This window comes from Epinephelus fuscoguttatus, linkage group LG12 (assembly GCF_011397635.1).
Source record: "Epinephelus fuscoguttatus linkage group LG12, E.fuscoguttatus.final_Chr_v1".
NCBI classification, from domain to species: Eukaryota; Metazoa; Chordata; class Actinopteri; order Perciformes; family Serranidae; genus Epinephelus; species Epinephelus fuscoguttatus.
Window position 1 is genome coordinate 21026337 of NC_064763.1, and position 144179 is coordinate 21170515.

Below are 144179 nucleotides of genomic sequence, written 5' to 3' on the forward strand. Positions count from 1 at the left end.
CAGAGTGTGATATCCCTGACACGCCACATTTCTTTTATTGTAAATGGCGTTTCCCCCTCACCTCCTTATCATAACAGAAATGGCTCCACGGTACATCAGTTGCTGTCTGCTTTTGTCCCACTGACACCACAGCGGTGACAGCACTGGGTCTGCTCCTTTAAATGAGCCTTTGCGCATAGCCTTCGAATCACCACAACTGCATCAGTGCTGGCTGGGGTTGCTTAGCAACTGGACAGCACAGAGATCCCTGAAGAAAACCTCCTCCTCTGTATAAAACACAAGCTTGTGTGATTCTTGAATTGTGATGTGCGCGTTAGCAGTTTTCCAGTGAGGGTGTTTATGTTTCAAACACAAAAGAGCGACTCCTGGTTCGTGATGTAGGAATTAAATAAGTAAATAAATAAATAAATAAATAAAATACGCGTGTTCATGGTGTGCGCGCACAGGGTTGTGTGTGTGTGTGTGTGTGTGTGTGTGTGTGCGTGTGTGTGCGCGCGTGTCTCTGTGTGTGCGTGTTTCCAAATTGTGGCAAAGTGGAAGAAACGCATGAAAACGCACCGGCAAACACTCCCAGTATCCTAATGGGTTTCAGAGAGAATAGACAGACAATTGAGCGCATGAACAGGCTGTCGCTGAGGAATTCACCTTAGGTGTCCCCCCCCCCTCCCCCCTCCCCCCAGTAGGACATCATTTTAATTTCAACTTAAAACCAGATCGAAAGGAGACAAGAGACAAGATCCCCTCATCATGTCTCTTCGGACTGTTGAATGTCTGTTTGCTCAGTGTTTGGAGGAGAAGACGAGCGGACCACATTAACGTGTTGAAACGCCATTTAGCGTTGGACAGCGGAGGCAAGTGGGCTTTTCAAACAGCTTTGGCTTCTTTTAATATGATATCCGACGTTGTGATACATGTATTGGTGTATAAGGGGCCATCCATATTTCTCGGCATCTAATTTTTTTTTTCCACCAGAGGAGTGATATAGCCTGCTCTGACGTCTGCATCAGATATTACCCAGTGCTTTTTCAATGTGCATTTTCCCCTCAGTGACTTTGCGCTGATCTACATCATCATCATCAGCAGCAGCAGCAACGGGGGGAAAAAAAGGGAATGAAGATTTCATTTTTCTTTTTTTTAAACCCACCGCTCCCCTTCAGCCGACCAGCGTTCCCAGCTCAAACAAATATCTTTTAACAACATCACGTTGTGGAATAGTCTGGGCGCCGGAGCATCGCTGGAACCATGCCTCTTCTGCAGATTTGGACTGGGAAATTTCATCCACCAATTTGATCACCAAGAGGCTGCTGCTCAGTCATTCATGCCAGTGTTTGTTTTTTTAAGGGGAAGAAGACTTGTCATCACTTTTAAAAGTATTGTGTATGCTGTTTTTTGAGCAAGATGTCTGATCTTCTGGTGTTGGTCGAGGGGCTCTGTGACCTGCACGGATTTCCATAGCCGGGGAAGAAACAGCGGGGGCCAATTACCACATTTCTTTATTTTTTTTTTTTTATTAAATCAAGAAGTCTGTTTTAATGAAGACATCGCATGCGTAAATGTAGGCTAGTTTATTCGATATTTTTAAAAGGCAATTATTTTTTTAATTGCCAGTTTTTACTTTGTGCATTTTCTGGAGGGACCACTGGACTGGTTGGATTATAGAAACTATATATAAGGATTTGTGGAGATGTTGGGTCGTCAAGAAGATAAATTATGTGGAATTTTCTCTGCTCTGGCGGCTTTGTCCTTCTTCTGCTTTGTTCAAAGGTAAGAAAACGTCGCTTGGGGAGAGGTAAAAAAATCCCTTTCACACCAACAGACGTGATTACTGGTCAATAAAAGGCTGAGATGTGGCAAATCGCATTAACGGGGTACCCAGGCCTACTTATTAGGGGCATTGCTGCCGATATATGCTCTATTAGACAGTGCTGTGGCGCGCGCGAGCGTAAAAACATGCGCGTGCACTGTATCAAGCCTATTGTGAAACATAACCTACTCCCGATATCAAAATGGGGATGTACATATGTGTGTGGCAAAGGGCGACTTTTAGTGTAATGCTGCCCAACATGACAGCACAGACCGATGATTAGCTGATGGGATCAATCAGCCGGCGATCGATTGATTACTCCGGGGTAAGCAGCCAGATGTATGAGTCTACAGTGCTGTTGCCACTCTGTCTGGAAGCCTACTTATTGCATTCATCTCTAAAAACGCAAGGCATTCATATAATGTTCCTAATTGCCTCCCCAATTTATTGATCAGAACTAAATCAATGAAAATCGGAAAATAATCTCAGCAGGTCATCAAGACAGGAGGAGGGCTGTGAGATTTCAATAAATATTTCTTGCACCTGGAATGATGACAGTGTGAATAACTGCACAAGTCTGCATGGACATCATCACAGTCCCAGTCTCCAGATGAATTCCTTTATTGTTTTGTTGTTAAAGGCACTGATAGGCTGCACATCCCTCGTGGCCTACTCCTTTTCCTTGGCTGCAGTAACCCACAGCCTCAGTTATGAGATGTAGGTGCTCAGTGGGAACTGGGTCGCACTTCCCTGACATTTTGATTCCATCATAATAACCCCCGGAATAACAAACGAAAGGGGCGTAATCTGGCATGTATTCCAGGTGTCATTGATATTTCCCTCACGATGATGCTCCCCGGGTGTCAAACCCACAAGTCAACTGTAACCGGCCAGCTTGATGAACAGCTGCACTACCTATGAGCTAATTGAACAGCGCTTCCCTGACTGAGCCGAGGGCTAGTGCTCCTATCTGGGGAGCAATTTTAACCCACTTCCTCCCCTCCTCCCCACGCTCATTCCATCCACACCCTCCTCCAGTAACAAGGAACCTCAGCTGGAGAGCCGGTCTCGGTCAGGTGATGCGGGTCATGGCATCAATGTTATAAGTGTCAGTCAGACTAGTGCGGACTATACGCTCCTCCTGGGGATAGTCTGTCTCCGGGCTCAGACCAGCCGAGCCTGTGTCTCTGACAGCGTGATGGGAGGCTGTGTCGAGCCTGTTTAAACACATGCATGAATAAGACTGGGCTTCTACCTAATGTGTGAGCGAAAGAACTCAGTGATGGCTACTTTTGAAGACACTTTTTCTTCAGTATCAATGCTTGACAGGTGTATCGTCATCATAACCCCTCAGCTGATGAGATGAATACATGTATGTGGGGCTACAAGGGGGGGAATAATGCGTACACAAGGCACATTTTGAACATTTGCCATGACAACACCAGAGTCAGCATGTTTTTGATATATTTGTCTGACAACTGACTGCAACAAAAATACAAATAAAAGTAGCTTCTTTGCAGTGTGAATGTTTATTCTTTTTAGGTGGTGACACAATGTGAAATTAAAACTGAAATTGAGTGTGAACAATAAGAATATGGGTGTGTGTCAGATGCTGTTTAATGCATCCTAAGTCCTCTTCCCCTTTGTCAAAACCTCACCACGTCAGGGCTTCCTCTGCAAAGGTGGCGTACATGCCATTACTGAGAACAGAGTGCGTGCAGTAATCATTTATCGTACAGTAGGTGTGCTGGGGAGAAGCAAAATGTCTATGGCAAAACTATCTGTTTTTGCAGCTTTTTTCCTCCTCTATGACTTAAAATGGCTCGTAACACTTGTGGTCTCTGCCCACAGCTCCTCCACTGGAAGCTCCGGAATGTCTGTGGCCAAGACCACCGTGGACAAGTTGCTGAAGGGATATGACATCCGTTTAAGGCCTGATTTTGGAGGTACGTGTCGCGGCTGCATGCGTTTCGGGGCTCTGAGGCTCCGTTGTGGAGGGTATTGACAAGCCAAGGTGTGCGCACGGTGATATTTACGAGCCATTCCCTCTGCAAATCTGTGGAAGAGTCGGCCCGTGGCACAATATAGGGGGATGGCTTTGATGTGACTGCTACCATGTCATTACTATGCATCTATTCACATATCGAAGATGGCTGCTCGTCGAGAAGTAGGCCACACGTGGATAAGAGCAGTAAAACACTATGCTTTTTAAAATCAGGGATAGTGGATGTATTGATTTTTAATACTTTTCTGATTGGAGATGTTTTATGGCCTCGTTGTGTTACACGGCGGCGTTTCTGCGGCGTTTGATTTGCAGATCAGGAAAACACTTTTGCCCCATTAACTTTTATTGGAAATTGTGCATCTTTCACATCCGCTCTTTAGAGTAATGGTTATTTTGATAATTGCTGAAAATAGAAGGCGTGGGGGACAAGTCATTAGTGTGTGTCATTTGGGTTGATTGTTTTACTGAAGCTATTTCACCAAGACAGATGTTCAACAGTATAAAAATAGCTGAAATTTTCAACAGCAATGAATTTGCTAATGATCAGATTACTTTATTGTGAAATTAAAATTACCTATGGCGCCTTAAGTGTAGGATGAATTTAAAGTGCTTCCTGTTTCATCAGCATGTGGGGCCTGGTCCTGTGCAAGGCCACTCACTGAAGACATCATAAGTCAACACTGACTGACAGCCGTAGCGATGGCTCTAACTGAACACAGTGTGTGATTGCACCTATTCATTTCAGCTCTGTTCTCGCTGTATTCAAAAACTTTGTCTGTAGATAAGCTTATGGCCACTTCCTACAAGTCACTGTCTGCAAAACAAAGAACAAAGGAGGCTTTTTACTTCCAGGGCATGTTAACGGAGTGTGATGTTAATTTAATGAGAGCAAGTAACACAACAGTACGTCTGTCGCCACTTAAATTTCTTCCAGCTCCAGGGTTGCACGGCCAAAAATCCACCATGTATGGAAATATATCAACAAGTTGATAAACCCTCTGCTTGGAAAATTCATCATCGTTCCATATTTAGCCGCAGTTGCTTCAAATCTTAGTCAGAAATAATAGGCATGGCATTCAAGTTACTGAAGGAATACACATTAATGAATGGTGGGTAGAGACAATGTGGCGTGAATCACCTACAAAATATGTGGATATGCTGTGCAGCCAGGTTATTTGTATTTATACGTGATGATGTTCATTGCCTCAAGAACTTCACATATTTAATCCACTGTGGTAGGTTAGCTTTTTTCTGTAATGCTTAATAACATGTTTAAAATGTAGTAGTACATAGATTACAATGTATATACAGAATTTGGCTCATTGTTATTGTTATTTGTCACACTTACAATTTAATGCACTATGACTAACGAGCATATACAAACAGCATCTTTCTAAAATAGGCTGCAGGTAGCAGCTTGTCAGTCATGCGACCACATCACACTTGATGAGAACGAGAGCAAGCAGTGAAAAAACACATAGCAGGTGCGCCTCCTCATATAACCTTCCTCTGGTAGGGTGCTCTGCCAAAAACAGATGCTCTGATGAAAGCTTATGTGCCAAAATGCGTTAGCCTGATGTTAGCCATTGTAAAAAATATGTTATAGTTGAGGTTACGTCTCCGTTCTGTCTTTTGGAGAGCTGCCATTCCAGAGTTGTTTCATAGATTCAGTGGAAGGAGAGGAGAGCAAGTGGCGAAGAAACGTCTCATTCACAACTGTTTTCAGACAGTAGAGTCAAACATCTAATGGTCAACAGTAGTGTGAGCATTTCATGTTTAAGAATTTTCAGTTTGCAGCCAGTTTCAGTCAGGGAATTTTTCACTTGCTTCTATAACATATTGACACCTTACTCTGCCCCAGTGAAGACATTTCAAGTAGTGCCTTCATGACAGTTGGCAGCAATTTTAACTCATTTTAATGATTTTAAAGACTTATTGTCTTCTGCACCAGCAACTCACATCACATTTTGAGACATTGTGGCACATTTTTGTTGATACATACTCAACTGAAAACAGCCGACGATACAGTAAAAAAACTTCACTTTTATATAAAATCCGTAGAGCTGTTCTGATACCAACTCCAGTATCGGAAATGCCTCTGATACTGCCTAAAATACAGTTTTCCTGGAAATCAGTTCTTTTTTGCCGCTTTAAGACACTAGTCTACACAGCAAGTTTAGCTGTGCAGCAACTGGCAACTACTGTTTTAGTGCAGTATAGAAAAATTGTTTTACAGTAAAAAGTTTAACGTTACCTGTTAGTAAAGTGTCAGCAATATTGGCAGTATTTTTCACCGTAAAGTCCCACCACTAAAAACACAATGCAAACAAACTGTTTCATGGTCAGTGGTATACAGCAGTTCATTTTTCTAAACGCAAGGGTATCACATTAGTACTAAGTTGCGTAATTGTCGAGAGTTGGTTCGTGTTCTCACAGCAGGTTGATTTTAGCGCTGGTCATCATGGACTATGAGGCGTGGCTCCAACTAGAAAACAATGTTTTGATGCATTGGATGTGCTGAATGTGCATATTAAGGCAGTACAGGAGGAGGTGCGCATTAATAATCCTCCAGGACTGTAACATGCTCATGTTTAACCCAAACAATGTGTCATGTGACTGCAGTCGGTTCGGATCAAGGTCGAAACACCTTCTCACCACAAACGAACTGCACCAGCGTTTGTTTGTAACCGGACCGAGACCACCTCTTCAAGGTCTCGATCTGGTTGTTTTGGTGTGCACCTGAGTGCGATTGCTGTGTTCACACCTGCCCAAATGAACTGCACTTAGGGGGCAAATGACCTCGAGTTCGACTGAACTGAACCAAACAGGGCAAGTGTGAAAGCACCCTAAGTCAATGTTGACTTTTGATTTCACATAGGACACAAACAATGGTCTCCTGGGTTAAAGCCCTGTGTTTATTTGACCCTTCCCTGATTCCTACACGAAGTCTCTCTTCATATTACGATACCTGACTTCCTTCTTTGCTCCCATCATAATTACTTAGGCCACTAGTGTTCACACCTGCCCAAACAAATTGCACTTAGGGGTCAAACAAACTTGAGTTCAATTGAACCGAACCAAAAAGAGCAGGTGTGAAAGCACCCTGAATCGGCATCGGGAAGGTAAAAATTGTATCGGAACATCTCTTAAAATCACACTGCGACATTTCCAAACACACATCTTGTCTTGTGTTTAGTTCTGTATATACTTCTCAGTGTAAACAAACTAATGGCACATTTGGTTATCTGTATCATTTCACCATAGCACAGTGCTTTAAATATGCATGATTTATATCAAACAACTAATGGATTAACACAAATCATGGAACTGTACCATTTTATATCATGTACATGACTGTAAGGAAGAATGTCAGAAAATGGAAGAGGACTTGTTTTGATCTCTGGTTCAAGATGTTTTTTTCTTTTTGAATTATGCTTTGGTATTGGCAGATTTTTAAATGTTTCAAGCTCTCTTGACTAAGGTAACTTCAACAACATATATATGTCAGTGTTGGTTGCCTGAATATCTGCTGTCTAAAGCCCACGACTGTCTAGCAGCCTCTGAATGCACTGGAGTGGGTAGAGCAAGTTTTACAGAGTGAGTATCCCAGGCAGAGAGTAGCTGTGCTTTACCCTCAGGCAAGGGAGCTGTAGTCCATCATGTCTTGATATTTCCAACATCAGTCAGCTACTTCTGTCGTGACACAACTGCTGACGACCTTCAGCTCTTCAGATTCAACAAAGAGGGCTTTAATTTGGCACAATGCTGGACACTGACTGTGGCTCCTAACCGTGTGGCCAACACCCATATTTGAAATAAAATCTCAAAGGTGTACATGGATAGAAAAAGACTATGATTTGAACAGTCAGGAAAAGGTTGCCAAGAGAGATGCCATAGGATTTTACCGATATGCTGTGGCCTTACCACCAGTGTAGCCAGATGAAAAGCCCACTCTGCAGTCACTGCCCCCTTCTTCCCATTGATCTGTAAGCAACAGTGGAATTCAAGAAATGATTCACAGACCCAAATAGTAGCTATACCGGCATTCAGGATCTTGCAGGGGAAGTGCATTGTATTCTTTTGAGTTTTTATAGTTATTTAATTTACAGAAAAACTAGGCTTTGTCATATTTTCCTGACTAATGCATCAGTTCTAAATGGTATATGTAACTCTTCTCTTTTTTATGATCTGCTTGTTTGGATTATAGCCCTTAGATGTAACTTCCTAACAAACTGCCCATGGTCATAGAGATGAATCATAGACCACAACCCCCATGTAACCTGAATGATGCATTTCGTAGATTTAGATTCAGCAAGGCAACCAGAGCTTTGCAGACCCGGCTAAGAAAGTATATTTTTTTGAGGATAGAATCGAGAGTGTAAAATTCAAACTGATGCATACAGTCACTACTACTGTTACCACTTCCCAATCCAATTCCTGAAATAAAAGATGGAGAAGGGATATGTATTTGCATTACACTCTGCCTTTGTCATCAACATGAGGTCTCTGCCTTCAAGTTTCACTTTGGGAATGTATGTTAGTCACTGTTTAGGGTGGAAATCCCTCTACAGACAAAACTGACTCGTGGATCGTCTGACTTAAGCCAGTGATATATCACAGTTACCTTAAACCTTGAATATTTGGGAGGCATTTGAACACACTGAACTGCCAATTCAATCAAATGCACTGCGCTAGACTTCACCACACCACAACGTGTCTTGGTTGTAGCTGCTGCCAAACACACATTGTATTAAATCAAAGAACACTTGCTGTGATTGGCTGCAAGCTAAACTATACAAATAGTCAGGCTGTATACTAGTTTTGATACTACTTGGTAGTGGGTTGTTTCAGTCAATATCTAAAAGGTATCGAGCGCTAATACTCAGCAAGTACATACAAGCTTGCTACTTCAGTGTTGTTTTATCTTCTCCTATTTCATATTCAACCATAATAAAATAAGGATAAAACACATTTTAGTTCCAGTTTCTCCAACTGTATTTACACTTTCTCACACACCAATGTCTCTTGTATGCTAGCCTTAACTAGATCATAAATGGGCAAATGCTTTTTTGAATAATAGACTCCTGGTTAGGCAGAGCATTTAGGAAGATGTGTGAGGATGTCTTAGGATTATTTGGTCCTGTTTGAGAGGTTTGATTAATTTGTGAAGGGAACTAAAGCTAGAGATTGAAACACTACAATATTGCTAATGGGATTATGGACAAGGTTTAAAAAGAGTCGTATCTAGGTGGTAACCCAATGTTCACAAAAACTCTCGCAAGATTTTATGTTCCATGTTTCAAGTGATCATTTTAACCCAAACTTTTCCTAACCCTTAGCAAGTGTTTTTTTTTTTCTTTTGCCTAAACCTAACCAGGACTTAACTGATAGTGCTGTCACACCATAAAACAGCAAGACAAGAATATTTTGAAGCAGCTCGTGAGAGTTTTGCAAATCTAGGATTTCCATCTTCGGCCAGTAAGAAGAGCTCTAAGTGTTTCTTGTGTGCGATATTCCCATGAAGAACTTGTTTTCTAACCACCCTGATCCAAAGCCCTCCAGAGTTTCAAAGTTCACAGCCGTTTTAGTAAGTAAAGCCAGTTTAATGCCTGTATTTTCAGAGAGTTGCACCAGTTGTTGGAGCACTGTGAAGTTTGCATTGTGTTTGATGACATGCTGTTAGACAGGCTGCTCTGAAGGGTTAATGATGATAGCTGAATCGACTGAATGACTGAATTGGCAAAAAATCAAGTACAGTACTATATCCAGAGATACTGTGTAGTTTTTAAGGAGGAGCTGGGCACCCTCACGGAATTTAAAGTGAGGATGCACATCGATCAAGAGGCCACCCCTTAGTTTTACAAGCCCAGCTTGTGCTTTATGCCATGAAGGGAAAGCATAGGAAGAGTTGGAGCATTTGCACAGACTGGGGATCATTGTACCAGAGCATGTTTCCAAGTGGGTGGCACCCATCGTATCAGTCCTGAAATAAAAAAAATTGGATATGAGCCCAACTTTAAAATGCACAAGGATTTGTTCAGGTACAACAGCCTAGTGCAGAAGTCTCCAACCATGTACCAGAAAGAGCCAACACTCTGCAGGTTTTGCAGCTAACCAACGAATCCTCTTAGTGAGTAGTACTCTTCACAAGTAGAGGAAAGGAAGTCGTCAGCCCTCCATGGCACATGGTTGGCCACCCTTTGACTACTGTACTACATGTCCGAGTAGCAGTTTAGACAATGGGATAGAGGAGGACCTGTTTTTTATGTCCTATGTCAGCACCAATCTGTATGCCGAAGATGGATGCATCCTTTGGGGGACCGGAATGGTCGTACCTCCTTGTGACTGATCACAGATCACACAGGGGGGACATAGTGAGCATTTCGGTGCCTCTGTTGAAATGTCCTGCCCAATTGTATGTGTGTTGGCCAAACATAGACAAGGATGTAGAGAACAAATCCAATAAAAGAGTGGTTCCACCAGCTCTTTATATGCCTTAGCCAGTCCGTTGAAAAAGCAGATGTTCCTCATCAGTCCCTGGAATTGTGGATGCTCGCTCACTCAGGTGTTTGCTGTCCATGGCGTGCTTAATACTGCAGTGACAGAATATTCACCTGTGACATTAAAATGAGTTCATGAAACAGAAACGCATTTGTGAATACAGCTTCTTAGTATCTTGCCTCTAATGAATTAGAAAAGCAAGCAGTTCAGACGGCGAAAGAACACTTCAGAATATTACAAGAGGTTTGTCTTGTTTTCTGCACTGCCTCACACCGCAGATGACTATGAGCTGCAAGTTGCTTTGAGTTATCCAAATGCATAGGGGCTCTGTCTTGTTAATTGTCAAGATGGTCGACTGGAATGTCATTAAATTGCACTGAGGCCATCGTCTTATGTGACATGACTTAAAATGAGTGTCAGTTTGCCAGAGCTTCCCGTGGCAGCACCAGTGCACCTGGCACCATCAGTGCTATTGCCAGGAGACCAGAGACCAGCTGACAGTTCAACTTCAAAAGGTAGAACCTTCTCACAATGATGAACGAGATCTTTCATACCGTCAACCCCTGATTTTTTTTTTTTTTTTTAGCTTCCTGCAGCTGTAAGGTCTCCTGTCACCCTGGGGTTCTTGCAGAGGTTTTACTTGTAAACATCCTGTTGTTGAGTTAAGCATGTCCTGTTGTTGGGTACTTTTGGTTTTATGCTTTCTGCAGTAGTCAGTCTTATAGTTGCTTTTTTGATCTCTGGGCTTGCTAAAGGACACTCCCAAAGGGGCATTTTCACCCAGCTGAGAGGAATGAACTGTGTCTGCCATTTGATTGTCATCCAAAGGCAACAAATGCGCTTTTGTATGTTGATGCTGATGTGAATTACTAAGGCTGTGTCCATATAGCATTTTGGCAGACACAGAAAAGTGCTTTTGGCAGAATAGCGCTGGCAAGGCGCTTCATCCATGGGTTTTGTTTGTGTGACAACACTATGTTGACATTAATGTTAGCTAGGTAGCTAAAGTAATGCTAGGGTTGTCTACACAGTTAACAATAAGCTTACTAGGGCCTCCCCGTGACTAAGAATTTTCATAGCCATTAGTCGACTAGTCACCTACATGTTTACGATATTAATTTGATTATTAAATTCCAGATTTTGGGCGGGGCAACACAATGGTTTGAGCTGAAGGTGTGAGAAAGAATAGTGTCAGTAACATTGTTAACACTGTGCTACATTACAGAGAAATACAAAAGCGTACTAATGAACCTTCATTAATATAGGCCTGTATTTTATCTACAAGTGCACGTCACACACTGAGCGAGCCGCCTGTTAATGACGCTGTGGGCAGGTGCACCTCCTAACAGGGTTTTACTTTTTTTTTCTGCCACCAAGCGGCCAATGAAATCTTGCCAACTAATAAGCTTACAACACATATGGTGATAGAAGCACGACACTCAACAGCAACATGTAGTGTCCGACCGACCAGCTCCCACAAATGGGCTCTCTGTCTTTGTTGTGATAGTTTCTGACTGACATTTCTGAAAAGATTTTGTTGACATCAAATACCAGTATCTTATGTTTTACTTCAGCATTTTTTTTGGTAAACAGTTTAATATTTACATGTATATACACTAAAACTGACCTTTTTGCTGCACATTGAGAAAGAGGCAGAGAATCATTAGAAGCAGAACCATTTACTCTACAGTTGAGTCTCTCATTAGCCGTCACATGGCAATATGTACTGTATGTTGCAACGAAGTATGTAAACAGATTCGAGATTAATCATATATAGAGATTATTCATATATTTGTTCAGATGCTTTGTTGTTTGAAAATCGCCAATGAATAGCAATGTTGATAATCATCGTTTATATATATATATATACACAATTTCACTGCAGCCATATCTCACTTTTCAAATCTGTTTCTCATTGCCTTGCATGCATGCACACACAAAAACATAGGCATTCAAGAGCCCTTGAGACCTCACATCTCTGCACCAAATCATTATTCCACCATCGAGCTGTCGGTCACTACAATGAAACCATGACTGTAAATTCTGCCTCTCCTGGACAACCTTAATATATGGAAACCCTCTGAAATGCACGGCACGATTTCTCTGACACATGGCCTCGGCACATACCGAACACATTGGCCTGGTGGGATGTTACGCTGTATGATGAAGTGGTTTTCATGAAACTGATGACCCGTAAAATGTATCTGAATAAATTTATTAAGTAGAGTAATGAAATACATGACCTAGCTAAATCAGTTTCATAAGAGGCCCATTTAATTATTAACTAGTCTCTCAATACATTTACGAACATGGTGTTACCTTGTAGTAGACGATTATTTGAATTTGAGTAACAACAGCAACAAAGTTAATGTTTTAGATTGTGGTGAGGGCACACATGCTGCTTTGGTATGTACAGTGAGTGTTTTGATCACGCATGAAAAATCAGCTTTACAGGATGTTAACGTAACCTATAACATGACCTTTGAAGTTCTTCTTCAGGCAGTTTGTGCATTTGTTCCATCGACTGTACACAGCCATTGTCTTCTCTACTCATTGCCTCAACATGCATGGAAAGACTTCTGGTTTGTTCCACACAGTCAGCTTATGCAGTCAGCCTTGTTTCCAGGATTTGAAGAATAACCGCCTATGGCCTCAAAGAAGATGCCAATCACTGGATAGTCTGCCACTTACTTACTGTAGGCCACTTGGTGTTTGGTCACATGTACGTCTTTATTTTCTGCATGTGATCTTGTAAGAGGTTATATCTGTGTGTGTGCACTTCTGCTGCCAGGGGTCATGGACAGTGCAGGGTGGGGTGTGTACCGTAGGTCAGGAAAAAGGGCGGGGCAATCTGACATTGCTTCTGTCGCCATGTATTGATTTGCACATGGGACCTGGAATCACGGAGAGTAATGGGTCACCAGTGTGCGGACTTGCTTGAGGGATTCCATCACGAGAGAAATTCACTGTATTGATCTTAATATTAAAGAAAAATCCAAAATACACAAGAAATGTGACATCCAGTGAGTTGGAGGCAATAACAGGCCCGGCTCAGCTCTCACCTCGGTCACACATTCGTCCTTCTGGAGGACATATTTCATATCAAGCTGTCATCATCACGGGAATGGGTTTTATGATCCCAGCTCCCATCATTAACAAAGCATGAAGGGTGACATATCACGAATGCTGTGAACATGCCATTTTTCCTGCTGAGCTTTTAACCAAGAAGTAAAGGGCATTTCTGGACTACAAAAATGTGTTAAAATTCATACTCATCTACACTCAACACTACAGAATTTTATGGATATACACACGTAGTTAAATTTGCTGTGGCAGGAATCAGAAGACTGTGTATAGCTGGTACAAGGCATGGCAACAAATGTGTTCAAATACAAGTGCTGATCATGAAGAGCACAAAGTGAAGTTGAAAACCCCCACCTCCCCCACCCCCACTAAATATAGTTGACAAATGTCCAGGGGGTGCTCTGAGGCAAGCACTTTTGAAATGGTGACTTTGGGATGAGCTTGTCGTCACAGAGAGAATATAGTTTTAAATGGCCAAGCCAGTGTAGGCTGTGCTGCGGAATACAACCCTGTAGAAACTACATTTGTATTTTATCAAAATACATTTGTAATTGGCGATCTTTCTTTGAGTTAATGAAACACTAAATTTATGTACTACACTGACAGGTGGATAGCAGACATACAAAGTGCGGGACTGTGATGCCAGAATCCCAGGTTTGTGTCCAGGCTCCTGTCCTAGCTTTAGGGAAAGATTGTGATTTCAATTAAAGGAATATTTCGCCAATTTTTTGAACCAGCTTTGTATTGCAACAATGTTGGTAGTATGTGTGAATTACTTCAGTCCATCTTACCAGCACCCAGATCTCCTTGCTTATCTCTCAGCCATGCTGGCTCTAGGGCTGTTGCTCGAACTACTGCTCGATTGTACTTCCACATTTTTGTATACCTGCCACGTCGGACACGAAGAGTATAGAAGCAGATCAAGAGAGCAACCCATCCATCCTTAAGTCTTTTTTTCTCTCTGAAACGCAAACCAAAGTCAGTTCTGGCAACAATTAAATCGTAGGCAACTGGATTTTGATGTTGTCTAGAAGACGTTTCGCCTCTTATCCAATCGGCTTCATCAGTTCTCAACGCATCGGTCTGACTAGTCCTCACTAGTCTGACAAACAGTGGAGTAAGACTCAGGTTTTTTAACCTGGTGTACACCCACCACCCTCACAAGACAATACTTCATTAGCGGAGTTTCACTGGACCATTGTTTGGGTCAGGTGAGTCACACTAGTGAACGACAGTCGTTAGGAGTGAGTGGGGCCACTGGTGAGCAACAGTCGTTAGGCATGATGTGTGGTTACCAGTGAACAACTGTCGTTGTGTTTCTTTGAGCCACTTGAGGTTAGTTTCGGGCAGTCTTTGTTGTTCAGTCTCTTAGGTACAGCAGCAAGAGATGCGTTGAGAACTGATGAAGCCGCTTGGATAAGAGGCGAAACGTCTTCTAGACAAAATCAAAGTCCAGTTGCCTACGATTTAATTGTTGCCAGAATGGAATTGACCTGGATAAATGAGAATATCCACAGACAAAACCAAAGTCAGGTCAAACTGTAAGATCAGGCAGTGCTGATCAAATATAAAACCTACATTATCATAGTGTATTGCGCATTTCTCACCTTTAATGTATAAGAAACAGACTTTAGTGCACAGTTTGACTGTCATAAGAGAGTTTGTGAACAAGAAGCAGTTGCGACACTGTTTCCTGCATCATGAAAACTGTTAGGGAGCGATCACACCGAGATGAAACGCTAGAAACGCGACGCCAATAAAACCATTGTTTTCCTATGATACGGCGCGTCTGACCGGCGTTCAAGTGTCTTTTTAGACAGCCGTTTTTCCAGCGTCTTTTTAGACACGCGTTTTTGTAGACGCTTCTTTTTAGATGCATGTTTTTAGACACGTGTAGACGCTGAAAAGTTAAAATATTTTCAACTTTTTAAACGTCAGACGCCAGTAGCTAGCGCGCATTGAATAAGCCTTTCCAGCGTTTCAGGCGTCTTTGAAGCGTCCGCGTCTCTAGCGTCTCATTTCTGTGTGATCACCCCCTTAATTGTCTCAAAACTTTTCCCAAGAAATATTTCAGCTTATTGTTCAGCTGTAATTTGAGGTTTGTTACCAGCTCTTCGCCATATTTTTTTCTATAGCCGTGCTTGCATTACGTCATCCTCCAGTGGGAGCGTTTATTGGTCTGTTGCGCCACGGTGCATTCTGGTCGTAGGAGAAGGTATATTTAACCTCTTTTTATCATTTGTTTGGCTGTACATGTTTTTTGGTCACTTTCACTTCCAGCAGTAATTGGCACCGGGGTGGGTGTGGTTTCACATTATTCTACCTGTTCATTCATTGGCATGGTGGCTTTTAGACAATGGGGGCAAGTTTTTGGCTCCGATATTTTCTATTGACTACAATCACATCATGTCATCACGTCACTTCATATTTTGATTCTTTTAATTTTGCTTTATTTATCTCAGTTGTGTGTTTAATAAATCATCATAAAACACATCTTTGGACTATGGCATGGATATCTTTGAGCAAGTCACACTTACAAGCCTACTCAGCCTCTTAGCAGCTTTTTCCATTGATAGTGCAATAGTTAACGCCACAGCCCTTGTTCTTTGTTTTCTCTTGTCCTGTAGCACCAATTTCAAAAGTTTTTCTACTGCATAAACAGCCTAGTTTTATGAAAAGACCATGTTTTCAGCAATGAAATACTTACTTAAATGTTAATCAAAAAAAAAACAATAAAATAAACTGCAGTAGTCACTACAAGTGAATAGGGCATTGCAAGAAAGCCTATTTTGGTGAAAGACAAGTGAAATACATTGACCATGAACATTGTGTTTAGTATAAACATTTTTGCGACTTGCCAATTAAATGGAGACATTTAAGTTACATTCATTTTCTGTAACAGCTTATCCTGTGAGAGGTGGGGTACACCCTGGACAGGTCGCCAGACTATCACAGGGCTGACACATAGAGACAGACAACCATTCACACTCACATTCACACCTACAGGCAATTTAGAGTCAGCAATTAACCTGCATGTCTTTGGACTGTGGGAGGAAGCTGGAGTACCCAGAGAAAACCCATGTTGACATGGGGAGAACATGCAAACTCCACACAGAAGGGCTCCCCCACCCCACACACCTCTTGCTTTGGGGCGACAATGCCAACCACTGCACCACCGTGCCGCCCAACATTTAAATTAGTCATATATAGACATAATTTCTTGGAGACAGGGCTGACAGAATACCAGACTAAAGTTATTTAACAGTACACTAATGTACGCAGAACAAAATATATAGAACATAAATTTTTTTCTGACACAAGATGCCACCTAGATTGTATTTGAATTAAAACATTTAACTTGCCGCAAATAAAAAACGATCATTAAAAAGGAGGTGCTTCACTGACGATGTGCGCATTTCTTCTCCCAACCGTCAATGTAGAGTACATACCAGTGTTTAATGTGATTACAGAAAACTGCAAGTTGTACCACATGAAGCACGAGTTTGAAGCTCTTTAACTGATTAAAGTGCACGCTTATCTTCCTTTCTTCATTACATAGCAAAGCCAGAGAAAACATAAGTCGCCTGGTTGTTTTTAAGGTCTAGGTAATCTGCTTGATGGCAAGTCAGTGTCAACCCATGAATTGCATCTGAACAGAAGAGTCGATATAACCTGGTTTAATTAGTGCTTATTTTATTTTTTTGAGTGCTACATGTTGAAACCTCTGTGACTGATCCATGAACTCGGTCTTATTCTGATTATGTGCGATGCTTTTGTTGCTTTGCGACATTTTCTTTCCTTTTAATGTTGTCTGCAAATATGTACGCTGAACTCTGATCCTGGCGTGGTTTTTGATTCAATGGTGTCTTGTAAGCACATGCGGGCTGGGTAAAACTGTTTGCAGGACACAATAATAAAAAAATCATTCAATGCATCCATTCAGTTTCACATTAAAGGCTCAGATAAATGACAGAAGATGATGAAATACAGTTATGAATATGCTGCACAGCAGTCATGATTGCTCTGGAAGTTGTATTTGTATTGCATGTAATGTATTGGGCTGTTTCATACTATTCAGCTTCTTTGCAGTGGTTGTTGATTATGTCAGCATTTACATTGTCTTTTTCCCCCTCCTATACTGAACATGGAAAATAATTTAGATTATCAGCACAAATACAGTTCTCTGATGCTTTCCTAAGCTACTCTCCTTCTTTACTTTGTCCTTGTCTGGCGTAATAAACAGCAAAACTGGCTTAGTGTGTATTAAATGGTATTCTGTTGGTTGTGCAGCAGAGAGAAAATGAATTTCACCGAGCATACTGTAGATGTGCATAAACAGGATGACGAAGAAACTGGAGAGCCTGTGACTGTCTAACAGAAGGTGCCGTACTGGGGTAATTTATGAAGTGTTGTCAATTGTTGTAGACAGCCCTGCAGATTTTTAGAAATCCACGTGACTGCTCAAAGTTGCAAGCTGTAATCTGTTCTGTGATTATTTTGAATGACTTCAAATAAAGGGCGTCAGAGGTGCATGTAGAGATGCACAATGTGTCTGTACAGGATGTATTAATGAAAGTTCACTTGTGTACCTTTTCGGCAGAAAGGACGGAAAAGAAGGCGTCCTGACCTCTGACTGTAAAATCAAATGTATAGCTCCTCTGAGAATAACACAGGGAAGAGGTGACTGTGAGAGTCCTCGAGGGGTTCTCTGAGGTTGTGGGAGCATTTTGGGTGTCACAGGCTATAAAATTAAATTATTTTTGTTGAGAAGCCTCATGTAAACATTCAGTATATCCACAAAGTCCTATGCACTGTCAGTTTGAAGCCTCCTTTCATACTGCACATCTAGACATTAGACATCTACGTCACCCAAACTTTAAATACACAACACATATTGTAGCAAATAATCTGTAAATATGCAATGAATGGACAACAAGCACAACATAACATCACAAAGTACGGCCTTAAAAAATACAGTGAAGGTAAAAACACTTCTTTAACACACTGGGCCCTTTTTAAAGTGTATGGTACAAGTGCATTTCACATGTGTCCAGCTCCACTTTTGCTAATTAAATGGTGCATAATCTGGGCGCGAAGTAAGGCCCAAGGGGAAAAGGGGTTGTATTTAGTCCCTTAATTAATCATAGGTGTGTTTTGGTGTAACATGACCTCAACCACTCAGTTTCATCTCCCATTCCTTTAAACGGTTTTTAAATGATGAATTCTGCAAATTAGAGAAGCAAGCAGTTTTCTGAGTAATGCAGTGAGAGCATGTATATGTCTGCAGCAAATATTGTGGGAAATTTAAGCAGCAAAACTAAAAACTGTAGTTATAAACTTAACAGAGGAAACAGATATACAATTTTAGTTTCTGAAACAATCGATTAGCGATGGGCAAAGCAGTTCTTTCGATGTTACTGAGTCACTAGAATCAGTTCATTAAAAAGATTCGTTCACCGAATCGTTCAGTGCTTGGCGAGAGGAGCCCTGACTGTGTACTGCGTAGTCTGACTCACTGAACTGATACACGGCTGAGCTGCTGCTGCTTAGGGTTGGGTCGGTTCTCGGTAATACCAATTCGGTTTGGTACTCCGTCTTGGACCGGATTTTTTTTTTTTTTTTTTTTTGAGACCGACCGGACCGCATACTCGGACATCCACAAGCCCTGTGCGCGCAAAGCATGACTGTGCGTACTCCACTCCGCACACCAGTGTCACACAAAAGACTGTTGGGCATGTATTTTTCACATCGCGGGGATTTTTCACGGACATTTTTACACGGAGTCCGCTCCACTTAAAGTACGCCCAAGTCTGTGAGCACCTGTGTCTGCCTCTTCGCCAAGCGCACAGCAAGCAGGAGAGGGAGGGGGGTGGGGCGGGGACTGAGCTAGGGGGTGCGAGTGCGCATGCGCCCGAGGCCTCTACTGTAGCCTGGAGTTTGATTAATAGTGACAGTGAGTCGATAATGGCGGACAATTTAGTCTCAAAGAAATCAAGGAATGCGCCACTATGGCAACACTTTGGCTTTGAGCCAGACGAAGGAGGCAACCCTTGTTTGCACTGATTGAGTAAGCTGCAAAATGTATTTGTAAGGAATAAAAGAAACAACTTGTTACTGTCACTCTGTTGTCCTAAGGTCGTTTTTTATTTTAAATGAGTCAATTGCGCCCCCAAGTGGCGAAAATCTGGTATTACCGACTTGATGCTTTTTTTTTTTGTTTGTTTGTTTTGTTTTTTTTTTTAAACAAAAACCGGACCGTTTTTTTTTTCCTCATACCGACCCAACTCTACTGCTGCTTGAGTCTCATTACTGGCCAGCCTAATGTTTTAAGTTTGTTTATCAGGAAACTAAGTCTTTTAAAACAATGGGGAGGTGTGTGATTGTGTTCATGTGGCTTGACTCCTGGCTACATTAGCTGTTAGCTTGGAGAAAACGGTCCCTATGAAGGAGCATCGCTGAGAAGAAATTACGTGAATCACTCAGGGATCGGGGTTACATCGTTCACCGAGTGATTCGTTCACCAAGTGATTTGTCACGCGGTAGGCAGTCCCTTCTGCACCCTGGCTGCCTCGTGACCTGCGAGTGATTCATCATTTGCACGGACCGAATCGACAGTTCCACTCCCAGCCTGCACGCAATGAATGAATCAGTTCCCGAAGTGATTCAGTTCAGTTTGTTCACTCAACAGATTTGTTCTTTTGAACAATTCGTTTGCGAATGACACAACACTACAATCGATGCAGTTACCCTTTCAAACCTGGAGCGACATCACTTGTCTTGCGCTGCTTTCAGACGCCTTTCGCAAGCATTTGAACCCTGAGCACACTGGTGCAATTTCTTTCAGAAACATGGGGGACAAAAGGCAATGAGCAACTTGGTAAGAACTGTCCCACAAATTGCAAAGAAAACAAATAGACTTAGAAAAATATTAAAAAAAAAAAAAAAAAAAAAACTAGGGAAAAACTATATTTATAATTTTTATAATTATTACATTTTAAATACAGAATGATTACAGTTTTTAAGCTTCTTTCCAGGTCATTTCCATGTTTGTTTGTTCATTAGATTGTCCATGTACCGTACATACCTTTTGTATGTGTTGGCAACTCTGCTCGTGTCAATTTGAGCTGAACCAGAATATTCGACTATTGAGATTTTCATTTGTCAGATAGGTTTTTGGTTTTCAGTTTTGGGATTTGGATATCTTTTTGTCTGTTTGTTTTGTTTAGTTTAGCTTAGAGCTATAACTTATCCGTGATAAGAAAAATTGTCTTAGGACCTCGTTCAACCAGACCACGATAAGATAAGATGATTTAGTGCATCCAATTGGTGTACGAGTCCTGATCAGCTAAGCTAATATTACAAATGCTGTGCAGGTTAAATAAGAATAATTCTAATAAGCATAAGAATAATTCTCAATAGTTTATCATTCCCCCGACAGCCCTACTGTTAATACCACTAGTGTACAGCACGGTGAAATTCATGTTGCTTCCATAGCTGCTCATAATGCTGCGTTTATCTTTCTCCACTACCAGACAGCTGCCTGTCAGGGCTCCATTACAACTGAACCGAGCTTTTATCACAATGTATTCTAAAGGAATTTGACATGAGCCTTAATGGTTCCAGCTGAAGGAGCATTAGCGTATATTTTGCAGTTTAACGATCTCGAACATTAAAAAGCATCAATAGGTGCCAGGAGCGCGGGGACCTGAGAGCCCGACTCTGTCTGTGAGGCAGCTTGTGGCCATAACTGTAAGCACCTGATCCCTGGCTATAGGCGGCATTCACTTTACCACTCTGATGCAGCTCAGTGCCGGTTCATCCTGCAGCAGTGTCATCAAAGTACGGTCACCTGTCCCCGCCTGCCGTACGCAGCCTCGGTTTTACTGATCTCATTTCCCATTGACCCAAATGAGCCCCAGCTGCAGCTTGATCTTGTTTGTAATGGAAAAGCAGTAAATGTAGCCATGAAACTGCAGATCAGTTGCAGTGAGACTGGTGAGTAGAATAGACACTTAATTGACCGAATATGAGAGGGAGAGCCCGGACACATGAGTAAACGCAGGAGCTGTAGCACTTTATATTCAGGTTCTAATGCACTATACTGTACGTAATGTAAGTGTAATGGATCTTAGGCATTGGCTCCTATGAGATAACAGACTAAATGCTAAATGCTCTTCACATACTGTATGCGTGCAGCTATTTACAGAAATCACTTTCCCACATGATAGTTTTACCCTCTGTGAACATGACTGCTGATTGATGTGTGCAGGACGTCAGCTGCAACCTGCATTTTGCCAGCTGCAGCTCGTAGGTGAAATACGGCTGCAGTTCTTTCAAGAGTGGACACTTTTGCAATACTGAGGACAATCTCCTAGTGTGTGTGCTGCCACATGTCAAACGGTGGGCTGCTTTGCATACGGGCTGATAGCACAGGCCATCGTAACTCAGTCTCAAAGCAATGCCTATTCAGCGCAAAACAGGAGTGTGTTGTCAGAATCCCAGGATGGATGTTGGGGCATGAACAAGTGGTATCTATCCTGATGAAGAGAGAAGGCCCAGTGATTTATTTCAGAGGAAACACAGGAAAAATGCTCAAGCTGGGCGCTTTTCCCTCTTCCCTTCACTTAGATTTTCTATTTGAATTAAATGAGGTGTGTATGTAGGCAGGCAGAGGGGGGCAAGGGTGGTGAGAGATAGCATGCAGGAGAAAGGACATACTTCATCTTCCCATTCAAAGTGTTGTTTTCAGCAACTTTGAAATGAAGGAGAAAAATGCTGATAGAATTGCACCAGAATGTATCGCAGTGGACTGCAAAGTACAAAAACCCTAGGTCAGACATTGGTGAGGCATCCTGCATGCTGGGCTTTTTTTTTTCTCCTCCTCTTCCACTCTCCTCTTAAGGTCCCCAGTGACTCACTTTTTGAACCTGCAGTGATTGATGGGAGATGTGCCCTTGACAGGGCCACGATAGGCTGGCCAAGGGCAAGATGCAGCTATCCAATTGTTTCACATAGATAAACAAGGAAAGAAATGTCATTTACAGCATCTGGAGATAGAGGCTGTCATCCTCACTACCAGGAAGCACGCTTAAAAGCCCATCTCATTATTGAACTCCAGCGGCCAGCCGTATAAAACGGGTTTCCACATAAAAATGATGTGTGCATCATGCAGAGCTGGAGGAAAAACAAGATGGGAGAGTGCAGATGTTGAAGTCAACAATATGAGAGAAACATTAATAATATAAAAGCGAGACATGCTGTACTGATATGCTTACGGTCAGAGATCTTAATAATTGGCCTTTGTAGTTGTATCCTTTCTTATGTTTGGCCTACTGTGTCTACTGTTATAGCACTCTGTCTAAAGCAATTCATTTTAGCTCATGGCCCACATACAGGCTGATTTGATCTTAAGTGAGCCGGGTCAGTAAAACCATAACAACATCTCCAAGAAGCCTACATCTACAGTTAGAAAAAGGAAGATTAACATCCTCACATCTTTAGTAAAGGAAGTGCAATTTTAACAGTATGTTTAAGTTGTTAAACATGAATGTCTTCACAAACTCACCCTCAAAGTGTGGCTCTGATGCTGATGTTATTTTGTTAGCAGTGAGGTAACTAGCTTTCACAGCTACATCGCTGATCTCTCCGCTATGACTAGAAACGGACTTTCCCAAACCTGCCAAAGATTTATTCATCTTCTCTGTTCTCAGTTGTCTTTGCAAGTTCTTCCATTTTTCACCCAATGTTTTATTCCTCGAGTGACGAAAGATGCTGTGAACACACCGAGCACACTGGCTTCCATTGACCTCTGTGGAAAAAAAAGGGGGGGGGGGGGGGGGTCCATTTTTTTTCTTGGAAAACACTCCTTGTTGACAAAGATATTTTCCACAGACAGCTCCTGCAAGAACAGAAGTAGTACGTAAGCATGTGAGATGCATAATACTGTATCCAGTCCAGCAAAGGGCCTGCTACTCTCAGCGCATTTTATTGAAAAATTGAAATGAATGACGTCTTTGCAGTTTTACACTTTGCAAAGTCATCCAGTGGGCAGAATAGGACCGTTTGGAGAGCTGGTTTTGGCCCACAGGCAGTATGTTTGACACACCTGATTTAAGTATCTACGATTTTACATCAGGGTGGAGATAAGTTCTGCTTCTCTCTTATGAGTATGTGATGGCTCAGCATATGCAGAAACATTTATGCAAGATATGGCAAAGACGCACTGTATGAAGTAAAATTTTGTTTGCTGATTGCTTTGGTGCTCAAGCTCAGTCTCCTACAAATTCCATTCATTAACTGAAATAGAAAATTCAGGTCGCCACAAAGAAACAATAGTTGCGGTGTGGGCAGGTGTGAACACAGCAATCACACGTGGATGTGCACCAAAACAACCAGAACCAAGACCTTCCTGAAGAGGTGGTCTTGGTCCGATTACAAATGAACTCTGGTGCAGTTTGTTTGTGGTGAGAACGTGTTTCGACCTCAATCCAATCCAACTGCAGTCACATGACACACTGTTTGGGTTAAACATGAGCATGTTACAGTCCTGGAGGATTATTAATGTGCACCTCCTCCTGTACTGCCTTAATATGCACTTTCAGCACATCCAATGCATCAAAACATTGTTTTCTAGTTGGAGCCGCGCCTCGTTTTCAAACTGTATGGTTTGACTAAAATGAACAATGACAGCAATATAGTCCACGATGAGCAGCGCTAAAATCAACCTGCGTAGTTGTCCCTCCATTGTGACATTAGAAAGTGTCACATTTATCTTGCAAGTGTACTCTTCTTCAACGTCTTGTTTACTTCCTGGATTTTTCAGACATGGAAATTCTGACCAATCAAGAGCAGCTTTCTATCTGGTCCGCTTGTAAATGCTGCCGTGAGAACACAAACCAACTCTAGGCAACAATGCACCTTTGTAACAAACATAGTCCCTGGTTCGGACCAAGCAAGACAACTCTAGGTCTGAAAGTAGAGTAGGTAGCAGGATGTGTTTGAAACATCCTGGACACCATTTAGTGTATTATCACTTACAACAACAGCTGTGCTACAGTCATGCACATTAACTTAGAACAAGGCCGAAGCTCAAAAATATTAAGCTTTGTCATCACAGTAAGTAAAGAACTCAAGTAGCTGGCTGTTTGTTGGCACTGTTTTTTAAGTCCATGCTTTCAAAAGACGATCCATTATTCAAGATTTTTTTTTCTTTTTTTCTTTTTTTTTTGTCGGGTGGGTACATTGACGTCGCGGGTACACTGTGTCTCCTCTTATTGAGTCATCAGTTTCAATCAAACGCCGCTATGCAAACATTTAAAGATTACTTAAACGTGTTATTGTGTCACCCTGATGGGCTGTATTTCTGCTGATGTGGGTCATAATCAGATCATCTTCAAATAGTCGGACATTCTGTCCTTTTCACAGCAGTGTATGCCAGACATATATATTTATTTGTAAATTCAAATGTCTACTGGACTACCATCATTTACTACCTGCAAAGTGCTCATTTAGTTTATAATTTATACTGTCTGCTCTCCATTAAAAGCATCTGGAATAGATCTGTCCATCTTGCCTGTAAGGTCACATGCCTCTACAGTTCAAATATAGACGTATGTATCAACTGACTGATGAACTAAACTGTCCTCCACTAAAGTAGCCCAACACAGCTTCTTTATTTCGCTTTGTCCCTCTCCTTCCCTTGAGTCTTTGAACACACACCAGCACACACTTCGTCACTGTTCCTTTTGATTCCACTTTTATTCATTTGGTCTTCGTGCGTTTATTTTGTTTTCCTGATTTTACATTTATGCGGTTTTGCTTTTGATATACTATTTTTTCCTTGTTTTTGAGTCTGTCATTTAGAGTCTGTTATTCAGCTCTGTTGACTTTTGTTAGTCACGTTGTTGTTTTATTTCTTTGTTTTGAGGAGAGATTTTTTTTCTGTTTCTTTTTTTATCTCACCTGCACAATGTGACTTTCTCTGTTCCTTTGGTGCATCATCATTTCATGTGCAAATAAATGAACTCTAAACTGTAGATGGCAGTGCAGCAGAAGCAAAGAGTTTAAAGTAGTCGGATTTATACAGGCAATAAAACAAAAACAAAAACCTTTTTCATAACTCACAGTGTATATTCAGCTGCACCTCTCCTACATCCTGAACTGGTCAATGAACAATGGCATGTTAGTAATACTCAGTTTGCCATTTTTTGTCATTTACAATTTTCATTCTGGCCATTTCTAAAGCCCAGTCACCAGAAGAAGACGTTGTCATTGTATATTTCTGCAAACCACAGATACGTTACATTTGCACGTATCAACATTTCTACAGGGGATGGTGGATGGCCTAACTCCTAGGCGAGATGCCTGCCAAGCTGCAGACCACTGTTTGGGACCAACAAACAACAAAACCAGTTGTTTTTACAGACCCATCTCTGTTACTCAAGTGGGGATAGTGTCACCAAGAGTGGTTGTTTTGTACCAAGACATTGTTGGTTTTCTAGCTGGACCTGTGTCCTCAAAACTTTTAAGCCAAAACATGATCTTTTCCAAACCAATTGTTTTTTTGTGCCAAAACGTAACCACAGCATTGATGAAACTAGGACTACCCCAACTGTTGAATGTTGAATGTTTCTCGTCAACCAGTAGTCGTCATTTAGGGCCATTAGTCGACTAGTCACCCGCATATATTTTTGGCGGGGCAACACAATGGTTTGAGTTGAAGGTGTGAGAAAGAATAGTATCAGTAACATTGTTAACACTGTGCTACATTACAGAGAAATACAAAACCGTACTAATGAACCTTCATTAATATAGGCCTATATTTTATCTACAAGTGCACGTCACACACTGAGCGAGCCGCCTGTTAATGACGCTGTGGGCTGATGGGCATGTAGCTACTTCCATGTTTCAGATGATACGTCATGTTTGTAGTCGACCAATGAAGATGAGTTTACATATCACCTTGGGTTCGTCCTACACCTTCTCAAAATGATCCCACACTTTGGATTTCCTGCCCGACATGTTATTAACTAGCCTGTGGAATAACTGCAGGTACCAGCCCTGGAAATGCAAGGTCAGGTGCTGGGCGCTACTCTTGTGCCTTTTTTGTACCAGCTTTCAAGAGTGCAGTGGCAGGTTGCATCTGAGGCTGCTGAGCAACCCTAACAAGCATAGTACAGCCTATTTACCTGAAATCCTGAGTGCAGAGCTGATCTTCTTCCAGGAGCTGTTTATAAGTGTGTAGGCCTATCGAGTGTGGGACAGATGTAAAGCTCTGGGTAGCCCTGCACTAACATGATCAACTTTTCCATATTTATCAGACTGAATATTTACAGGAGAAGGGAAAGATATCTGTCGGCTGAGATTGGTTTGTAACCTGACTCCTGTCTGACTGCTGAGCGTGGCCTCTTCCTGTGTCTGTCCTTTCAAATTAAATTCCCACATGGTCCAGTCATATAGGTTTTGATTTATTTTGACAAGGTGCAGCTCTTAATAGACTTTCACTTTTGTTTGTTTGTTTTTTTCTGCAACAAAGCCACTAATGAAATCTTCTTGACTAATGACCCTTCTGGTTGACTAACGTTTGGTTGACTACTAGGGGGCAGCCCTAGTTGAAACATTAAGTTTCAATGTATCTGCTTCTTAATAACGTGGTTTGTAGAAATGTACAATGCCCACATTTCTAGTGATTGGGTTTCCATTTCTTTATGGTAGGACTATGTAAGGTATGTTTGATGTCAAAGCAACACCCACAATCCAGTTTTATAACACCCATCGTCACGGCATTAGAGAGATGACAGGAAATGAGGGGAAATATATAGGAGATGACCTGCAGAGGTCCCCGGCTAGATGTGAACCAAGGACGTTGTGGTTTATCGTTGATGCCTTCAGGTACCAGCTTGACAATATTTCATATCTTATGGTCTGTGATGGTCTTTGTTGGTCCCCGTAATTGACATAACAGCTTGAACAAACAAGTAAGAGGAATCAGCGGTAATAAAAACAGATTTGTCAAAACAGCAGCCAACAACGTGACCTCCTGTTTGATGCATGCACACCAGACTTGGTGTAATGGCCACAAATTAATATATTAATAGAGACTTAATTCATGAATTCTGCTCTCTTGGGACACATTAGCCATGATCGTTGAGGAGGATCTACACATAATTACCACAGGTTAATGTAATTATGCAGGCAGCTTCAGCAGGACTTACCATTACACGGCATGCCACTGAAGCAACTGGGATTTACTGCACAAGTTGGGTTACTCAGGAGATTAGCTTTGAAGGAGACCGAGACAGTTGTCTTGTCAGAAAATCCTAGAAATCCTTACCTTTCCCTCTTGCTCATACTTCAAAATGTTCCCCTCCAAATTATTAAGGGACATGGAAATGATGGCATTGATTAAAACTGTCAATATGTGACTTGCTGAATAAATTAGGCCTTTGAGTAAATAAATTATAAGCTGGACCATAAAGGACTATTAAATGAATCATACACTTATTTGGCCAATAAGTTTCCTAATGGCTTCAGGATAAATCCTGCAGTGAGCAGACTTTGTCCTCAAGTACCCACACTGTACAGCACATGGACACGCCGCCTGTTTTTTTAATAAAGACATTAACCTTCAAGAGTCTTCATTTCATTTCTTTTTGAAATTTAGTTTAAAACAGAATCATGACTCATACCATCTTGCACATACCGTCCTCTGTTTGTGCAGCATACAGCCATCAAATCCAGCTCTGCGCATCTTGAAGCATTATTTTGCAGTCTTGTAATGTTACGTCCAATTTATTTCGCTTGGTTCGACTCATTTTACTGTCTCCAGTGAATAAATCTCACCCTTCAACCTCAACGTATAAGACAAAAGGTATGCGTTTACAATTTACTTTCATTTAAACAATATTTTATTTACCTGACTAATCTAGAATTAAAGTAAATCTTCAACTGTAATTCACTCTCCATCCCTTTGGAGTACTTTAATAATGCACCTCATGGGATTTTAATTTATGGGCTGGAATGGCAGCCGGTAATGTGTGCAGAGTTTCATAATTCACTGACAAAATCTGTGTATGTAAGTAGGAAGCATTGTTCATATGTAGCGTCTTGGTGTGGAATTTAAGTAGGTTTCATATATCAGGTTGGAGGTTTGTGACAGGATAGGACGATAAGATGAGGCCACCTTTACTTATCCCCTGTCTCTCCGGCTTCCTGTGATGTACTGCCTCTGCTCTCCTGTTTTACCTCATCATTTTCCTTTACCTTCTCCTCTGTCTTTTTTCACTCGTCGTGCAGGAGCCACTTTAATGATTTTCCTTTTATTCACCAGCTATCGCTAATCTTACCTTGCTGTTTCTCTCGTCGTTGTAGCAGCGCACAGTTTATTCATTTGGCTAGTGCTCGAAATTTAACAGGTAGGGTATTATCCTCGGGTAATGACAATGCAAGCTGCAATGATGATGACCCATTTGTCTCAGTTACTGTAGATTGAGATCTCATCTGAGATCGTACAGAAGAACCACTAACCCTAACCTAACCCTAACTCTAGAAGTAACATTAGAAAATACTCAAAGTAATAATAATAGTAATAATAATGCTTACAATGGCTTGAATTTTAATTACTGAGCATGCATGTAATACTTTGTTTACCGTGGGATCAACACTACTGAAATAACAGGCAGGGCAAGAATCTTATTGGCTAGAAGACAGATAAGAAAGTGAGATGGTAAATTTTGAAGATGTCGAGTATGCTGCTCCCACAGCTTGGAATCAAACTTACTTGTCCCTAATGCTGCCTCGAAATGGGGTTGTGTTTACAGTGTCTTCAAGAAGAGTCTGTACGAACACCTCCTCATTGTCGTATTTACTTCCTTGTAAGTGGAAATTTTCTGAAAGCTCTGGGTTCACGAGTTTTAATTTTAATTGTTTAGAGTTCTTCTTAATTTTACAAAGGAAAATGCTGATATCGTAAAACTTCAATTAAAAGTCTGGTCCCAATTTAACGCCCAGTCCCTTTTACTAGCTTGGTGTTGCTACACATTTTGACAAATACAGTCCTGTCTCAATTAGACGCCTGGTCTGGTTGGCAAGCAGTTCATTTTATAGAAGATCGTTGGATGTATAAAACTGGATTATCGACTACACGCTCGAGCTAACGTTAGATAGCTGTATAGATCGCACATAAACATGCTACACATCATTAGCTTTCCAATTCAATCAAGTTATGAATATTGTTTTAACAGTATTAAGTGTTGTTGTGTCTGTATGCTGGGTGCTGTAATCCTCAGGTGTCATAACTCTCTCAGAGCTAGATCAAATGAATGATTCATTGTTGATATGTTATTCAAAACCTAATTTTTATACAAGCAATATTCATATTGGTTCAAAAAAACATATTTGATCACATTTCCCATCTTTGCTGAGCAACAGTTTTGTGTAAAAGGAATTAAAGGCCTGTTCCAAATATAGGCCTGTTGAGTTCTGTGATTTAAGCAAATAATAGCCCAGGCTACTAACTGAAGTTTTACAGTATTCCCAGTGGCCTTGTCATTATTCCTTTGCATTTCTAGCTTGCTAAATTGTTAGCCTCGCTGGCTTATAGACACCAACAGTAGTGTCCATGTTACTGTAAACTAGCAGCGGTGCTCTTACAACTTACCCACTTGTGTAAAGGGCTTCACATGTCGTAACCACGAGCTCACGAGTTCCATTTGAAGGCAGCATAAATCTTCGGGAGCTGGTCTCATTGAGTACATTGAAAGGGTTTCGAAATGACTTGGAAGCAGGCAAATATGCCTGGAGATGTTTTGAATGATTGAAGAATGATTGAATAGTTTGTGTAAGTTGTTCTTTGTTTTAATTCTGAATCTATTATTTGTTCGTTTTATGTCTGCAACCTTGTTATTTGTAATGCTGCCTGTCGTGACCAGGAGAGATTTTTAATCTCAATGAGTCATTTACTCCTGGTTAAATAGGTGTTAAATAAAATAAGTAAAATGTACGGGGTTTTTTTAAGAATTGATGGATATGGAAGGTGTCCAGGTTAAATGACTGAAGTTGGAAATATCTGACACGATTAATCAGGCCTCGAGAAAAACATTAAGCAGAACTGCAGAATGAATTGCGATGTCAAGTCAGTAGGTCTCCTGGTGGCCTGTTGGGCAATAAAACTGAACAGCATAGTTTGGATCAAATCACACTGGGGACGTTACTGCGTTTGTGCCAAAATACCAAGAATACCATTGCCAACATTTTCAACCTTTTTTTTCTTTGCAGATGTAATTAATCAGCAATCAGGTTTCCCCTTTCATTTCTAGACTGAAGAGTCTTCCTTTTTTAAATTAGGTTTTGACCACTGTCAGAGTAGTCACAACCAAAAATTCTCAGCCTGGTCATCACCATCTTTGTAATCTCCCCATCAACGCCATCAGTCATACAAAAACCTTAATGTGGTGTAATGCTGTGCTGCATGCACCACATAATGAAAGGCTAATTTAACACACATTTAAGTTGAGACACACTTTCTGTAGGCTTGAAATATCACAGTCTGAATTTTCAGTTATTTTACTCTACAATAGACACTTCATTGTACATACTGATAAACCTAAAAGCAGGATTTCTTGGATTTTTGGAGCCAAAAGTGACCATATTTGAATGTGAGGATGGGGCTAACCCTAAAGCTAGCTGCTAGCTTGGTAAGCAGGGTGTATTACAGCTATATTACATTTACTGGTAATGTCACTGAAAGGGCCCCACTCTTTATTATGTCTAACTTTTCAATTGTATTCAATCGAACTTTATTTATCCCGAAGGAAATTCTTGTGCCAGAGAATGCTTCAAATTACAGATTCCCAATCAGTATCTACCAGACAACCAGTGGGTTCCCCAGGTTAGGGTCACTCACTAGGCCCAGTTTTGGAACAATAGGGTTACATATTTGGAAAAATACACAAATATACAAGATAGAAGTGTTTTCAAGGAGCACAAGCAAAAAACAGTGACTAATAGAGTAACAATAGGAGTATGATAGGTGCAAGAGTTTCTGAGAATGAACTAAAATGGTGGAAAAAAACAAAATTGTGGAAAACTGCTCCTGATAATCAGTGCTATAGTAAATATGATTTAACTTTAAGCCTTAATGAAATTTAAATGGGTAAGTTATAACCCCTCGTACAGTTGTCAGCATGGGAATTTAGCTAGAGTCCAAATCCGTTTTTTGTACCAGGCTGTAAACATGTTTATTTCTGCTGTAAAGTTGGGGATTTTAACATTGGAGTCTATGGGGATTGACTCCCTTCTAGAGCCAGTCTCAAGTGGCCATTAGAGGAACTGCAGTTTTAGGTACTTCCATGTTGGCTTCATTTTCAGCCCTGGAGGTTGCTGCTTGGGTTGTATATCTTTTTTCTATATGTCTATTTTTCAGTTTAAAAGGCTTTGTTACTGTATGTTGGAGGAGACATCATTGACTTTGTAAAGAACGGTCGCTAAATATTTATATGTGAGAAATACTCGAATGTTTCATATTGAAAACAAATGACACTGGAGATGTACATTTTTACCTGCCATGAAGAAAATGGGCATTTTCTTGTGAAATTGTTAATGGTGAGCACTATGGAGGAAGGAAGATAACACAACTTTTGAATGTATTTTAATATTTATGAAGACCACATGGTGGCTCGGTGGTCAGCACTGTCGCCTCACAGCAAGAAGGTCATGGGTTCCAATCTGTTCAAGACTGTGATCTTTCTGTGTGGAGTTCACATGCTCGCTCCATGTCTGAGTGCGTGTCCTCCGGCTGCTCCAGTTTCCTCCCACAGTCCAGCAGAGATGCAGGTTAGGTCAACTGGAAACTCTAAATTGCCCGTAGGTGTCAATGTGTTTGTCACTCTATATGTGTGTTAGCTCTGTGATAGACTGGTGACCTGTCTAGGGTGTACTCTCGTACCCAGTGCATGCTGGGATATACGAAGAAGAGCATGGAGGAAATGGAAGAATATTTATTATATTATAATATTATCAATTTGTGTATTGATCTTATATGCCATACTTAGGTATTTGCTATGACTGAATTCAAAACTGTTGTCTTTTATAGAAGTCTTTTTTTTTTGGATGATTGCTGAATTATGAATTTAAGTGTTCTTATTTTGTGAATGTGTAGGGATATTTAAAGTCTCGAGGGTGCAGTATGCGTAAACTCAGGCAGCACGGGCACTTAAAGTAGTTCCCAGTGGTGACCTACATACCTTCATTCATAAAGACAATCTATATTCACCGCCTTGTGGACCAATATGTCACAACTGTAGAACTACCTCCGTCTTAGTGTGTACTCTTGATCTATGCAATCCACTGGCATTAATATCACCCTTATTTTTCACCAAGAACATAGAAAATTATCCTTAAATTATCCTTTGATGACACAGGCTGTCATTTTTAATTTTGATACAAATAATCAGTATATTTTTGAATGATGGCATGATGGCATGAAGCTACATGACCTGAGTAGATGACACATCCCCACCTTCAGTGTTTCTCATGATAAAAAGTGCACCCACTTAATGCCCCTCCCCTACAGCCTGTCAAATGTCTGTATCCCCCAGGATACAGAAGCTATGTAAGGGTTAAACACAGTGATCCAACCTGTATGACATTTCAACTGTGCTTATTTTACGTATTGTGTTGCTTTGCTAGCGTCTTTAGCTCCGTTTCCACCAAACACTTTCATTATGGTATCTTTGGAACCAAAAGTAACCCTGAAGACATGGTACCTAGACCCTAGTGTTTCCACCACAAACAGTACTTTTAAATGTGGGCGGGGTTATTGTCACTCACTGCTCCGTCCAACACTCACTGTGTTTCCTCATAGATGTAACGTCTGCACCTTGTTTATCGTCCACAGAACGAGGTTGCACGCCAACATTTTCAGAACAAAATAGAACAGGCTGCAGTGAGAGTCTCTCTCAATTGAAAAATTATAAAAAGGCAGGTTTGTGCATTTAGTCCTTCTCAGGCAAGATCAAATGTTAGTGTTGCTGGAGCCCACGGGAACAACGCTCCACAACGCTTTTTTTTTTTCTCCAAGTGAGGATTGGGATATATGCAGTTCACATAACCCGGTCAAAGTGTATGTCATATAAAAAAATAAAGTAATGGTCAAAGTTGTCACATTGAAATTTAAGGTGTGTTGATTGAGTCACGTCATCAGCTCATGCATTGAGTAACATTACAAGTTAATGTTCCACCTTAAAAGTCGCCGGCAGTCGGCCTGGTGGATTAAGTTATTTTTTCTCAGACTCCAGCTGCTGCGAGAGGCAGCAAAACATCCTTTCATTTTATAGTTACAGTTTACTAATAAAACTCTCCACAGTATGAACAGTGGTTACATGAGCCTCAAAACCAGCCACAGCTCAGCCCTGAGCAGAGTGACTGTCTGCTACTGACCAATCAACAGACTGCAGTGTTCACAGCTCCACCTTTTAGTACCAGATCTGTGTGCTAGGTACCCCAACAGAGGGGGGGACCAAAAATGGGAACAGTACAGAACAGTTCCATTGGTACCATCCACAACTTTTCACAGTGGAAACGGTAAAAAGTGTACCAAACTGTACCATACTGCTCGGTGGAAATGGGGCTTTTGATAAACCAAGTTGCTGGTAAAGAATCTAAGCACCCACCACAAAAAATCCATATAGGTTTAAGTTTACACTATATGATACGTGATATATTCACTTAAGTTTACACATACACTGATCAAGGCGGCTGTAGACCAGCAACTCCTGTGTTCTGCAAAGTGAAATTACTGTTTTTGTCAATGGAGTCTGGTGGCTTTGAGCTAACCGTTTCAGTTTCCCATTGGAGAGGGCTGAGCGACGGCAAGGTAAAGCAGTAAAAATACTGAAATTAATATAGCATACACTTCAGTTGATGTTGTTTTTTTAGTGGGCCTCTTTTAGGTTGCTAAAACCTAAACAATTTAGCTGGTGTTTGCTCAGCGCCATTTCATTTCATTTACATGATGTGGGGGTTTATTGTGAACAAACACTTGTATTTAGTCTATAGCTAGTCTATATATACTACCCAAAGTCAATGATAAGGATGATAAAGATGTTAAGAGTGTCAGACTGTGGCTGTACCATGACACGCACAACAGTCTCAGACATTCACACAGAGCCCAATAGGAATCTTTTATGCTTCTAAATTGTACGTTAAATTCATGGCAGCCAAGCAGTGATGGGTTTTTCTGAGTGATCATATTTACTTACCAATGTACAGGGTGGACATGAAACATGAAAACTGGTACAATAATGAATTCAATAGACCAAACACTGTGTTGAGTAACTGAATTTTAAGGCTATTGTTGCTTTGTAGATCTTCAGTATTTGGCCACAGTTGGTGCCTTTCAAAGAAACCTTTTGGTTTTGTAAGCCTTTGCTGCATTCTCCACAGCTGTATCAGTTGCTTTCTGCCATGATGGAAATAATTGATGAGGCTGCTGTATTAAATGCAGGAAGGGAAGAATTCGGTGCGACGTAACATGTTGTTCTGTTTGTTAATTTCTTGAGAAAAAGGGCTTCATGAGGGCAGTGGCCATTGAAAACAAAAGCAAACACAGACTCGACTGGATAAATCATCATGCTTCTCTTGCAACACTGTAGGGAAAATGCTGCACAGTTGCTATGGAACCCTCTGTTGCTAGGCAATGGGTTGATTATCAGAGTTGTTTTTTTTTTTTCTTCATATAAGAGGCAGAGTGGTGTTTTCTTTGCCGTCCACCAAATTTGCTTTCAGAACTGACAGGTTTTACAACTGACAGGATCTGTGGAATAACATGACAACACTATCCATTATCAAATGCAACGTATCCAGTATGAAATATTCATACACCGAACTGGTATTTCTGGCATACTGAATATTCAAATGCTTCATATTTACATGAAAATGTAAACATCATGAAAGGTTTCTAGTAAGCATTAATGTTGGGGGAAAGCAGTGCTTCTCCTTTCTGTGTAAACCATACAGAACCTTAAATATTACCGTCTAGATTCCTTCAGGAGCCTCTTTAATCAGATTTCATCATGTGCCGATGCTGTATGGGGTGCAACGAGGTGTCTCTTCGTCTCTTGAAAGCTCATTTTTCTTGGCACGAGTACGGAATCAACCCATATATGCCAAAAGATTTAACTCAGCCCCTAATCTCAGCACCTGTTTGCGGGTAATTTATGCTGCTCCATTTATTAAAATATCCAATTTATAAGCAGTGAAGACAGTGAGGGGATATCATAATGTTGCCCTCTTGTGGTTGCATTCAGATATCAGACTGATTAAGCCTCTTATTAGTGGAGAAAGTAATCTGTCTTTTTTAACTTGATTTTTTAAAACTGCCTTTGCATTGCGCCTTTCTTTTGTTTTCAGATATGTCGTGAAATTAAAGGGTGTGCTGAAAATCATAGCAATGGCTAAAGCCGACATTATTAATGTACAAAGTCCAAGAAAATGCTAATGCAGTACCTTTTTGAGGTTTGCAAAATTCCAAATTTGCAAAATAAGGAACCCAAGTGATGAATATCAGCAGGGAGGTGAGAGTCTCTCTTCTGTCCATGTAATCTTAACATTAGTCTGATGAGGGATCCTGATGAGTCCCTGGAACACAACCACCCACCCAGCTCAAAATTTAAAGGGTCAGTTCACCTCAAATTCCTAAATACATATTTTTCCTCTTATCGGTAGTGCTTTTTATTAATCTAAATGATTTTAATGTGAATTGCCAAGTGTTGGAGATATCAGCCGTAGAGATGTCTGCCACCTCTGGAATATAATGGAACTGGATGGCACTCGGCTTGTGGTGCTCAAAATGCTAAAAAAAGACATTTGAAAAACTCAACAGCAATGTCTCTTTCCAGAAATCATGACCCAGTTACTCAAGATAATCCACAGATCTTGTTGTGAGCAGTTATATGTAGGAACTATTTTCTTTCTACCGAACTATACCAGCCTACTGTTGCTGCTTCCTCTGCAAGCTGCTTTGCAACCTGCCTCCACCCCAGCTCCTCCTTTTCATGTTGTGTCTTACTTATTAATATCTTGTCTGTCATTGATGCTGCTCTGTTCTGTTCCCGGGGGGTCTTTGCTGCTGCTCTTCCTGCCTTAGGCTTTCCATGTAGGCGCATGGAAGGGCAGAGAGGTTTGCTCTCCCTGCGTCAGGCTTTCACCATAGGTGCGTGGAAGGGTGAAGAGGTGTGCTCTCTCTGCCTTAGGCTTTCCACGTAGGCGCATGGAATAGGCTTTCTGCGTAGGCCCGAGGAAAGGCAGAGAGGCCCCCAACAGAGCCATACGTCCAAATATAATGCTGCAAATGGAAATTAAGTTTTTTTGACTAAGGTGTTCCTGATTTAAATGTTTTGGTTTTTTTTGGTGCTTTGAGCACCGCAAACCGTGTGCCATCTAGTTTTATTATATTGAGGGGAGGCAGACATCTCTACAGCCAAAATCTCCAACACTCTTCAACTCACACTAAAACAATATAGACTGATAAATAGCACTACAGGTAAGAGGAAAAATATGTATTTTGGATTTTGAGATGAACTGTCCCTTTAATGATGCATTGCTGATCAAAATACAGGTAGAGTTGGCAAACCTGTGAACCATCATGCAGCATTTAATTTCAGTGCAGCGCAAGTGTGTTTGTTTATTGGCAACATTCTAATACATTTATAAAGAAATAATATCAAACAGAGATAGAAGCTCAAGATGCTCATGTATACATATTTTATCTTTTGAGGAACAAAGAATAAGCTTTGGCCGACACTGACAATCCTTAATGGAAGCACTTAATGATTTTGGCCACTTTGTCAAGCACCCAGCTCTGGTTACTCTCTGACAGACTAAAGGGAACCACATGAGGTATAAATGATGACATACCAGCCTTCTTTACAGTCCAGAACATAGCTGGCATTGTCTATACAGTGACATGAACTGGCTATTTTAATCTGTTTGATTCTGTGCACAACCAAGAAGGATTTTATTTGTCAGATTTCTGCAGCAGTTACAGATACCATGGGATTTGGAGATGGTATATCTAAGGTCCTGCCACTGAGGTGCATAGCTCAAATTAGAAAAACAAGATGACCAGTTAGGGGATCCAGCTCCCACGGAGACACCTCTGTGCTGCCCTCAGTTAAATTCTGGATATGTCTTTTAATCTTACAGCCAAACCCTGACAGTGAACTTATATTGTTTTGATATGAGCTGCCATTACCAAGGAAAACATTAAATAGGGCAGCCTCACCGCCCACTACATCAGTTTAGCTTGTCTGCCCTGAGGCAAGATAAGACTGTCAGGCTGGAAGCTGAATGTGGCTGCACATTGTTGGAGATGAGAGGACAGCATACATACATAATAAGCAAAGGAGAGGACAGCTAGGCTAAATAAGAAAAGAAACTTGTCAACAAGGAGTGAAAGCATGATAAGCACAGCGATGACTGGCTGGTTTTTGAGCCATCTAGAGAATCTACTCGACGCAGCAGCTATCATCATCACAAAGCTCACAACCTTAATTCCTTCAGCCGTGATCCAGGTCAATCATCCGATGCTAAAACACAGTTTAGATGTTGTGAGGATGATGTGCTAATTGTAAACGGTTACCATGGGGATCATCGGGCAGGCAGCACCATTCAGTAAGCACGTAATGTAAATGTTACAGCATTTAGTTTCAAGATGCAGTTATGTTAGTATTATTAAGGAGGCATTTCCCATTAAAGATAAGAGGAATTAGGCCCATGACACCCCAGAAGGCTGAGCAGTACTTATTTTTCTGCTTACAAGATTCAATTGAACTGTTTACAGCATGATTACATTCCTAAACAATGCTTGCCATTTTATTATGCAACACAAATATAATTCGCTTTGATATATTCAGTGATGCACCGAATGATTTTCTGGTATCCGGAATTGGCCAATGTTTAGCTTGATCGGCAATGATCAGTGACCAGCTGGTCAGTCTCAGTTACAGCTGATCCTGTGCCAATCAAATTTGCATGCATGCGCCACACAATGGTTTACATTGCAAACAGCAGCACAGACTATTTTCAGACCTGCTGCAACCTGTTCTCAAAGTAATCCATCCCCATGCATGCTTCACGTGGTTTGAAAGCTAATGGCCTCTAATTTCGCAGACCGGGCGAGGCGGAGGTACAGTGCACCTGCGCTTCGCCAACTGGGTGTGGCCAGGCGGATTTTGCAAGTTTGGCACACCATGTGCGCTGGCGCAGCTACTCCTCTTTCCCACCTCCGTCCCTCCTACCGGCGCAAGTCGGAAAGAGGGAGGAGAGAAGGCGTGGAATGGGTTTTACACACATCACACCAATCAAATGAGCCCCTCTCCTCGCCCTTAAATACGCCGCGTGACGGCGTAATGAGAGTTCACTGAATTCACCATGGCAGAAGAGAGCAGCAGCGTCACCACAATCGTAAATCAATGTTGCGTTTCTCTCGTGCGTGCCTGCTCTCTCTTTCTCTCTCGCAGTCTCACTCTGTTTCTTTTCTTTTGACTTTTCTAAGATGACAGATGCTGAATATATACTCCCTATCTGATGCTGTTTGTGGTTGACTGAAAGGGATGTGAACTCATTAGTTTGCAGCTGTGTTAATCAAATCAGGTTGGGTTTCCATTATGCGTGCCAAACCGTGCCAATCCCCTTTGATCTGACATCAGATGTGACGGGACAGTTGATATAGAGATACATTTATGTGCTGATTGCAGATAGTTGCATTGAATAGTGGTTTTTGTGGATATATTGCATCGTTAATGTGCCTGACATTCTGGAAACCTGCCTGTGAGGTTTTGGTGACGTGTGCGCACTGTCCACCGGTCAGCCAAACTTCAGCTTACACCGGCTGCGCTCTGCGTGCGCTGACAGTAGACCTGGTTTCAGCTGGTGAGCTTTTAGCGGCGAAGTCTTATGGCACGAAACTGTCACTGCGCCAAGCTGGATCTGTCGATACCTCCCCCTGCTGCGCCGGCACACCCATCTCAGCGCACCTCGGTCTGCCAAACTACCAACTGAGCGCGCCTCGGGTTGCGCTGCTCGAAACTAGCTCTGCACGGGGTTCGCCACCCTGCGCCGTGCCGGGAAACTAGAGCCCTATGTGTTAAGATAACAAGGAGACTGGGGTATGCTACCCAAATCTGTATCTATCATGGAGTCGATTAAAAAAAAAAAGGATAGCATGGCAAAGCTAATGCAAACTGTTTCTGTGGCAGCAAACGTTTTAACGCTAGAGATTAAAAAGAAAAGAAAATGCTAACGTCACTTGAACTGATAGTGAGCTGTCAATCAAGCTTGATCTGATCATATCCCCACAATCCTAATGGTTTGAGCAGCCAAATGAGCTGTTTTTGAACAAGGTTTTCTTGTAGTTACGAACATTATTTTCACTCAGATTTTTGTGGATGCTTAATGAGACATTGATCTTTGATATCATAAATGTGTTTCTACGATTTCAAGCCAAGTTTCCTGTGGCTTTAAAAAAAGTTCCAAATATGTTTGCGTATTCTCCAGGGCTGTCCCGGACTAAGAATTTTCCTAGACCACCAATAGTCGTCATTTAGGCCCATTAGTCGACTAGTCTCCTACATGTTTACGATATTAATTTCATTATCATGTTATGTATTTTGGGCGGGGCAACACAATGGTTTGAGTTGAAGGTGTGAGAAAGAATAGTATCAGTAACATTGTTAACACTGTGCTACATTACAGAGAAATACAAAAGCGTACTAATGAACCTTCATTAATATAGGCCTATATTTTATCTACAAGTGCACGTCACACACTGAGCGAGCCGCCTGTTAATGACGCTGTGGGCTAATGGGCATGTAGCTACTTCCATGTTTCAGATGATACATCATGTTTGTAGTTGACCAATGAAGATGAGTTTATGAAGATGAAGTTATAGTTCTGTTGGGTGGCTCTTTAAGTGGAAGGTACTGTCCACGTCATGAGCACATCATTTATGCTACATATCTGATGAGATGATGATATCCAGTGAAGCTGGCAAGACTACCCAGAGTTGATCATAAGTAATACTTTTATTAATGGAATAGCTTGTGTTTGTTAAATTTTCTTTAATTAAATGGCAAAGGACCCCAGCTTGTTTGACAAACATGGGCGTGAAATCCAGAAACCAGATGACCTTTGATCAAATACAAACAAGCTTAGGTTAAAACAGATGGCATACAGTACCATTCTGGCAAGAATGTTGGATAACATCCCCCCCTTTAAGAAAGCTATATGGCAGTTTCTCTATTATTTTGCACTTAGTGATCAATATCTCATTGGCACCAAAACAACAGTGTGAACACGGTGGCCAGTTTCTTCATGTTGACTGTCAATACATCAGCTGAGTTTTCCTGGTCGCTCAGCTCTATAGATATTTAATGTACTTTATTGTGTTGCTCACAGAGTTAATTCTTGTATTTTCTTTAATAATAACAATCACCTCTGTTGCCATAGAGAAAAGCTGGAGAATAAATTGCACACCCTGACTTGATGCCCACCTCTGAAAGTCCCAGTGCTGCAGTAAACTCTCTCATTTGGAAGAGAGTCGGAATATCTTAATGTGCCCTGAGCAAATTTTAGATGATGACTGAAGCTTACAAAGTCTGAAACACCTTAAAGCAATACAGAAATGCCATTTGTAGAGTCTCCTGCTTGCTTATGTACTCAGAGAAACACTTGCATAGATGGTTGTTGATTGATAACTGTCATACAAATAATGGATAGTGGATTGAATGTATCGTTAGTTGCCATGGTAATACTCACAGGTGTGACAGAAAATGTAAGAAAATGTCATAAATGACTCATACTGTCAGTATGTATGTTTTCTTTCTCTAAGTTTTTAAAGAGTTAAAGGACAGATGTCTTGTTAGAGCCAACAGGGTTCATAAGTTTAGGTTTTTTGTACAAACAAGATACAAAACATGCAAATAAATGATCTTTAAAGGTGCTGGTAGGTTGATTTTGTGACCTTTGGACAGAGCCAAGCTCGCTGTTTTCCCTACTTTCTGACTGTATGCTAAGTTAACGGACAGCTAGCTGTAGTCAAATATTTACTGGACAGATGTGGGAACTTTATCAACGAAGCAAATGGGCAAATGTCCAAAAATGTCAAACTATTCTTTAAATGGCTTTAAATGGATCACTGCAAAGTGCTGCCATATTTTTATTGTATTGTAAAGCTGCCAACTGGTAATGACTGGTGACTTAAGAATCTCTCGACAAATTTACATTTCTTTACCACTGGAAACATTTGCACAGCCTTATTTAGCTTGGATTAGTTACAGCATATGACCACCAAAAATTGTTACCACCCTTTGTAGGTAGGGGTGTAGGTCGCTGAAGTTCAGATTTCTCTCGCGAATAAGCATATGATGGAAATCACGCTACTCACTTAATTTGCACTGCTTAAAGGGATAGTGCACCCAAAAATGAAAATTCAGCCATTATCTACTCACCCATATGCCGAGGGAGTCCTCACATCCCTTGCGGAGATTGGCAGGTGGAGCAGCTAGCACACCTAATGGCTAGCTGCTCCACCTGCCAATCTCCGCAAGGGAGCAGCTAGCCATTAGGTGTGCTAGCTGCTCCACCTGCCAATCTCCGCAAGGGATGTGAGCAGGTGGAGCAGCTAGCACACCTAATGGCTGACGGCGCCCCAGACTAACATCCAAGAACACAAAATTGAATCCACAAAATATCTCCATATTGCTCGTCCTTAGTGATCAAAGTGTCCTGAAGCCCCGACATAAAAAATTGTTTGGAAAAACGTCATTTAAACTGTTTTTAGCCTCATTGTAGCCTGTAGCTCTGACTGCCTCTGTGTACACTGCGCTGACGTGTGTGCGCTTGCGCGAGACCGTGAGACATTGGCACTGCCTTCATGTGTGTTCACGTGCTAATCTGGGTCGCCATCAGCCATTAGGTGTGCAGTTGTGCTGCTAGCCACTTCTCCCTCGGATTTCCGTAAGTGTTGTGAGGACTCTAAAACTTAACCAGAGCCTCCCTCGACATATGGGTGAGTATCACCTCCATTGCACCACTCAGCAGGAATTTTGCATCTAATTGTGTCTTCACATTGACTTTACATGTAATTCACTTGTTTTATTCACACCAAGTGTGAACACATTAGAAGTGGCGGTAATGCACCTAATACGCTGGTTGCCAACCGCCGTTAAAAGACAAGAAGAAGAAGAAGAAGAAGAAGAAGAAGAAGAAGAACACATTAGAATCAATTAAGCTGTGTGAGTGAAAAAGCAAATTATAGTAACCACAATTTAACGTTCACAACAACCAGTAAGTTCCCAGGATCAGGTCACTCACTGGGTCAGGGTCTCTTCCTGGGCTCAATTTTATAACAACAGAGTATTAAATATCTGGCAAAATACACAAATATACAAGATGAGAAGTGACTCTGGGGAAACCTAGACAATGTGTGTTAGCTGTTGTGGTGTGTATAAAGTAGAATCTATTATGTCTTACAGTGGATATTTGTAGTCAGTTACCTGACAAGGTAAAACCTTTGTTTATGCTGCATTTGGTTGAACTTTGAAATGCCCATTGTATAGTGCACTAAGTGCTTCATTCTGCATGGCTTTTCTCCTCCAAAAACTGCCTAATTAAGTCTAAAAAATTATCTCCTACACAGGAGATAATTTCTCATACCGAGGAGATTAACATAGGTTTTAGCCAGTATTGGCCATAGAAGGGTATTCTCAGGGCTTCCATAGCATTCTCGAGTGCATGCTGATACAACATGTAATCATTACTCTGCCACTCCTCAAGTGTTAAAAATAACCACAGGCCACAGTTTTATTTTGTAAAACTTTTGTAAATCTCTTCTGTCCTCTGAACACGATTACTGTGCCAGTTTCTGCAGGAGACCACACACTGGGTTCAGTCAAGAGGCACAACTAGTTGACAATTCAAGATCAGTGCATCTGTTTGTTATAATGCACTCACATCTATATTCAAGCCATCATCATCATCATCATCATCTGTTGAAAGCTGTTCCTATTGTGATATTGGCTGACATCAACGTGAAATCGGGAGCTGGTTGACAAATTCATTGGATTCTTGGAAAAGTAGTGGAAACTGTTTGTTCAGAGACAATATGGTTTGCCTTGGGATAGTATATTTTTTCCACTCGCTCCTTCCTTTTATATAAAATCCATAAAAAATAGACTTGGCATAAGCAGTTTTTTCATCTTTTAGTAGTGTTATTTTTCAAATAATTTATGTGAAGTAAAGAAAAATCAAGCATTTCCTAGTCAATGTTTGAAATGTTGGTTGACAATTAATGGAGAAATGCTTATTTTAAGATGTAAAGGGTTCTTTTTTTTCTGAAGGAGTGTTGTTGTTCTCCCAACTTGTGAAGCGCAAGTGCAGGTTGCGGTTTTATTTTGAGAAAGCTGTGGTGACAAAGTGAGTGCCTCTGTTTCACTAACGTAGGGTCAATATATGCAGAGTGAGAGAGCGGGAGAGAGATTTGGTGCTTTCTGTTTTCATCTCGAGAACGAATGTACTTTGACATCTCTGGGGAGAACTGTTACTGGTTGCCTTCACAAAGTGCGATGGAAAATGGCCCTACGTTTTCCCCCTTTTTTTTCTGAAAGAGATGGGTCAGGGAATATGACAAAGCTTCAGGGCATTTAGCGTAGTGGGAGGAGTGGAGGGAAGGAAATAGGATTACAGAATGTAAGAGAGAGGATAGATGGGCCTTTTACGGTCAAGTGGTTTGCTGGTTAATATTTTAGTACTAGTATTTGAAGGGAAACATCGTAGTTAACCAATATCTGCACGGCCCCATGGGAAAAAGGATCTTTAAGTCATTTAGATGGTTCAGGGTAGATATTAACAAACAGTCGTTATGGATTTGAGTCAGTTTCAAACTGTCTGTGCTGTTTGTCTTTTGACGATCTGATACTGAATGAACTCAAACAGAAACACACCAAAGTTTACCATTACAGGTTTTGTATGTCTCTTAACTTTGTGATGTCATAGATGAGTACAGTCAGGCTTCAGGGGAGTATTTCCTGACCCTACCTCAGATTGTAAGGACAGTACAGAAGAGTATGTTTTCGTCTCGTGACTTTTTTTTGTAACTGCTGCACACGTTCTTCCATGAACTGCAGCGGTTGCTTCTGGTGTTTCTTTCAACAGTGAACTTGAGAACAAACACACTAAACTACTTATTGACCGATGCCGCTGGAAAACACCAGCAACTTGTCAACTTGTTAACATATGCATGAATTGCCCACCGCACAGCTGCCACACGGTTTTCCAAGCAATTAGAAATGTTATACACCCATGTGGTGTTTAGCACATGTAAGCCAATCCAATTATATCTGCAAGCTGCACCATAATAGCTACTTATAGCTCAGGAAGATTCATGCATTGAAATGTGTTAAAGGGATAGTTCACCCCAAAAACTGCATATTTTTTTTATTTTACTTGCTAGATTGGTTTGGTGCGAGTTGCAGAGTGTTGCAGATATCAGCCGTAGAGATGTTTGTAGGGTTGTGGAATCAATCGAATTTTGTTATCAATTCTGATTTTGGCTTCCAACAATTATGGAAACAAGATAATTGAGATAAAGTGAGTATTGTGCCCCATTCTATTTCCCAATGATGTTTTAGTTTTGTCTTGTGTTATAAATCCAGCACATCCCGTTCCAGTGGTGTATGGTAGTTAGGACGGGCCCCAGTGTATGTTCATATGATGGGCCCTAGTGTAACACTTTGCATCTAAACTAGCTACGACTTGACATTGGACAACATCAACATACATATTACCTAGGAATCAGCAGCGCAAATCTGTGTATGACAAAAATACCAAATAAAATAAGAAAGTATTCATTCAATTAAATATTTATAGTAGTTTATTTGTTGTTACATAGTTTCTGTAAAGTACACGTAAAATTTTATTGAAGAATAGATGGCTACTGACCAAAAAAAAAGATAAAAAAAAGAAAGAAACCATGATGGAGATGGGTTTACCTTTACATATATGGCAGTTGGCCCCACTTTTTCTTAATTTAACATGAGTTCGGCTTTGAACATGGATGTATTTCTGAGGTGGCAATCTGACTGAGTTACAACAGCCTGTTCTCTGGCCGACATGCCGTCGGAAGGCCCTCTCTCTCTGCACTGTCTGCATTGTCTATTTTTACACCCCTGCCCCTTTCCTTTACAGCGGTGCACTTGATTTTACCAACTTGCCAACTTTCTCGCTATATTTAGCAACTTTTCAGCTATTTCATAAAATTCCCTGCCGCCACCACAAATGCTGAAGGTGTTTATATTGAGCTATCATTACATTAGCACAGAACGGCTGCCAACATTTCAGTTGACAGCATCGCCCAAATGTGTTAGTTAGCGAAACTGGAAGGCGAGTCCGTCTCCCCACAGTGTACACGCATTCAACCCAAAGTACTAACTCATGCTTGTGTGGACGAAGAAGTGGTGTACTCGAGGGCTGTTTATCATATGAAAGTCAAGAAAGACACTTTTTTGCACCCTGATGAAGACCTTAGGGTTGAAACCAGTCAATGTTTTAATGCAAGAAGCCATGTTTTTTTTTTTTTTTTTTAAAAATAAATCTTTTTAACCTTATTCAAGTGCATTTGTTCCTGCACGCATGACTGCCTGAAGTTTAATGTTTCTTCCATAATAATTAATGCTAATACTTGCATACTACAGGTTACATCGCAGAGAACACCAAATTGAAGCATACTGTATGGCCACAGTGCTTGAGCTCTCCTACAGTTTGCTTTTCCATGTGCATTTTAGTCAGTCCGTTGTTTCTGCAGGTCAGTCTTATGATGGATGACGACACCTGCCGACAGTATCACCACACAGAAGGCAGTGTGCATCTACTGCTAGCTTACCTAGCATCACTGAGCTAGCTAATTTTACAGCTCAGCCGAGGAGGACGCTATTTATGTTTACATCTTGCGCTGTCACAATTATGAGTGTCTTGTCTATGAGTAAATGTACGCTTCCTTCTGCGGTGTGATATGGATGGTGGGTGTAGTTCTGTAGAAAGAAAATAGCTCCTACATTAAACTTCTCACAACAAGTTCTGTGGATTATCTTGAGTAAACGGGTCATGATTTCTAGAAAGAGACATTACTGTTGAGTTTTTCAATTGAACTTTTTTGGCACTCAGCACCACAAGCCGAGTGCCATCTAGTTCCAGTCTACTAAAGAGAGGGCAGATATCTCAGTTGGTGTCTCCAACACTCTGCAACCCACAGCAAACCAATCTAGATTAACAAATACAAGTTCTTACCTTTCGTGCTATTTATAAAAAAATATGTATTTTGGACGGTGAACTGTCCATTCATGTAAGGGTAGTTAGGGATGTTTTTGTCTATTCATAGGATTTTGGCCTCTTATGTTTTGAGTTTACAGTGCTTAAGGTAAAAGACACGTCATCACTCGTGAATGATTCATTCGGAATAGTTCTGGTGCAGACACAGACTCAACAGTCCCTGCGGTCCAGAGTTGGATCAGATCCTGGCAGTGTGCCCTGCAGGAGGGCGTCTGAGCCCGCCCAAGCATACAAACAAACGTGTGTGTTAAACCACCTGTTTAAGCCTTATTCAGTGTTGTTCTTGGCTTCACCATTGCTTAGGGTCAGCAAGACTTTGGTTGGACTTTGCGTGGGGTATTATACTTTCATGCAGGTCTAGTTTGTTTTTGTTTTTGAGTGTGGGCGATACACTGAAATGTTCTGATGCAGTGTACAATGAAATATTCAGTGACTAAGTGGACATTGCACCTGGTGGAGTCTGACCCGTATGAAAAATATAACAGATAACTTTACTGCGGTGTGAGTAAATTACACTTTATGAAGTTACATCCATCAATGCAAGAGTTTCCTTTGGCTAATTAGTCATCAAACTAAACAAATATTGTTTCTGGTTGAATGTTCTCATTCCTCTTTAATTTCATATTAGACAGTGTACAATGAGCTCCATGCAAGCAGTTGACGCCAGACACACTAATTGTGATTCTATGCTGTTATTACAGACAAACACTATAGTTAGAGAGGGTAAAGGGCAGACTGACAGCTTTGATTGGACTGTATTTTTAGCCATATGATCTACTAAGAAAGTATAGTTGTGTGGCCTTTCTATGCACTTTGATTCTTTATTTCAGGGCTGTGAAGACTCTTTGGACAGATTAGGGTTATATTAGCAATTTTTATACATTGTCAAAAATATTTATGGGATCTGAACTGTGCAAGTCCGCAACCCATAAACATCACCATGACACATGCTGTCTACAGTAACTGTCAAGATCTTTTTTTTTCCCCTCCATCTTTTTGCATTTCAAAGCGTTGTATTTTGAGAGGATTAGAATAAAGGGAAAGTTGTAGATCTGTTCTGGTCAAACAGACACCATACACTGAAGTCTATTTTGTGAACCTGTGCAGCACATCCATCAACCGAGTGTCAAAATGAATCACCCCGTCCTCTGTGAGTCACATGGCTCATAACTGTCTGTGCCTTATCCTGAAGTTTTAACATAAAAGGACTAAAATATATTGAAATTAAGAAATGCGTACTTATGACTTCCTGCCTGACACTTCAGATGTTGTTCGCTCATGGCTGTCACTCTGTGTAGACAAGATTGTGTGGGGAGTGAGACGTTACAAAGTTTTAAAGAACAGAGGAAAACAAGTGATCTGAACGGATGTGCAAGGACAAACCCAACAAAGTAAAGACAACTAACTTATGGCTGCTTTTGATCAGGATGCTAATCAGTACATTTCTCATCATTTGTTATTCTCTCTCTATCTTTTGTTGTTCATTTGAATTAGAGAGAAGGATGTTGACAAACAAAGTGGCAGAGGGAGAGGGTGTCTAAAAGGATGGAACAGGACAAACCCAAATATTAACCTCATAGCCACAGTCACATCCACCTCACATCCACCTTCATAATCTTTGTATTTTACATAAAAGTTCTGCAGAATTGCCACTTTCAGCAATCGGATAGAACACTCAGCCCCTCTCTTCAATCAGCTTAATATTTTATCAATTTTTAAAATAAATGTATATCAAACCTGTATATTAATTTACAAAATCTTGCATCCGTCTGCTTCATTTTCCATGCCTTGTAAAGAATTTTTCTAGACTAACAGTGATGTTCATAAGTATAATATGAGACATGCCAAATGTTTACATCTTCCAATGTTTCGTACTAGGCTTTGTCAATTCTCCATTAGATATAGAGGGGCTCAGCTTTGGAACAGTCATATTCAAATTGCATCTCAGTCTACCTCACTCAAGAGTTTCAAATATAGGCTATGGTCTTGTCTGATGAACCAAACTCTTCAAACTGATCACATTTAACTATAATTGACCATCCTCTATCCACTGTAAGGATTTGACTGATTTGTCTGAATACAAGTGTGCTTTGGCACGTGCGTATACAGTCACACACTCCCATGCTCGCTTGAGCACGCATACACACATACAGTCATGCACACACACGTACGCTTATGCTCTCACTCACAATTCTATTTGTTGTTGTCTTTGCTTTTTGATTCCATGTTTTTTTTATTTGTTTGTCTGTTTTTTGCTATGGACTTATTAATATATGTTCTTAATGCTGATATGGTGAGATTCCCTCTATAAGCCTCTCTGGGTTTTTTAAATCTCACTTGCACAATCTGCTTGCTGTATTCTGTCGGTTTTGTTTGCTTGTTTTTCTTTTTTACTGTGCAAATAAAAAAAATATATAAATAGTGAATTTTGGCGTTGTATGTTTCATATCTTGAAAGGGAAAATAGGAAGTATTTGGCTTTATTAATCCTCCTATACACAGTACTTTTCTGCTAATGCCCTACAATGTAATATTAAGTTGCCCATTGACATATATTGAATATTGTTTCTCTCCCAATACACAGATTTTCAAATTTATGTTGGTTCTTTATCAAAATGAAATGATATGTAGTAAAACAATATTTAAAGCAAATGTAAGAATTCTTACTTGCAAGTAATCAGAGCTGATTTGGATGTCCAGACATCATTAACCTATCTGCATGGGTCAGTGTGGTAACAACTCAGGTATCAGTAAGTACATTAATACAATGGTGATGTGGCTTTCAACATGGAACGTGGTTTGCAGAAATGTACAATGCCAAATTTAACATTTTTACTTTATTATGTAGTGAATATGTTGAAACTTTACATGTCTTTACGTTTCAACAACCCCGTGATTAAGGTGGGGTTCTGTTTAGGTACAAAAACCATTTGGTTACGTTTAGTAAAAATATCATATATTGGCTTAAAATACCCGGTTTTGGTGCCACAATAACAGCTGGAAATTTCTCCTATGTCTCACTACAAAACATCCAGTTTTGGTGGCACAGTCAAGGCATGGAAATGCCACAATGTCTCACTTAAAACACCCAATCTGGTGGCACAATACAGTTGGAGAGGCTGCCTATGTCTCGCTTAAAACACCTGGTTTTGGTGGCGCAGTTATGGCTGGAAATGCTGCAGGTGTCTTGCTAAAAAACATCAACATTTGGTCGCACAATCATGGCTGGAAATGCCACAATATCTCATTGAAAAATCTTTATTTTGGTGGCACAATTACAGTTGGAGAGGCTGCCTACATCTTATTATTTTGGTGCCACATTCATGGCTGGAAATGCTGCAGATATCTTGCTAAAAAACACCAAACTTTGGTGGTATAATCACAGCTTGAAATACCACCAAGGTGTCACTTCTCAACTACTGTTTTAAACGTGGGGAGATGTTTAGGCATAAAAAACACTTGTTTATGGTTAGTAAAATATCATGTTTTGGCTTAAAATACTCAATTTTGGTGCCACAACCACGGCTGGAAATTTCTCCTCTGTCTCGCTACAAAACATCCGGTTTTGGTGGCACAGTCAAGGCATGGGAATGCTGCAATGTCTCACCTAAAACACCCGATTTGGTAGCACAATACAGTTGGAGAGGACACCTACGTCCCACTTAAAATACCTGGTTTTGGTGTCACGATCACCACTGGAAATAGTGCTGATATCTTGGTAAAAATACCAACATTTGGTGGCACAATCACGGCTGGAAATGCAACAATGTCTTACTTAAAAGCCTTAATATTGGTGGCACAATTACAGTTTGAGAGGCTGCCTATATCTCGCTTAAAACACCAAGTTTTGGTGTCACAATCACGGCTGGAAATACCACCAAGGTGTCACTTTTCAACCACTGTTTTAAATGTGGGGAGATGTTTAGGCATAAAAACCACTTGTTTATGGTTAGTAAAATATCATGTTTTGGCTTAAAATACCCACTTTCGGTGCCACAACCATGGCTGGAAATTCCTCCTATGTGTTACTACAAAACATCCGCTTTTGGTGTCAGCATTAAGGCTTGGAAATGGTGCAGAAGTCTTGCTAAAAACACAGACCTTTTGTGGCACAATCACGACTGGAAATGCCACAATATCTCACTTAAAACACCTGATTTTGGTGGCACTATTACAATTGGAGAGGCTGCCTACTTGGGTTATTTTTAGGCACAGTAAACATGTGGTAAATATATTAAATATCATGTTTTGGCTTAAAATACCAGTTTTTTCGCCATAATCTGTTTTGAAATGAGGCAGATGTTAAAAAACAACCAGTTTTGTTGTTTGTTGGTATCGAACAGTGGTCTACAGTTTAGCAGCCATCTTGACAAGGTCTCACACCCTCCACCATCCCCTCCACCTCCCGATCACAAAGTCAGCTCAGAACTACATCACTTTAGTAACGCTGATATGATATGTATAAAACATACAAATGTAACGTATCTGTGGTTTGCAGAAATGCACTACGTCAACAGTTTCTTCTGCCGACTGCACTGCAAATATACATAAACAGTAATATAATGCCATTTTCATTGCTCCTCCTCTTTGAGTCTTGGTAGGTTCTGTACCGCTTGAATGTGATGATACACGCAAAAAGCACATATTGTAGTACAGCTGTTTTCTGTGTTGTTTATGATCCTTATGCTAATGCCATTTCCACTATAATACCATGAAACATTATCTGAATATACTGATTCAGCACTGCCTCATAAACCAATCACTGAAATGTTTCTGCTGTTTCTCTTCTCTGTGTCAGCACTTCATATTTTGTGGCCTGATCATTCTCACTGAAGCAATGTACGGCTGGCACAGTTTGAAGAGGAGCGGACGGGGGGAGGGGAGCGTGTTTAGGTGTTGAGGATAACATTAGGACTAAAAATGCATAGAAGGAGAAATCATTTGTTATGATGAAACACTCAGAATCAGTGTCAACATGTCAGTTCACTCAAAAAATCCACTGCCGGCGGTTACAGCTTCTCATGTGGTGGGAGCTGGTTTTCTTTATTTTGTTGCTTGATAGAAAAGAAGAGATAAAAGGAAGGAAAATAACTTTGAATAGACTCCAGCCCTCTCTGTTGTTCCGCCTCCAGCCTCTTCACTGTATGTGTTGACCAAGCAGGTGTGGCTGTAGTGTGACGCTAATATATATCAGAGTTTGTGTGGTTAAAATTATGGTGGCTGATGAAGGCAAATGCTCCAGAAATGATGCCGATTTCAAAAAAGGGTGCAGGAAGCCAAAAAGCATTAAAGGAAAACATGTTGCGAATAGACACAGTGGTGCAGTGGTTAGCATTGTCTCACAGCAAGAGGTTCGAACCCCAGGGGGGAGCCCTTCTGTGTGGAGTTTGCATGTTCTCTCCCCGTGTCAGTGTGGGTTTTCTCCAGGTACTCCAGCTTCCTCCCACAGTCCAAAGACATGCTGGTTAATTGGTAACTCTAAATTGTCCATAGGTGTGAATGTGAGTGTGAATGGTTGTCTGTCTCTATGTGTCAGCCCTGTGATAGTCTGGTGACCTGTCCAGGGTGTACCCCGCCTCTCACTCAATGTCAGCTGGGATAGACTCCAGCCTCCCGCAACCTCCAACAGGATTAAGCTGTTACAGAAAATGAATGAATGAATGAAGGTTGTATCTGCTGCGGTTGTGAGCCAATCACACATTAAATCAAAGAACGCCTACAGAAGGATATGTAGGCATTGTTTGACTTAAAAAGTTTCAATGCAACTTGGGCACTGGGTTATTTTGTTCGATAACCTTAAGGCAGTGGTTCCCAACTGGTCCAGCCACGAGGCCCAGATTTGTCCTAAGATTAGTTCAAGGTCCACACAGTGTAATATATTCATACGTCATACTGCATTTGGCCATGTTGTGAAGGTAGTTTGCTGTCTCTGTTTCTGTGATAGAAATTCACTGCACTTCAAAAAAGGTGTGTTTTTTACAAACTTGACACATTTGCAAGTCGCTTGTGGTCCATTCAGAATTATCCCAGGACCCACTTTTGGACCGTGACCCACCACTTAGGAACCACTGCTTTAAGGTATGGAATGTTGATACCCAACCATATGTCTTGAAAGGATTGCTTGAGGCTCTGAGAATACGCAGCTGCTGCATATGGTAAATGCTCACTTATCATTGCAAGCATGTATGTGTGAAATATGTATTTGATTTAAAAAATACCCCTTAAAATTAAGACATCGTTGTACATAGGCTTATCTGGGTGATCCTGCTCAACATAATCACACAGTACGTCTGAAGTCACTTCCTCTTGGTTACAGTGACTGTGAGAACATGAGCGCTGTGAATGGATAATCCTTGTAAACCTTAAGTTGTGTGAATACTGAAGTGGGATAAATGTTATCTGTACATGTAAGGAAGCTGATGTGTATAGCTGTTTACATGTGTACAGCATGTACTGCAATCATGTCAATGAGGCTCTGTCTGCTCTTCCTGTTCCTTTACATGGATTGCCAAGCCTCAAAATTAGGATGGATGAGTGCATTTTCCCAGCATTCTTTCATAAGCATAAGCTGAGAGTAACTGATCTTTACCTCCTGTTATATGTACACACTCTCTGAGCAGCGAAAACAGATTTAAATTTTTCATCAGTGTAGTTCAACATGTGCAAATAATGCATAATGCAAATCTTCTATCTGATGCTGGTGTTTTAACTCAGAACAGTCCACTGTTGGGTGAAATCCATTCGTCTGTGTTGGAAAAAATTTGAGTGAGAATTAAAAGAATAGAAAAAATACATTTTAGACAACATATCTTCATACCTAAAGGACAGAATAGGTTGTTTGCCAGTGACTCAAAAAACGACATATATGACCATAGGAGAGCACCTGCAACAGGCACACATACTGATCGCAGTAAAAATCTGGTTAACGTTGCACGCCAAAATTATGTGGTAAGGTTTTAAAAAAGATCATGGTTTGGTTAAAACAAGTAGCCTATATTTGTTGCATAACTTCAGTGATGTACATACGTTACTTGCGTGGGGTCAGTTAGTGCGGTGCATACTTAAATGTCATGGTTAACTTTTGGTTTCACATGGGACACAAACAGCTGTCTCCCTAGGGAAAGTCTTGTTCTTGTTTGACCCATTTATCAACCTGACTTTCCCCCCTGTACAGACTTTAACACTATTCGGACGGGATTAGTTTTACATAGGCACGTGGGGTAATGTCACTTTACCACAGGCTGCGGTAATATTAACGATATAAGAAATATCAGTAAAACTACGACAAGTGGGAGGGGTAAATCCATTCACGCACCGCCGTCCCCTCCTGTCGTCATGTGCGTATGACGTTGCTTCCTGTGCGTACCACACTCCTTCCAGGCAAAACACAGAAGATGGGACCTTCTTTTGGTTTTGAATCGCGTTCGTCATAGGCCCACAGTACCTGAGGTTTCACACGGACTTGTCCGACTGTGAAGTGCAAAACTGAGTGCTTCTTCAAGAGCTTCCATGCTTGAAAATCCACGAAAAACCACTTGTAAACAGGATATGATGAAATATCTACACACACATATTTACTGCTGGTCTATTCGCACGGGATTAGTATTACCTGAGGTAATTTTCCAGGACCCTTTTACAGAAGGTAAAAGTCATGGTAATCTTTACTGACATCGTGCGGTAATGATTACTGACATGGCACATTCGGACGGGACTAAAATCTCTGGTAATTACTACTTTACCTGGAAAACTAATTCCGTCTGAATAGGGCTCTAGTCGCCCTTCATACTACGTCATCTGACTTTCTCCTTTGCTCCCGTCATCATTACCAAGGCCAATAGAAGTTGCCACCTATCAATAAACATAATTACAGTATGGCTAAATGGACGTTTTTTGGTGAGGGTGGGCTGGTATAAAAGCATAAGTGGAATTTACAATAAAGTAGAAAACCAATTACTTTAACATTATTACAACTCCATCAATTTTGATCGCCTTTCGAAGTTCAGTTGTTGTTATCTTTTTGTCCTTTTCGCTGACTTCACTTCTTCTTTTGTTCCTTCAGGTCCTCCAGTCATCGTAGGAATGAGCATCAACATAGCGAGCATCGACTCCATCTCAGAAGTTAACATGGTAAGTTACAAACTTCTTTGTTTTTTTGTCTCCAATTCATCCTTCACTTGCCAAACAGCCAACCAGAGGGAGTTGCCAGTGCATTATCGAATGCATGATCCCTATCTGGCTTCCCACACACAAACATTGCCAGCTGTAAAAAAAAGCGTGTTAGGGGCCATTGTAGACCAAAGAAAATACTGAGCCGGGACAGGGGGGTAATATTCAGAGAAAAAAAAGTCTGAATTTCCAAGATTAAAGTTGTAAATTTATGAGAAAAAAGTAAGATATTCTCTGAAATTGAAATGGTAAATTCACAACAAGAAAAGAAACATCATAAAATTACCCAAAGCAAAGCACCCCAGATGTCCCTCTCCCCAGCAACACTTTCCAGCTCCTCCTGCGGGACCTTAGGCCAGATGAGATGTGTAATCCCTCCAGCGTGTCCTGGGTCTGCCCTGGGGCCTCCTACCAGTAGGACACACCTGAAACACCTCTGACACAAGGTGCCCAGGAGGCATCCTGATCAGATGCCTGAACCACCTCAACTGGCCCCTTTCAACGTGAAGGAGCAGCAGCTTGACTCTCAGCTCCCTCTGAATGTTTGAGCCCCTTACCCTATCTTTAAGGCTGAGCCCAGTCACCCCATAGAGGAAACTCATTTTGGCCACTTGTATTTGCAATCTCATTTCATGACCATAGGTGAGGGTTGGGATGTAGATCGACCGTAAAATGGATGGATCCTAAAACAATGAATATATTATTGGGATATAAAGTCATGCATTTGTCGTTTTTGTCATTTTGTCTCGAACGATTGATCATTTCTTCAGTGTAATTCTGCCAGACAGCACATTGACAGCATTCATGAATGCAGGCTGAGCTGTGAAGAAAACATGGCCAGCAACTGAGTGTCATTCTGTCTCTTAGCACTCTATTCTAATTAGCGTGACTCCTCCCATATGGTGAGACAGCTTTTCTATTTTTTGTTTTCTTTCACCCTCTCTGTCTTTCTTTCTTTGGTTTATTTGTCTTACTTCTGCTCGTGGTGATGGATTATGTGAGTTTTAAATGTACTGACTCTCACCGATTCAACAAAACGCACACAAAGTTTGAAACTGCTAACTGTTTTTTAATTTAGACAGTCAAGTGTCAAAAATTGCCTGATATTAGACAGAATAGTCAACTCATTACTCTGCTTTATAAAAAGCGCTTTGAGTGGTCGGAACACTATAAAGGCGCTATACAAGTGCAGTCCATGTACCATTTACTTTATAGTCGTACCTTTCAATACAAAATACTCATTATGGCATCATTAATCACAAACAGGACGTAAAGGATACTCGCTGTGTTAACATGCGTCATGCTCCAACACATGGAGTGTAGATAAACTTGCAATTATAACAGGCAAAAAATGATCCAAGACGAATGGAACACAATATTTAAAATCACTGGACTGTGTAGGTTAGAAATGGAGCCAATGTGTATCTTTCATATGTCTGACTGTAGACTACATTACTCTGACCAGAGGGGTAATGATGCATTAGCAGGCAGACATTATATCTCCACTTAAGCACTTTCTCAGTTAGATACAGTAAAGTACAGCAGTACTAGCACAGCTGTATTTATTGGTTTGCTGCCCATGTCCTATTTTACAAATGCTGAGCAGTTTAGTTTTACTGATTGTGTAAAAGAGCAAAACAGTTTTCGTGACCTGAGAGTTTAAACATAGTGTTGTAGTGCCCTCGTAGCAGATGCATTGGTTTTGTTGCTGTTGTAGATTTACTGAATAGAGGCATTTTTATTCTTTTGTATTTTCATGCCTGTTAGTACACACCACCTTGTTCTTGTTCTTTCCCCTACATAACTTATGGTATTATCTGCCAACTGACTGAAACCAGTATTAAACTTTCTGCCTGGGAAAACATCTGTGTTCAAAGTCCCAGCTTTGTCTGTTATTTCTGAAGGGGTCACTCAAACCAAAAGAAAAAAAACCCAGAAATGCATTTTTTTCTAAATTGTTCCCATAACTCATGACTTTCTGTACAACTGAAATTGTTTTTATTTTTTTGTTTTTTCATCTGTGACTTCATGTACGTTTCTCCTCCTCTCCAGGACTACACCATCACAATGTATTTCCAGCAGAGCTGGCGAGATAAGCGCTTGGCCTATGGTGAGCTGAAGCTAAACCTGACTCTGGACAACCGTGTAGCAGATCAGCTTTGGCTCCCTGACACCTACTTCCTTAATGACAAGAAGTCCTTTCTTCATGGCGTGACGGTAAAAAACCGTATGATCCGACTGCACCCGGACGGCACTGTCTTATATGGGCTGAGGTAAGAATGCTTGAGACATCTCACTGGTGGCTTACATCAGCATTTCTCTTTTTAATTTGTGACTAATCAGCACTGTGTATTTGCTGTTATCTTGCATCCACTTTGGTTTTGTTTTCTCAGTTTCAACATTTATCTGGGTGAACTTTTGGTAGAAGCTGCAATTTTCAGAAAAGAGCTACAAAAAGAAAAAATAATATGGCTGTTGAGATTTTGTTTAGCTAAAAAAGAACTTTTTAATTTACACAAACTGACAGTTGTGCACCACAAAAGTCAGTACGGTTAAGAAAACTGATTCAGCAACACATGATCAGAGTGTAGGCCTGTCGTCTGTGGGACAGATGTAAAGCTCTGGGTAGCCCTGCACTAACATGATCAACTTTTCCATATTTATCAGACTGAATATTACAGGAGAAGGGAAAGATATCTGTCAGCTGTGATTGGTTTGTAACCTGACTCCTGTCTGACTGCTGAGCATGGCCACTTCCTGTGTCTGTCCTTTCAAGTTAAATTCCCACATGGCCCAGTCATATAGGTTTTGATTTATTTTGACAAGGTGCAGCTCCTAATAGAGATTCATGTTTTTTTTTTTTTGTTTTTTTTTTGGGAGGGGTTTTCTGCAACTAAGTGACCAATGAAATCTTGCCAACTACTGGCCTTTCTGGTCGACTAACGTTTGGTCGACTATAAGGGGGCAGCCCTATTATACATCCATTGTTTGGAAGGAAGGTGGAATAGTATAGAGGAGGGATGGATGGATTTTTTTCGTGTCTTTTTAAATTTTACTTTTGCAAAGATTTATTAATGCAAAAGATGACGCCTCGGAAGAAAATCTGGATATACAGGAAAGATATTTCATTCATGCTGGGATAGGGTTTACTCCTCCGTGACCCTGAACAGTATTAGCACATACAGAAAATGGATAGATGGCATCAGCAGTATTTAGAAATCTATAGCAAGAGCAAACACTTCATTAAATATTAGACTGTAGAAAACAGGATCACTTAGCTGATGGATGGGAAGGAAACTTTTAATTAGAAAACTGCTGCCTTTATCATTTCCTTCTGTCATGTGGCAGCAGTACAGCAAGTGAAAATTTTGATAACCTCACATGTGGCGCCAGAAAAACAAGATCACCGCTGCTAGTATTTGGTCCTGTGGCAGAATTATGACAGATTTATTTTTGGCAAGAAAAACAGTCTTTAAAGCTTTATTTATAAGTTAGCAGTCTACAAAGTTCTGAGTGTGACTCAGGACAAACAATAACAATGTTTTGGAAGGAGAGGGGTTCATTTAATCCAAGACTCACTGTCCCAGAAAGGCTAAAAAAAGGTTCAAAATACTCACCACCTAAATGTCCCAGATCACTGTGACAAACTAGACAATTCAGTCAACAGTGAATGTGCACACAGGGACCCGTCTAAAATCCCTTGGGGACGGCTAAAAGTACGAAAGCGTCCTGAGGTTTGTTCGAGCTCAGAACGGATTGCTGCTTTTCTTAACACAAGTCATTAAAATAAAGTCGTTTGACGGAAGCAAAGAAGCTGGGAACGTGTTTTGTTCCATGAATAAAAGAAAATGGCAGTGACAAGGTGTAGATCATATGAAGTAATGAATTATTAATGCAATAATCAGTATTCAGAAACTCTGGATTACTGAATTGGTGCTGACACAAAAGGAGATTTGATGGCAAAAGTTTTTTTCTTTTTCCTTTTATGACTCTTCAAAAGGTATCAGCTTTGTAAAAATGCAGTCTCACTGTCGCCGAAGACCATGTTGCAAATGTCTGCCTACTGGATAAATCTTTAAGGTTTGTTCTTTACCCTATGTGACAATTTCATATTGGTCTGGCAGTCGTCAGAAGGAAATGGTGCCACTGTATATTTTTGCAAACCACAAATATGTTACATTTGTACATTTCATACATATCATATCAATGTTTCTAAAGTGACACAGTATATGAGCTGACTTTGTCATCTGGATCAGGAGGGGATGATTGATTGCATTGACATCTAGACGAGACACCTGCCAAGCAGTAGACCACTGTTTGAGACGAACAACCAACAAAAGTGTTTTTGTAGCACGTCATTGCTGCATTACCAGCAGCTTTTTAGCCCCAAAACAAGTGGGGTTTTAGGGGCCCTTGACGTTTTTCCAGCTGTTTTTTTAGCCCCCTAGCTTGGGTGTTTTTAGCAACCCGAGGCTGTTCTTCCAGCAGCTTTGTAGTCCCCAAACAAGGGTGTTTTCTAGCAACCCTGTTTTTCCGTTGGCTGTTTTGCTCTAAACATGTTTTTTTCTTATCCGCCCCATGGCTGTTTTTCCAGGCACTTTTTATTACCAAAATGAGTGTGTTTTTTTGCAGTCTTTGAGTGTTTTTACAGCGTTTTTTGAGCTCCCAAAGTTGTGTGTAATTTAGTGAACTGTAGCTGTTTTTTTTTTTTGTTTGTTTGTTTTTTTTTGGTAAGCAGTGGCAACTTACCCTGCAAATTTTCAGCCTTTCTATGTGGGTGTTAAAGCAGCTTTTCGGCCACCAAAATTGGGTGTTTTCCCAGTGGATTTATAGCTCCCAAACGGGAGTGTTTTTTAGTGACTGGTGGCTGTTTATTCTGTGGCTTTTAAGCCCCCAGATATGGGTGTTTTTACAGCAGATTTTCAGCCCCCAAGTGTGGATGTATTTTAGTGACCTGTAGCTGTTTTTGTAGCAACCTTTCAGCTCCCAAACATGAGTGTTTTTTAGTGAGTGGTGGCTATCCTGCAACTTTTCATCCCCTAAATGTGGGTGTTGTTAAAGCGTTAGCGGCTTTATTGCTCCCAAACATGGGTGTATTTTAGTGACCTGTAGATGTTTTTGTAACAGCTTTTCAGCCCCCAGCATGGGTAGTTTTTAGTGACCTGTGGATATTTTTCTACAGGCTTTTTAGCTTCCAAATGTGAGGTTTTTTTAGCGACTGATAGTTGTTTATCCTGCAACTGTTCAGCCCCCGAATGTGGGTGTTTTTGGAGTGACTTTTCAGCCCCCAAACATGGGGGTGTTTTTACTCGAGTTTGCAGCCTCCAAACGTGGGTGTCTCTTGGTGACCTGTGGCAGTTTTTCCAAGAGCTCCCAAACAATGGTGTTTTTCACGATACATCACTGCATTTAAAGTGGCTTTGTACCCCCCAATCATGAGTGTTTTTGAGTGACCCATGGCTGTTTATCCACTATGGATAGTGCCACGAAAAGCAGGTCTTTTTTTATTTCCCAGACATCATGTATCTCCTGTCGGAATAGTGCCACAAAAAGCAGAGTTTTTTTAAGCCCAAACCATAACTGAGTTGTTGTTTTTTTGCCTAAATCTAACCCCATGTTAACCATAGCATCGCTGAAATGTAAACAGTGTGTCTGCCACATAATAGTGCACAAATCTTACATACAAATGTACGGTTTCCATGGTTTGCAGAAACATATAATGCCAACATTTTTTTCTGGCGACTGGGTTGGGCAATGCACAATCTTGGAACAGCATGCTCCCACCCTGAAAAGGGTCTGGAGTGGGATGAATACATCATTTGTTAGAGGAGTACGTCAGCAGGTACCAGTGGGATCTGCTTCAATACAAGCCACTCAAATCACCTTCTGTCTTTCCCCTTCTGCTGCTATTTAATTGTTAAAGGGATCAACTGAACTGAGACAGAAGGACCTCATATACTGTAAACAATTGTAGCTAATATAGATGGGAATAACGCATTTGTGTAAGTGCTAATTCAGCATAAATCAATGAATTTAATGTATCTTTGATTGTTTTAAATGTGAGCTAAATGAAAAACTTTACATACGTGTGCCTCCACCAAATAAAAGCAGGTGGAAATAGGATCAGTTTCACGCTGTTTGGTGCCAAAATGACACTGCGCCACCTGATCTGAATAAACATTCCCAGCTGCTCCACTCAGCGCACGTACCTCAGCACATCCAGGTTCCTTTGGAGCCACAAAAGTACCAAGCAGGCACAAGCACCGTAAAATGGACTTGTGCCAGAAGAAAATAGCATTACACCTGCATTTGCACCTCTACTGGCTTTGTGCCTGCATGAAACAGAAAGCTAAGGCTGTTGCTGGGGACACCAGCATCCTCCAACATCTCATCTTCAAGCATACTGCACAGGGGTTTACTGTTACCATCACCCACTGCAGTAATGGTAAAAGGCAGATGGCGTCAAGCCCTTGGATCTGTCCTCCAGACCATTTTTTCAGCATTGTACAGTAATTAGAGGCAGTGCATAATCTACATGCCATGGTGATTTCAGGACCTTTACAAGCCTCCTGTAAGCATGCAATTAAATCGCTTTGTGAAAATGTTTGACTTTGCCCAAGGGTTGTGCGGACATTTTCTTTTTCCGAGAACAATAGATGTAACTTTAACAATAGATGTTACGTTCTCAGTTCAAGTCATTTGAATGCCTCTCAAGTTTCAACGCTTCAGGTTTTTGTTGTCTTGAATGCATTTTCTTGTAAAGACCGCCTGTTTGAATCCATCCCCTGTGCTACTCTTGAGTAGAATGCAAACTGTGGACAATCACATTACACACACTGCTGCACCCAGTACTGTGCTCTCACCTATCCACTCACTGTGAAATGTGCTGATACTGCTGTTTGTCTTTTATTTTTAAACCATTATTTACCTCGATTCATGATGCTTACAGTGGTTTTAATCTGAGCTGTGTTCATTTGTGTTGATCAACCACCTCTAGTTATTATGTTTGTTTTAAGTACAAGCTGTACTTCACAACTGTGTCCACATGTTTTTAACCAATGATCTCGTGTTTGTACCTGCAGTTAAACCAAGCAGATTACGTCAGCTTTTTTTTTTTCTACAAACCAAAATTTGCATGGATGCAATTAGGATTATTTATAAAATGCTGTACTTACAAAATGTACAGACAGTGATTTAAAGTGACAGCACTCTAAAAGATTTTGTATTTTGCAACCATTGTTGAGGAATCAACATTTGAAGAACTAAAACCAGATCTGATTCTGACTGTTCATTTACCCAAGTACTGTTTTTGTAAACAACTCTGAGGTACTGAACTTCAGTGTTTCAATTTCATGATACTTTATACTTCAACACTTCTGCAGTTTGGAGGGAAGTATTGTCCTTTTTATGATGCTACATTTATGTTACAGATACAGTTTCTAGTTACTTACTTTTCTAGTTATCAGATATGACATATGATAAGCCTATGAAATGTTAGTGTTGTTTGTTTGTTGGTGGTGCCTAACCATTTTGACCTGTGACAAAAAATAATCAAGGAAATAAAAGGGAATAGTCAAGCCAAAGTCAAGGGGAAAAAAAATAGTTAAGTAGAGCTTTGTTATTTTAATTGATGCATCAGTATGACCAATCTAATCATGACATATAAAATGTCATACTGCCGACAGAGGTCATTTTGCCTCTGAACAGACTACATTTGCCTTAAAACTTCAATTAAAAGCCTAGTCCCAATTAAACGCCCAGTCCCTTTTACTAGCCCTGTGTGGCTACACATCTTGACAAATAAACGCCTGTCATGGTCTGGTTGCCAAGCAGGTTTTTTTTTTTTTTTGGTTTTCTTTTTTTTTTTTGGTTCTTCGGATGTATAAAACTGGGTTGTTCCGTTAGTCCGTAAGGGTCCTCAGATCAAAATACTCAAAAAGGTTTTCCCATAAAAATGAATCAAGGTTGTGAGGATTTTTTAACAGGATAAAGTGGGGTTGTGTCGGTATGCTGGGTGCTGTAATCCCTGAGTGCCGTAACTCATTCTCTCTGATGTGCTCTCAGTCGGAGCTAGATCAAATGAATGATTCATAATTGATATGTTTTCTGAAGCCTAAATTACCAAGTTGATTGTATTTCCCATCTTTGCTGAGCAACAGTTTTATGTGAAAGGAATTAAAGGCCTTTCCCAAATATAAGCCTGTTGATTTCAGTAATTTAAGCAAATAATAGCCTGGGCTTTTAATTGAAGTTTTACGGTGTTACATTTTGCTGATAATAAGTCTGTACTCTTACTTAAGTAGGATTTTGATTGCAAGACTTTTGCTGCTACTACTGCTACATTTACTACATGACCTTAAAGGGGATCTGTTATGTTCATTTTCAGGTTTATACTTGTATTTGGGGTTTCTACCAAAATACATTTACATGCTTAAATGTTCAAAAAACACCTCATACTGTCTGTGCTGAAACACCTGTATTCACCCCCTTAACATGTTCCAGCAGGAATATGATCAAAAATCAGGCAGAAATTAACAACATCGGCAACCAAGATTACGTGTTTTCCTGATGTTAGCATGTAGCTACATGTAGCAGTGTACTTGTGTATAGCTGCACTTTTTACCGTGAAAAATGAACAATAAAAGCTTCTAAACCAAAATCGTTACAACTTCTTTATGCATTTACCTCATCATTTGAAACAGTGGTCATAATTAATATAAACATCTGACTTTGTAACATTTGATAAATGACAGAAAATAAGTGATTTAACTTGGTCTATAAATTGCTTATAATTCCCTGGGAGTTGCCATAGATTGTGAGAAGTAATGATGGCGTCCAAAAATCAAATCAGATCTGGAAAACTTCCCCAAACATGTCTCTATAACAGATGTTGATTTTGACAACCTTGTTTAAGGTGTCATATTGAGATATATTGCAGCTAGATTTTTACCATGTGCTTTATTTTTATGTGAAGAGGACGGAGGTCTGAAGACTGCTGAGTGGTGCAGGAGAACATTTGGGTGTTGCAAACAAAGTCATTGGAAACATCAATAAAAGAAGTCGGTGTCAGTAGAAAGTGTCCAGCCCTGTGTGCATGATAGAGCAGCTTTTTCTAACTTGCCAGTGAGTTGAAAGGCTGAATCATCGTTAGCGGACTGACAATCCTGTTTGATAGTGCGCTGGGTCCTGAGAGCATTGAGGGCTTCGTTGAGCTAAGCTTTCGCCAGATGGTGATTTCTCTCTTCCCATTCCGGTGAATCTGCTCTCTCGTGTTCCTCTCTTTATTAAACCATGGTGTAGTACTATGATCTTCTTTGGAAAGCAAGCCGCCTCACAGAGAGGGATTCAGGAGTAGACTGTGTAGGTGTCAAAACTATTGCTCATATATTTAAAAGCCTCCCTGTCTGTAGTGCTGAGCCTCTGGGATCCACCTCCAGACTGCTTTTAGTTGTCACATACTGCTGGCACGATACCTGGTCTGAAAAGCCAAGAATGGCCTGTAAAAATGAGTGGAGTACACCTTAAATTGTGAATTAATAGTTCTTTCCTCCTCAGACGCCTACTAGTGAGCTCTCAGTTTGTTTTGCAATGCATTTGCATTGTATTCAAATTAAAGAAGTTACATTTGCAACAGTTATTCTCAAACTCTTTATAGTTCTTTGCCCCTGTAGTCATCTCACACCTCTTGACAGTGATAAAAAAACAAAAAACACAAACGGACTCATCTTGTATGGCAAGCTGTTTTAACATTTAATCGCTAGACTGGATAATCATCACTGATATCTGCAACATAATTTTGCCTAGTCAAAACTCTTATTCAGGATATCTGTAATTCAGTTTTGACTAGTAAGATTCAAACTATTTTTGCCATTCATGTGTATGGGGTTTGTCATTATAGATATCTCCAGTGTAGTTGCAGATATCTGCAACTGAATTGTGGATATCTGTAATTCCAGTTTGAGATATCTACAATTTAATTTTGACTAGTCATAATTCAAGTTCAAGATATCTTTAATTATCATCAATTGAAGATATCTACATGGTCGTTTCTAGATATCTTGAATTAAGTTTCAGATAGTCAGAATGACGTTGTAGATATCTTGAATTTGAATTATGACTAGTCAAAATGACGTAGATATCTACAACTGAATTATGACTAGTCAAAATGACGTTATAGATATTCACAACTGAATTATGACTAGTCAAAATGACGTAGATATCTCAAACTGGAATTATAGATAGTCATAATGTAATTGTAGATATCTATAATGACAAACCCCATACACATGAATGGCAAAAATAGTTTGAATCTTACTAGTCAAAACTGAATTACAAATATCTGTAACTGTAGTTTTGACTACTCAGAATGACATTATAGATATCTGTCATTCAGTTTTGACTGGTCAAAATGACATTACAGATATCTTAAATTAAAATTCATACTAGTCACAATGACATTACTACTAGTCAAAATGACATTATAGATATCTATAATGGTAATTCCGGATAGTCGGACTTAGTGATTAAATGTTAAAACGGCTTGCCATACATCTTGCATATCATGTTGAAATCTACAAAGTAAACAGACTGCTGAGTGTGGGACTGCAGTGCCTGCTCAGGTCTGAGGCTGCTGCTGACCATCTCTGGTGGGACTGTAAGTTGCTGACCTACATCTGCTGACATTTCCAAATCCCAGGCCCTCACTGTGAGCCGTCCCAACTTGTGCCTACTCAATGATGATTCTCTCCTGACTTGTTAACTGTCACATATAAAGTCAATTTTATTCTTTTTTTTTTTTTTTTTACTCTCTGCCAAGAGGTAAAGAATTCATTTCTGTCCATTACTCCGAGCTGGTGCTGCTGCTGCTGCTGCTGCTGCCAGGGTTTCACTGCTTCACTGTGCTACCAGGGGTATTGTCTTTTAAGAACAATAACTGTGTCTTGACAGGATATGTCTTCCTGTTTATGATCACAAAGGACACAGGGCCTCACTACCGCTTTAGGATTCAGGCAGCACATTTTAGTTTCTCCTTATTTTAGTTTGTTCCATTTTTCACTGCATACTATAAGGTGCAACTTTGGAATACTTTTAAAACATTTCTTTTATTTTGGTGATATATTTGTGTTATCATGGTTTTGGTTGTAAAAAGCCCTGGTTAGAATGTGTTTGAAGTTTCTCTTGTTTAGTGTCATTAGACAGTTTTGTTTTTCCTTATTTCTGTCATATATATAAATTCCAATGTCAGATATTCATATTACACATGGCCAAAGTTTCCAATAACAAGGTAAACATATGTAAAATGAATCCCCGTGAACCTCAGGCCTTAGACTGTTCTGAAAACTGTACAAGATTTCTATATACGGTCATTTGCTCCAGGTATCCTACTGCAAGGATTTACGTACACTGCTAAGCTACATGCTAACATCATGAAAACATGTAATCTTGGTTGCATATATTGTAAATTTCTCCCCAATTTCAGTTCATATTCTTGCTGGAACATGTCCAGTTGTGTTTAGAGGCTTTATTGGTTATTTTGTCGAGAAGAGGTGCCACTATACACAGTCATTCCCTGGCTGCAAGTACACAGCTATATGTAGCTGCATGCTAACATCATGAAAATATGTAATCTCGATTGCTGATTATAATGTCTCCCTGATTTCAGATTCTTTTCCTTCTGGAACATGTCCTGTTGTACTTAGAAGCTTTTATTGGTGATTGTTAATGGGTGAAAGTGCCGCGATATACAGTCATTTCCCGGCTGCAAGTACACTGCTACATGTAGCTACATGCTAATGTCAGGGAAACAATTGATTTTGGTTGCAGATGTTGTAACCTTTCCTTGATCTTGGATCCTATTCTTTTGTGGAACATTTCCTGTTGTGTTTAGAAGCTTTATTGGTTACTTTGTCAAGAGGAGGTACGGCTATACACATTCTTTTCCCGGCTGCAAGTACACAGCTACATGTAGCTGCATGCTAACCTCAGGAAAACATGTAATCTTAGTTGTAGATGTTGTAAATTTCTCCCTAATTTCAGTTTATATTCCTATTATTTCACGTTTTCAGTTGTGTTAAAGAGCTTAAGGTGATTTTTTTTAATGGGTGAAAGTCCTGCGATATACAGACATTTCCTGGCTGCAAGTACACTGCTACATGTAGCTACATGTTAAGGTCAGGGAAGCGAATAATCTTGGTTGCCGATGTTGCAAACCTTTTCTTGATTTTAGAATCCAATTCTTTCTGGAATATGTCCTGTTGTGCTTAGAAGCTTTATTGGTGATTTTTTTGAGAGAAGATGCCACCATACACAGTCTTTCCCTGGCTACAAGTACACAGATACTTGTAACGTCATGCTAACCTCAGGGAAACATGTAATCTTCGTTGCAGATGTCGTAAATTTCTCCCCACTTTTGGTTCGTATTTCTGCTTGAACATGTCTGGTTGTGTTTTAACATTAAAGCATGTAGACATGTTCTAGTAGAAACCATGCAGGCATTTAGATTTATTACCAAAGTAAGAACAATTTTGACAATATTTGACAATATAATATATAATTTCACAATAGAGATGTCTGGGGGGGTTTTTTGTTTTCTTTGTATAGTAGTTAGTAACTTAAGCAGTTATTATTAGGTCATTGTGGAAAAGACAATGTTTTTTTTCAACTATTGCTTAGAAAATCACGATTGCCAAGTGACCTTTCCTATCAGTATAATTAGGCATGATGTTATCTCCTCACAGTGTGTCAGTAGTAGCCGTGCTGTACACTCAGAGCGGAGCAGCACTGTGAGGCAGCAGGGAGGTGCAGTACAGTAGAGCAGAACACAATGCAGTTTGGGCAGCTTAATGCTTGTGCAGCAGAATGCAGCTAAGTGTCATTGTGAATAATAAATATATACCTGTCACACATTTTGTTTATGTATTATTTTCTTTACCCTTCTGGTGCCTCCTGCTACCACGAACCCAGAGGCCCCGCATGCGTTAATCTGCCCCAATCAGCTTTAGCAGCACATATTTTGTTTTCCAATTACCTGCCGACAGCACTCTGTTCACCCCACCATGACCAATTTACAAACTCTGTGTTCAAGCAATATATTTACAATGCACACTGCTTATTATCTGCTGTATTACTAATTCCAGGTACAGTAGATTTTTGTGTACATGTGCTCACTGCATCAATGTAAAACCACAGACTGTTGCAGCATGGGTGGCTATGACTTAAACATGATTGATAATGTATCTAAAATGTGCTTTAAAGGGTAAAACTTAATATTACTCTCATCATGCTCGGTGTTTGAAGCCACCAGCACGCTTGCAAGGGGACGAGCCGGTGGCTTCTGACACCAAGATGATGAGCTGGAAATTAATTTTTCCATTTCATTTACACAGGAGGGCGGTAAGAGAATGAAAGCTAGCATGATGAACACATAGCAGCTGGTATGAACAGCAGAAATGTAATTACTAAAATGTGCTGCACCGGTAAATATCTCAGTTAAATGCCAAAGACCCCACCATGTGTAATTTGTAGCCAAAGCTGTTTTTTCCTGGGCTACTGGATTTATTGATATTAATAAACTGCTATGCATACATATTTTCCAAAGCTACCTGGCAGAAATGCATACCTTGGTACTAGCAATAAATAATGTGCATTGACAAAATCGCAGATGCCGAGCAGTTAGTGATCCATATAAAAGGAAATACCTCTCCAGACTACTCACAGAAACATAAAGAATAAATCATATTTAAGAGTCTCTGGAAAAGGAGGAAAAATACTGTGGAAAAGTCCCTGGAAATTACACCATCCCTTTCAATATACAGTAAGAAAGCAATGGTTTGCCACATGTTCATAGGCAGAGTCTCCATGAATGTGTTCACAGTTACATACATTCAAACCCCCGGATACATGCTGTATTGGCAAAATGTCTCCTCAGTAATGTAAGTTTAAAAGCTAGCCGTGAATTATTGAACTGCTGCAGCGCTTTTAACAAACAGCCACAAAATAATTACTCTGAAAGTTCAACTTGAGCAATTGGTGAAATTTCTGGTGCTTCTTCATATTGTGCAACATTAATCTGTGACACATCATGACCCCCCTCTTAACCCTTTTCCTCATTTGTGGGAATCACTACATACAGTTGTCCGTGTCCTCGTGTATCCATGTCGTAATGAAAATCTCTGTTCTGTTTCCTTCTAATTCTCGTAGAATAACCACCACTGCTGCTTGCATGATGGACTTGAGGAGGTACCCTCTTGATGAACAGAACTGCACCCTGGAAATTGAAAGCTGTGAGTATGATATGACACTGTCCCTCACAACACAGACCTCGACACTGAACTTACAGCAACCTGCAAAAGCAATAATTGTGATTGCCAGTAAGCTGTTTGTACTGGGCAGTCATTATGTTAAAATTATCTGCTTTACCTCTACAAATGACATCATAGGGCGGGTCTATCTGCATTCTTTTTCACATTTTTCAAACGGATACTTCGACTCAGCCATTAGCAAAAATAGTGAGGTAGGTAACAGCACCTCTCAACCCCCCGCATGCATGTTAGCTCAGAAGATTTGAGCTCGTAAGTAGAAGAATTATTGAATATTAAACCTTTATTTAACCAGGTAAAGACACTTCGAGATTAAATATAATATGATGTGATATTTTTATTTATACACATTTATAGATCAGTTGTCAGTGTATGACTTTGGGGCCATACACATGCCATGTCTTTAAATGCCTGGAAAACACAAGGTCAGACGATGGGCACTACTCTTGTGCCTACTCTGTGCCAACTTTCAAGCGCCCGGAGGCAGGTTACGTCTGAGGTTGCTAAACAACCATAACAAGCATCGTATCATAGCGTACTCACCAGAAATCCTGAGTGCAGAGTGGATCTTCTTTCAGGTGTTGTCTTGGATGTGTAATGTCTGTGGGACAGATGTAGAGCTCTGAGTAGCCCTGCACTAAAATGACTGACTCCTTCATGTTTACTACTGACTGATATTTAAGGAAGAAGGGGAAGATATCTGTCAGCTGTGATTAGTTGTTCCTTGTCACATGACATGAATTGCACACTGCTGCGTTCCAAAAGTTGAACTCTCAGGGCACAGCCATTACATTGAAAATAATGAATTTGAGGGCGCAAAAAACGCAGCGGGCGTACAGCCCCCGACAGTAGTCCTGGTCCCAGTTTGGAGAAGCAGACAGAAGTACCGGCACAGAAGCTAAGCAATGTAGTGCCGTGGATGCCATGTTAGTTCGCTTCCAAAAAGTCACACAATAACACATACCAACCAACTGAGGCAGCAGGTAGATGAGTAACTCATTGTGTTCTGCAAAGTAAAGTTACTGTTACTGTCAATGGAATGGAATGACTGTGGACCAACTGTTCTCATGCACTGTTTGTATGTTTTTCTATGAAAAGTGATGCACCAAAATTCGTACCAGTCCCACGTAATGATGAGCCAGGAACTCGTGCATAACCTACGTAATATGGAAGGCTGTGATAAAGTGACCAATGTGCTGATGGGGGTCAAGAATAAAGTGGGAAGTGGTCTCGTAAGGGGGCAGGGTGAGGTGTTGGATGCGTCACAAAACACAGGGCTTTGTCCCAGAGGACTAGTGTTTGGAACCAGACTTTGATTAAACTCTGAGTCATTTTAAGGCACGTTGTCACCATGTTTCTTATCCTAAACCTAACCACAGTAACTTTTCATGTCCTAAATCTCACCTCCATGACATTCATTAAGTACTTAACCTTATTCGTAGAGCACTAATTCATATGAACCATCAAGGATATGTTGCCGTGGACAGGGGCAGCAGAAAAACATAATATAGCCAGCTAAATAAAGGACCACCTAAAGAAGACAATACCAGTTTAAGGGTATGCTATATTTAGATTACTTTTACAGCTTTACCTTGCAATCAGATAGCTCTGTCAGAGGGGGAGCTGAAGCCATGATATTGTACTTATCAAATTTACCATACTCCATTGGCAGAGTAGTAATTTTACCTAACAGCGTTGCTGGTCTATCTGCTGCCTTAATCGCTTATTTGTTATTGTGTGACTTTCGGAACATTCATAAACAGGTTTATAAGGAGCAACATGAAGAAATCTATCATCATCAGGTCACGTGGGAAAATGTTTTGAGTTTAGGAACACTACTGGGAAGCTACAGATTGTCATACCCCACAAAAAAAGTGGACCTCCCCTTTAATTAAGTCATTTTATTTTGGTACAGCTATACTTGAGATCATTTAGAGGAGTCATGAGTGAAATATCTGGCATCTTTGCCAGTGTGTGCCATTTGTCAGAGGCTTGACCTCTGCAGTTGATGACTGCCTTGAGAAATAGTGAAGAAATCACAGTGCTTGCTGATGTGCATTGATTCCCTCAGTGTGACAGATGGACAGGGCCACCACTAGATCTTTGAGTGGCGAAGGCAAAATGATGACATTAATATTAGCGACCTTACATATCCCTCAGTGTGGCTCTTTAACCCCTTAATTACATTAATGTCATGCAGTGTCTGAGTAAACATCCACCACAACCACAGTAATCACTTTAATGAATAATTTGAACATGAGACACGTAAGAGACACATGTGTAAGAAACAAGGAAGTTATAATTATTTATTGGTTAAGTGTCATTTGGCACATGATTAATCAGAAATGATTTATTAAGGACGTGATCAGTGTGTAGAGATCAGATGTTTGGCTCAATGAGAGAGTATCATACAATTTTCGTCTTATTTATTAGCACATTAATTTATGATTATCTGCCATTTTCATTGAGTTAGAGGAGAACTACAAACAAGACATAGTCTGGATTAAGTTAACAAGATAGAAGTGTTAATTTAGTGAACTTTAGACCGGTGAGTGGATGTAGCTGCTTTTGGAAAGAGCCAGGTTAGCTGTTTCCCCCTGTTACCACTCTTTATGCTAAGCTAACTGTCTCCTGGTTTCATATCATCTTCTCATCTAACTCTCAGCAAAAAAGCAAATTCTCAAAGTAATTATTTAGGAAGTACTGATTAACCCTTCTGTTCCTGATTTGTTCTCCAGCCCCAGAGCCAGAGGAGCAGGCCAGTTTCAAATTTCAAATGTTGTCACTACAGTGAAATGGCTTCTATGGAGACTAACATCATTGCACATGAATAAAATTGGGCTCATTGAATCCACAAGAGTCTTGGTTTTCTAGCCATACCCAGTCTATGCAATTACAAGACTGTTTAGGGGCCCCAGTATGCAGAAATATTCAAATGTACTATATTGAAAAATGGCAATTCCACTTTTTACCTCGCCAAAATTGAGCTTAAATTTGGAGCTCTTTTTTTTTTTTGCTTCTTCCAAAGAAGACCCTGTTTTCCCTTGTTTTTTTGTCTAGGTGACTAACTGGGACAACAATTTTTGAAAGTGGTCCAGTATTGGGCCAAAACAGGCTACAATGTAATCCCTTTGGGCAATTGAGCACCATCAGTTTACATCCACAAAAAGCGCTTGTTTTTGGCACTGACAGGCTCAGGTTATTATTTTAAGTGTCTGACGATACTATGGAGAGTATCCTTACAGGACCGACCTTATTGTTAAAGAGTAAGATCCTCTTTGTTTATCCAGTAACAGCCCAGAAATCACTTTAATCAAACCCACCAGGCTCTACTTTAATAAACAGCAGTTTATCACTGCGAAACAATGCTTCTTCATTCAAAGACAGAAACAAAATAAACTCACAAAACTTTCTTGGTCTGTGTTCCTACTGTTCCAACAATCAACGACACTGAGATGTAAAGAAAAACTGCTGGCTGTACACACACTTAAATCACTCTTTATTTAAATAGTATTATGGTGGAAATGGCAATGGTAATTTCAGGCCTTTTTCTGGTTAAACAAAAAGGATCTTACTCTTTAACAAAAAGGTCTATCTCTGTAGGGATGCTTTCTATGATTTGTCAGACACTGAATAGCCATCTGAGCCTGTCAGTGGCAAAAACAAGCACTTTAAGTGGATGTAAATTGACAGTGCTCATTTGCCGCCAGGTATTAGATTGCAGCCTGTTTCACTAGCAGTGGTCTTGCTCAGTACTTGACCAATTTCAAAACCTGTGGTTTCCATTAGTCACTTAGACACAAAAACACAGGAAAATAGGGTCCGTGTTGGAAAATCCAGAAGTTATCTTTTAAGGGTCAACCACAGACCTTTCCATAAGCCCCCCTGGTCTTGAGCCGGGGTCATCTGTACCTATGACTGCCCCTAACAGCAGGACTGCACAGGAATTATGATCCAACTCTTTTCACAGGTTAAGCAGTCCATGACTAGTAAATTCAGTTCAATTCAATTTAATTAAATTCAGTTCAAATCATCCATTCATCCATTTTCATAACCGCTTATCCTCTTGAGGGTCGCAGGGGCGCTGGAGCCTATCCCAGCTAACATTGGGCAAGAGGCAGGGTACACCCTGGACAGGTCACCAGACTATCACGGGGCTGACACATAGAGACAGACAACCATTCACACTCACACCAATTTAGAGTCACCAATTAACCTGCATGTCTTTGGACTGTGGGAGGAAGCTGGAGTACCCGGAGAAAACCGGGATCAAACCAGGAACGACAGCGACAGTGCTAACCACCACACCACTGTGCCGCCCCTCAATTCAATTTAATTCAATTCATTCATTCATTCATTCATCTTCTAACCGCTTCATCCTCTTGGGGGTCGCTGGGCGACTGGAGCCTATCCCAGCTGACATCAGGCGAGAGGCAGGGTACACCCTGGACAGGTCGCCAGACTATTGCAGGGCTGACACATACAGACAAACAACCATTCACGCTCACATTCACACCTACGGACAATTTAGAGTTACCAATTAACCTAGTCCCCAATCTGCATGTCTTTGGACTGTGGGAGGAGGCCGGAGTGCCCGGAGAGAACCCACGCTGACACAGGGAGAACATGCAAACTCCGCACAGAAGGGCGGGATCAAACCGGCAACCCTCTTGCTGTGAGGCGACAGTGCTAACCACCACACCACCGTGCCGCCCTTAATTCAATTCAATTCAGTTTTATTTACAATGCCCAGTATCACAGATCACAATTTGCCTTCGGGGGCTTTACAGCATACGACATCCCTCTGTCCTTGGACCCTCACAGTGGATAAAGAAAAACTTTAACTTCAGACCCTTTAATGGGGGAAAAATGCTAAAAACCTCAGAAAGAGCAACTGAGGAGGGATCCCAGATGTGCAATTAGTGTCGCATGTACAGAACAGATCAACATAATAGATGTACAGCAATCCATATGACACATAAAGTGGCCTAGATTCGTATACAATAACCCTTAAAGATCATAATGGGATTTTTAAAAAAAGTGGAACATGCTTGTGAACTGGCAGCTTGGCTCTTAAAAGGAATTTGGTTGTATGCATGTTCATCTGCGAAGACATCAGATACATATCAGGGAAAACTGGATAAAAATGAAATGATATCACCCAATATCGTTGAATTGAAGTTTCATGTCTTTTCTTCTTTTTCAAATTCTTTAATTTAGATAAGTCAATATCCAGGAGCAAAATGTGCTCGTGCTGTAATTAAAAATTGTACTTGCTTGATCATTTTCATCGACCACTCCATCAATCACTCGCTCAATACAGCAGATATTTGCGGTCCTTGTTGTCCAAGATAAAAGTGTAGAGTGTTTACCCTCAGGGATATCAATAAGCAATGGAATATGAATATGCCACGAATTAAAAAGTTGTGAGAATACCTGCTGTTTATGTTCATTGAAGAACTCTGCACTGGTGGGAGTCGTGCACATTAACCATCAGTTTGATTGATAAGGCAGGCAGTTGTTTCAATTTCATGGACAATGTCACATTTCCTTACCCTATAACCTCAGAGGGAGATTTAATGGTAATGAATCCTGGTCCCTTAGTGAGTTTAATGCCATCCAGGTCTGGACGTGGGGTAGTAGAATGTGAAATGTAGTAACACTTCCCGGACTGAGAAATGGCTCCGCAGTGAATGCATACTGGCCTATTGACATAAATCTACTGCTGTGGTCACTTTCAATTGCACTGCCAGTTTAGAATGTGTGGGAGCGCCATACCAAGTGACACACGTTAATAAATATTCATGCAGCAGGTAATGCATGCAGTGATATTGCTTCATAGGAGCCTGGACAGTGGAGCATGTGATTGCAGGTTGAGAGAATGGACAGATTAACGTCTTAGGTAGAAAAGTTTTCCGCTGAAGGAGTGTTTTTTGTTTGTTTGTTTGTTTTAGTGCTGTCTTAGGTTCTGCATAGTTCTACAGGAGAACACATTTTTCCCTAAACCCCCAACTCCTCCCACCAACAGACTACAATACTGTAATGCATCTTTAGGATTCCTTTGATAAAGCTGTGATGAAATATGTAGTACTTAACCTGCTTGGCCCATTTTAGCACTTAGTTTGAGTGTTCTTAGTGCTTTTTTTTAGACCTTTTGAAGAGGTGGTCTCGGTCCGGTTACAAATGAACTCTTGTTTGGGTTAAACATGAGCATGTTACAGTCCTGGAGGATTATTAATGTGCACCTCCTCCTGTACTGCCTTAATATGCACATTCAGCACATCCAGTGCATCAAAACATTGTTTTCTAGTTGGAGCCGCGCCTCGTTTTCAAACTGTATGGTTTGACTAAAATGAACAATGACAGCAATATAGTCCACGATGAGCAGCGCTAAAATCAACCTGCGTAGTTGTCCCTCCATTGTGACATTAGAAAGTGTCACATTTATCTTGCAAGTTTGGTTTACTTCCTGGATTTTTCCAACATGGAAATTCTGACCAATCAAGAGCAGCTTTCTCACACAAGGCATTTGATCTGGTCTGCTTATAAATGCTGCCATGAGAACACAAACCAACTCCAGGCAGCTCTATTCCCTGATTTAATCAAAGCAAGCATACTTTCAGTCTGAAATCACCCTAAAATATTGACACAGGTAGGTTTACACTGGAATTCGTTGAAAGCCTGGTGCGTCCACAGTCCGAGGGGCGTGACAAAGCATCAGTATTGGATGACAGGCTGTAGATTGAGGTTGATACTAAAAATATTGGCTATAATGAATCAACAGAGACAAATGTAATCACAATGACAGTTGTGGACATTTACAAATCTCACTGTGATTACAGGGTGCTGTGCAGCTCAAAATACTGTTAGATAGATAGTTTTATTTAAAAATATTTCATATTTATGTTACATGTCTTTCTTTATTAATAGACTGTTACACCTTGCTCTTATCTAAACAAAGAAATGAGTGAGAAAAAATGTCTTTTATTGCATTTTACCAGAGGAAAAAAAAAATCCTTTTTTTTTTTGTTGGGGAGTTAAGATGGATTAAGATTAAGATGATCACTTGCCATTTTAGGATTTAGTCACAGATTCTTGCAATGCAGTGGCCTCCAAATGTTCACATACAAGGAACCAAGACAAAGCATCTTGTGAGGTTGCCTAGCTTTAAGTGACTGTAATGAAACATAAAGTAATACGTGTTTGATTTGTCAGAGCGACCTCCACTCATTATCCATACTCTTGTAACAGACTATAAATAGAAATGGTTCTGTGTAATGGTTATTTCTTCACTACACTCACACTCTACATGCTTTATTTCCCTCTCTCTCTCCTCTCCCCCTGAATTTGCCCTGACCTTGACATAGACGGATATACTAGAGATGACATCGTGTTCTTCTGGCAAGGAGGAGACAACGCTGTGACGGGCGTCGACAAGTTAGAGTTACCTCAGTTCTCCATTATAGACGTCCGCTTGGTGTCCCGGGAGGTCTGGTTTACTACAGGTAAGGCTGTTGTAAAAAATGTTTCTAATTAGGCTGAATATTTCCACTGCATACACAAAATGATGCTCTATAAACACCTCTGGATCTGTGTCGCCACTGTGAGTTCTGTGAGTGGGGGCATCAGTATATACGTCATTGTCACTGCGGGGAATATGATTATATTTGGGTCGTGCAGGAAGACAATTTCCTTTTCGCTGCAGCAGATTGTAGGTGGCCATTTCCACATATTTGTAAAATGTGCACTGACTGCAAAAAAACAAAGTGCAACTGAAGTACCAAACGTTGATTCATGATAACTACAGTAATTGTTCTCTTACATATTTCAGCATCAGAGTTCCTATTAGAATCAGAACTTCAATTAATGTACAGGAAGTGTTGGTAATTATTGTATAACATGAGTTTGTGATGCTTTTCTGAGTATTTCTCTTTTGTGCAGTTTACTATTTCTACTTCAGAGTGAGCTTTAGAGGTGCTGATGGTTGGAAGATTTTTTTCACATTTGGACAGAGCCAGGCTAATTGTTTCCCTCTGTTTTCAGTCTTTATGCTAAGCTAAGCTAACTCTTTCTCTGCCTATAGCTTCGCATTTTGAATTGTCATTTTAAGTAAAAATCGGACAAGTTCTTCCAGCACTGACTGAGACGTATTGAGAGGATTACTCCCCAGAATGTTACACAAGAATATCTGGATTTAAACGGCAGTACCGTGCGACAAAACAATGCAAAAACATGAACTACTCTGGAAAGTAGACTTTGAATGCTATAGATATTCGTCTATAAACACGTGTGTTAGGTTGTGGTGATGGCATGCAGTGTGGTTTCAGTTTTATTTTAATCTGTTACATACTAGCACACCAACTTTACACAAGTTCAAGAGTAAAAAAAGACAACCAAACGTGATCTTTGTGCAAATGTATCAGTAATCTTTTTTAAAAGAAAGTATAATTGTCATGTTGGAGTTAAGATATGGCCAGAATTTTAGTTTAAAACATTCAGACGATGAACTAAAATTATGAGAATGTGAATAAGTAACAGTTTTGATATGATTTTGAAGACTTTTATATATCGTGTTGTAGGGATAGCAACTGAAATTAGCATGCTAACCAGCTAGCCCTGGCCCATCCTGCCTGTAATACCACTTGTACCTAGTGAGTCACTGTAGCTTCCAGCCTGCCGATAGTCCAACATGAGAGGACAAAGAGGTCAAAAGCCCCGTTTCTACCAAACACTTTCGGTATGGTACCTTTGAAACCAAAAGTAACCCTTCAGACATCCATCCAGCACTCACTGTATTTCCTCCTTTATCAGTCTGCACCTTGTTTATCATCCACAGAACGAGGCTGACATTTAGTAATGGTCAAAGTTGTCATGTTGAAATTTAAGGTGCTTTGATGGATTCACGTCGTCAGCTTACACATTGAGTAACATTACAAGTAAACGTTCCACTTTAAAAGTTGCCGGCAGTCGGTCCAGTGAATTAAATTATTTTTTTCTCAGACTCCAGCTGCTGCAAGAGGCAGCAAAACATCCTTTCATTTTATAGTTACAGTTTACTAATAAAACTCTCCACTGTATGAACAGTGGTTACATGAGCCTCAAAACCAGCCACAGCTCAGCCCTAAAAAAGAGAGTGACCAATCAACAGACTGCAGTGTTCACAGCTCCACCTTTTAGTACCGGACTGAAAAAGGGGATGATACGGAACAGTTCCATTGGTACCATCCACAACTTTTCACAGTGGAAATGCAAAAAAGGCAAACCGAACTGAACTGTACCATATCGTACTGCTCGGTAAAAATGGGGCTCAAGTCACCAGGAACGGGTTGGTGAAAAACACCTGAGATCAATGCCTCAAACGCCACTGAGAAACTGAAAGTAACTGCAGATAGTGTGTATTGTCAGTCAAATGGTACTTGTAAGTAATGGCTGTTTGATTTTGGTATACCAGGCTGTTGGAGAAATGAGTTTTCGGTCCAATGGGCCTTTTTTTGATTAATGAGGCTTCAGAGTTTTGAGCCATTGCAACAATGGCATTGCACAGTAATGGTGACTTGTTTACTTCCGGCACTTCTCCGGATTCATGTCTAAGATAGCGGTGTTAGGCCCCGATCACACAGAAAGCATTTTTGCAGGTTGCAAAACACGAGGCGCGCCACACTGCCTTTTTTTTTCTAATTAAATGCCACTGGTGAAAAAAATGCTTGCTGTGCCTTTGTACTGGGGCCAGGCAACCACACCATCACCTCCTTACTCTAACCTTCCTATGTAATCAGTTAACCGTTAGTCAGTAATTAGTATCTAGTTCCTAAAATGTTGAAGCAGAGGGTACTTGCTGTAGCTCTGGTTGAGGGTGAGAGGCTGTCAGCAAGTAGTTTGTTGGGCACAGGGAAACAGAGGTCTGTGTGGGTACATGAGACCCTAAAAAAGAGGATGGATCATGGGGAGTACCACCAGCTGGTCCAGGAGCTTCTCCTCGATGACGGCTATTTATTTATAGGCACATTTTAGGATGACTCGGGAGCAGTTTGACAACCTGCTGTCTATCGTCGGGCCGTATAGCTCTGGGTATCCAGCAATTGCTATCACCAGTTTCTCCTCCATTGTTCACCAACTGTAAACTCGTTGTGAACGCCACAGGCCCGCCTCTCAAATCATCTGATTAGACAAAGATGACAAAGAAAGAGATGATGTGGGGCATTTTTCTGCTTTGAGTTGAAGCGTTTTCAGCTCGAGGAGTTCAGAGCACTCCAACAAAAACGCCAGGTGCCTAGAGCACAGAAACACAAGGTGTGTCGCAACGCAAAAACCGCGAGCAAAAAGCTTCATTCTCATTAAAATCAATTACAAAAAGGCGCCTTCAGCTCCTAAAACACTTTCTGTGTGATCAGGGCCTTATTTGGACCGCAGTGTTTCAGTAGTTTAGTCAAACTTTGCATATTCTCACTCTGTCGTTAGTTAGTTGTTGGCTTTGAGGTGAAATGCTGCCCCCCTTTTAGTTTTGAGCATGTGGCCAGGTATAACACCTTTAATGAAACTTGTGAACATTTGTCGCCGCCATTAATCTAGGATGTACTTGGGTGATCTAAGCTATTTGTCTCAGGCTTGATGTAGTATGCTAAAGTATTGATTCATTAAAAGATTTACAGGAACCTGGGGATGATGAGGTCATTCATCATTGTGTGTTCCCCCCATAGCAAATCGCCTTTTAGATTAAAACCATCGCGCTTATCTGAGGCCTTTTTTCTTTGGTGACATATTGGAAATAAAACTGTAGATAGAACACATAGATTAGAATTTAACTATATTTAGAGCAATTTGTATTGTTTCCAACCTCGTAAATATCTAGTTATAGCTGAAGCAGAGAGATCATGCCATGATGTATATATAGCAGTTTGCATCAGCATTGTATTGTTGTGGTTGTTTAAATTAAAGTGCAGTCAAAAGACCAATTAATGTCTTGGCACAACCAGCTGATATTTCCCCACAAAATGTAAATGGAATCAGTTACCGCCGTGCAGCCACATATATATAAATATATTTACCTTCCTCTTTTAAGTGTAAAGGCATGTGTTACAATTATGCACCTCTAAAATGCCCTTTTGGTAATGTTTAGAGGACAGAGAAAGTGCGAAAGAAAAGCAGAGCAGCTCTCTGTGACAATTCTCAGAGGGATGCTGGAGCTGCCTGCTGAGATAGGGGGTTGCAGAAAAATCTGCCGTGTTTGCGACTTTCTGCCATGTTTAATTGGAATCGAACTTGTCCCTGGAAAGGAATCCATCGCTTTGGGGAAATTAAGTGCTCCATCTGAACAAATGGAGAAATGACTACCCTGCGCGTTGTCAAAGTGCAGACTTTGGAACTCTTAAGTTGTGCCAACGTTTCTCCCCTTCTCTCCTTTTTTTTTTTTAACAGATGTGTTTCCACTCTGCCCCTCTTTTTCCAAACTATCACTCCATCTTCTCTCCTTACAGGTTCATATCCAAGGCTTTCGCTGAGTTTCAGGATTAAGAGGAACATTGGATATTTCATCCTGCAGACATATATGCCCTCCATCTTGATCACCATCCTCTCCTGGGTCTCCTTCTGGATCAATTACGATGCCTCTGCAGCTCGGGTGGCCCTGGGTAAGAGACAGCCACCGCTGCATTATTAAACTTGCGACTGTCCCCTGTTGAAATCCAGTGATTATCACTAGCACTAACAGCATGTGCAGAGTTGTTGTGTACATTGTTTACATTTACAGGCACGTGAAACTATCAACTTTATTCATGTCAAGTAGCCATGACCAAAGCCACTGAGGGAAATGGTTTCAGCTTACAAAAATAGACAGGAGGTCTGCATCGCTGCGACATGTAGTTAAAGTGTAATATAAATATATAAATATATGGTGTGTCTAAATGTGAATGTGCAAATGTTTAAAGGGTACCTATTATGCTCATTTTCAGGTTCATACTTGTATTTTGGGTTTCTACCAGAACACGTTTACATGCTTTAATGTGCATAAAGCACTTTTAAACACTTTATTTTCCTCATATTGTCTGTGCAGGAAGGCGTGAATTCACCCTCTGTCTGAGATGCTCAATTTTTTTCGCCCGTCTTTTTCAGAGACAGGCTCCCAAAAAAGCCCTGTCTGCTCTGATTGGTCAGCTTTTCCAGGTCTTCCACATCTTGGCTTGTCTGCCATGTCACCACTGCTGGGGAATGACTGTAGTGGGGCAATGTAGTGCTTTCTACTGTAAAGAGCATCACCAATTAAAGCTTCTAAACCAAAATCTTCACATCCGGATATGTTCAAGAAAGAATATGATCCGAAATCAAGCAGATATTAACAACATCTGCAACCAAGATTACATATTCCCCTGACATTAGCATGTAGCTACATGTAGCAGCACACCTAGAGCCGGGGAATGACTGTATATAGCAGCACTTTCTCTTGCTAAAAAGCACCAATAGAGGCTTCTAAACACAACCAGAAATGTTCCAGAAGGAATATGATCTGAAATCAAGGAGAAATTAGCAACATCAGCAAACCGAGATTACATGTTTCCCTGACATTAGCATGTAGCTACATGTAACAGTGCACTTAGACCCAGGGAATGGCTGTATATAGCGGCACATTCTCCCATTAAAAATCACCAATAAAAGCTTCTTAACATGATTGGACATGCTCACGCCGGAATATGAGCCGGAATGTTGGAAAATTTAAATACATCGTCAACCAAGATTACAGGTTTCCCTAATGTTAGCATGTAGCTACATGTAGCAGTGTACTTGTAGCCAGAAAGAGAGAAGTGTAGAGGCACTTTCTACCTTGAAAAATCAACAATAAAAGCTTCTAAACATAACCAGAAAAGTTCCAGAAGGAATACAATCCAAAATCGAGGAGAAATTAGCAACATGGGCAACCGTGATTACATTTTTCCCTGACATTAGCATGTGGCTACATGTAGCAGTGTAGGGAACATTGTGAAAACGCTTGCTGTAGCATGCCTGGAACAGATGAACATATAAAGAATCTTGTAGCCAGAATAGAAAAAAAAACCTAGTATTCGAGTATTTGAAAAGGTCCAAAGTCCAAGGTTCTTGCTCACTGGGATTGCTTTTAAATACCTCATTGTTTGAAAGTTTGGCAACCTTTAATTTGAACATCTGACATTGCAACATCATATATCAAACAGAAAATAAGGAAAAGCGTAAAAGGTCCCCTTTAAAGTGAAATATAATTTCTGTGTCTGACCATAAGTTCTATGTTTCTGTGTGTGCTGCTGTACTCAGGTGTGACAACGGTGCTTACCATGACAACAATTAACACCCACCTTAGGGAGACTCTCCCAAAGATTCCGTATGTGAAAGCCATCGACGTCTACCTCATGGGCTGTTTTGTGTTTGTGTTCCTGGCCCTGCTCGAATATGCCTTTGTAAATTATGTGTTCTTTGGCCGGGGCCCTGCGCAACAGAAGAAAATCAATGAGAGGCTGAACAAAGCCAACAACGAGCGCACAAGATACGAAGAGAAGCGCCTGAGGGAACAGGTTTGCATCTTCATCTGCTGTCTCTCTTTTTACTCTCTGTGTCAGTCAGAGTTCAAGTACAAAACAGCTATGTTCTGCACACAAGATTTCTAGCCATAGTCATTTTATCCACAGACACATACTGTATGCAGTATTCCCTGAAGTAATCTTTCCAGAAGCATACTGATGCCACCACAGCCCAATATGTATTCACCAACCATCATCCATTGCTTCTACCTCAAGCACAGACTGCTTTTATCGAGCATAGACCTTCTCATTGAGATAGCGATTCATCTAGCTCAAGAGTGGTGTAAACATTCTCATCTTATTTAGGTTGTTGTCTATGTTTAAGCTGTAGGCTTCATTCATTCTCTGCTACCTTAACATCCATTTAAAATGGACAAAATATCAGAATGCCCATTGGGCATTGGCAATTTGATTTGGCGATGCTGAAATGGTCAGACTGAATGAAGCCCCCGCCCCCTGTTTTTTGTGTGTGAAGTACTAAATGCTATGCTTACTCAAACTTGTTTACTGTTAACTCTATGTCTTATGCATTGTGTAACTTTTGAGAAAATGTGCTTATTTGCCAAAATTTTATAGCCGTTTTAATGTTCTCTTCATTTTTCTTTCACATTGCAAGGACTCCATTTCCGTGCCGTTTCAAACCAACACCTTCAGGTCATTTACACAGCGAAGAAATCTGTATCTCGAGGAACAAAGAAAAGTTGGGGTACATTTATTTAGAAATCATATCAGTTGTAGGCCAGCCTTCACAGTAAAGTCAGATGATTAAGGCTGTTCAGATTAATTATGTCACAGAAAAAAAGTGAATACTAACAGATGTATGTATAAAGAAACTCTTTGTTAACTATTTCTGTGGCATGCAAGAAATGACGTTCCATATCATCCCTGCATTTTGACAGCTTCGGGGAAGGGAGGGGGGTTAATATAAGTTTCATTATTGGGGGAATTTGGGGCTATTGTTCGACATTTCAGACCTCACTGACTCTGAGTGTCTTTCCCCTCTCCTCACAGGTGGATGCTTATGGAAACATCCTCCTCACCACACTGGAGATGAACAACGAGGTGATGCCTTCTGACGTGGGTAGCAGCGTCAGTGACTCTCGGAATTCAGTCATGTCCTTCGACAGCTCCGGGGTCCAATTCAGGAAGCCCATGGCGCCCCGAGATGGCTTCAGCCACCACTCGCTGGACCGGAGCGCCATGCGGAGCCGGGCCAACTGTCGGCTACGACGACGCTCCTCCAAGCTCAAGTTGAAAATCCCAAACCTGTCAGATGTTAGCACCATTGACAAGTGGTCCCGGGTCATTTTCCCTATCACCTTTGGATTTTTCAACCTAATCTACTGGTTGTACTATGTGAATTGATGTGCATCCCACTAGGAATCATGGGCCATATTTTGAGAGCACATTAAATTGGCTTTGATACAGTTCCAAAATATGTATACACATATACAAGTTGAACATATGTATATGCATATTTCTATATATTATATTTATATATACACGTGTGAAACCTGAAGGACCTCTCTGCTGTACAAAGTATTAATAGGATGACTTGAATGTTTAAGAATAATTGTGAGAGAAGAATTTCAAGGCTTTGAGTTTCTTTTTCCTCCTGAAAGAAAGAAAGAAACAAACAAACACGAGATCCCATCCGGGGGTTTTTGGAACTAAAGACTGCATGATATTTTTGCTAAAAAAAAACACAAGGAAAAAAAGCGAAAGTGAAAGCTCTTGAGAGAGAAAAGATGTCTCAGAGTCCCATTGACTTTTTATTGACACTTATTGTAATCAGAAATCCTCTACTGCAGCTCATGAAATTAGTGGTGGCTCATCTGTTCAGGCATCAGCTGAGTGAGATCCTTGACACCCCCCCTTCCCTCCCTCCACCAGCCCCACCGCCCTCACCCACCCCGCCCATGGATAACATGCACGGAAATCTCCGGTTCTACTATGTACAGCAACCTTGTTTGGATTATGTGTTGTTCCTTGGGTTTTTTGAAGTGATATCGTTCTCTTTATCAGACATCAGCTCTGGCCTAATGGGCTCCGCGTGGATGGTATGATTGACCGCCGCATTCCCGCCCAGAGTCAACGCAAATTTGTGTTCCTTTCTCTTCTCATGTTATTTTTAGAAACACGTCCTTGGGGGAGGGGTGGGGGGTCTTTTTCATTATGGTTGAAAACAAGTGCTGATTATTGTAGATATGATTTTGTCTTGAAAAATACTGTGATTTCAGAGGGTGTCGGAACATGTTCTAGAGCTAGGGCATTATGAGATAAAAGAGTCAAAGGTATGCATTACTCATTTTGATTGTGTGGAAAAAAAAAACATATTCTATACATTTTATCATTCAGTATTCTCATGAAAGTATACTTGTACTGTTGATTTCCTCCTATTGATTGATTCCCATGCTCTTTAGATGCAGAGTTCATTGACGTCATATCCTGCTTTGTGTTCGCTGAAAGGAAATGGGAGGCTTTTGTGATTGAAATGATTCCACAGTGACAATGTGAGGACATATATATTCAAAAGAGTCAACATATCAGCCCGCAGTTTGACCAGTTGTCATTCAGTATACAGTATTTTTTTTTGTTTGTTTGTTTGTTTGTTGAGCATTTGTGTTGGAGTCGCAGTTTGTGAAGGCGAGATAATTTGATTGGGATTGTAAAGGGCAGCCCGGGCTGAAGACGTGAGGAGAAGGATTCAACATTTCACACTCAAACTCAATCAGTGCCATCACACAAACGCTCCGAACCCCGAGGATCCGAAACATCAGCCTAATCAGGAATGATGCACTGATTCTGGGGGAGAAAATGTGTGATAAATAGCCATGAATTGAGAACCAAAAGGCCTATAATCCATGTGCATTATTGTTTTGTTTTGCTATCAAGCACACACACACACACACACACACACACACACACACTGCATTTCCAGTGCTCAGGTTCATTTGTAAATGGAAAAAGTACTTTAGGACCTTGATTTTGTTTTTAATTCAACTGGATAACAGTGATGTGCAGGGCATGAATGACTCTTTTTACTGACTCGGGAGTGACAAGTCCTCATCCCCACTAACTCGTTCACTGACTCACCCCTACCTGCTACTAGCTAGTATGCAAAGGCCAGACAATGTGGTACTCACACTATTGCGCAACTCTTATATTCACTGTATTTCTGGAAATGTCTCGAGTTAATTAACCTTGACCACTTTGGCGCTTGTTTCAACACAGTGTTCGCTCTGCCAGCCCAGAGCTGAAGGTCTGACTCGGGCTGCTAATTATTTTTCTCTTTCAAGTAACCGTCGTGAAATGACTCGTTTTACTATCAGAGTTTGATCCATTTGGTCTGATAACATTTGAAAAGTCTAGAGGAGCCACATGATTAAGTTATTTTATCCCCATTCAAGTTAGAGGAGGGCTAAACCGGAATTTAAGGGCAGTGCACATGCCTTGTTTGCATTGTTGTTAGTGCAGATGCATAGAAGGCATGCTCAAAAGTGAGAGCAACACCCTTGTGGCACACAGCAATGAGCACCGCATCTCATTTGATGAGGGACAACCAATCACAGTTGATATCATAAATATCTGTCTATGGTAAATATGAATAAATTATCCATTTGAGTGCAGGGCTTTACGATCTGTCCCACAGATAATTTAACATATTCAAAACAAAGCCTGAAAGAAGATCAGCTTCGAACTCAGGATTCTAGTAAGAAGGCCGTGATACAGTGGTACTGATCACTTTGCAATGTCAGGCGCAACCTCTGAAAGCTGGCACAGAGTAGGCACAACAGCAGCATCTAGCGCTCAACCTTGTTTTTTCCAGGAGGTAAAAGACGCAGAACGTGTCCGCAAAAGTCTCTGGTGCGTGAGCTCTATGGCAGTTGGAGCCGGTGGGGCTTTCATCTCTCTGTGGGTAACGGACTTGGTGATTCAAGTGAGTCAGCAAAAAGGGTCGAACCTCTAATCTCTGCTGGATAATCACGTGTTTATGGGTTGAATCCAAATCAGTCACCAAATAAAAGCCAAACAGACAATGAAGGGAAATTAAAAAATTACATATAACACATCCTCCCGTGCCTGTTTGGCTTCATCTGAAGTGCAGATCAGCATCTTCTTTGCATCATCTCCACTTCAGGCACAAACAGGCTCCACTGGGAGCAACAGGCTCCTAGTAAAACCTGCACAACCAAATCTACCAGAAAGGTCCTATAGCAAAAAGAAAAAAGGTGATTGGCTGATTAGAATACACAGTGTGGTCCTTGAGAACTATACATATGGAAAAGAGATGGAAATTTTCATATACAGTACACAAGCACGTGGGGATAAGAGGAAGATGGAAGGGCTGCAGAGAAATCAATTTATCATCAGAAATATCCACTCCCCTCTGGAGCGCTGAGTGTAGTATGCTTAAGGTGTCCTCAAAAAAGAAATACTGACCAAAAACCAATTTGTCTCCGCAAGTCAGAGAGAAGTTTGTACAGGCCCGAGCTGTGATCCCAGTTCCGTATTTCTTTTTGTTTAAATTTCATTCATCATTGTCATTTGTACTGTTGAAGCAAAAGGAAAAAAGAACGAAAAAAAAAGATTCCCCTTCAAATATCCAGTAATCCCTGAAAATATACAGGAAGTATCTAAAATGGTGAGAGTAACAGGAAGATGTACTGAGCTGAGTGTTATGTTTCTGTCTGCAGTTGAACAATCTGTTGTTTGTCTCCCAGTCAACTGTGAGATCCAAGGGATTACATGACCAAAACATAGTGATAGTCTTTAATGTGAAGAAAGTAAATTTGTTGTTATTTATGAGAAAGTTGGCAACGAGTCAACGGGTGCCACAATGAGCTAAATTAGCAGTTTCTATTGTGTTACATAGAGAATACATATTCAGTATTATACTGTAGTTGACAGGTGAGATTAAAGCCTGAGGAAGTGGCTTAATGTGCACAAATTTTTAAAGCTGCCAAATGGAAGTAAGATTGAAATGCAATGAACTTGAATTCAGTAGCATCAGTTGTTTCAACATGGGTGTGTTATGCTAGTAGCGGCTAATGTAGCCTCGGGGCGCCAGCCTCAAGCAGGGCAGGCTGTTCTCTTTCACTGTTTGTACTTATACCTATGAAAAGTAATGCACTATAATTCGTATGTAACCCATGTAATCATGAGCCAGGAGGCTGTGATCATGTGATTTACACGCTGCAGGTTGTCCTCCCTCATTCGACAGAAGCAAAGAAGGAAGTAAGGTGAGGTAGATAAATAAAGAGCGAGAGGGTCTGCTTACAGAAGGTCGGGGTGGTGGATGGGTCAAACAAACACAGGACTTTCACCCAGACAAACCAATCTTCAGATTCAATGTTGGCATTGCACGTTTCTGCAAACCACGGATACATTACATTTGCATGGTATTATGTAGCGGATACATTGAAACTTCACGTTTTCAATGATGCTTAATGTGTAGTTAGGTTTAGGCACAAACATTACTTGGTTACTGTTAGAAAAAGATCATGTTTTGTCTTAAAATACCCACTTTGGGGGCACAATCCCTCTTGTAAAGGCAGTAATGTCTTTGTAAAAAGCAATCACTTTTCATGGCACTATTCCCGCTGGAAAAAACAGCCACAGGCACTAAAACATCCCCCACATTTGGGGGCTGAAAGTTGCGAGAAAAAGAGCCTAGCTTCCCTAAAATAAGAAAAAATGGGGTGCCCCAAAAGTTGATGGAAACCGCGATGACTTGCTAAAAACCGTCCACTTTTGTTGTTTGTTGGTCTCGAACAGTAGTCTGCCACCCACCAACCCCTCCACCTCCAGATGACAAAGTCAGCCCATATACATGATTGTGGGTATGAAATGTATAAGTGTAACGTATTTGTGGTTTGCAGAAATGTACAATGCCAGCATTTTCTTCTGCTAACTGAGCTGACCCAGGAGACTGGGGTCCATGTGAGTTACTTTAAGATATTTACAAACGTAACATCATATCATAACATTACCTCAAGTATTTAACGTGACAGCGCTCAACCATGATTCTATTCCTACACCTAACTTAACTGGTAGGGGCGCTAATTTCCAAGATAGCAAAGAACCCCCACAGATTAATTTCATCTTCAAACTTACAGTCTTCAGACCCAACTGAGGCCAACTCAAGTGACATCACTTAGGAGCATATATCAGACTTCACACATCTCCCTTCTGGAGCCACAAAAGGCTTTAAAATTATTTTCTTTTTTTTCACAAATGCAGTAGTTCTGCCCAAGACCTGTAAACAGACTTTGGTGTGCCAAATTGTTGGAGTTCCCCTTTAACTAACGACATCTCTGAGATATGCATGCTGCAATTTAAACAGTCTCATTCAAGATGCTGCAATGAAGTCATCATTACTAGATACGATTCTCTTTTTGCCAATTGGTGTTTGCAATAAAATAAAGAGCAGATCTTAATTGTTTTCCGCAGTATATATTACTTCAGGGTTGGCGCAGGAGGATATGATGTTAGCTGTGGAAAGAAGCGCCTGTGTCAGGGGTACCAGGCGCTTTTGAGGTGGTGATTGCCGATGTGCACATTCACACTCATGTTTCAGGTAACCTTGTTCTTTAGAATGAAAATAAAGGAAGCTGGTAATAGTTAGTGAATGCAAGTTCATTCAAATAAAACCCTTTACAAAGTTTTTTTTTTTTTTCATTTATTTTGCATCATTTCATCCTGGTCTGCACACTAACAGCTCGTCAAACTGTTCAACGACAATATGATGGATTTTTACTAAGAGTTGATTCAGAGTGTGAGGCCAGAGGATACCATTTGTTCCGGTGCAAAACAAGCACTTATTGTTTGGAAAACTATGGGACAACCATAAGTGTTATTTAACTGAAACAATGGAACGTGTTTAACCAGAAAGAATCCATCTGCTCTGTGGTTTCAACTTGCACTTACATTTTGTAAGGCAGACTAACACGAGAATCAAATTCCCATTCAGGTTGGTTTATTCCCAGAAATGAATACAAACATGCCAATTCAGGCATTAACGTTTATGTTTTGAAACAGTTGATGCATATATTTAATGAACTCCAAACGCATACTGAGGAGAAACATTAGCAGCCCTTGCATGCACGCAAAATATACACACCCCTCATTTAACTCAGAACATGTATTACCTGCTTTCTGGACATGATATCAGCACATTCATCCCAAAAGCTGTGAGGATCTTCTGTTCTATGCTTTTCCTTAAGGATATTTGCTTATACGAGAGAGAAGACAGATTTCTTTTGACACATATGTTCAAGGAGCAGAGGAGGAGAAAAAAAAGTGTTGAACTGATTTCAATGTGAATTTTCTTGCCTCTAGTGTATATGTGTAATTACATGTGAATTGTACTGTAAATATGATATCTTTCACTTAATAGTTCTTAATGCATGAACAAAAACATGGCAGTTCGTAATACCAGCTAGCCTCACTGCTAATGGCATGGACAGCTTCTCTAGCATTGGCATACTTCTGCAAACGAAACCTAAAAAAAAAAAACAAAAAAAAACGAAACACAAGAAATACATGGTGTGGACAAAATAATGGAGAAATCAATGCAAAGTCCTCTCACAGTGAAGGAGTTTCTGGTGGCTCTGAGCTTGTATTGGTTCACCTGCTCCCTCAAGAACAAGGCTAAGGCTGCCACTGGATATTGCAGTATGTCTTAGTTCACTGTCAGCGAACGGGATGGTGACATCTTGAATGAAATTCTCGAGTTGGGTTTTCCCATTTACCATACCGGAATTAAGGATTTGCAGCAGATTTCAGCACAGTATGCCTGCAGCGTTTACCTCAGCCATCAACAAATCACTGAATCGTCCAGGAATCTGCTAAAAATACTAAGGGCATGATCGGCTAGCTGGCTTATAGAGGCTAGAGGAGCAGGATAGCCTTAAGAAGGCGAGTGGGATGTTCTTTTCCTGTTCCTCAATAAGACAGTCACGTGTGCCCTTGAGCAAGGCACTTAGCCAATTGCCCAAGTGCAGCTGCTCACTTGCTTACAATAGAGGTCTATGTCTGTGTGGGTTAGCTCCCAGAAGCAAATATGTTTAGCTATGTGAGGGTATTAATAGGAAATTGTCCCCTGGATAAATGCAAAGATAAAACAGTTCCACAAGTGTCCCTTGGTTCTGTTAATGAGAGGTCCGGTGTGAAGGATTTAGGGGGATATGTTGGCAGAAATTGAATATAATATCACAAGTATGTTTTCTTTCGTGTATAATCACCTGGAAAGAAGAATCGTTGTGTTTTCGTTACTGTAGAATGAGCCGTTTATATCTACATATGAAGCGGGTCTTAGACCACTGAGATCGCCATGTTTCTACGGTAGCCTAGAACGGACTAAACACCAAACACTGACTCTAGATAGGGACATTAAGAGATTTTACTGGTTTAATTCAACGGGTTCATTTGTTTTAGAGAAGCGGAGGAGACCTCTGTGGATAATTCCACTCCTGGTAAAATCCACCTGAACATCTGGATCTTAAGTTGTCAGTTGTTAAGTTGTAGAGAAACAGATTTTAAACTTGATACTGCTTTCGTCAGAGTTTTTTTTACCGCTTTAAATCACCTGGTCCGTTTGTTTTAAGAGGAAAAGACATCTCAGAATAATTCAGTTCCCGCTAAAAAACATCTGAACTGTGAACGCTGAAAGAAATCTAACCTGGAGAAGTTTCAGCTGGTTGCAAGCTGCAATTCTTGCCACTAGATGCCACTACTTCCCCCAAAATCTTACACACAGCTCCTTTAGGCCTTTTGTTGTAGTGTGATTATACTTTGTCATTTTTTTGTTGACTCCAGTCTTCATGTTAGGGCGTTTCATCTGGGATTACACCAATCCCAGATAACAGATATGCACGACGGGCCAAACCTGTGAACACAAAAGTGTTGTGTCAGTCATGAATAGCACGGAGCCCAACCTCCGATAAAAGAGTGGACCATAAACACGAAAGAAAATTTCATCCACCAAACACCAGAACTTGGCTGACAGACTCCTCACTGTTGGAGGAACTTTTGCTGGTGCATTCATTATTTTGTATGTACCGTGTAGGTTTTGTTTTGCATGACCTGAGTTTTGAAAGGTTTATTTTCATATATTTTTACTCCACGCCATCCGAATTCATCTCCACAGCCAGGAAAAGAAAGATCCAGTGTTTACATGCTCAAATTGCACTTGTTTTACAGCCAGCTCTATAAAATCTTGTGAAACAAACTGTTCGTAAAACTGGAGGAAAAATGTAAACGTAGAACGTACATGCTGTGATTCATGCGAATCATGAATATGTACTTCTATACAATGTATTTACTGTAAATCACGCAATTTGGAATAGATGCACCAAGTGCATGCTGTAGTTTTATCAGGTTCAGCATTAACATCAACCGCCCTTCAACTACAAAGGATGTAAAGGATGCTCACAAGTAGCATCTGAACGTAAGCCATGTGATTGCACACTGAGTGGGCGTTCCCTGTATTTTCTCTTTAATAAGTTGCCTCTGGTTAAGGTCTGTTGTCAGTTACCGTATGATGATGCTTGCAAGAAGCTGTGCTGATTCCCAGTTACACATCAGTATACCTCCCTCTTTGGAAGAGCATACCAGGGAGACTATCTCATGTTTAACCAGTAAGTAAGAAAGTTTTTTCCAACACTTTATAGGGAAAAAAAATTGGCAACAAAAAGAAAGAAACCCACAAGACCAATAGACCATTTATTTTTCAATATGAATCAGTAAATGATTTGATTCATTTCTGTGTTCATTTCTGATTTATTGTATTTGTTGCATTTGTTATGGATTGTTATTCTTACTGTTGTTGTTGTTTTATCATAAGAAGGAAATGTAATTCATCTGATATACTGGCACTGGAAGAAAAATGCATTTGGTTTTTGTACTGTAATTGTTTTGTTCACATTGGGCGTTTATTTGATTCAGTTGTTTAATAAGGTGTTTGATTTCATTTGGAGTATCAGTACTCATGGAATCAACATTTGTGTAGTATGAAGTTGTATTTTTTTTGTCGGTGCAAATTAATGTTATAGTGTCAATCAGCTTTTTTAGGTGTTTGAACAAAATGTGTTTTTTACAAATACAAGGTGTTCAAGTATGTGGTATAAAAAGGGTTATCATTCAAACAACAGACTTTTTACAAATAAAGGCTTATACAGTAAAGAAAGCTAATGTCTTTTCATTTGCCCTTTGAGGACTAATATTCTACATTGTTTCATTTGACTTTTTATTAATTTATTTTCAGATATTAGTCCGCAAAAGGTAAATAGCATACAATGTTGCAAAATAAAGAGGATAAAATCAGGTATTTACCATTGCTATTCCAGGTTGTTGTCAGAGCTCTCACCTCTTAGTTGGTGTCTTGCTTTTGATAAGGACTGTTGAACATGAAGACAGTCTGAAAAACTAAATTTAAGAAAAATCAAGAGTATCTTCTTTTAATTTGATTACAAAACATTGCGCGTTTATGAGAATATACCTCCTTTCATACCCTATTTCCTGAATAAAGACGCAAAGTGACTCCTGCTGACAAGTGTAATATTTGCCCCTTTTTCAATTCAGGAACTACTAAAAAGTGTATTTTTTTATACATTGTTGGCAAATATAAGTAAAAACTCTCTTCTGTAGTACAGGTTAAATAAAGTAGTATTGACGCCTGTCAACCCAGTTGCCAAAAAAAGGTTGGGATTGAACATTCCTGCAAACCATGGATATGAATTTTGCACGTTATTATGTAGCGGATATGTTGAAACTTCACGATTTAACATTGCTGTGGTTAATGTGTGGTTATTTTTAAGCACAAAGGTTATTGTTAGGAAAAGATCATGTTTTGGCTTTAAGTACCCAATTTTGGGAGCAGTATCCCTACAGGAATAGCAGCGTTGTCTCGGTAAAAAACAACCGCTTTTAATGCCACTATCGCTGCTGGCTGTTCACTACAAAACACCCACATTTTGATCCTGAAAAGCAGCTGGAAAAACACTCCGATTTGGAGCCTAAAAAGACAATGGAAAACAATCACTAGATCGCTACAAAACCCCCATGGTTGGAGCTTAAATAGCCGCTTGAAAAGCACAGACAGGTCTCTACAAAACACCCACGTTTGAAGCCTAAATAACTGCTGGTAAAGCACAGACAGGACACTACAAAACACTCATGTTTGGAACCTAAATAGCCGCTGGAAAAACACTGATGGGTCGCTATATTACATTCACATTTGGAGCCTAAAAAGACAATGGAAAACAATCACTAGGTCTCTACAAAACACCCATGGTTGGAGCTTAAATAGCCGCTTGAAAAGCACAGACAGGTCCCTACAAAACACCCACGTTTGAAGCCTAAATAACTGCTGGTAAAGCACAGACAGGACACTACAAAACACTCATGTTTGGAACCTAAATAGCCGCTGGAAAAACACTGATGGGTCGCTATATTACATTCACATTTGGAGCCTAAAAAGACAATGGAAAACAATCACTAGGTCGCTACAAAACCCCCATGGTTGGAACCTAAATAGCCGCTTGAAAAACACTGATGGGTCGCTATATTACATTCACATTTGGAGCCTAAAAAGACAATGGAAAACAATCACTAGGTCGCTACAAAACCCCCATGGTTGGAGCTTAAATAGCCGCTTGAAAAGCACAGACAGGTCCCTACAAAACACCCACGTTTGAAGCCTAAATGACTGCTGGTAAAGCACAGACAGGACACTACAAAACACTCATGTTTGGAACCTAAATAGCTGCTGGAAAAACACTTGATGGGTCGCTATATTACACCCAGTATTCAGAGCCTAAATACCTGCTGGAAAAGCGCAGACAGGTCACTACAAAATACCCATGGTTGGAAACTAAATAGCCGCTGGAAAAGCACTGATGGGTCGCTATATAGCACACGTTTGGAGCCTAAATAGCTGCTGGAAAAGCACAGACAGGTCCGTAAATAGCCGCTGGAAAAACACTGATGGGTCGCTATATAACACAAGTTTGGAGCCTAAATAGCCGCTGGAAAAGCACAGACAGGTCCATACAAAACACTCACGTTGGTAGCCTAAATAGCCGCTGGAAAAACACTGATTGGTCGCTACATAACACCCAGTGTTCGGAGCCTAAATATCAACGGGAAAAGCACAGACAGGCCACTAAGTAACACCCACGGTCGGAGGCTAAGTAGCCACTGGAAAAGCACTGATGGGTCACTACATAAAACCCATGTTTGGAGCCTAAATACCTGCTGGACAAGCACAGACAGGTCACTACAAAATACCCACGGTTGGAAACTAAATAGCAGCTGGAAAAACACTGATGGATCACCACAAAACGCACTTACGTTTAGAGTCTAAAAAGACGCTGCAAACACAACAGTGACTTGCTAAAACACAGCTGGTTTTATTGGTCTCAAACAATGGTCTGCAATGTTCTGCAGTTGTCAGCATGTGTCTCCCCTAGGTGACATACCATTCACCATCCCCTCCACCTCCAGATGACAAAGTCAGGTCATATACTACGTCACTTAAGAAATGTCAGTATGATACACCTAAAACCCACAAATGTAACTCATACCAGGTTTGCAAAAACATACAATGCCAACATTTTCTTCTGGCGACTGGGCTGGGGTTGTCTGGGGCAGTCTGAGTTATGCATCTACAAAGCACTACGTAGATAATTAATTTGCTTTGTTAGAAGGACAGATGCAGTTGAAACTCTTTGCTGAGACTTTCTGTCCTCTGGTGAAGGACATGGCGCTATATGTGGTAACACATTTGGATATTTTTTTTCTGGATACACTCTGGGCTTGAACCACAGCAAATGTTTATGTGTTGAAGGTGAAGGGAACAGCCTCTAAATGTGACTGCACCTGGAGCACAAAGAACAGTAATGATCCAGTAGGACATTTGAAATATTATGGTCCACACATGCCTCTAAGCATCAGGAAACAATGTATTGCTGTCCAAACCAGCTCACTGATTTTATAGATTCATAGCCAAGGTGGTTTAGGGGCCTTTGGGCATAACCTGTGCTCCTCCTTTGAGTTCTGTGTGAAGCAAAGACCAGATTAAAGGTACAATCTGTTACCTAAAACAATGTAAATAAAATAGTTGCCCCTGCCATCAAAATTTAAAATGCAGGACTTGAATCTGCAGCCCAGCAGCTAGAAAATGTTGGGATTGTACAATTCTGGAAACCAAACATAAATTACAATTGTACATTTCAAACGTATCATGTTAATGTTTCTAAATTGGTGTAGTTCTGGTTACATGTATATGAGCTGACTTTGTCATCTCTCAGGTGGAGGGGATGGTGGATGGCTTGACACCAAGGTGAGACCAGTGCAGACCACTGTTTTACATCAACAAACAACAACACAGTTTGCTTTTTAGTAAGACATCGGTGGCATTTCCTACCATGATTGAACCACTAAAACCGAGTGTATCTTAGCGACCCATTGGCGGAATTTCAAGCTGTGATTGTGGCACCAAAACCAGGTGTTTTTAGGTAAAGCATTGGTGGCATTTACAGACGTTACTGTGCACCCAAGATTGGGTGTTTTAAACAAGATGTGGGCAGCCTTTCCAGCCATGATTGTGCCACTAGCAAGACATTGGTGACATTTCCAACTGTAATTGTGGTACCAAAATTGGGTGGGTGTTTTATACGACACATTGCAGCATTTTCAGCCGTGATTGTGCCCCCAAAGGTGGGTATTTTTTAGTGACATGTCTGCACCATTTCCATGCCTTGAATGAGCCACCAAAACCAGGTGTTTTGTAGCAAGTCACAGGCGAAATTTCAAGCCATGATTGTGGCATTAACCACATCATTGTTAAAACATAAAGAAACATTAAACAAAAAGTTTCAATATATCCGCTACATTAATATATAAATGTTGTATATCCGTGGTTTATAGATATGTACAACACAAGCATTTGTCTAGGGCTTTACAAAGACAAGTTTTTAATGCCATCTGATACTGTTTAAGGTCTTTTTATGCCATTACAGTTGACAAGCACAAAAATGTCATCTTTCATTGATTTGACTGCATATGGGCAGCAGAGGCCTCTCTATGTGGAGTTAACATGTTCGCCCCGTCTCTGTGTGGATGTCCTCAGGGTGTTGTGGTTTCCTCCCACAGTCCAAAGACATGTAGGTTAGGTTCACTGGAGACTCTGTAGGTGTGAATGTGAGTGTGAATGTGTTTGTCTACATATGTGTTAGTTATGTGATAGACTGGCAACATATTCATATTCTCACCCAATGCATGCTGGGATTGTTTCCAGCCCCCACTGACCGCTAAGGGGATGCGCAGTTACAGAAAATGGATGATTGTACTTTACATGCCAAAGTCTTTGATTATATGTGCATATCAGTGTATTTGTAATTTATATGGTCAGAAAAAACCCTGATCAGGCTTGTAATGATTTAATTCAGCACATACTAGAATGTGTTGTTAATTGTGTATCGATGGCTTTAAATAGTCATCAGTTCCAGGCATCATTAATGATTTTTGAGCAGTGACATCCCCAGACACTAATACTTCGATATCATCAGGAGCAGGACCTGGGGCCTCGTCCTGTGACTGCTGCACAATGCATACAAATGACACAAATGTAGCTCTGCATGCAGTGCTGTGATAAATGGTGAGATGGTGATGCATTATTTACCAGTGTTATTACAACACAAAGTTTGTTTTCTAATAGTCACTTGTGATGTGGAGAGATACAGCTGAATATGTGTTATGTTAACCAGCCTGTTGTCCCAGAACTCCTGACTCACAAAAATGCAAAAGTCTCTAAAATTTCAGTGGATTCAATACAATTACCACCATCAGCAGTGCCCCCCCACCAGCAGAACATGCACCATGCCTCACCACAAACAAATGCTCAGAAATGGCCCAAGGAACGTGACAACGAGTGCAAGGCATCAACCTGGCCTCTAAATTCCCCAGATCACAATCCAATCGAGCATCCGCAGGACATGCCAGTACTCCACCTCACAACTGTCAGGTCTCAAAGGATCTACTGCCAACGCCCTAGTACCAGATCCAGAGCACACCCCCAGAGGTCCTGTGTCCATGCCTTGACATGTCAGAGCCAAATCTGATCCAAGAAGGTTGCAGTTAAGCAGGGGTACCCCTGGGGTACCGGCACATCTCGTGAATGCTCACTCAGATTGGGATCTGGGGAATCTGGAGGCCAGGTTAATGCTGTGATCTCTTTGTCACATTCTTCAGGCTATTCCTGACCAGTTTTTGCAGTGTGGCATGGCATTGTTCTGCTTGGGGGAGGCACTGCCATCAAGGCGCATTGTTGCCACGAAGGGGGCTGTACTTGGTCCACAACTACGTGGTATCCACATGAATACCAGGAGCCAAACGTTTCTCAGCAGACCATTGCACTGTAACAAGATGATCAATATTATTCACTTCACCCACCAGTGGTTTTAATGTTTTGGCTGATTGGTGTATTTTAGAACAATTAAGAGATTAAACAAGACTAAGTGTCTGCAGCTATGTGAGCAGTTCTGTCAGGCTGAAGCATAGTGGGGCTTTAAGCTAAACGCTAACATCAGCATGCTAACATGCTCATAATGACAATGCTAACATAATGTTGTTAAGCATGTTTGCCATCTTAGGGTGCGTTGAGACCTAGAGTCTTTTTGCTTTGGTCCGAATCAGGGACTAATTTTGTTACAAAGTTGCATAAATTCCTAGAGTTGGTTTGTGTTCTCACGGCAGCAATTACAAGCACACTTGCGCGAGAAAGCTGCTCTTGATTGGTCAGAATTTCCGTGTGGGAAAAATCCAGGAAGTAAACAAAACATTGAAGAAGAGTACACTTGCAAGATAAATGTGACACTTTCTACTGTCACAATGGAGGGACAACTACGCAGGTTGATTTTAGCGCTGCTCATCGTGGACTATATTGCTGTCATTGTTCATTTTAGTCAAACCATACAGTTTGAAAACGAGGCGTGGCTCCAACTAGAAAACAATGTTTTGATGCATTGGATGTGCTGAATGTGCATATTAAGGGAGTGCAGGAGGAGGTGCACATTAATAATCCTCCAGGACTGTAACATGCTAATGTTTAACCCAAACAATGTGTCATATGACTGCAGTTGGTTCAGATCAAGGTCGGAACACGTTCTCACCATGTTTTTACATTTGTGGACATTCTTGGCTGCTGTTCATTTTCTTTGAAGAGCGCATTTTAAAAGGGGTTTCAGCAAGTTGTCAATAGTCCTGTTTACACAGAGTTTGTGCTGTAGGGCCGCTACAAAGTCCCTTCTTCATGTTGCCTTTTCACACAGAACCCAACAACTGCGACATCATTCTGCTCCAGTGTTGATTTTAGACAAGCATCCCGGCACTGCAGACTCAAAAGAGGCATGAGGGGCATGACATATAACACAGCAGCATCAGTCTCTAGTGTGACATATAAAATACGCATCAGTAGCACTTTATAAACAGTAATGGTAAATCATGGCAAAGTGGCATAATGGCATGATATTCCTGCCTTGAACAGGCAGTGTGAAAAAAGGGGCTGATGCTCGTTCACCTGCACAATGATCCACTAATCGTTTTCAAACACTAAAATACCACAATTTTATGTTTTGCATTGGTGAAAAAAAAGAAAAAAACAAAAAAAGGTTATGCTTTGGTTAAGCTACCATGCTGGATAGATGTAGGCCTAACCTCAAAACATGCACAACAGCAACCTAGTAACCATTTAGATAACAGCTACAGCCCACCTCGCTCTTGTTTTTACCCCAGTTCCGTGTTTTTCTGCTCCATATCACTTCTTTTTTGAGACATAGCTGTTTTACTATAAATAATGCATCGGGGCAAGAAAAGGCATGCAGCAGCACAGTTAAGAGAGGAGAGATTCATTCTTTAAATTTTCACCCTATATAGTGCATAGTATGTGTCGATGTGCTTTACACAGAATGTTCAGTCAGACAAATTTTCTCCCAGGGTTGCTGTTTTTAAATATAGTGATGTAGCATTCAAAGTTTTAGAGGAGTTTTAGATTTCTTTCTCACACAAAGCCTTTTAATTTAGAAATTTGAAAATAAAAAATTAAATGATAGCAGTGAATTACGAACATATTGATGCCACTTCAGAAAAAAAAAAAAGAAAAGAAAAACTGATCAGTATCAGGTAATACATTGAAAAATAACTTAATGTTATTACAGGATACGGGATGACGTTATCACATGTGTGACGGCCTTACTAATGTGTCTCTTCCTTCACAGCTGTTCCTTGTGGTTGAAGAGGCGGGCCGTCCAATCTTCCTGGCCACACCTGAGGGTGTGGTCTTACTTTATAAAAGGCCTCAGTTGTCAGCCTGCTCTCTCTCTCCCTGACTGAGCAGCTGACTGCCACATGGCCAACATGGTGTAGTTTGGTTTGCCTTTGTTTCATTTGTTCTGTTTTACATACACATCCACACACACACCCACACACACACACACACACACTGCAGCCACTCACAACATGACAACATGTGTTACTTCTTATTTTGAAGTAGATTTAGTTAAATAAATCACCTTTGAACCTTAAATTGTTTGTGTAGACTCTCTTTTGTTGCAAACTGTGAGCCAAGTTTGTAACAAATGGGGGCTCGTCCGGGATCGATTGTCTACTGGGGTGAGTAAGAGAGAGTGATTGCTGTTGTACTTTGTAGCAGTAGCTTAAATTGTTGCATTGGTTTTGGAGGGAGTCTAACACGTATTTAAAGGGTACATATGTGGTGAGTCAGTGTGGCTTGGATTTCAGGTTCAGTTGGTACACCTGTAGGTGTTTGTTAACCTGCCTTATTTTTGTGTTTGCATCTGATCCGGTGTGAATAAAACAGCGTCATTAGTGGAACTACTTCCCCGATAGGTATTAGAACGACATCCATCCGTGGATTCGTTGTTTTTGTTTTAGTTTGTTGTTTTTTGTGCATTAGTATGGCCACAGCAATATTTTTTTGCTTTGGGTACACTTCCGTGATTGTCTAGGTAGGTCGCCATTTCAATGGTTGCCTGGCCGGGTCATCGGGCTATGTGTTTAAATTTCCCACCAGCGCTATTGCATGAAGACTAGGGTTGAGACAGACAGCTAGTTTCCCGGGTAGGTAGTTAGCCAGGGGGAAGGACGTTCCACATTGTGGCTGTCACATCGGGTTGGTAGTAAACTTTTGTGGTCAGTTTGGGGTAGGTTAGCCTAGAGTGTCAGGTGTAAGTATTTGGTTTGTGTTGGCCAGCTGTTGTTCCAATCATGTCTGCAATTGAGGATTTTGTGCAGAATCCCAGTGAGGGTCTGTTGGAGACTTACACCAAGGATCGGTTGGTAAAGGTAGCAGAGCATTTTGGCATTGAAATCCCCAGTCAGGGACGTAAAGATCATATTTTGTGTGTAATAAAGGATGGTTTGGTTCAGTTGGGGGTTTTGTCTGCTGCAGGAAAAGGTAGTGACCCCCAGTCAGCCAGTGAAATTTCTCCTCAGGTCAGTCAACCAGAGCTGTCTCAAAAGTTTGTGAGGCCTATAGCTGGGATTGGGGTGCCTTTAACTTTTGAACAACAAAAAGAACTGCTGATTTTGCAGCATAAATTGGAAATGGAACGAGACCAGGCTGTTCGTGCACAGGAGCAGGCCGTGGAAATGGAGAGGTTGAAATGTAATGTGAAGTTGCGTGAAGCTGAGTTGCAGCAGGAAAAAGAGCGTCAGGAGTTTGAGCGTTACAAGCTGGAATTAATTAAGGAGGGTAAGATTCTTGGTTCCACAGCAGTCAAGGAGGGGGAACCTGTTGCAGGTAGCTCTCCGACTTTTGATGTCTCTGGTTGTTTGCGGTTGGTTCCCAAATTTTCAGAGAAGGATCCAGATACTTTTTTTTTGCTCTTTGAGAGGTTGGCCAAAAACAGGAAGTGGTGTGATTCTGAGCAGACTCTCCTGTTACAGTGTGTATTGACTGGTAAAGCTCAGGAGGCTTATGCTGCTTTGCCTTTATCAGACAGTGGTAATTATTCCAAGGTAAAAATGGCAGTCTTGAAGGCATATGAATTAGTACCTGAGGCTTATCGGCAGAAATTTAGGAGTGCAAGAAAGCATGAGAAGGAGACTTATGTAGAGTTTGCACGTGATTTGTATACTCTTTTTGGTCGATGGCGACTAGCCTCTGATGCTCAGACTTTTGAACAGTTGAGTGAACTACTTTTGCTGGAACAGTTTAAAGAAACACTTCCGGAGCGCATGGCTATTTATTTGGGTGAGAGGTTTGGAATTAGATTGGGCTGTTCTGGTAAGACGAGAGAACTATTGAAATGTCCCTGTTTATGGTATTGTGTGGTTCAGTTTTGAGGCACCCGTGGGGCCTCATTTTTATGGGTGGGGGTGTGACGGCCTTACTAATGTGTCTCTTCCTTCACAGCTGTTCCTTGTGGTTGAAGAGGCGGGCCGTCCAATCTTCCTGGCCACACCTGAGGGTGTGGTCTTACTTTATAAAAGGCCTCAGTTGTCAGCCTGCTCTCTCTCTCCCCGACTGAGCAGCTGACTGCCACATGGCCAACATGGTGTAGTTTGGTTTGCCTTTGTTTCATTTGTTCTGTTTTACATACACATCCACACACACACACCCACACACACACACACACTGCAGCCACTCACAACATGACAACATGTGTTACTTCTTATTTTGAAGTAGATTTAGTTAAATAAATCACCTTTGTACCTTAAATTGTTTGTGTAGACTCTCTTTTGTTGCAAACTGTGAGCCAAGTTTGTAACACATGAAACACGTTATAACAAGATAACATCGTGAATTTAATAGTTTTATTGAAATAACTATGCAACATATAGCATCCCTTTTATACACCTACATATAATTTACGTTTTGCTCGTCAAATCATTCTTTCTTCCTTTTTTCAAGCGTTGCCTGTACCAAATCGACCAGAGGGATGTTATTTAAAAACCTCCATTGTCAAACAATCGATCACTAACTACACTTACTCTTCTCCTTAAGGTTTGGAGAGCCCAGTTAATACCAGAATTTACACACATTAACAAGACTGATTTGAGGTCAGAGGTCAAGTATTGATTCCAAGGAATGAGTAATGTGCAATAGATAACCAGGGGACTTTAATACTTAGACAGAATCAATGCCACTAATGTGTGACCGGGTCATAAAAAGTTATAGTGAAGCGGCTTGTTGGGAATATGAGTTGACTGTTACAGCAGCATCACCAGAAGAGATACAGTGAAAGAGCTGTAGCTGATACATCTGGACATCAGACAATCCGAGGTCTTAAATCCATAGTAATAGTTTGGTTAGGCCGGTAAACAGCCAAGCTAAGATAGCTAGGCTAGGCTAGCTTGCAGATTTACTGTTCATTGCTTGTTCAAGTCTGTGGTCTCAAATCGTTGTCTCAATCCAGAGCCAGATAATCTGAGGTCTGAAACCGAACCCAAACAAAAAAAAATATTTAAAATGGTGTCAATGTATTTGTTGTGTCTGTTTCCTTGCTACTGTGATCATGCTTAAACTGCCACATGTAAAGATTACAGGATAGCAATTTTATTTTGACCAGCTCTCGGGGCTTCAGTTTGGGCTAGTTTTTCGTATTCTTGCCCTGCTGTTAGTTGATTTAGGGTGCTGTCACGCCTACCCTGTTTGATTCGGTTTAATCAAACTCAGGTTCGTTTGTCCCCTAAGTGCGGTGTGTTTCAGCAGTTGTGGACACAGCAATCAAATTCGTGTGCGTAAAACAACCAGACCGAGACCTTCTTGACGAGGAGATCTCAGTCCACTTACAAACGAACTCTGGTGCGGTTTGTCTGTGGTGAGAACGTGTTCCGACCTTGATCTGAACCAACTGCAGTCACATGACACATTGTTTGGGTTAAACATGAGCATGTTACAGTCCTGGAGGATTATTAATGTGCACCTCCTCCTGTACTGCCTTAATATGCACATTCAGCACATCCAATGCATCAAAACATTGTTTTCTAGTTGGAGCTGCGCCTCGTTTTCAAACTGTATGGTTTGACTAAAATGAGCAATGACAGCAATATAGTCCACGATGAGCAGCGCTAAAATCAACCTGCGTAGTTGTCCCTCCATTGTGACATTAGAAAGTGTCTCATTTATCTTGCAAGTGTACTCTTCTTCAACGTTTTGTTTACTTCCTGGATTTTTCCCGCATGATAATTCTGACCTTTCTCACATTTGATCTGGTCCGCTTGTAAATGCTGCTGTGAGAACACAAACCAACTCTCGGCAATTATGCAACTTTGTAACAAAATTAGTCCCTGATTCAGACCAAAGCAAGCAAATGTTTTAAAACAAATACATGCAGAAGGTTAGGAAATTAAATAGATTAAACTTCTATTTACTATAAGTGGTTTATGGGTTTTGCTCATGCCGAAGTGGCTGAGGATCTATGGCTCTGCACTTTTATTCTCAAAATCTCTTTGATTCATTGCAGTGTTTAAACTTAGATTATCCAAGCTCTTTTGTTATTGTTGTTGTTGTTGTTGTTGTTGTTGTGTGGGATGTATTTCATCATGCTTAGTCTCCTCCAGTAGCTGCGACCTGTGTAATGATCCTCTCCTGGTGCATGTGTCCTCCCTCCGATACGAGGCAGATTTAATGCACAGGTTTGTCCCACCTAATTGATTTCTTTTAATTTACTCTCAGTCGCCTCCACCGGGCACTTTGACAGTTGATTACACCGCTAAGTGAGTTCACCTTGAGAGAGGAGCTACGGTATATAAATAATATGTCCAACATGAAAGGGTGTGAGCAGAGCAAATACAAAATCAAGATCAAATTAAACCAATTACGACCCTTTGCAATGGACTGTGCAAAACAACAAAACAAGAACATGCACAATACCACTGCTTCATTTCAACACTTATGTTTAGTGTGAATTAAAGATGAAATGAGCCTCGCTGTCTTGCTGTTTTCCTCCTTCTGCATCAAGGTGCATGGCTCTGCCGAGAAGATGGATACAGAGTCGGTGAAGTAGCTCGGCAAAATGCGCCTTCCATTTCTGTGTTCTATTGTCAGCACTCCATATAAAAACATAAAATATTGAAAGGTTGCATTAACATGGGTCAGGGATTGATGGCTGTTCCTGTGTGAGGGGGAGAAAAACTGAAAGTGGTCAAAAAGCAGTGGAAGCTTTAGCTTTGTGGCTGTGAACGCTTGTGCTTTCTGGCTCGTACATGTGTTTAACTGTCTTTTCTGATTCTAACAGATGCATTAAGGATGACCAACAGTGTTTATGGAATATTTGGAGCACTTAGAATTTTTTTTTTTTTTTTTTTTTTTTTTAAAAAAGGTCAATAATGCTGAGCTGTTTGTGCTATAGTCAGGATTGCAGCCCAGTCACCAAAAGAAAATGTTGGCATTGTGAGTTTCTGCAAAACATTCATACGTTACCTTTGTACGTTTCATATGTATCATATTACAGTTGCTAAAGTGATGTAACATATCAGCTGAATTTGTCATTGGTAGATAGGGGGTGCCTTGGGTTCACTAATGGGAAGATCGGTGGTCGATCCCTGGCTCCTCCAGTACGCATGTCAGAGTATCCAAGATAATGAACCCCAAATTGCTTCCAATGGCTCTTCCATCAGCGTGTGTGAATGCTTACTGAGTAGCAGGTGGCACGATGCATGATAGCCTCGGCCACCAGTGTGTGAATGGATGAATGTGACATAGTGTAAAAGCGCTTTGAGTGGTTGGAAGACTAGAAAGGTACAATACAAGTACAATTAATTTACCATAGTGGGGATGAATGGTGTTACACCTATGTGAGATGTGTGCCAAGCTACAGACCACTGTTTGAGACCAACAAACAACAAAACTAGTTGTTTTTTAGCAAGTCATTGCTGTGTTTCCAGCAGCTTTTTAGGCAAACATGGGTGTTTTACAGTAGCCTATTGCTTTGTTTCCCCTCCAGGGGATGGTTCTACGAAAAGGTGTTGTTTTATTATACCGAGACAATGGTGTTTCCTTCCAGGATTGTGCCACAAAACTGGGTATTTTAAGTCAAAACATGATCTTTTTCATGCCATAATCAAGTGGGTCATGTGCTGAAACAACAGATTAACCACAACAATGTAGAAACCCATCCATCCATCCAAGCCAAGCAAAGCAACCCAGACATCCCTCTCCTCAGCAACGCTGTCCAGCTCCTCCTGGGGATCCTAAGACGTTCCCAGGCCAGATGACATATGTAATCCCTGCTGCTACCAGTTGGACCTGCCCATAAAACTGGGCAGGTATCTAGGAGACTTCCTGATCAGATGCCCGAACCACCTCAACTGACCCCTTTCAACACAAAGGAGCAGCAACTCTACTCTGAGCTCCCTCTGGATGTCCGAGCTCCTTACTCTATCTCTAAGGCTGAGCCCAGCCACCCCAAGGAGGAAACTCATTTCAGCCACTTGCATCCGCGATCTCATTCTTTCGGTTGCTACCCAGAGCTCATGACCATAAGTGAGGGTTGGGACCTAGATGGACCAGTAAAACGAAAGCTTCACCTTTTGGCTCAGCTCCCTGTTCACCATGACGGTCTGGCGCAGTGCCTGCACCACTGCAGAAGCCGCATCACTGCAGAAGTCGCATCAAACTGCCTATCCATCCCACGCTCCATTCTACCCTAATTCGTGAACAAGACTCCGAGATACTTGAACGCCCCTGCTTGAGGCAGTTACTCAGACAGTAACGATGTAGAAATGTGAAGTTTCATTGTATTGACTACATAATAACATATAAATGTAAGGCATCCGTGGATTGCAGAAATGTACAACGCCAACATTTCTTCTGGTGATTGGGTTGATGATTGCCATGGTCATGCAATACTGAAATCAATTCAGTAATTCAAGTAAGGCTCATGTTACTGTAGTCTCTCCAACACAGCGGTGCTACTGATTTAGGAAGAAGATACACAGTTTCAAAGGGATTTACTGTAACCGGTTTTCTCTTGGATTGCCCAAATAGATACTGTCAACTGAAAACCATCAATTATTCAGTCAATAACCAGTTAAATCTGTTAGTGTTGTACCCCAAACAAGAATCACGAATCATCTTTGGCATGATGAAATGTCAAGCATGCTTCTCCTGTAGCACGGAGTGTCCATCTATTTCCCTTTTACGGGATGTTCATCTGTGTTGCCATGGCATTCTTGTTTGGGGGGTTGAAAAGAGAGTGAAGAGATGAAGAAGAGTGGAAACATAATGTGTCTAATAAAATATTAAGACACATCTCTTTTATGCAATGTGACCACGGCTGAATCACTAAACCCAACCCCCCCAGGGGCTACATTTAGAAAATCCAAGGGTATAGCAAAAAGTGTAGTGGTGGTGGAGCGGTTAAAGGTGAGCTTACAGTTAAACACATGTGCCAGAGAAAATGCAAACACTGCACATTGTGTGATGAATATAACTTACGAGGTACATGTGCCATCTCTATCGGAGTCAGTTTTCACAGCTAACTGACACTGCGTGGCTTTGTTTAAGCTTGTCATTGTCCTCCAATATTTGCATTATCCCATGAATATCAATCGGCACATGAGATCACACTTAAAGACATTGAAACCTCTCCCCATATTTTATATTAGACATAAAACAATTGCAAGAAAAAAAATGTGGACGTTGTATGTTTCTGCAAACCAGGGATATGTTACATATGTAACAGATACATTAAAACTATGCATTTCAACACTGCTGTGGTTGATGTATGGTTAGGTTTAGGTAGAAAAAACACTTGGTTAAGATCAGGAAAAGATCATGTTTTGCCATGAGACCATACCTTGTTTTGGGGAGTATAATCCCTGCTGGAAAAACAGTGATGTCTCTGTAAAAAACAGTCTCTTCTCATGGCACTATTCCCACTGGAAAAACAGCCACAAGCCGCTAAAAAAACATTTGGTGCCCAAGAAGTTGATGGAAACGGCGATGACTTGCTAAAAAACAACCGTTTTTGTTGTTTGTTGGTCCTCCATGAAATTTGTATGAAATGTAAACCATGCCCGGTTTTAGAGGGCACAACCCCTGCAGAAAAAGCAGCAATGTCCAAGTAAAAAAAACAACTGCCTTTTGTGCAACTGTCCCGGCAGGAAGCGCAGCGATGTCTCAGTGAAGAAACAATCGCTTTTTGTGCAACTGTTCCAGCTGGAAAAACAGCAGTGGGTTGCTACAAACACACTGCTCTCGTACAGTGTTTGTTACTATACCTACAAAAAGTTATACACCAGTATATGACCCACGTAATCACGAGCCAGTAATTGTTAAAACCATGTAACTGTGAAGGACGCAGGGCCAGTGCACTGACTGGAATAAAGAAGGAAGTAGAATACAGATCAAAAGTCCATGTAAGGAAGCAGGCTGGGACATGGATGGGTCAAACAAAACAGGACTTTCCCCAAGAGACTGGTGTTTGTGTCCCATGTTAAACTGAGTGAACTTGAAGTTCTAAGATACTGTCATGATCCTGGGTTTGTTTATATTCTGTTATCCTATGGACTTTGTTTAGGATTTCTCTGTTTGTGCTACTTGTTTCATGTTGTTCATTCATGTTTAATCTGCTTCCTGTTTTATTTTGTAGATTCTCTCCTCATGTGTCGTGTCTGATTTCACTTCCTGTCTTTGTGTGCCTTCCCGCCTGTTTTCTGTCACACCTGTCTCCTTAGTCCTTCCCTGTCCCCAGAGTCTTCCTTCACACCTGTTCTGTATCAGTCTTGTTTGCTCTACCTTTGTGTTCCCCTCCACACCCTTGTTTCCCTCCTTTTGCCCATGTCTTCCTGATCCAGCTGTGTCTTGTTCTTGTGATTAGTTTTCTGTGTATATATAGCTGTGTGTTTCCCTTTGCTCTTTGTCAGTTTGTATGTGTTGTTCCTGTGCTCACCCCTGTGTTTCTGGTTACATTCCCTGCTCCATTTCCTGCCTGATGTTCTGTTTGGATTTTGGATTTGAGTTCACCATATTATCCGGGTTGGTTTTCAGTTTAGTTTTTTGCTCTGCTTTTATTTGGACTTTTAGTTACCTGCATGTACCGGATGTTTTCTATTGGCTACATTAAAGCTTGCTTTTTGTTAAAAATTCAAACTGTCTGTTAGTCTGCATTTGGGTCCTGCTTGAACTGACTCGTGACAGATCCATCATCATTTCATCACATTACACTAAGTACGTAACTCTACGTTAAGTCTGTAACTTGACGACAACCAAACATCTTTCTTTTCATAAACCTAACCTGTATGAGTTTATTTTCCTAAACCTAACCTATGTAACTTAACGTTAAGTATGTTGTGTGACGATGCCCAACCACTATTCTTTTCATAAACTAAACCTACATAACTTTTCTTGCCTAGATCTATGCAACTTCACATTAAAGAGGCAACAGACAGCATTTTTTTCCTAAATATATCATTATGAAAATAATGTGGGTTGCACAAGGTAGTGTCCACAGTAAAATCAGACTATCAGCGTTTACATAGGTTACTTAGTGGCTTTGCAATCTTTGTAATAAGCTTCTGCCACCGGGGGCGAAATTTCGTGGAAAAAAATTGCTTTACGGCAGGAAACGCGTCATGTATTGCGAAACTGGTCAGTCAGCCAATCAGGGACTGGAACTGGTCCTTATGAGGAGTTGGGCATGAGATAGTTGAGTCACGAGCACAATGGCAGACGGACAAAGTTTGGAAACTAGTGAAAAACGGCCTAGCAAAAGAAAACGAGCTAATCTGTGTGAGGAGGCAAAGAAGAGCAAAAAGGAGAGTGATAAAAGAAGAGGAAAAACAAGAGTAAACCTCACTCAGGGTTCAAGAGATGGAGGGAGCTCCGTGACCAAAGAGGCTTCAAAACCGATGTCCAGTTAGCTTTCTTTCGAATGGTCAGTAAGTAACACGGCTAAATGTTAGCTAGACGAGAGAGGACTGTACTGTACTGGCTGCTAGTTCATTCCTAGCTGGCCAGCATCACAAATCGCCGCAACCAGGGACCGGGTAGCGAGTGTTGGTCGGCTGACATCCTCGTTGCCATTCTACGACAGCCCTCGGACAGTGATACCCCCCCCCTCGCCTGTGAGGGCAGCCTTCGCAGCTACTGGGCAGCCAGCCTCTCCGACCGGGAGAAGTAGAGTAAAATCCTCTCCTTCGCTCCCGTTTGTCTGGTGAACGCCTTTCCTCTGTCAATACACTCTGCCTGCAGTTTAATAATATTGATGCCACTTGTAACATTTGAATGTTTTAGTAGTAAGCCATGTTCTAGCCCACAGTCAATTTGGTTGTTGCGACAGTGCGAGCAACACCGCTGACACTAGGTGGCGCCAAATTGGTGCAGTGCTAATTCCTAAAATATCATATGAGTAGTTGTATTAGGTTACGTTGCTACAAAACATCCGCAATGGGGCTAAAACCACTGGTAAAAGAAGCAGTGACTCACTTAAACATGTTTGTTGGTGTTGGACAATGGTGTAAAGCTTGGTTGGTGTCTCTTCTAGGTGGAAGGCCATCCACCATCCCCTCCACCCCCAATGACAAAGCAAGCTCATATACTATGTCACTTTAGAAACGCTGATACGTATGAAACAGGCAAACGTAACCAATATGTTTGCATGTTTTGTGCAACATTTTCTTCTGGCAACTTGAGCTTCATAGAAAAAAACTGTGAGAATGACTTTTAAACATTCGTTTGCTGCGGTGTAAAACACAAACTTCCTGTAGCCAAGTGTAGTCTTGTAGTCTTTCGGTTAAATTCTGATAAGATCACAAGTCAAACACATAAAATTATACTTTCCTGGCAAATCTCAACAGCCTGCTTCTCAGTTTATTGTGGCATTTTCCCTGGATTGAAGTCAGTCACCGAAGGACAGATTTTAGATGATCAAAAATGCCATTAGATAGAGTGGATATGGGAACATAATGTGTCTTGGGGAAGCATAATGTTTCTTTATGCCAATAAGGGTCAACTATGCGCTCGCTCCATTTTTATTGCTGGCACTTTATGAAAGTTATAGCTTAAATGCAACACTGACAGCCTGTCAATTAGACTGTTTGCTGATGTAAACTTCCTCCCTCCCTCTGCTCTCTTCCTTACACAAATTTATGACAGGTCACCTTCTCCAATAACAGTTGTGTCTATCTTGGTGAAAGCTGTGCGCCATGCTTGCGTTTGATGCCAATGTGAGATGATGGTTCAGTGTCACTGCATTTGGCTCTTAGTGGAAGAAAAAAAGGAAAAAGCAATGCAAAGGAGACCTTTCCATCTATGCCAGTCGGATGATGTTCCACACAACTGGTTGAGTGTTCTTGTTCTTGTATGTGTTTTTTTTTTTTTTTTAACCATTACAGTAAGTGGTATGGTTGCTTTGTACCTGTAGGGACAGTAAAGGAAACAACGCCAAATGTCTGGCCTTTATAAATATATATATTTATTTTTTCCTAAGGCAGTTGAGAGTTGAGTGAGGCCAGCGTGGGGCGCTCTTGTCTCTGTTCCTGTCTCGAGCTCCCTGCACCCCTCAACACACACACACACACACACACACACACACACACACACACACACACACACACACACACACAGACTTAGAAACACAATCAACATCTAACAGCCTGGCCTGTCATCTACTGGCCAACTCCTGAACTGCATCAATGCTTTCCTTAGTTGCAGTTACAGTATCTCAATCAAACCATACTGATACCAAATACACTATATATAAATACATTACTACAATCATCAACTGATAAATATTTCATTATATGTCATTGTAGTATCGTAACAGCCATCTTCAGACAGGTCTGTCAACAAAACACCTCATATGTGTACTCGCTCTGTCTGAGCCAAAGCTCTGATTCACACCTCCTCGCCTCGCAGTCTGCTGACAGGGAAGCACTGCTTGTAGTGGGTGGATGAATAAGTCTGTGTGGAGGTATTGCACTGAATCCTGTTGGAGGTTTGCGTAGGATGTAACTAAGTATATTTACTCAAGTACTCAACAAACTTTATTTATATAGAACTTTTCATACAAGAATTACAGCACAAAGTGTTTTACAATAGGGACACTGTTCATGTTACACATGAAAATAGACATAATGGACATAAAACAGACAATTCAATTCATAAAAGGACATTTAAAAACATGGATTATCTGGTTCTACAATTTTAATTTAAAAGTGGTGATTTGAGACCCTATTAATTGATGGTACTTCTTCTTGTGTCACCTTTTAGGCCTTTTGGTGTCATCAACAATCAGAGCCTATAATTCCCAAAGGGCACAGACTCACCAACAGACACCGATTAACCCAAAGTCTCCTCAAGAGTTATCCTCACTGCGGGTATTGTCAGTGGCAGGTACAGCCTGCAGCTGCCCCAGAATCTACTACCACCCAGCTGTGGCACTGTGCAATAAACAGACCTCGTCATAGTCTCTTTCCATCAAATCCACCACCCACTCTTCATAGAAAAACCAAGAATCTTAAAAGTGCGAAGCGTAAAAAGAAAGAGTTTCAGACCTTTATCAGGCAATCAGAGCTAGGTAAACACTAAAGTGAACAGATACGTTTTTAGCTTTCTTTTAAAAATATTTAGCTAGCTGGCTTCCCTGACATCTATAGGTAGTGTTTTCCATTGCGTTGGGGCATAATTGACAAAGGCTGCATTCCTGATCTTCTTCCAGCTGTTGCTTGGAACCTCAAATAAATCAGCAGCAGATGATCACAGTGTTCTTGGAGACAAATAGCATTGTCTCCGAGGCATTGCCAAGGGAGTTGGCCAAAACAGAATATAATACAATATCTTTTCTTTAGTGTATAATTATTTGAAAATAAAAATTGTTGCCGTCATAGGTGCGTGAAATTGCTGAATCCATGAATGAACTTAGGCCGGTACGTACTCAGCATCATATGTCCCCACAGGATCTCAGTGCTGATCAGCTATCACGGCGCGAATTGGTCGCTTAAGTTCAGAATTTTTACGTCTTGTGAATAAGCATATGATGAGAAATCGCACAATTCACTTCATTCATGCTGCTTAATTTGCAGATTTTGTGATATTTGTGTTGCGTCCATCGCACCACCCGGTGGGAATTCACATCTAATCGCGTCTTTACATTAATTATTTTACATAAGCAAATTGTTTTATTTGTGCCTGGTCTGAACGCAAGATAATCTAAGACAGTAAACATTATACCTGGTAAACCTTTGCTGAGGTTGTTGCATTAAATTTTAGCATTGATTTTAACACTTTAATAGCTGCTTTCAAGACCCTACATCATCTGGCACTGTTTATGAGCTATGAACCAGGTGAACCCCTCAGGTCATCTGGAGCAGGCTGTCAGGTTGTTCCCCAGGTCTCCACGAAAACTGGTGAAACTGCCTTTAGCTTAGCTGCTCCAAGCTGCTGGAACATCTTACTCAGTCATGTTAGGTGGGTCCCAATGCTATTGTCCTTTAAAACTACACTGAAAACATCCCTTTGTAGGTGCACCTTTCAATAATCTTATTTTATTTTATTCTCATTTTTTAATTGGTTTTAATTTGTGTCCTTTTTTTTATAGTCTACCTGCTGGTCTTTATCATTTGTTTCTATTTCATTTCATTCTTACTTTTTAATGGTTCTTATGTTTATTAATTCCTACTGGTTTTATTCCTACTTCTTTACATGTATTATTACACTACAGGGCACCCAGATAAAACTTTTAACTAACTGGTATTACAAGAAACTTCTCCAGTTGATTACTTATTATTTTTTGGTATCACAAGTTTTCTGAAATTTTATGTCCTAATATGCTAATGAGGCATTATCTCATTAGATTTGGACTTTTTTTGCCATACATTTCCAGAACAGAAATCTGAACTAAGATAAACCTAAATGTAAACTTTGGTTTTCTGTCCACTAGTCTGAGAGAAGACATGCTAATGTCTCCAAACTTATTCTTATTCACCAAGGATGGAAAAGAGTACATGAACAGGAAACAAAGCCATGCACACAAAATGCAGCCCAGTCACTGGAAGAAAATGTTGGCATTGTACTTTTCTACAAACCATAATACATTACATTTAAATGTTTCGCATGGATCATATCAATGTATCTAAAGTGACGAAACCACTGCAGATCACTATTTGAGACAAACAATAAAAATGGTTGTGTTTTGGTGGTTTGTGGTTTTTCTGCGAGGAAAGTCCAATGAAAAGTGGTTGGTTTTTTTTACCAAAATATTGCTCATTTCCTGTTGAGATAGTGCCACCAGTGTTTCTTGGCTTGGGGGCACAATCCCCCCAACCGGGTATTTTAAGCCAAAACATGATCTTTTCCTAACCATAACCAAGTGTTTTTATGCCAAAACCTAACCACACATCAAATGTGTTGTTAAAATGTAAAGTTTCAACATATCCACAACATAATAATGTATAAATGTATCTGTGGCTTGCAGAAACACACAATGCCAACATTGCCAACACGGCAAAAAAGTAACCACAGGTTTGCATGATTTATTATTTTCTTCATGTTTGGTTTCCCTACGTAACTTTATGGAATCAGAGCAAAATGCAACATTCATTCACCTCCCTCTTATCACTTATTAACTCACGCTGGTAACTTGATTCCTCATAAATGCTTCTTGGATCCTGATGAGTTGCTCGTGAGACATGCTGCTGATTTCATTTATTTAAAGACTGCCCCTTCGTGTTGCACCGTACAGTTCCACCCAAACACACAGATGCCAACACGTGTTGTTTTGAGTCTTAAGACTCTTAGATCGTCTCACTTCCCATCCCATCACGTTAGTGTCCTCTTGATAATGAGCTCCACACGCCTCCATCCACTTCCCACATTATGCGCCACCGCCCCGCTTCCCTCGCCCCTCCAGTCACCCCTGATCAACATTTTTCACATTGTTAATCACTTGTGTCAGCTTCTGGTAATTTTAGACAATTAATCATGTGTGATTCACTGTCTCACTCCGTCAGCATTGTGCTCTATGCTGTGTGAGCGAAAACGACAAAAGGTGAAACTGCCTTTAAGTACGCAGCACCAGGGAGTGAACTCCCCAGTGATAAGCAGCATGTTGCACAGCTTTGGCTTACACTTCCTTGAGGCCAGCGATAAAGGCCAGGTGGAGATTAAATTACATTAATTCCTTCGCCAGAAGCCCTGACCCAGAATGACTTACAAGACAAGGAGGACGGAGTGATGAGCTGGAGTGAAAGTACTGCCAAAGTACTGAAAAATGAATTAACCATCAGTGTCACAACACAGAGTGGCCTTAACCTGCCTTATAAAGTCAACAACCTCTAACACACACAACAGGCTGCACCGACCGTAACTTAATTTGCTGTAATTTAAAACCAAGGTAGAAGTACACTGAACTAGACTTAATCTAAGTAAACTTCATAGCAGTTTTTAATGTACTAACAATGTACTTAGTCTGCTATGATACATTATTAGTGCTATTAAAGCAACACATTCTCACTCCCAACGCATCCAATACCAACACTTGGTCAGCGGCCCTACACGTCAAAATATGACCCACTAGGCCCCCTCCTGCATCAGTTTTGGACGTTCAGGGACAGTGTCTAAATTCACAGTTGTTACATGCATTCTTTCTTTTCAAAATATCCTTCTGTTTTAACAGAAAATGTACAGTTTCTACTTTTTAAATGCAGTCTCTTTTCAAAACTTCATTTACTCACAATGCATCCAATACCAACACTTGGTCAGCGGCCCTACACATCAAAATATGACCCACTAAGCCCCCTCCTGCATCAGTTTTGGTCATTCAGGGACAGTGTCTAAATTTACGCTTGTTATATGCATTGTTCCTTTTCAAAATAAACTCCTGTTTTAACAGAAAATGTACAGTTTCTACTTCTTAAGTGCATACAGTCTCTTTTCAAACTAAACTAAAAAAAACTAAACTAGAAAAAACACAACAACTTTGTTTTAACTTCACTTCTATAGGTCCTGGCAACAAAAGTATGCAGTTAGGTCTACAAAGAACCATGATTTCTTTTAATCTTGCTTTGGTCGCTAAGGTCTTTTGTGCAACAGTCTAGGGGTTTGTTAAGTATCAGACCAAGACAAGGAGAAAACCATAAATGCTTAGTGAACATCTGAAGGAAACCTTGAGGAGAAGACTTAAGGGTATTTTGTGCAATGATTTTATTTTGAGGAAACCTTCACTGGGACTTTAAGGAACATCTTATCTAATTTGGCTCCCCATAATAACCTCCTCCACAATAAACACTGAAGGAATGAGTGACTTATGTCACATGACGTTTTATTACATTAGTAACAAGTGTTTTTCTTTTAACCCAAACCATGATGTTTTTTTCGAAAGCTAACCATGTTCTTTAATGTTCTAAGTGTATTTTGAAAGACTGTATGCATTTAATAAGCAGAAAATGTTTATTTCTTGTGAAAACAGAAGATTTTTTTTTTAATAGAGATGACACATGTAACGAGTATAAATTCACACATCACCCCTGAGCATCCAAAATTGACACAGGAGCATACCTAGCACGTCATAATTTGACGAGACAGTGTTTATATTTGACAAGATGGGAGTGAGAATGTGTTGAAATAGAATATAATATAATAACTATGTTTTCTTCAGTGTTTAATCACCTGAAAATAAGAATCATTGCATTTTCTTTACCATAGATTAAGCCGTTTTTGATCTACATAGGAAGCGGGTCCTCTTCCATAGAGATCGCTGTGTTGCACTGCCATGTTTCTACAGCAGCCCAGAATGAACAAACCAAACAATGGCTCTAGATAGGGCCATTCATGTGAAACCGCTATATGCAGGGTTTTTACCGGTTTAAATCACTGGTTCCATTTGTTTTGAGGAAGAAGAAACCTCTGGATAATTCGACTCCCGGTAAAAACCTTCAAACAATTAACACTTCCTTCAGTGTTCCAACTTGGAGAAATTTCAGCTGGTTGGAATCTGTAATCCTCGCCTTAAATTTACATACAGGCCCTTTAAGTGTATTGAGATCAATCAATCAATTTTATTTATAAAGCCCATTATTACTAATTGCCTCAGAGTTTACAGCATACGACATCCCTCTGTCCTCTGCAGATAAGGAAAAACTCCCCCAAAAAACCCTTTAACGAGGAAAAAAAAAAACAGTAGAAACCTCAGGAAGAGGAACTGAGGAGGGATCCCTCTTCCAGGACGGACAGACGTGCAATAGATGTCGTACAGAACAGATCAGTATAATAAATTAACAGTAATGCGTATGACACAATGAGACAGAAAAAGAGACAGAGACAGAGACAGAGACAGAGACAGAGAGAGATGCAGGACAGACGGTAATGAGTGTAGCTTACAACAACATTAATGAAAGTAATAATATTAATAAGTACGGCTATTGTGGTACAATATGTTGTAGGCATATATTAATATATGATAGTATACGTATGTTACAATAATCATATGACTAATAATAACAGTAGCAGCAGGAGACATCTGGCAGGACCACGGCAGCAGCACAACCACACACATCACACTATCCAGGCACCGCTGCGATATGAGTTCACCTGAGAGACAGTGGAGCACAAAGGCTCCGCAGAAGAAGCCGAGTTAGCGAAATGCAGTAACAGGACATGAGTGTTAGCAAAGCAGAGAGAGAAAAGTAGAGAAGGTGCTCAGTGTTTTATAGGAGGTCGTTCGGCAGACTAGGCCTAAGTCAGCCTAACTAGGGGCTGGTACAGGGCAAGCCTGAGCCAGCTCTAACTATAAGCTTCATCAAAAAGGAAAGTCTTAAGTCTAGTCCTAAATGTGGAGACAGTGTCTGCCTCCTGGACCGCAACAGGAAGATGATCCCACAGGAGAGGAGCCTGATAGCTGAAGGCTCTGGCTCCTGATCTACTTTTGGAGACTTTAGGGACCACGAGTAACCCTGCGTTCTCAGAGCACAGTGTTCTGGTAGGATAATAGGGCACTATGAGCTCTCTAAGATATGACGGAGCTTGACCATTTAGAGCTTTGTAAGTTAGGAGAAGGATTTTAAATTCAATTCTGGATTTTACAGGGAGCCAGTGCAGAGAAGCTAAAACACACAGGCTAAATATATCTTCATGGTGTCTTAAAATAGTACAGTCAGTTAAACTTTGTTGTATCTCAACTGACATATCATAGTGTACAAGTACATTGTTAGTATATCAAAAATAATACACTTTTAGTACCTTAGTCATGTGGTCATAGGAGTATACTTAAAGAATTTGTACTTCAATATATTTTTTTTGCGTGTGAATGCACACTGTGATATTCATACATGTATGAACAGGTGAGTTTTTTCTAGTTCTCAGCTGCCCCTGCCACAAATTATTAACGGCTATATCAACCTTTTTTAAAAAACAACAGGCTTCACACACCCAGTCTGGCAAACATGGAAATGCAAACATGGTGTTATCAACAGTATCAGCCAATCCATTAGCCAGCATATTGTAACCTTGCCTACGACATCGAAACTTTTTTTTTTTTTTTTTTTTATCCTCTCTTCTGGTTCTGCTTGCAAGAGTCAACTGTGGAAAGTGCAGAGAGTTCAGTTGTTGAGAAGATTTAATGTGTGAAGATGTGCCCCACATCACTGCGCTGGTTGGTGCTTATAAGCGTAATAGGTAACTTCATCTCTGCTTCTTCTTATAATTCTGTGTTTTGAGGAGTATTTTTATTTGCTTTTAGTAATCTGTGATTTTGAAATGAACTTGTTGTTTTGTAGGATGCGTTGAACTGATCACAGTCAAGACTCCGCGCAAACACGTCAATGTGACAGTGGGTGGAAGCGTCCTACTCCAATGTACATTCGTGACTACCGCGGAGACCACCACAGGCCTTACCATTCTGTGGGACTTTGAGTCGACGTCCTCCAGTGCGCCGCAGCAGGTAGACACACACTGCTGTCCAGATCAGAGATTTGTACCACATTAGGCCAAATGTGTAGTATTATCAGTATCAGTGTATTTCCATTAAATATATCAAGCAGAAAAGTGAACCTTTCCCCTGTGTGTTTGGTTTCAGTCCAGGAGCTCACAGTGTTTGTTTAATGACTCCACAGGGCTTTGAGTGATAGCCTACTGTAGAGACATCAGTCATTTTGGAGTTTCTTTAATTTTTGCAAAAGTGGCGTTTTGTCCTTTTAATCGGTTACAGATTTACGCCAGGTGGGATCTAATGACAGAGCTCACCACTTTGGAAGATATTCAGACTTTCTATTGCTTTTAAATGGACTTCATTACAAAGCTTTAACATTTACCAAAAGCCCATCTTGTGCACTGGTTAGCACCTTTTTCAGTGTGCCGCGTATCGTTAACCAACTGCAGGGAGCCACACCTCACTGAGACAACAAAGCCTGTGATTGAGAAATAAGATAAAAGCAGATTTAATTTTTTTAAAAATCAGAGCGATTGCAGGTTATTATTCAAAGTTTTGAATTAATTTAACAGGACGACTAATGTTTAATTAGCTGCCACAGGTACTCAAGTTAGTTCTTGAATAACATGATACCATCTGGATGCAATTACACTAAAAGTCATTCGTTTAGGCCCTGGGAACAGTTTGTATTTTTAATTTAGTTTAATAGGGACTAAGTCAAGGATATACGGTATGTATTATTTCTTTTTCACACAGCTTTTTTAATGATGTAACAGATTTCTGTTCTGGCAATTCTAATGTAACCAACTGCCTTACAGATGTGCAGTGTCATTGCTGAGTATCCACATTTTATCTATAAATTGTAACATTACTTTAATTAGCCTCCTAACAAAAACCCGCTTAACAACAATGAGGTTTTACTCTGAAATATCATTTGTCTCTTTATTGTGTCACATAGCCTAACTTGTTGCCATCTGCTTTCAGGTGTATTACTACCAGTCAGGAGATGAGGTCATTTCAAAGGCTTATAAGGACAGGCTGCAGCCTACCTCTTCTCCTGGTACTACCAAAAACGCCTCAATAATAATAAGCAACATGCAGCCATCGGATGGTGGGGTCTACACTTGTCAGGTTCACAACATTCCTGATGTGGACGGACAGTCTGAGGCTGATATCATTGTGACTGTTCTTGGTAAGTTAACCCCAAGGGTTGTAAAAAGAAATGTTTCACTGTCTTGGATATATAGTAAAACACAAGTCATTAATGAAACTGGTGACCACCTTTACTTGTAAAGAGATGGTTCATCCCAAAATCAGAAATATATTTTATCTTTTACCTGTAGTGCTATTTATCAGCCTAGATAGTTTTGGTGAGAGTTGCCGAATGTTAGATATCGGACGTAGAGATGTCTGTCATCTCTCCAATATAATGGAACCAGATGGCACTCGGTTTGTGGTGCTCAAGGTGCCAAATAAACTCACTTGAAAAACTAAACAGTAATGTCTCTTTCCAGAAATCATTGCCTGGTTACTCAAAATAATCCAGCTGTGTCATATAGGAACTATTTTCTACTACCGAACTGCACCCACCAACCGAATCACCATGCAGAAGAGAGCATGAGCACTGTTAGCTCGGCTAGCACCACAGAGCTAGCTAATGTTACAGCTCAGCCGAGGAGGATGCCATTCATTACATCTTGTGCTGTCACAAGCGTGAGCCTCTTGTCCATGAGTAGATGCACACTTCCTTCTGCACAGTGATACAGTTGGTAGATGTAGTTTGGTAGAAAGAAAATAGTTCCTACGTGAAACTGCTCACAACAAGGTCTGTGGATTATCTTGAGTAACCAGGTCATAATTTCTGGAAAAAGACATTGCTGTTGAGTTTTTCAAATGTAATTTTTGGCACTCCACAAGCCAAGTGCCATCTAGTTCCATTATATTGGAGAGTAGGCAGACATCTCTATGGCCAATATTTTCAACACTCAGCAGCTCACACCAAAACAATCTAGACTGATAAACACCACTACAGGTAAGAGGTAAAATATGTATTTTTCATTTTAGGGTGAACTGTCCCTTTAAGACTTTGAGTTAATTCACCTGTTACTTCAAGGAGCTGTAAAAGTAATTGGGTGAGAGTGAGGAAAATATATATAATAACAATAATCTGTACAAATATCAACACCACCCTGAGAAGAGGTCGAAAACACTGTGAGAGTGTACAGTAGGTGTGTGTGAGATTTCACACTACTGGACCACACCTATCAGCAGTATCGGCTGAATATTTGCATTATGGCAGAAAGCAGAAGTAGCCGATCATGTTGTGTGCGCGTGGTGCTCTGACCGGTTTATCATACCGGCATTCACACCTGGGCCTGGGTGTAGTCTGGTGTGATTTGAAACTGCTATGAAAACAAAGAAAAGGGGAGAACAAAATCTAACTGAAACCTTGTGCTGGTGCTTTGGCTATTATTCTCCCGCTCGGAGGGGTGTGGCTAGCTGAGAAAGGAGAGCCAAAGCACACTATCAGTCTCGTTGAAGTTTCTGGTCTCAAGAATAACACTTACGTTTTCTTTTTTAATTTAAGTCATATATTTAAATGTTGTAATCCTGCAGTAACCATTCTGCTTCCTCATATTTTCCATGTGAATGCAGGCCTACAGAGTGTTAGGAAGGTTACATTTGAAATCTAATAGTTTAGAGGTTACTAGTTACCCTAAATGTATTAAACAATGTAACTATTTTAATTACTTCATCTAAGTAACGCAACTTATTACGTTTGATTAATTTTGGATTACTTTCTTATGTGACTGATTACAGTCACATTTACTTACCTGTAGATTTTTTCAGGTTTGACGTTGAGCATTTCGATGTTTCGATAACAAATGATTGGAGCCTGTCTGCATGTAGAGACGGCTCCTTGTCAGCCGTCCTACCCTTGGTGGTGTTGCCAAGAAATTCGTCCCAACTATAGACTGCATAAATAATGGACGTAGCTACCTTGATGTCACCCACTGGTTTGAGCACTGCCATTTTGAAGCCTTTTTGCATTTTGATCATCGCCATGTTGGTTTTTTTGGAGCCGGAGGTGGCCATATTTGGGCGAGAAGCTAGAGCTGTGGAGAAAGGAGGGGTAAATCTGACTCATAGCCTGTCAATCAAGCGTCCCCGCGCTTAAATATGCATAACTTTGGGCCTTGATAAAATGTAAACAGGTGAGTTATTAAAAAAAATCACCCTCTGTTCAGTTGTCGTGACTGTTGAAATTAGCTAAAGAGACCAAAATTGATTTTTGTACTTGGCTGTAAACATGTTTATTTCTGCTTAAAAGTTGGACATTTTAACGTGGGAGTCTATGGGGATTTACTTTTAGAGTCGGCCTCAAGTGGCCATTAGAGGAACTGCCGTTTTTGGCACTTCTTTATTGGCACCATTTCCCAGCCTAGTCTATTTTTATTTTTTAGCATTGTTAATTTTCTTTTACTCAGTTTATTCCTGCATTGTCTTTTGTCTAATTATATAACTGTGTAACCTCTCTGGTCCTTGTACCCTGTTTTTACAGATTTATATGGCCATACAATGTATGCCATTTCATGCTGTTTATTTCTGTTCAAAAGAAAATAACATAAATTACTACAATATAAATTACTACAAAAAAAAAAATAAAGGTGAAGCACTCTGAAAAAAATACACTGATCATGGTGCCTTTTCTCGCATACACTCTCCTCATTGGCGACAACTGAAAAAAGACACCTGTGCTGAGAAAAACGTGCCATGTGGATACAGGACCTAACTGTAATTTAATTACATATTTTTTCCTCAGCAACTGTAACTGATTAAAATTACATTTATTTTCCAATTTAATTACACAGCTCTGTTAAATGTCACTAGTTATTCCCCAACACTGGGGCTACGTTAATCATCTCTGAGTGAGCTACTCTTTCACTTTCACCCGAGTAGTTTTTTAACGTAAAATCCCAGTGTGAGACTCAACCTAAGCTAGATGACTCTGATTTCAGTGAGATACTTGAGTGCTGAGATTACTGTATCTTTAATCAGTGCCGTAACATTAACAAATCTATTAAAACAGTGGCCCTGAATGGTGTGATTAGGGGATTACATTCAGTTTGAATCCTCTCATTCACTGAGTTACCAGTGACAACCTTGCAGGCTTCAGTATCCTCAGTAGTTTCCATGGTTACTGCAGCAGTCTCCTCATTGTCAGTGTTGGAAAATTAGAGTAGGACTGTGACTGCATCCTTGTACTGCATACAGAATATACATCAACATCTGCTGCATGCTAAACACACGCCTTCATAATCTCAGCCTTTATGAAAATGTTTACAGGACTACACGCTGAATGTGATGTATGCTTAAGTGCTGTATGAATATGTATGGCTGTTCTCATGCTGATTATGGTGAGATCAAAGCTTTTCATCATGGCTTGCTGTTACATATGGTAATATTTACAGAGAGAGCGTAGTCTATTATGAATTATGAATATATGCTCTACCCTTGTTGTGAAAACTCAGTCGTTAAAAAAATAATGTTGTCATTTTAAAGATGTTTGAGCACAACTGTGTTATTAATACAGTGAAATGATAAGCAGGCAGGCACTGTGGAATATACAGCAAAGATTCAGTCTCACCTCAGGAGCAGAGAGTTGTAAGGCCACTCCCAACACACTTCCTGCCTCGTGATGACTAACGGACACACACACGACGCCCTGTTTGATTAACAACAAGTGAAGGATTTGTCATTTCAACAAACGCATATCTGTAAAGTCTTTGTTACAAGACACACAGATTTATACATTTCATCTTTTCTCTTCTTTGATGTGACCGTTATGACCTATTTTAGAGTATACAGTGCAGCTCCTATCTTTCTTTATAGCTTTATAGATATGGGTTCATCCAGGCGTGGTACAAAGTGTTGTTGAGTCGACAGGACAAAAGCCCAACATGCTGTCTACAACAATGGCTGTGATTTACACACTATACTGTGCAAATCTAAAATATACTTTTAGTATATTTTGGTCAGGATTTTGAATGCAGGACTTATACTCATGATGGAATATTTTTCAATTGTGCTGGTGCTTTTACTGCAAAATACAGTTTAAAAATTGTATCTAAAGACACTTCTTCCAACACTGTCTGAAAGGGACAGTTAACCCTAGAATCAAAAATACATATTATACCTCTTATCGTCAGTCTAGATTGATGGTGTCAGTTGGCCAGTGTTGAACATATGCAGCTGTGGAGATGTCTGCCTTTTCTCCAGTATAATGGAATTCAGCTTGTGGTGCTCAAAGTGCTAAAAAAAAATGCATGTGAGAAACTCAGCAGCAATGTCTCTTTCCAGAAATCAAGACACAGTTACTCAGACACTTTGTTGGGAGCCTTTTCATATAGCAACTATTTTCTTTCTACCAAACCAAAGACCCACTCCTGAACAGGCACCGCCATGTGCAACATGCAACATCCAACATGCAATGTACAATGTACATATGACAAATTATTTCCACAATCCCAGCCGACCCGTCAACAAAAGATCTGCAGCCTGACCTGAAACCGCAAATCCTTTAATAACCACACACAGTTCAAATAATGTGGTTAGGCAGCACATTTAAAGTGATCATTTTGGGACATTTTATGCACATGAAACTAAGGTATTGTGTTAGCCTGGAAATCCAGACTCAAATCTAGAAAGATTTTGAGTCTGGCCCTCACCGATACACCCTTCCTACCCAAGGGGCGGCACTAACTGAGGCATATTAAATGCTGCCACACGCAATTGGATAACACGATGGCCAATCAGAGCAAAAAACAAGGTGACATATTCATTGCACTAAGCCCCATTTGTCTGCCGAACAGTGGGGCTAACTGGTATATTATGCTTTTGCCATATCCCGTTGGCAAAACGGTAAAAACGTCCTTAGAAGCGAAGGCAATGTCGTCATCATGTTACTCGCCCAGAGCCCGCCTCTATCAGATAGACTGATCTGATTGGTCCGATGGCGATTCAACGGGCTCTGCTCATCGGGGCCAGATCCCTGTGCAGAGCAAATTCGAATTTGCTGGGGGCGGGGCATCTGGATTTCCAGGTTAGTATTGTGTAGTAAAGCAAAGGTAATTCAGGAAAAAACAATTCAAATGAATATTTTTGGCGTATTGTTATAATATTGACCAGCATCACCACAGTAAATGTGTCTGTTGGTAATGCACCTGATTGAAGTGGCTCTCATATTTCAGCTGGCGCAAAAGTCAGAGTCAACATGAAGTAAACAGTGAGAGCATAAAAATGTTACAACATTAAATTAGATTATATTGTTATTATTTTATTTTGATATAATTGTTTTCCAATGCCTGCGATCTGACCCACATGTTTAAAGATTATCTTGAGTAACCAGGTCATGATTTCTAGAAAGATACATTGCTGCTGAATTTTTCCAATGTACTTTTTTTGGCACTTCGAGCACCGCAAGCTGAGTGCCATCTAGTTCCATTAGAGTTAAGAGAAGGCAGACATCTCTACAGCTGATATCTCCAACCCTCGGCAACTCACACCAAAACAATCTAGACTGATAAACAGCACTACAGGTAAGAGGTAAAATATGTATTTTTGATTTTGGGATGAACTCTCCCTTTAAAGTATAATTAAAGTAGTTAGATGAAACTGGCAGTGATTGATAGACTAACTGAAAATGCATAAACGTATCAGACTTGGTGCTCCACAAATTCTATGACCAAACCTCTCAGGATCAATTCAGTCTGAAGCTCTTGCTGCAACAGTATGAAAAGTATCATTCATTTCTATTGACTGAACATGTGCACCATAATAAAGAAGGTTTACCAAATATAAAGTTGCCAAATAAACTCATGCATCCTTCCTGTGGTCTGTCAGAGCGGCCCTCTGTTCCTTACTGCTCCGTCCACGGTGACGTGGAATTGGGTCACCTGGTTACTCTGACCTGCCACAGTGAGCATGGGAGCCCGAAGCCGACGTACACCTGGACCAGGCTGGATCAGGCTAAGACCAGGAGGCCTGTACTGGGAAGAGGTTAGTACTGCGTATGTGTTTGTGTTGTACTTGTTTACATGTGTGCCTTCATCCTCTTAAAACACACATGTACACTTGTCTCCTCAGTAACCCCAACTGGAGTACTGAACATCGGAAACATATCCCAGTTTCAGTTTGGGGAGTACCAGTGCAATGCTACAAATGCAGTGGGATCTGCATCTTGCACTGTGGAGCTGAGTGCTGGTACGTTTACATTTTTGTTTTTTGTTGAAATTATGCACCAAAAAAAACAACAAAAATACTTCAAAAGGTTTCATTCACTTTTGTTTGTACAGAAGTGAGCGATGGAGTGATCGCTGGTGCAGTGATCGGTGCGTTGCTCGGGTGTGTACTGATCCTCCTGCTTGTGTGGTTCATCGCTCACACTGTGAAGAAACACAAATACAAAGAGGTCAAAGTATCAGAGGCCAACGAGATGAAGTTAGACTTTTACTTTTATTTTTTCAATGCTGTTGCATTTCATCAATTTATTCCCAGTTCAAGTGTGACACATCAACTCTCCCTCTGTCCACTAGGAGGAGCTCTCCTCAGGCCCAGGAAGCCTCAGAGAGTGTTCCCGTGGCAACCACAGCTGGCAGCCTCCATGCTGAGGCAGAAGAGCAACAAGCCTAAAAAAAAAAAAAAAAAGGGGGCGGCTGAAAACAACTGGAGCAACGTCACTCCTCTGAACAATAGGATGTTCAGTCTTCACTATATGTCACTCTCAAATTTAATCAGTGTGGCAGAGCTCATGTTCATGTTCTGCATTTTGTTACTTGTTTTCTAAATCAAAGTTTTTATGCTTACCATCAATCCAGCCTTTAACAGCTTTTTTTCATGTGTCAGTTTTTTAACATAAAATTAGCTTGAATGTTTGCAGTGCTTTTGTTTTTTTACAGTAAGTATGACATTGAAACCATGTTGATGAGCCCAGCATTGGATATACAAGCTACATAATATTAAAACAAATACTTGAATTTATTGATTGAAATAGGACAAAAAAAAAAAAAAACGGGTTGTTGTGGGTAGAATCTGCATCATGCATCAGTACCATCACCTGCTCTATACAACATTCAGAGAATTTCTATGATACAGGTCAGGATTGTTTGCTCACGGCTCTCAACATGGAGGTGGCTGATCCGGTGGCTGGTAGCTAACAGTGCTAACAATGGCAACAGTGGTGACAGTGCTAACTCTGCAGTTACACCTCCAAAACACTAGTCGGCAGTGGAGGTTTCTGTGAAGTGCTGTAAAGTTTAGTTGACTCACCCAAAACATACATTAAACACACATTAAACATGGCTTAATAGAGACAATTTCAAACACAAGTACACCAATCAGCTTCACTATAACTTGCAGGATTCACAGACAAAGCATTTGTCTTTTGCTGGACACGTTTTCCCCCGCAAATACAACATGCTAATGTTATTAGCACACACCTATGGCATTTTACATTGTATAAATTAGCCTAGCGGCTACTTTTCCTTAACTCCTATGAAGCCAGGGACACAGCAACATTTAACAAAGGTAACGTTACAAAATTCGGCTCCATTACAACTCACAAGGTTCACTGACAAAACAACTGTCTTGTACTAAACACGTTTTCCAAACAAATACTACATGCTAACGTTATTAGCACAGGCCTATGGCATTTTACATTGTATAAATTAGCCTAGTGATGAGCAGAGACTTCCTCTGCTCATATGAAGCCAGGATAAATCACACACAAGACTTAAAATGCTATTTTTGTGGAAGCTTTATTGTCTTCACAATTTATTGTTTCTTATCTGCGAAATTAAAGTAAATGGAAAATGGTTTCAGCTTACAAAAATAAACAGGAGGTCTGCGCCGCCATGCAGTGTTGCCAACTTAGCGACTTTGTCACTATATTTAGCGACTTTTCAGACCCCTCTAGCGACTCTTTTTCAAAAAAGCGACTAGCGACAAATCTAGCGACTTTTTCTTATGTTATTGAAGACTTCTGGAGACTCTGTTGTGAGAGCACGTATCATTCTTATTCTTCTCAATGAGCAGCGGGTGCTGCCGTGGGCTCCTCTCTCGCCCCAAAGCACTCACAGACGGCCCAGTCCTCCCTCCCAGCAGCAGTCAGAGCAGGAGATGTTAACCCCTCCACGTCCAGACTGCAAGTGAATTGCGCATGCGCGGAACCGCTGCTGGCTGATCCCGACCTGGTTTACAGTCAGGGTGGGATGTAAATGTAAAATTTTCTTTGTCTAATATAAATCACTGAAAGAAGGTTCATTTATAGTTCTAAACATATTCAGGGTGTTTTTTTACTCAGTTTTTGTCTCTCCAACGACGTTATTCCTCTCTCCTACAGCAGCCATTACAATTACATGCATATGGACAATTATTCAAATTAGGTGATGACGTTTTAGCGACTTCTAGCGACTTTTAGGACAGCCAATAGCTACTTTTCTTACTGAGGAGTTGGCAACACTGCCGCCATGACATGAAGTTACAAATGTTAGTTAAAGGCGCTGTATGTAAGAATGTGGCCAAAACGGTTACTGCACTCAAATTCAAAATACTGCCGCAAGTCATGTCCGCCCCCCCTCCCCTACAGATTCGAAGTTGCTGGACAGCGGCACGCTGGAGACTGATTTGTTTGCCGTGGCAGGGCCACGTCACCTCGTAGGTTTTCCAGTGGACCGTTCGAGCAAGTCCGGCTTCTCTGCTGCTAACGCTGCTGCCGGGATACAGCTGAGGAGGAGCCAGCTGCTAATGCCGTGTACCGGGACACTGCTAATGCTGCTTGCTGTGCTGCTGTAGCTCAGTCGTAACTGTAACTGATGCTGAGACTCTACTGACTGCGTGACTGGTAGATGGTGGGTGGGTGGCGCAACAGGCCAAAACACAAATTCAAAACATAAAAATGATTTGCGGACTGTAAAAATGTTTTTTTAATGCGAATATTCTGGCTGTACTATTGTTGTCAGTGAGATTAGTATGTTATATGAACATTATTCCTTAGTCTCTGTGACATATTAGGATGCTTTTACAACTATTTGCTTTGGATTTCTTACATATAACTCCTTTAAGACGTAATAAGCTTTGTGTTACCTTCCTTATAAGGCTCAAATATATTTTGTGGCTTCAGACAGATTTTTTTTTTTTTTGGCCTACGCCTGGTCTACCACAACAACAAGTAGAGAAGCTAGGATTACATCACATTCTGAGGGAGCTTGACTTTATCTATATCTTTACATAGCAAATAGTGATTTGCTGCTATATTAATGCTCCGAATGTCATATACAGTACCTTAACATTAACTATAAAAAAATTAATCCTTTTTTACAGTTAACGGATATTACCAACTAACTCCCAAAGCAAAGGATAAATGGGCTTTCAGATGTATTTTTAATTGATCTTGGCTAATACAAACTGTCAAACAGCTGTGGATAAAGTTTGTCTAATGATGTTCAGATCCTGATTAAAATAAAATATTATGTTTTCTGAGTCAATGAGTCATGTAGGTATTTCAGTGTGACCATAATCGATAGTATTCAGTTTCATCTAGGTGGCAGTGAACATGTAGCACCAGCAGCACTGTCATGTCTTCAGGTTTGAGTCAAGATTCTGCTTTTATAGATCCAAAACATACTTGTGTTGTCTTCACATTGTTCTACAGATTTTCATTTTTGTGGCGACAACTTCAGCCATTGTATTCCAGGCAGAAATGTAAAGGCCAGAAATCACTGAGTCACTGGTTTGATCACAAACTCTTCTATAATTATTTGGCAAATGCAAAGGCTGCACAGACCTTCAATATATTTTCCTTTATGGAGCCAAATGAAAAGCTTCTGCACCACCTTAATTTTCTTTCACAGGTTACACTTTAACTAAGAAGAGCTTTTACCAACCCAATTTACATGGATAATTCACAGTCTGCTTTCAATGTGCTGCTGTATATGCAACACAGCCATATTGTACCACATCAGCAGCAGTACCCAAGTAAGGTTATTAGAAACTTGTTTGGCTCAAGAGGGTAGGTTTTGTAACAACATTTAAGGGGGGCACTTATTAAGTGGGAGGTCAGGGGGCTCTCTCCTGAGAAATTTTGAGCATCAAACACTTAATTTCCTTCATTCTGGTGATTTTTTTATGCACCTTTCTGTACTTCCTGTCACCTACTTTACCAGAGGCATTGTTATGTCTATAAGTCACGTTCTCAGTTCATCAAAATAAATAAAAGTCCTCTGCTACTTTAATGGTTTTTATGCCAGGGACAATGCTTGTGTTCTAAATATTGAGGGGGACATGTCCCCTGAGTCTCCTTCAAAATCTGCGCCATTGGTTTAGCCGAATTTAGGGACAGTTTCAGACTTACCAAATGTGTGAAGTCACCCACCTGGGTAACTGCTGCATCTGGCCCCATGAGCTTCTGTGGTGATTTTACAATTAGGAGGTGGGAAGTAATAAATTATATCGGCTATGTCCTGATGCCTTCAGACTTTTGGGAAGACTGGACTAAGTGTCTGTTTAGGACTCATTTAAGTAGGCTTCATGAGTTATTCTCACTTAGTTTTCACTTGGTCAGTTTATTATTAAGAAAATTGAGTTTTCTTGGTTTCAGTTTATTGTGTTCTTCCCCTCCTGTCCCCTCCTACCTACACACCTGTCCTGTATTAGCCTCATTAGTTCTTGCCGCAATCCTGAGTTTTTCTCAGCCAATTAGCTCCCTGCCTGTTCTTCTGCCTCATCACCTTATTCCCCACACCTGAGCTTCTCCACCCTTTTTCTCTACCCGCTCTTCATCTCCCCGTTAGACTAGTCTGTATTTAAATCCTGGTTTTCAGTTCAGTTTTTGTTGGATCCTTGATTTACTTGTGTGATGTTCAGTTGCTGTTTCCCTGGGAGGAAAGGAGTAATCTTTTTGAGTTGCTGTTGCCTTCCATCTCCTGCATTTGGGTCAGCCTGCTCCACTTCTCATGACATTTGAGTTAGTGAGTCAACACATTCTCACTCTGTGCTCATCACATATTGGTTGTGGACCTTGCACGTCTACATGTGACGTGTAGGGTAGCATGGGTGCATCGGTTGTTGACATTCTAGGACGCTGTGTCAACTTCAGCCTGTTACATGCATTGTGTCCTTTCAAAGTACACTTCCCTTTTCACAGATAGGCAACAAAAGCATGTAGTTTAGAAAAAAACAACAGGGTTTGGCTTTACATTCATATAAGAAGCAAACACTGTCGTCCCAGGTGATAGTCGATTATTGTTGTTGGAGCTTTCTGCCAGCACATTACTCAGTATTTTCTGTTAGTCTACCACTTTGGTCCAGACCCAAAATATCTCAACAGCTTCTGAAGTTCTGTACAGAGGTTAATGTTCCCCAGAGGATGACTTATAATAACTGAAATAACTTAAATGATCCTTTAACTCTTCAGAAAATTTAGTATTCAATTCCACTGCTACGCTGATGACACCCAGCTCTATCTATGCACTTGGCTTTCATGCACTTTCCCCAACCTGATAAGACTGAGGTTCTCCTTGTGGGTACTAAGTCTACTTTGGCTAATCCCCTCAGGTTAAGAGTCAGGGTGTCGTCCTGGACAGTACATTGGCCTTTGAGGTGTCACATCAATAATGTTACTCAGTCTGCATACTTTCATCTATGAAATATTAATTGCCCTCACCCGTCACTTTCATCACAGAGTGCTGCTATCCTTTACATCTAGTATTGATTATTGCAATTCTGTCCTCTTTGGTCTCCCTCTCAAGTGTCTTGGTCCAGAATTCAGTCGCCCATATCATTACCAGAATCCCCTCCATAGATCATATCACTCCTGTTCTCCAGCAGCTTCACTGGCATCAAGATTCTCCTTCTCACTTTTAAGGCCCTTCATAATCAAGCCCCTTACTACCTGTCTGAACTCATTCATATCTACACACCCTCACATACTCTTAGATTCCCCTCTGCAAACCAACTCACATCACCATCTGCCAGCTTTACTGCCATGGGTTCTAGAGCCTTCAGCCATTCTTCCATCCGCCTCTGGAACTCTCTCCCCAACGACATAATTATGATTTCTGTCTAGTCGTTTTATTAACTTTTATTTTATTTTACGGAATTGTTTGATTTTATGATCTAAGGACACATTGCTGCTTGTTTTTTTAACTGTCTTGTAAGATGTGCTTTGAAAGGCGCCTATACATAAAATATATTATTATTTATTAACTTTTCAACAAGTGCCAACATCAAGTCAAAGGTACTTAAAAAACAACTGAGCCTAAGCTTGTTTAGTTCTAATTAGTTGTAACTTACTGTAATGATACTGTCTGAAAGGTAATATCACTGACTCCTTTATGTATTTTGTGCAGTCCAACTCTCCGTGATAACATTTAATGTGATCATATGACGCATGAACTCAACAATATCAAGCCATTTTTGAGCTTATACATTTGTTTCAAGTGTAGTTCAGGAAATACAATCAATGAATGTTAATTAAAAAAAGAAGAGCAAGGGTGAGTAAAATACAACAGGAAGCAGGACTGTTGATTGTTGAACAAAATACGGCTTTTTGTGCAAATCTGGCAAAAAGAGTGTTAGTTTTACAGAAAAGGAGGTAAAGGAGGTACTTCAGTAGAGCTCAGGTGGAGCAGGTTAACAGTTTTCAGTCACTGGGAATCATCATCAAGAACCTGACATGATTATCAAATATTCATCCTGTTTAAGGAGGCTATAAAATGGCTGTGTTTTATAAGGAAACTTCACAAGGCAAAGTTCTTGTAAACTTTTAAAGTAGAGCACTGACGGGATTCATCACAAAGTGGCAGTATTTCTGCATGGCTCAGTACAGGAGGGCTCTGCAGCGGGTAATTAAAACTGCCCCAGAACATCATTGGTACTGAGAATCAGTGAGGTACTGTGCCCATGCAGAGCCCAAAGGATACTAAAAGACAATACCAACAACAGCAGCGTGATTACCCTGCTGCCTGCAAGCAAGTATCCGCTACTTAACCATCAGACTGCAGAGTTCTTTTCTCAGGTTGTCTGACCCCTTAACTTATTCTCCGTATTCCATCATACAGCATAAAGGAACTACAGCTTGCATTACATGTTATCCAACCCTGTGTTGTATAATGGCAAAAAATGAACCTTTCAAACACAGGCTAATCAATAGGTACAGAGGTTAAAAGTCCTTCATGTTCGGGATCAGGCCTGCAGACCGAAGCAGCGTGCAGAGCTGAGGACATCGTCTCTGGTCAAGTAGCATCCACAGAGCTGCCTCAGGCCGGTGAAAGACTCCCTTCCGTGCATGACGCGCCAGTTGTCTATGAAAATCACCTCATGAAGAAAAGAGAAGATCAAATCCTTAGATTACACTGAACTACATTTGCATCATTCAGTTGTCCTAAAATTGTAAATTAATCGATTGAAATTGGCATTTTGGAAAAGCATTTATACATTTTTGTTTTTTGACTTTTCTGAATGCACCCCCTTCGTGAACAGTTTAACTTTCTTACTTTCCCTGGAGTCAGCTTCACCCACAGCTCGTTCTCTGGCCGCCTTAGTTCTGTCGTCAACTCTCGATGTGCCACATACCATCGCCGAACGACGTCATGAGGTATTGTGTTTATCACTGATCTGTCATAGTTGTTGTATCTGTTGGGAAAAAAGACACAACAATCTTGTTATTTGGAAACTTTAAACATTCAAGCATACTTTTGAAGCTACTGAATATTCCTTAAAAAAGAGGCAAGAAATTCTAACTACTGAGGACCTTTTAAAGTTTCTCAACCAACCTTAAGGACTAGTTTGCTTTGTTATTATCTGGGAAGTAATGAATAACTAAAAAGTGAGATGTATAAAGTTAAAATCAAGTTCTACATTAAAATCCTGATAATTCACTACTGCAGAGATGTGAGTATCAAATTAAAGCGCTGACATACCGAATCAGGTACATTTCATTGTTCCAAGGATAGACGTTGAGCAGGGGACCAATGCCCGTCATGTGGTTTCGGTGGTTGTCAGTGTTTTCAATGTACTCGTGCCTGATGGGAACGCGGGCAAGCAGCTCAAAGTTTCCAGGAGACCTCTGACGTACTTTTTCAGCGGCGTAGAACCCGTCCACAAGTAGTGTCCGTCCCCCAGTTCCCTCATGTTTGAGGCAGTGGAAAACCTGGATTCTGCAACAGCAAGCAGCAGCATTTAGTCAGAAAGTGTTTAAAACAAAACTTTTTCTCTCCTTGGGTTTCATTTAAGATATATCAAAATTAAAACTGCTCAGTACAATGAAAACTGTTGACACTGAAGTCTGTTATGGAGTACGAAAGATTACTTGAGTATCAATAAATAAATAAATAAATATATATAAAAAATAAATACAGAAAAAAAATAAATACAGGAATAAATAAGTTAATAGTGGAATAAATAAATATGACAATAAATCAGTTAATTTATAAATACAGGAATAAATAAATAAATGTATGAATGAATAATTAAAAAAAAAAATCCACAAATTAATACAGGAATAAATAAACATAGAAATAAATAAATAAATATATGAATAAATAATTTAAAAAATAAATAAATAAATCCACGAATTAATACAGGAATAAAAAATATAGAAATAAATATAGAAACATATGAATAAATACAAGAATAAATAAATAACAAATAAATCCACGAATAAATATGGAAATAAATATGCTGAAATAAATACAGGAATAAATAAATAATTATGGAAAAAATACAGGAATAAATAATTATGGAAATAAATAATCCAATGCATAAATAAATGCAAAAATAAATAAGTATATCTGAAAATAAAACAATAAATTCATTAAAAATATAGAGTTTAATGAATGAATATGGAAATAAATATGTTTAAATAAATACAGATTTAAAAGAATGCTGAAAAAAAGAATAAATAAATGTTTAAATAAATTTGGAAAAAAACTGAAAAATCCATAAATAGAATTTTCTGTATATCTGTGTCTGCATGTTAATGAGGTAGGAGGTCCTATTTATTTATTCCTGTATTTATATATATACATGTATTTACTGACACTTATGTCAATTTTTGCCCTCCATAGTCTGTAAATTATTAAGAATAACTGCACAATTGTTTCTGGGAAGAAAGAGCTTTTCTAATGTTACTTTTTCAATGCTTGACAAACAACATTCCTTTTACTTCCCGTGTATTACGGTCATATCACTTCATCTCTGCTACACCTACCCACATGGCTCCTGAAAGTAGGAGGTGTCAGTGTGACGGTCCAGGGCCAGCTGGCTGTAGGCAGAATCTCCTCTGGAAAAATCTGAGGTGAAACACCACATTCTTCCATATGTTGTCTCCCTTGTGGATCAATAATACACAAAACACAAGTGGATTAGGAATGAGTTGACAGGGCCGAACATCTTCTGCGCTGCCTGTGAATATTTCCTTTGAAAACAAATTATTAATGCAAAATACTGGCATGAAAATGTAATTTGTATGAGAAAGTTATACAGCAGCATAGGCCTTAAAAGAACCATGTCATACCTGATGAGACTGACCCTCTGGGTAACTGCCTCTGTGGCCTCGACTGTAACTGGGACATCATCTACAAAAGCGATCCCATACAGGAGGTAGTTCTGAAGAAATTTCTTTACTTCATCATCACAGCTCATAAACTTGTCCCATTTGGCAGAGGGTACGTTTGCATTCTTATAGATGTCTGAATTCCAAAGGATACGTGGCTGGACGATGGCCTGCCTCTTTCCTTCGTAGCTGTTCTCAGCGAGCCAGCTAAGGCTGTACTTTGACACATGACCTCCGGGCCCTGGGATACAGAAATGGATAAAATTGTTATTAGGTACAATAAATGGAAATTGCATAAAAAATACTAAGCATGACCTGATTTTCACTCATCTTAATGAATTATTTATGACAGGTTGAAGCATATTTGGGAAGATCACAGTGTGTGAATAAACTATTCTTGGGGAGAAAAGCGAACTAATTTGTATATTTGTATAATATTAGAAAACTAGTCCATACCCATTGAGTGCACAGTTGCCCATGTACAGTTTCACATGGTGTGTGTTTGGGATACAGGTCATAGGAAATTGCAGATTAAATAGTCAACTGAACCCATTAAGAAGAGCAATGTATTCAGACAGAGTTTTTGTGAATTTGATAGTACGATAGCTTTATTGAAAGTACAGTAGTACCATTGCCAATAGTGGGATAGTTAGTGGGCTAAAACTGTACATTAGTAGTTGAGGTAGCACGTTGAAAGGCAGATAGTTAAAGTCATTGCCTTTATAGAAGCTCAGTTTTAATAAGTTTTCCAATTTTTGCCAGGAGGGAACTTTAGATATTGGTCCCTAAATTATGTTCACCGAGTTTCATGCAGATCAGTCAAACTTCCTAGGAAGAGATCGATTTTAAGTGTTTTTAAAAAAAATTCAAAATGATGGAAAATCTATATAACCAGAAGTTATGGGTTCTTGAGGCAAATGTGTTTCTCATGACAAGAGGCATCTCTGTGCAAAGTTTCATGTCTGTATGACATACGGGGCATGAGATATGCCCATTCAAAGTTTGCAATTTCAATCGGTTGCTATAGCACCCCCCTTTGGCCAGTTGATGTAATATTGCTTCATTTGCATCCTCCCATGACCCTCTACCACTGTGCCAAATTTCACATGGATTGACCAAGTCAGTGAGGAGAAACACGTGGAACATAGACACCCAAAGACAGAGTTTTCGTTATTATATAGTAAGATATACCAAGTGTGAATGAACAATAACATTAATCATTACAAACCGTTTCTGCAAAAGAGCTCAATGGCAAAAACAATTATCTTGTATAACAAGTTTGTCTTGATCTCATGCCCTCTTGACTTTAGACGTTTGTTTGCCTTCCTAACCTCCGTTTCTCTTCTCGTACACTGAGCTGAGCTGATGATCAGAGTAATTTCTCTCACAGACGGGTTCTCCCAGCCCGGAGGTTGAGTCAACATGCTGCATTGGGCAAAAAAAAGGTCAGCAATGGCCACCTAGCACCAAAGGTGTGGGACACTCCACAAATGCTAGGGCAATAGAAGCTCACCGTAGACCCATTATTGACTTACAGTTGACTGTTGGCCTGGTGTGTCGGGGCCTTCAAGGCAAGAGAATATTTATTGCAAAGAGAGCAAGGGCAGCTGGGGGGTGAATAGGGGCCTATGGATCAATTTTGCCCCATCCATCCATTTTCATCTCCTTATCCGGGACTGATTGCATGGGCAACAGGCTGAGCAAAGCACCCCAGACATCCCTCTCCCCAGCAACGCTTTCCAGCTCCTCCTGGGAGACCTTGAGGCGTTCCCAGGCCAGATGAGATATGTAATCCCTCCAGTGTGTTCTGGGTCTGCCCCACCAGTGGACGTGCCTGGAACATCTCTAACAGGAGGTGCCAAGGAGGCATCCTGATCAGATGCCCGAACCACCTCAACTGACCCCTTTCGACAAGAAGGAGTAGCGGCTCTACTCCGAGCTCCCTCTGGGTGTCGAAGCTCCTTACCCTATCTCTAAGGCTGAGCCCAGCCACCCCACAGAGGAAACTCATTTCGGCCACTTGTATCCGCGACATCATTCTTTCAGTCACTCCCCAGAGCTCATGACCATAGGTGAGGGTTGCCCATTTTGCCCCCAAGCAGGCTAATCTGGGCCTGTTATGAAGTAAGACTTCATACTTCAACTTGGCACAGCCATTTTCCCTGATTACAGCTGCTGGATTAGCATTTAGCTGAACTGAGTTCAGTGTTTGTGACCATTTTGTAGCTGCTTATTTCAGTTTCGCAATGTGCATGAACAGACACATACAGTAAATGGGAGAAACCCAGAATAACCTCTGTCCTGCGGTACATCAGGTTATAAAGGATTGCAGAACAGCTCATAAAGGCTTGGCATCAAAATGCACACAGCAAATTAATAGATATGATCTGTGTTTAACATGATGAAGGCCCTCGCACAAGTGAGATCAAGCACTTTGCAGACCAAATCTGTAAGGGCCGACGTTGGATGTGCACACCCAGACTCAGGTGACCTTGAATGTGCACCACTACACTGTGTATATGCCAGCATGCCCGCAAGAGTGCATGCATCATCGACTGTCTCTGGGCTGACGGGTCCCCATTTGTCAGTTTATGTAAGATTCAGCGCCACTCTTGTGCATAAATAAAACACACTGTAACAGCCGAGCAGCCCACAGGGAGGCATCAGTCAGTCTTTAGGACAACCCTGAGTAGCGTGAGCCAGTCAGACACCCACAGCGAGAAAACATGGGCATCTCCAGTCTGCCAGATTCTGACTGCACTGCTATGAAGGGCTGGGTGATTCATCAAATTTAATTTCAAAAATGATTTTGGCTCCCAACTATTATGAAACCGAGATAAACATTTTAAAAACTGAATGTTCCTGCACTGTAATTATGACTGGATGCTGAGATTAAAGCTGTGACGTCACACAGCGAGGGTGAATGTGTGGTGTGCACATGAAGCCAGCAGATTTCACTGACAGGGCACACTGTAAAACCTGGTTCCTTTTTCTCACCTGGCTGTTGCGGGACTGTTTTTTCCTTTCAGTCCAAAAATTAAATCTCATGGCTTTTCCCCCTTTGTGTGCTGGGCTGTGTACAGTATAAGGGATGATTCCAGCAAGTCTGGAATCAGTGCTGGGGTTTGCGTGCCAAAAGATGACATCATCACATCTTTCGCATGAAGGTGCAGAATGTTGTCACCACGCTTGGTCGCCCACCTCTGAATATTTGTAAAAGGATCCAGCTTCTTGTGCTGCAATTTTTCACTTAAACATGGATGCCTTTGAGGGAACTTTTGGCCGTGCAGTTTCACCTGTGCAGACATCTCCTTAGCCCTGTTTACACAAAGATCAGGCAATAGGGCCACTATAAAGTACCCTCTTTATTCTGCCTTACACAGAGGCAAACGACAGTGGCATCATTCCGCTCCAGTGTGCGGTTACAGACTGCACGCCAGCATCGCGGGATCAAAAGAGGCGTGACAAGTGTGGCATGTAACACAACAGCACTGGCCTCTTGTGTGACATAAACCATACGTGTTAGCAGCGCTTTATAAACAGTAACTATGGCATAACATGTCAATAACAATCATTTACATCAGCTACACATAGAGACAGACAACCATTCATGCTCACATTCACACCTATGGCCAATTTAGAGTCACCAGTTAACCTGCATGTCTTTGGACTGTGGGAGGAAGCTGGAGTACCTGGAGAAAACCCATGCTGACAGAGAACATGCACAGAAGGGCTCCCCCACCCTGGGTTCAAACCAGGAACGCTCTTGCTGTGAGGCAACAATGCTAACCACTGTGCCACCCATTATTATTATTATTATTATTATTATTATTAGGTGAAAGATGAAGTGCTGGAAAGGGGGTGTTTTTTTTTTGGCTAAAACACTACATGGGTGGTATTACAGCTTTCTAAAAACAATTTATCAGATAGCTTTAATGAAAACAGTAGCACAAATAACCAATGGGGTTTGAAATTATGACTTTTACATGTATTACATGAGAAGCAAACATAATCTTGGCCTAATCTTTTTATGTATCTGTGTCGGTTAGAGCCAAAGGTTCACTGTGCCAGTTCATCAAAGATGTTGTAATTCACTGATCACTGATAGAGGTTGATATCTAAATCTAAATATGAATATCTTTTTTTATGTTTCGCAGTGCAGACCACACCCTAAAGGATTAACTAACTAACTAACAAAAGAGAGAATCTTTACATAACAAAACACCTCCACCACCACCGCAGAGGGAAAAGTCCACTTCTCCTTTGTCTGATAACATGCAGGACTGTGAACTCAGCAGGGTGGGTGGATTCAAAGGTCTGGACCCAGGACACACTGCATGTCATGTGTGATGAGAATGTGCTCTGATGTTTGACTCATCCACAGCTGGATTGTGTGTGGCTGAATACTCCTCAAGACAGTTCCCAGAGTAGATGCAATTTACTGGTTCACTAAAAGTAAATGATTGAATCTGACCTGAGGTCACAAATGCCTCATCTAGTCAATCTAGTGATTATGTTTTAATGTCCAGGATGTACCTGTACCATATCCTGTAAGGTGTCGTGGGGGGCTGGAGCCTATCCCAGCTGATATCGGGTGAGAGGCAGGGTACACCCTGGACAGGTCACCAGACTATCACAGGGCTGACACATAAGCCCTTTTTAAACAGGAATTGTGCAAATTTGCAGGAAAGCCCAATCAGTCTTCTTTCAGCATTGGCAGTAGCCTATAAAAACAAAATAGGGGAGTGCAGCAAAATGCAGCCAACCTACTTTTGTTTATACAGAATGTGCCTTTTTCAGGCCAGTTGGGGGTGTGAGCAAGTAACAAAACATGTAGCTCAGCGTGTGACGTAAACAGTGACGTGGGAGGGAAGCCGTGGCTGGTCAGTCCATCAGCGATTCTCTCGTAAGTTGGCCCGTCCTTCACTGTCCCCGTCATCTGACGGTCAATGGCCTCTTCGTTTGCGAGGGCAAGGAGGGCGTGCAATTCCTTGTCTCCCCAGTTGCTCATCTTTACAGTGTCTGTCAGGTTTGCGTTTCCCTCTTGCTACTAGCTGCTCATTCCTGCTATCAGCTGTTTCCTGTTTATCCACCACCAGTGGGTCACACGTACAGCATCATCAACAGCTCCTCCCACAAGTCTTCAACAGCCCCTCCTGTTGCAGAAGGCCACCTGGGTCTGTTTAAACTAGAAGGGTTCCGCCAATATGTTTACCCCTACGTGGCGGAAAATAGGGCACCTCGGATCAACTCACCAATCCGGCTCTGTGTGTCTACACGCTCGCAGCTTGCCGGCAAAACGGCCCAACATTCGCCGAAAATCTGGCAGTGTAAAAGGGGCTATAGAGACAGACAACCATTCACCCTCACATTATTTAGAGTCACAGATTAACCTGCATGTCTTTGGAGAATGTGAGAAAGCTGGAGTGGAGAAAACCCACAAAGGAGGAGCATGCAAACTCCCCCACGCTGGGTTTGAACCAGGAGTCCCCTTACTGTGACAACAATGCTCACCACTGTACCACCGTGCCGCCCACTTTTATCAAAGCAAATATTCATTTCTGACATTTTATACCTGTCATAGTACATTTTAGCTTTTTTAAAATTTTACATTCTTTAACTCTTTAACCCATTTAAGCATACTGGCAACAATAGTTGCCAAAGTGTATGCTTGTCATTTTCCACTTAAAAATACATTTCTAAATACTATACATGTTTTATATATCAATGATATGTGAGTAGACACCTTAGAAAATCATATTAAGAAAAAAAATTAAGTTTCTGCATACTTCCTGTCACATGGCATTGTTGAGTTCCTGACCCATCTTACTGAGGGCATGGTGACGACAAACCCCCACAAGTAAAGGTGATTTTCATATTATAATAATATTTTTTTGTTGACATATATATATCTACGTAATCATGAAAGTCTCTAGAATCATCCAAACAACAGAAATATTGCATTGGATGTATAGTTTTTTCTGTATGCAATCATATGTCCAAGCAGCAACTATTGTTGCTGGTGGGCACATACCTTGTCAGTAGATAATAATGTTAGCTAACATTACCAACATTACAAAGGGCTAATATTTGGCAACAATACAGTTTTTGATAGTGTTAGCTTTAACATTTGGTAACCAACATTACTAGTATTTGGTAGCTAGCGCTAGCTAACTACCTAGCTAACTAACTAGCTAGCTATTAGTGCTGCCAATGTTAGCGCTGACTGTGTTGCACTGTGTGGTAGATTAGAAGGACTGAATGATGTCAAATACAGGGAGAACATCTTTAACACTATTGTACATGAACAGGGATATAGAATTGGAATTGTTTGGTAAAAAATATCCATTTCAAATTGCGTTAATTTCACAAAATGGTGGCCCCCAGTGGCCATGGGAGCAAACTTTTTAGTGTTTTCCACAGAGATAAACCAGGAGGATTAGAGAGGTATACTTTGGCAGAGGTTTTGGACATCCTTGATGCAGATGATCCCTCTGCAAAAATCACAAGCATTTCAGTTGTGCCAGAGTCTGAGAATAATGCCCGCGAAACAGACTGTGACAGCGATTTTTCTGATGATGATGATGTGACCTGTGATCCCAAATGCCTACCATCTAGGCTGCTCAAAGGAGACTGCTTTGTGTCTGATGGTGACACGCAACTACCCATCACTGATGATGGACAAGAACTTGAGTAGCTATGTTTCCATCCAAAAGTGATTTGAATCATTGGGAAATGTGCATTAAAAGAAATACGAATCCTGTGTGTTTCCATTAAATGTACAGACTTTGGTGAAAACTACGAACTCGCACGAGTTTTCCACAGAAAAGGAAACAAAACAAGTCTCGCATTCTTCTTCTTCTACGTTTTCTGGTGGTTGGCAACCAGCTTGTAAATGCATTACCGCCTTATTATGGCTAGAAATGTTCTTATTTTGTCCTCCATCCACACAAGTCTTGTGTTGCTGTTTTCCGCAATGTTTTTGCCTTGTGAGTGAACCGGAAACACCGGAAGCAGTTGGGGTGAAAGTGCGCTACATCAGACTTAATTCGAACATAACTATTTCCATCCCCTGTTTTGCGAATCAACATTTTTTCGAATCAACCAAAACCCGGCTATAGCGAATGTATTTTAGTTTGTGCGAATCAGGGGATTTTAATTTTAATTTTGGCGTTTCCAAGTTTTTTGATGACAAAATTCATGAATTAAATTGTTCTCACACTTGTTTTAAATAACAAAAGTCTGTCTCAATAAAGACAGCTGAATTACATGTTGTTTTTTGTGCTCTAATTCACTTTTCATCATTAGAGGGGTAGATACAAGGTATGTGCCCACCGGCATATTATAAATAAATACATTACTACAATTATAAACTGATCCCTGTCATTGTAGTATCGTAACAGCTATCCTCAGACAGGTCTGTCTGAGCCAAAGCTCTGATTCACACCTCCTCGCCTCGCAGTCTGCTGACAGGGAAGCACTGCTTGTAGTGGGTGGATGAATAAGTCTGTGTGGAGGTATTGCACTGAATCCTGTTGGAGGTTTGCGTAGGATGTAACTGAGTACATTTACTCAAGTACTTCAATGAAAGGTCCAGTGTGTTAATGATAAACTTTATTTATATGGCACTTTTCATGCAAGAAATGCAATGAAAATAACGTTATTTTGATGCTTTTAATGTTTCATGTAAATCACTTTGAATTGCCTTGTTGCTAAAAATTTCCATATAAATAAACTTGCCTTTCCTTGTAACAGGTTATATGCACTGGACCTGCGTGGGGCCCCTGGAGCCTATTGAGTTATCCAGCCTTGTGTAGTGACTTTATTACAGGCAGACAGTGGAGTCTGACTTGACTTTGAGTATGCTTTACCTGACCAGCCTCTTATTTCCAGATGTTCAGTTTGGTATAGCTGCACTTAAAGCTGACTTACACGTGAGGATGAGATGTCCCTCCTGCACAGCTGTATTGTCAGGGCGGATGTTGAGGTCTATGCCCCCGGTGTCCACGTTTCTCTGGTGAGTCTTGGAGTTGTATGAAGAGGCAGAGCGGCAGTGATCCCGCAGCCACACGTAGTTAAAATGCATCCGTGTCCCTCTGTAGTCCAGCACTGTTGGTGTCATATGCATTTAGTTAAATTATTGCACTTTTGCCTGGATGAGTCACAGTGTATTTAAACTCACCAAGACTGTCATCCTGTGTCTGGATAGTTGCAGAGCTACATGCGCGGATCTGCACCTTGTATCTCCACGCCAGTTGAGTCTGAGTCTGAGCCCACGCGGGTCGCAACATCCTCTTTAACGTCCACATCATTGTGAACACTTACGTGATAAACAAACTAGAATAAACCCAGAAGTGTAAGAGAGATATCCGTCTTCATGCAGGAGCAGGCACCGTGCGGCTGCAGAGCAAACACGTCTCCTCCTCAGCTCTTTAATATGACATTTCCAAGTATGACGAGATTAATTATTAAACACGGCCTAGTTTCTCTTATGATATGGGGTTCAGGTGGAGTAGCTGAACCACAGCAGGTTTAACTGTAGTATACTAGATGGTGGAGAGGTTTGGCGCATGCGCAGACGGTGCAGGGTAGAGCTAATGTCCAGAGGTTAAAGGCGAAAGCGACAATGCAGAGGAGTGAATCACTTCACATGAGTGTGTACTCTTCGTTGAAAGCGGTGTCTCTTCAACTGCAGTGGTTTTTAATTTAATATTCACTCAAACAATATAATACTGCATCGGTTAATCGATTATAGCCAGTCTAAGAGATCTAGAGGGAAAATAAATTGATGCCTGAATAGGTTTATTGTGATATTCAGAGAGATATCAGTGGAAACACTTTTTTATATTTTCAAAATTAAGTTTATTTAAACAC

General features: G+C 40.7%; 3 protein-coding genes across 4 annotated transcripts in view; 2 read left to right on the forward strand and 1 right to left on the reverse strand.

Annotated features, from left to right (window-relative positions):
• The first annotated feature begins 734 nt into the window (after positions 1–734).
• On the forward strand, positions 735–92123 carry gabrb4 (gamma-aminobutyric acid type A receptor subunit beta4). Of its 2 annotated transcripts, XM_049593157.1 has the most exons (10): positions 735–1764; positions 3656–3750; positions 54834–54901; positions 56993–57213; positions 69140–69222; positions 76626–76763; positions 80733–80885; positions 82537–82793; positions 83416–83505; positions 83811–92123. In XM_049593157.1, exons 1-10 carry the CDS (start codon positions 1685–1687, stop codon positions 84162–84164), a joined length of 1539 nt encoding a protein of 512 aa, XP_049449114.1. In that variant the 5' UTR covers positions 735–1684; the 3' UTR covers positions 84165–92123. The 2 variants fall into 2 exon arrangements, with proteins under 2 accessions (XP_049449114.1, XP_049449115.1); XM_049593158.1 differs by lacking the exon at positions 83416–83505.
• Positions 92124–118329: 26206 nt separating this feature from the next.
• LOC125899033 (V-set and immunoglobulin domain-containing protein 1-like) lies at positions 118330–129374 on the forward strand. The gene is made up of 7 exons (XM_049593183.1): positions 118330–118440; positions 118542–118705; positions 119678–119885; positions 125597–125752; positions 125840–125956; positions 126049–126193; positions 126289–129374. Exons 1-7 carry the CDS (start codon positions 118395–118397, stop codon positions 126383–126385), a joined length of 933 nt encoding a protein of 310 aa, XP_049449140.1. The 5' UTR covers positions 118330–118394; the 3' UTR covers positions 126386–129374.
• Positions 129375–132127: 2753 nt separating this feature from the next.
• Positions 132128–144179, reverse strand: part of tmlhe (trimethyllysine hydroxylase, epsilon) — a 12089-nt gene continuing 37 nt past the window's right edge. Inside the window, exons 1-7 of the mRNA XM_049593171.1 lie at positions 143488–144179; positions 143238–143414; positions 135267–135546; positions 134961–135080; positions 133672–133908; positions 133246–133384; positions 132128–133066 (exon numbers count right to left, since the gene is read on the reverse strand). The exon at positions 143488–144179 is cut by the window's right edge and continues 37 nt beyond it. Coding sequence (XP_049449128.1) covers positions 132935–133066; positions 133246–133384; positions 133672–133908; positions 134961–135080; positions 135267–135546; positions 143238–143414; positions 143488–143617 — 1215 coding nt within the window. The 5' untranslated portion in view covers positions 143618–144179 and the 3' untranslated portion in view covers positions 132128–132934. The remainder of the gene's footprint in view (positions 133067–133245; positions 133385–133671; positions 133909–134960; positions 135081–135266; positions 135547–143237; positions 143415–143487) is intronic.

Bases quoted from the DNA above. Each gene is read 5' to 3' on its own strand.
- gabrb4 (XM_049593157.1), top strand. From the start codon at position 1,685: ATGTTGGGTCGTCAAGAAGATAAATTATGTGGAATTTTCTCTGCTCTG. The intron at 3,751-54,833 runs GTACGTGTCGCG...TTGTTCCTTCAG, and splicing joins TTTAAGGCCTGATTTTGGAG to GTCCTCCAGTCATCGTAGGA. The intron at 57,214-69,139 runs GTAAGAATGCTT...TAATTCTCGTAG, and splicing joins ACTGTCTTATATGGGCTGAG to AATAACCACCACTGCTGCTT.
- LOC125899033 (XM_049593183.1), top strand. From the start codon at position 118,395: ATGTGCCCCACATCACTGCGCTGGTTGGTGCTTATAAGCGTAATAG. The intron at 118,706-119,677 runs GTAGACACACAC...ATCTGCTTTCAG, and splicing joins CCTCCAGTGCGCCGCAGCAG to GTGTATTACTACCAGTCAGG. The intron at 125,753-125,839 runs GTTAGTACTGCG...TTGTCTCCTCAG, and splicing joins GAGGCCTGTACTGGGAAGAG to TAACCCCAACTGGAGTACTG.